Source organism: Narcine bancroftii, chromosome 3 (genome assembly GCF_036971445.1).
Source record: "Narcine bancroftii isolate sNarBan1 chromosome 3, sNarBan1.hap1, whole genome shotgun sequence".
Classification (NCBI taxonomy): Eukaryota; Metazoa; Chordata; class Chondrichthyes; order Torpediniformes; family Narcinidae; genus Narcine; species Narcine bancroftii.
In genome coordinates, this window is record NC_091471.1 from 266,323,568 (window position 1) to 266,441,743 (window position 118,176).

General features: G+C 39.8%; 2 protein-coding genes and 2 long non-coding RNA genes across 17 annotated transcripts; 2 read left to right on the top strand and 2 right to left on the bottom strand.

Annotated features, from left to right (window-relative positions):
* Window positions 1-12,943: 12,943 nt before the first annotated feature.
* Window positions 12,944-36,026, bottom strand: cope (COPI coat complex subunit epsilon). Its single transcript, XM_069928035.1, has 10 exons — window positions 35,888-36,026; window positions 34,593-34,655; window positions 30,608-30,708; window positions 28,148-28,300; window positions 27,656-27,709; window positions 21,770-21,851; window positions 17,615-17,770; window positions 15,325-15,393; window positions 14,431-14,505; window positions 12,944-13,182 (listed from the first exon to the last, which is right to left on the bottom strand). The coding sequence occupies exons 1-10, from the start codon at window positions 35,990-35,992 to the stop codon at window positions 13,135-13,137; spliced, it is 906 nt and encodes a 301-aa protein (XP_069784136.1). The 5' UTR covers window positions 35,993-36,026; the 3' UTR covers window positions 12,944-13,134.
* An 85-nt stretch (window positions 36,027-36,111) lies between these two features.
* On the top strand, window positions 36,112-37,929 carry LOC138758710 (uncharacterized). Its single transcript, XR_011354390.1, has 2 exons — window positions 36,112-36,976; window positions 37,614-37,929. It is a non-coding gene; the product is annotated as an uncharacterized lncRNA (long non-coding RNA).
* Window positions 37,930-46,488: 8,559 nt separating this feature from the next.
* LOC138758711 (semaphorin-4E) lies at window positions 46,489-101,846 on the bottom strand. Of its 14 annotated transcripts, none has more exons than XM_069928040.1 (15): window positions 101,698-101,846; window positions 92,567-92,728; window positions 90,222-90,367; window positions 80,602-80,664; window positions 77,830-77,928; window positions 71,359-71,458; window positions 67,733-67,843; window positions 63,552-63,703; window positions 61,894-62,069; window positions 57,761-57,917; window positions 53,465-53,687; window positions 49,576-49,691; window positions 49,307-49,473; window positions 49,072-49,124; window positions 46,489-47,898 (listed from the first exon to the last, which is right to left on the bottom strand). In XM_069928040.1, exons 2-15 carry the CDS (start codon window positions 92,640-92,642, stop codon window positions 47,117-47,119), a joined length of 2,421 nt encoding a protein of 806 aa, XP_069784141.1. In that variant the 5' UTR covers window positions 92,643-92,728; window positions 101,698-101,846; the 3' UTR covers window positions 46,489-47,116. The 14 variants fall into 14 exon arrangements, with proteins under 14 accessions (XP_069784141.1, XP_069784140.1, XP_069784139.1 ...); XM_069928039.1 differs by lacking the exon at window positions 101,698-101,846 and adding an exon at window positions 99,524-99,748; XM_069928038.1 differs by lacking the exon at window positions 101,698-101,846 and adding an exon at window positions 99,499-99,748.
* LOC138758712 (uncharacterized) lies at window positions 47,394-68,836 on the top strand. The gene is made up of 3 exons (XR_011354391.1): window positions 47,394-47,506; window positions 65,460-65,534; window positions 68,614-68,836. It is a non-coding gene; the product is annotated as an uncharacterized lncRNA (long non-coding RNA).
* Window positions 101,847-118,176: the final 16,330 nt, after the last annotated feature.

Below are 118,176 nucleotides of genomic sequence, written 5' to 3' on the forward strand. Positions count from 1 at the left end.
AACCTGAACCAAACTTCAAAAAGGTTCAAGTTTAGGTCATGGTCCAATGTTTCCTTCTACAGTTTCAGATTTCTTGTCAGAGTATATCCATGACATCGCATACAACCCTGAGATTCCTTTATCCTGCGGGCGCAGCAGAATTACTCATAACCGGTAGTGCAAAAACTAAACTGTACACAATGTAAACATGAAAACAAATAAAAGAACTGTAAACAGATAATGAATGTAAACAAACTGACTGTGCAAGACCTAGAGAGAACAATGATAAAATCAATAAAGCGCATGAGTCCTTAAATGTGTCACTAATTGGCTTTGCTGCTGAGGATTCTGATGGTAGGGGGAGGGGTAGCAGCTGTTTCTGGCATAGAATTATATATATATATATCTTTGTTTTAATTTTAAAACAGCCACCCGCGACAGCCACCCGCGACAGCCACCCGCGACAGCCACCCGCGACAGCCACCCGCGACAGCCACCCGCGACAGCCACCCGCGACAGCCACCCGCGACAGCCACCCGCGACAGCCACCCGCGACAGCCACCCGCGACAGCCACCCGCGACAGCCACCCGCGACAGCCACCCGCGACAGCCACCCGCGACAGCCACCCGCGACAGCCACCCGCGACAGCCACCCGCGACAGCCACCCGCGACAGCCACCCGCGACAGCCACCCGCGACAGCCACCCGCGACAGCCACCCGCGACAGCCACCCGCGACAGCCACCCGCGACAGCCACCCGCGACAGCCACCCGCGACAGCCACCCGCGACAGCCACCCGCGACAGCCACCCGCGACAGCCACCCGCGACAGCCACCCGCGACAGCCACCCGCGACAGCCACCCGCGACAGCCACCCGCGACAGCCACCCGCGACAGCCACCCGCGACAGCCACCCGCGACAGCCACCCGCGACAGCCACCCGCGACAGCCACCCGCGACAGCCACCCGCGACAGCCACCCGCGACAGCCACCCGCGACAGCCACCCGCGACAGCCACCCGCGACAGCCACCCGCGACAGCCACCCGCGACAGCCACCCGCGACAGCCACCCGCGACAGCCACCCGCGACAGCCACCCGCGACAGCCACCCGCGACAGCCACCCGCGACAGCCACCCGCGACAGCCACCCGCGACAGCCACCCGCGACAGCCACCCGCGACAGCCACCCGCGACAGCCACCCGCGACAGCCACCCGCGACAGCCACCCGCGACAGCCACCCGCGACAGCCACCCGCGACAGCCACCCGCGACAGCCACCCGCGACAGCCACCCGCGACAGCCACCCGCGACAGCCACCCGCGACAGCCACCCGCGACAGCCACCCGCGACAGCCACCCGCGACAGCCACCCGCGACAGCCACCCGCGACAGCCACCCGCGACAGCCACCCGCGACAGCCACCCGCGACAGCCACCCGCGACAGCCACCCGCGACAGCCACCCGCGACAGCCACCCGCGACAGCCACCCGCGACAGCCACCCGCGACAGCCACCCGCGACAGCCACCCGCGACAGCCACCCGCGACAGCCACCCGCGACAGCCACCCGCGACAGCCACCCGCGACAGCCACCCGCGACAGCCACCCGCGACAGCCACCCGCGACAGCCACCCGCGACAGCCACCCGCGACAGCCACCCGCGACAGCCACCCGCGACAGCCACCCGCGACAGCCACCCGCGACAGCCACCCGCGACAGCCACCCGCGACAGCCACCCGCGACAGCCACCCGCGACAGCCACCCGCGACAGCCACCCGCGACAGCCACCCGCGACAGCCACCCGCGACAGCCACCCGCGACAGCCACCCGCGACAGCCACCCGCGACAGCCACCCGCGACAGCCACCCGCGACAGCCACCCGCGACAGCCACCCGCGACAGCCACCCGCGACAGCCACCCGCGACAGCCACCCGCGACAGCCACCCGCGACAGCCACCCGCGACAGCCACCCGCGACAGCCACCCGCGACAGCCACCCGCGACAGCCACCCGCGACAGCCACCCGCGACAGCCACCCGCGACAGCCACCCGCGACAGCCACCCGCGACAGCCACCCGCGACAGCCACCCGCGACAGCCACCCGCGACAGCCACCCGCGACAGCCACACGCGACAGCCACACGCGACAGCCACACGCGACAGCCACACGCAACAGCCACACGCAACAGCCACACGCAACAGCCACACGCAACAGCCACATGGAACTATTTGTACTTGGTTGGAAAAAAATGCCATACAATGCAAGCTGTAGCTGTATTTGAAATATCAACATTCAATTGGTGAAATAATTCATTGCATGAAAATCAAAGCAGGGAAATTAATATCTCACCCATGATGAAGCTCTGTTTGCCAATCTTCTTGCAGAAGGTGAAGTATTTGAAGGCTCGCCACCTTGTAGAGTTCCTGCAATCTCATCTCCACTCTTGGTGCAGTATGGAGTCCGAGAGACGCAAGGTTTTGCTATGGTGGCTTTGCCTAATCGCAGGTTCATTCTGCAATTCGTGGTTGGCTAGATCTAAGGGATTACCAGATGCACAGCAATAGCTGACCAAATACTTAGAAATGTAGAGTTGAAAATAATTAAATATGGATTCAATAATGTTTCATTTCTGATCCAAAAGATCCACAGCAACAATTCAAAGCACCATCCAAAATATAAACACTTCTCCTGAAATACCTAAATGTGACCCCCAGCAATAAAACAAAAATAGAGGAACAACACGTCAAGTTCCACCTGGGTACCCACATCTCAATGGCATGACTTTTCTGATTTCAGGTGACCCTTACCTCCTGGGTTCCCCTCTCTTCTTCCAGTTCACCTCTGGTCCTTCTGTTTTGTACCACTCTGCTCCATCACTCATTTTCATTTCTTTCCTGACTCCATTCCACACATTTCACCAGCAGATCCCCTCACCTTCTATCTGCTCTTAACTTCCTCCCAAGGGTGAAGATAGGAAATAGCTTTAGGATCTTGGGCATAAACATGTCCAACAACCTGTCCTGATTCAACCACATTGATGTAAAGGCCAAGAAACCTCAACAGTACCTCTACTGCCTTAGATGCTCAAGGAAATATGGCATGACTCCTGCATCTCTAGACAATTTCTATAGATACATCCTGCTGGTTTGCACCACTCCAAACCACTGAAGACCACAAAAAACTGCAGAGAGTTGTGAACACAGGACAGACCTCCACACAAATACCTCTTTATCGGCTCCATCTACGCATCCCACTGGCTTGGAAAAGCAGGTCAACATTTAAAGACTGATCCCACCTTGGCCACAATCTCTTTGCCCTTCTCCTGTCTGTAAAAAGGTTCTCGAATGTGAGATCATACACCACTAGATTCAAGTGCAGTTTCTTTCCCATCGTTATCAGACTCCTGAATTAACCTCACATGAGTAATGTTGCCTTAGCTCTGTTCCAACTGATCTCCCATTAACTTTACCATCTGAACTGTGTTTTTAATTACTGTATGGGTTAACTAGCTGGACTGCATACAAAAACAAAATCACTGCAAGTCACAATAAATGAACTACTGACTCTATCTTCTCTCCGCTCTCTGAGTTAATGCAAGGTCTTAACCCAAAAATTCAATAATTCCTTCTCCTGCTCAACAGAGTTTCTCCAGCACTTTGTCACATGCAGTCCCTGGTGTCTCCTTAATCCCAAGAGAGACCATTTAATTAATGCACATCATTAATAACAGTTTTCAATGGTTTGTCCTGAAACTCAAACATCAAAACTTGGGAGCATCAGTGTGCCCATTCATCGCACCCTTCAGCACAGACTCTTGAAGCATTTTTATTTTCAGCCATTTGTTTGTTTTCATTTCCCATTCTTTGATGTTATTACAATTAAAAAAAATCTTTTACTAGTCAAGTAGTTTTCTATTGTCATGCCCCTACCCTATTTTGCCGCAGCTTTTAGTCTTAATTTTTTTTGGAATAGTTTAGATTTTCATTTACCTTTGCACTGGGATGCACATTTCTTGATGGTCTTGCACTAATTTAGGAATGCCCCTAATTCTGTATTCTATCGACTATTGACTGTTGATACCTAAACATATATCCAGTTAACATAACAAAATATGGCAATTTGTTTTTTTTAAAAAGATTTGAGAATCATATTTACAAATTGTAGGAATTAAGCTGTAATCCCTCAACCTGAATCTCCTGAGTTCTAAAAAAATTGTTAGATTTTATTTCATAGTTTCAGTAAGTTCTTATAAATATTGTCCATGTTATTTTTTTTTCCTTTTCTATTGGGGAAGGATGGGAGAGAGAATTTAAAAAAAATCACTATGTATTAATTCTTAATATTTTTGAATAAGAAATTTATGCATTTTTTTAAATGCATATGTGAAATTAAATAAAATTGTTACAGAAAAAATTGCAATTTGCAATCCTTTTATCTTTTTAAAATTTAGGGAATTATAAATCAAGTTTTATAGCACATCTTACCCCTCTTTGAAAAATATACCAACTGATCTTGCCCCTTCTACATAATCCATGATTTCTAGATCAAATAGACACAAATTCCCATTGGAAGTCTTTTCAGACTCTCCCATATCATCCATGATATTGAGGCGATTCCCACACTGCCCACATCAGCCATTTTAGAAATCCCAAACCAGATAAGTCATACTTAATTCAAAACAACACCTAAAAAAAATATTGAACTACTACATTATCTTCTAACAAATCCATCATTTACCTGGACGTCAGGCTATAAAAACAAAATTGAATTGATAGGGTGGAGTTTCGGTTCAGATACACTTCTATCTGTGTATTACTTACCAAGGGCCTGATGAGCCTCACTGCTGGTTTCAAACACAGGTTAGTCCAGAGAGAGTAAAGTTTCCCATTTTCTGTCTGATCCCAGACCAGCTATTTAATTACTCCTTCTCTCCTGAACAGTTCAACACTTTTGCTTATAGGTTGCTTTTAAATCTTTCCTAATTTTTTTGACTGACAACTTCATATGCAAACTAACATTGTCCTTGACCAGAGGAAATGGAAGGAAAAAGGTATAGTATGATTTAATTTCCTGCTCAGAAATCCTCACAAACTGATACCTTGCTATTTTGTGCATCAGTGTAATCTAGTGTTCAGGTGTGACAGATGTAAAATCATGAAGGCCATAGATAAGGTGAACAGTCATCATCTTTTCCCCAGGGTAGAAGAGTGCTCAAAAGGTCAATACAAATACCATAGATTCATTATACTCAACTGTGGCTTGAAGCTAATACCCAATTAATTTTGCAGATAAACATCATGATAGAATGAAGCATATTTATCCATTGCTTGGAATTATGTGGTACAGAGATAGGCCCTTAAATCCAATTTACCTCTACTGACCAAGCCTTGTCTGCTGGTGTTTGGAAGATATCCTTTAAACTTTTTCTTTCTACTCGCATCCCACTTTAAGTAATCCATATGCCATAGGTGCTCTGTGATTAGTAAGGGATGGCTTAAGGTGGTGTGTGAGTGGGAAGGGAAGGTTAAGAACCACTGTTGTAGACCCAATTGTTACTGAAATATTTTGAGAAAAGTTGTAATTGGCCCATTTCCTTTGGAGTTATGAAACCGTGCACATAACGAGTTCATTAGGTACAGTTAAACAGTGGTTTTCAAACTTTTTATTTCCATTCACATACCCCTTGTTAATCACAGAGCACCTATGGCAACATAGGGATTACTTACAGTGGTGAGTGGAAAGAAAAGATTGAAAACCACTTACCTTTCCAAGTGCCTTTTAAATGTAATTGCATTTGCCTCTACAGCTCCCTCTGGTAGCTCATTCTATGTATGCACCACTCTGTGTGGAAAAAGTTGTCCTTCAAGTCCTTTTGAACTTAAATCTATGCTCTCTAATCTCCCCTACCCAGACCAAAAAAAACGTAAGCCTTTCTTGATTTTCTAAGCCTCTATAACGGTTGTTTTCAATATTTTTCTTTCCCTCACATCCCACTGTAAGTATTCCCTATGCCATAGGTGCTCTGTGATTAGTAAGGGATGGCTTAAGGTAGGAAGGTAAAGTTTGAAACTCACTGTTTTAATTGTCCCTAATTGACTTGTTATGTGCACGGTTTCAGAACTCCAAAGGAAATGGGCCAATAGCAATTTTTCTCAAGCAAAACATTTCAGTAATAATTGGGTCTAGAGCAGGGATTCTCAACCTTCCCACTCACATCCCACCTTAAGCCATCCCTTACTCATCACAGAGCACCGATGGCACAGGGATCACTTAAAGTGGAAAGAAAACGGTTGAGAACCACTGCTCTACACAATCACCCCTCAGCCTCCTGCACTTCAAAGTAGAAAGTCCTAACCTGTCTAGTTTCTCCTTGTAACTAAAGCCTTCCACTTCCAGCAACATCCTTGTGAAATTTTCTTTGAGCCCTTTGTAGCTTCAATGACAGGTTTCCTTCAGAAGGGTGACTAGAACTGCACTCAGTTCAACTGTTTTTCTGTCATGAGGGGATTTGAAGCAAGCCTGACTATCTGAAACAAAATATCGCGCAGAGGACGATGTGGAATTGTTGTGTTTGGTCAAATGCGAACATTTACAGATCAAACAGGTCCTAAGCAACAGATAAAATGGTGAGGGTAGAGATAAAGAGGAAAGGTCTGGGATAGATGGAGATTAATGACAAAAAGAAATGTGTTTAATGGATTAGAATAAGGGAATGGAAGGTCATACTCAATGGCTTAAAATGCAGTAATTACCAGAGTAAGGTGGAGTGAAGGCTGGAGATGAAAAAAAATGCTGCTTATGTGGATTAATTTGAACCCAGAAACAGGTGATGAGAAGTGAGCTAATGTTGAACATCATTTGATTTGGGAAGAGTGCTGGATGTTAAGGACCAAGGTCATTTGGTGTGATACCGAAAATTAAACAACTGATTCTCAGGATCATAATTGTGGATTGTTTTGGGAGCACGTGACTACAATCACAACAAATTTATCTCATCATCTTTCCCTTCCTGCAAAGAGACTGGGCAAAATCCTGGCTTATTATTTATTTATTTTTATTCATTTAAAGATACAACATGATAACAGGCTCTTCTTGCCAGTGCTGCCCACACACAACCATGTGACTGATTAACCCATGTGACCAATTAACCCATTACACCTTTGGAACAGGATCAAAGACTTGCATGATTCAGGTTTCCACAGCTCTTGTATTTTCCATTTTAAACCTTGTGTTGCCCAATGCAATATTATTGGAATGTGGGAGGAAACAGGAGAACCCAGAGGAACTGTATGCGGACATGAGGGGATGTATAAGCTCCTTGCAGATATGTCAGAATCGAACCTGGCTCACTGTAATAGTGTTGCCCTACCCATGGCTCTGATAATTAATACTCAGCTGGGACAATCTTACTCTGAGACTCTCAGCGACCCATTGATTGTTGTACTTTCTCAAAAAGCTCCAATTGAAAGTATCAGCAAACATCTATTTACCATCTTTGTGAAACTTGTGCATGTCTCTGAAGATGATGGAATCCCATCTGGATTTGTATGAGTAACTCTCCCGTGAAGGATTAAATATTTTCCACCTGCAATAACATGGGGTGGCATGATTGGTGTGGCCGTAATAGTGTGATGCTATTATAGTGCCAGCAACCCGGGTTCGAATCTGGTGCTGTGTGTAAGGAGTTTGTGTGAGTTTTACCCAGTGTTCCGGTTTTCTCTCACTCTACGGGGTTGTAGGTTAATTTGGAGGCATGGGTTTAAATGGCCAAATTGGCTTCCACCCTGCATTCAATATATTTTTTAAATTAACATGTAGTTTCTGGTCTCATATCTGAAGGCCAACAGCAGAAGCAGGTCAGTGGTGGTCCTTTGCTTTGCAGATCCTATTCGGGTGAGCAATTGCTTGAGGCTCAGCATCCAAACTTATTGCGTGCCTTCTGCATACTATGGGTCAATGGCTGAGAGTGAAGTGATCTTGGTCATGGGATGTAGTCACAGTCGACTGAATAGTTCCATTGGTTCTGAAGATGAAACCCATTCCCATGGGAAGTTTGTCAGAGCTGAGGTATAGACCTCTCGAGAGAAAAATTGTAAAAAAGTATTATTGTACACCGCTACCCTAGGATAATCAAGATTCACAGCAAAACGTGGCCATTTTTCAGATCTCGGGAGCCACTTCTCACGTTAAGAGACTAGAGGGCTGAGGTGGCCTGTTTCTGTGCTGTAATTATTCTATGGTTCTATTTCACAAAATTCACCGTCATCTTCAATGTGCCAGCATAACCTTCAGTAGACTGAGGAAAAGTTTTTGAAGATCAAGAACTCAAACCTGGCACAAAACTCGATCAGATTATGGTGAACTCTGTTCTCTGAAAGGACTGGAACGATCAATGGTGTCTTAAATAAAAACTCCTCCAATTTCCCAAGGGTAGGCAAATCAAGTTCAGCGTCTTCTTTCAAGTTGGCATCAGTCCAGTTAGACTGAATCCACTCCATAGGGCATAATTTTGTTTGTATATCCACAGCAGATTCCTGAAGCAAACATTGTTGTTTCAGGAAGTCATTACCAGGTGAACAGAGGAAAAGATGTAATAATATGCTCAAAACCTCTTAAAAAAATGCAACTCCTCCGCTCTCCCTCACCCATTAATTAATAAGGCAGAGGAAGAGGATTTGGGAAGGTATTGAAACGGGACTGGAGCATGGAGACGCTCTGTGTTAATAGCAAGGAGGAGCACACCATGTCATGAACTGGGCACCCACGACCCAATCAGGCTCCTGTTGCTCCACCTGTGGAAGAACCTGCAGTTCTCATGTTGGCTTCATCAGGATCAAAGTAGATTTTCCTCAAGATGATTGTGAGGACTAGACTAATGATCCAGAGGCCTAAACCTCATACATTGGCCACAAGAGAATTTACATTCAAATAGCTAATTAAATGTGGAACAAAAACAATTGGGGCATCATTAACACCTGTTGGTTCACTAATGTCATGCAAAAACAAACTGTTGGAGAAAATTCTGTATTGAGTGGATATCTGTGGGAGAAAGAATTATTGAACTTGCGTGTTAAGATCCTGCATCAATTCAGAGAGGAGAGGTGATAGAGCAAGCAGTTCATTTATTGTGAATGATTTTAATTTTAATTTTGCATGCTTGTTTATGCATACATAGCACCGCATATAAAAACAATGGAGACAGTGAAGTTAGAGAGAGAGAGAGATATCAGTTGGAACAGAGCTAAGGCATGAGGTTCATTCAGGAGTCTGATAACAGCGAGAAATAAACTGTTCTTGAATGTGGTGGTTATTATCTCACACTCATGAATCTTTTTACTGACAGGAGGAAGGCAAAGAGGTTGTGGACAAGGTGGATGAGTCTTTAAAAAAAGACTCCTCAACTCTTCCTCTGTTATACTGATGACTACAACGGGGCTGCCTCATGCATCTGCGATGAGCTTATCAATTTCATTCACTTTGCAGCTAACTTCCACCCTGATGTCAAACTCATCTGGTCTATCTCCGACAACACTCTCCCCTTTCTGGATCTTTCTGTCTCCATCGCGGGAGACAAGCTTTCTACCAACATAAAATACAAGCCATTAACTCCCACAATTACCTTGACTGCATTTCCTCACACCCTGCAAGGATTTTATTCCCTTCTCTCAATTTCTCCGTCTCCGCCACATCTGTTCCCAAGATAAGGTCTTCCAGTCCAGATCTTCTGAAATGTCTGCTTTCTTTTTAAAATATTTTATTGCATTTAACATAACAATCCATATACGTTATTAATATAACGCGATATAACATATACAAAGCATCTAAAGTAAATGCACAATACAACAAATTTTAAATTTCATCCCTAATTGTTAAATGTAATTTTTTTGTTAAAATGGTTATGCATAAATATCAGTTAAATAATAACAACAAATCTCATTAAACCTTAATATATTATCTAACAAAAATACTAGGATAATCATAATGAAACCCCACAATCCACATCTAAAAGAATAAAAGACCCTAAAATGAATACTAATCTAACCCATCCCTCTAATCAAGGTTACAAGAAAAATTCAAGGATGGATCAAGTCGCGATCTCCAGAAGACGGACGGATCACCCCTAGAGCACCCAAATCCTCTAAAACTGGCAATTATGATAATATTCTATAAATGGATCCCATACCTTGTCAAACTAAAACTTTTTATATTTAATATTATACCTTTCTCTAAATTTAAATATGACATTACATCGTGTAGCCACTGTGCATGAGTTGGTGAGAGCTCATCTTTCTATCATTAAAACTGCTCGTCTGGCTATCAACGTGCTAAAAGCAAAAACTTTCTCTTGAGGTGTGGATAAAAGTTTATCCGGTTCACGTGAAAAACCAAACAGGGCAGTTAAAGGGCAAGAATCTAATTTAATCTTAAAAATTATTGATAAAGAATGAAAAATATTCTGCCAATATCCACCTCAATTCCCAAAACACATGAATCAGTGAGGCTTCAAAAATTTTACACTTTTCACAAAATGGATCAACATCCACATAGAAATGGGATAATTTGAGTTTAGACGTGAATTCTATGTATCACCTTAAGTTTTAATAAACAGTGCCTTGCACAAAATAAAGAAAACTAAGAGTGGAATATCAATCATCTGAAAAAAGATATATTTAAAATCAGGCTCCCAATCATTTTTAATCTTAGCCTTTGGTGCTAGTCTTAAATCTAATAAATCAACATTAATATGCAATATCAATCTGCTGTGAAAAAATTGATCAAAAATTATATCAAGAATATTTGAGTCTGTGATTCGAGGAAAAGCATTTAACTTAGATTGAACAAAATTCCTAACTTGCAAATATCTAACAAATATTAGATATTAGGGGAATGAGTGCACAAGGGAGACATGGAAGGAGAGAGGGGAAGATGTGTCAGGTGGTGGGATCGTGCTGTAAGTGCCAGAAATTATGGAGGATAATGTGTTGAATGCGGAGGTTAATGGGGTGATAGGTGAGGACAAGGGGCATTCTGCGTTTGTTGCATCTGGGGGCTGAGGGGACCAGGGCAGATAAATGGGAAATGGAGGAGATATGGGTGATTTAAGATAATCCCATTTCTTTGGCACCATACAAGCCCACTCTGATCTTCAAGAGAACCAATTTTGTCCTTTGTACCCTATTGCTCTTAATATAGCTTAAATCCCTGGGATTGACCTTCTCCTTGTCTGCCAGAGCAACTTTATGACTTATTTTAGATCTCATGTTTTCTTGCAGTTTTTTTCCTCCTTTTTCTCAAGAATCTCATTTGTTCTCTGCTGCCTGTACCTGCCAATGCACCTTCTTCTTAACTGGGGTCTCAATTTCTCAAAAACCAAGATTCCTTATTCTTGCCTTTAATTCTAACAGGAACATACAAACTCTGAAGTTTCCAAATCCTCTGAAAGGAGAATTAATTATTAAAATGTATCATGAAGCAATTTGATTAAACTCAACTAATGAACAAAACCCACCAATTGCAACACAAATAATTTCCACGGGCATCAGAACAATTGTTGCTCATTAGGTTTGGAAGTATTTTGAAAACAGAATACATAATCAGTAAATTGCTAATTTACCTGTTGCAGTATTTACCTTGAGATTTGTTCAGAATGGCACTAAATTCAATGTGGATGATAATGAGGCCAGTTATTGACAACTTCTGAGAAATAGAGGCATGACATACAGGAAAAAAATTGCCCTTATGGAGATGGTTCAATTTTAATTAAGAATAATATTAAAGTTCCTCTGAGCACAAGGTTTAATCTTTGATCTCCGAGTCAGCTGGTCTGACACCACAGTGCAATTTTTTTCCCAGCATCTCCAGGGCAGTTTTCAACCTTGAAAATAATTCTGATTTTGTCGTCCGATAGGTGATCGTAAATTGGCAGCCTATTTTTGGATCTCTCCCCATTTATAATCGCAATTGCCATTACAATTGGATGTATCAATATTATGCTCCTGTGTGGACAACAATGTGCTCACATTCTGACTTCCGATGCAATTGTGTGAAGTTTGCTTGTTGCCAATGACCAGATGGTTTATGTCCAGGATTCCTTCCATAGCCCAAAGCCCCGGTTGTCAGGTGACCATACATTGCCCCTTGAAATGGATGGTAGAAAAACTAGGGTGAAGTTCATAAGCATAGAACAGAGAATATGTGAAAGTAAAATAAACAAGGAACTATGAAATGAGCAATTACGATTACTTCTGTCAACATCCCATTAGGTAAGACACTGCAAGGCTATGGATCCATAAAGTAGTGTTAGTTCTTTGGGGAAAGTATTAGAATAATGTGCTAATTGTAGCTTCAATGACAAGGCTGTTCTCAGAGATCCTTTAAATAGTAAGATTTTTTTTACTTTATCAAGTTCATTCACAAGAACAGGGCTGAGAGAACTGAATCACAGTGCCAGCACAAAATGTTGTTTTGCTCCCCCACCCCCAACTGCAGAATGAAGGGTAAACAGGGAAAAGGAACTATTTGAAAACAGCAGGAATATACAAAAGTGCTGGGGGAGTTCTTCAGATCATCCATGGAAAGCAATAGGCAGACAACATTTCGGGCCTCAGCTGCCCGGTTCCACCTCCTATCCAAGATCCACAACCCAACTCCCCAGGTACACCCTTTATTTTGGCATGCTCCTACTCCAACTCCCAATTTGAAAACAGTTGTTTTAATAATAAGGCACTTCTCTTAATCACATGGAAATGCAGCTTGATTCATCAACTACTATTTGCCTTTCTATTTGGAAGAGAGTTTAATTTCGTCAGTTCTGGAGCATTTTTTGATCATACAATTCACTCCCTTTAAATCATGTGAAACTGGAATCTTGAAGAATTTTTATTAACACAATAATTTTAAAGTTAATATAACTGATATCATTAGGAATGCTTTTGTACAGATTTCAACAAACTTGATGACAAACTAACCTCAAATATAACATAGTCTTTAATAATAAACAGTAGTCTCAAGCAAGTGATAATAATTTTTATCAAGTCATTTTATACAAAGTGTCAGATCCTAAGACCCAAGTTTAAATGTACTTCCACAGTTGGGGTGCTTAAAAGAAAAAGTCCAAGAAAGAGGTTCTCCATCTCCATTGATATTCACGTTCATTCTATTCACGCACTTGGAGCGTACTGCAAAACCAATCGATCAAACTCATTCTCCTGTGTGGACAGTTTAGAACATTTATTTTTAAAAGTGAACATGTGGGTTAGCTCTTGCCTACTGAATACACCTTCAGTACATGTGCACACACGCCACGGAACAAGATCAAAAATATCATTACACGTCATAAATCAATGAGCAAAATACCTAATTACACAGGCCAAAAGGCAATGCCTGCTGGAAAGAGCTATACCTAACTATATTACAGATGATATTCTTTTTAACTTACAAGTTCTACTCATTATCTCTGGGACGAATAAGGTGTCTGCACTTGGCTCCACAGTCAGCCACAGAATTGCAAAGTGTGGTCAATGAACACTGACCAATTATAGAAATAATCACATTTTCAATTCCATTCCATTCATTCAGTCTTACAAACATTGTTGCTAGAATCCTACCTAAAGTTCTCCAGTAGTTCAGTTACAGCAAGTTACACCAGGTTGCAGTAGGGAAAATACTCTCTACCCTCGAGCAAAATTCTATCGATTTCCTGAATAAGTGGCTGCGTTTCATGGCTAGCATCACCAAAGTAATTTAGTTCTTATATAGAGGTTTCTTGTGGGAGCATGCTGTGCATAAATTGCCTCCTGAATTTCCTTCGCCTACTAGTGACTAAAACTAATGAAGTACTTGCAAAGTACTAATGGTTGTGAAAGGTGACAAGTAAATTAGAGTGTTCTTAATTATTAAGTACATTATTGGACTTTGCACCAAGACATGGATAGATCCAAGATGGCCGCTAAGACATTTCAAACAAACCAACCTTGACGCAATCAAAGACACAACAGAGGTCCAACAGTTTAGTGGAATGCTTAGCTACATTCATAAAGGCCCAATGTGATACATCTGTTCATCTATAATTATACCATGAGCCAGAAATAGTAAGCATCTGGTAGTGAGCTTTTTTAAAAAAAAAAATTATAACTTATTGTGGAACATTGAATAGTACAGCAAATCAGCCCATGATGTTGTGACAACCTATTCTACCATCAATCCCATCCACAGCCCATAACCATCTATTTTTCTTACGAGAGTATAGAAAGGGTTTATCATTATGGGGAGTCCTGAATAACAAATAATGGCAGAAGAATGATTTGAGAAATATACAATAATTTCTATAAAGATTTGAGATCAAACCAGAGACTTTCTAACTTTCCACTAAAGCATGCATTTTTAAAACAAATTTTTTAAATTAAATTTGTAGTTAACGATAATGCAGTTATGAATTGTAACACATCGTCACTTACCTTGGCCATATATTCTTTAACAAAAGGATGCCTTCTATGACCATCTTTCAGTTGAGAGAGGTAGCGGTTACTAACCTGTTAATGAAAAACAGTGCACTTTAGCATGAAGGTGCATCAACAGTGATGGATTGCATGCAAAATCTCGCTGTTGAATGCATTTGTCGTAGCCATTGTGCAAGAAATCTGTAAAAGCAAGTTAAAAACAGCAGAGAAATTCAAACTGAGAACTGAACCACCAGGTGACAAATTTATGACTGCAGCACAAGTCCATTTGGTGTACCTGCACAGCAAGTACCTAGCATTTACAATCACACACTTCTTATTAGAGTCAGCAGCTATGACTAAAGCTGTCCGATTCCATCACAAGGTAAGCATGAAGCACATTTTACTTCACAGCCGTATTGTCCTGTGGGGAGAATTACACATGCCAATTCCAACCTAGAGCCTTGAAGGCTCAGACGATCACAACACTGAAAATTCTGTTCTTATGCTTTACTGAAACTAGCTGACAAATAGGCAACAAAAAAAAAAGACTTGGTGGAATGTGTAAACAACTGGTTCATTGTTCTAAAACACCAAGTTGCTTAATACGACTAAGGTGGAGCACGTACATTTGACAGCTGTGGTAGCTTAGAGTGAGTGGGATAAAAGACAGGAAGAGGTAGGGACTCTGAATACAGAATCTGGTTCACATGGTACAAATATATTCAGGACAATTTGGCAACCCTTCCACAGCCCGTTCACTCATGGCTGATGTGATTTTGTTCAGAGGAGCTAGGGATTTCAAGATGGGTCAGTTCACGTCAGAGTCACTTCCACAATCCATAAATTTTCTCACTTACACACATAGATATCTGGTGAAAGCCAACTAATCAGATTTTTCAGATGCCTTACCTCAGGAGCCTTGCCCAGGTGCTGAGAGAGTATAATCAGATTGATGAGAGTTTCTGGATGATTGCTGTCCTATGGGAATTGAAATTATGCAATAATCATTTAACATACAAAGTGGATCACTTGCAGTGCAGCAACAATGCAGAAACATGCAGGCTGAAGAATGAAACAGTGGGCCAAAACAAATCAAGCTGCAGCAGCACCCATATAAAATGGATCTGCTGAACATTCAATACGAGGGAATACATCTCCATCCTGTTGTAAGATGGAAGCTCGAAACCAGCTTATTTCACATACAAGAACGTAAAGCTAAAGCATTAAAAAAAGAATCAGATAAATAACCAACGATTTGGGCCTGAGCCCTTAGTCAAGATAACAGTTATATATCTTTCATCATTTGGACGCTGAGGGACCAACACTTTGGTGCATTTACTACAATCACAATGTCTGCAGACCTTCTTGCTTCACCCTGCGTTACTTTTAAGTGTCACATTAAATCAACCCTAATCCACTAATTAATCATAGCTGTGCCAATGTGTACATGCAAGGGAGTCACAGAAGGCAAAAAGGAGTAGGGAGGGGTGGTGGGCTCTTCATCCTTTTTTTGAATAAAGAAGTTATTTTAAATATTTTCTAATCTTCTGAAATCTTCCTCCAAAACTGGAAAACTATGAAAGATTAAAACCAATTCTTTTCATGCATGAGTTTGAAATCCATCAGGACACAGAAATTTATCAGTTCAGACTTTGTTTTATTGCTGTTAGATGATTTGTCTCTTCCCACGTTTAATCTGTTTTTGTCTCTTCCTATTCAGAGCACTCTAATCCCACATTGTAGCTGCTTCAGGCACTGCTTCTCAGATGCACCATGGATTATGAATAATTTTGCTTACCTCTAAATTCAGTGTGTACATACTCCCTTCTATGCAGCAACTGTTCACAGAAATGCTCAGCTAATATTTAACGCTTTCAATGTTCATTAAAATGAGATCCTATAAATAAACATCCTTAATTCATAAGTGACAATGATTGGAAATTATAATTATTAGGTAAAAGTCGAGATTTTTTTTTAAATGAGGGTTTTGATGAAGTAGAACTGACATGATGAATTAATGATACAATTTTAATGTGGATGTTGAAAGATTTGGACCACCTCTCCCTTGAAATCACATGGTGGAATTTCCCAATGACTAGGTGACAATATGATTCTATAATAGCCCGATTAATTTAAATTCCTTCATTTCAATATCATCACTAGGTGGCTCCAAACTTCCTGTTGTACATTAAGAAGTCAGGCCTACACAATCAAATTACATCATGGTTTAATTTTAAATATCAAAGTCACTGATTTATAGATGACATTATCAACACATTTTATTATTGCATTAAGCCTTCTTTTAACATAACCATAAGTACATTCATTTAGAAGTTATACCCCAGCCTGGTGAATGCGCCACAACCCCATTCCACTTCTCAAGAGTTTTCCAGAATACAGTCCCCTCGCTGGTGATGAAAACCCGACCAGTTAAGCCCAAGATCAGTTGGGCCCAATTCATTGCAGGAGCAGAGCAGGAATTCTGTTTGATTTTTCCGGATTTTGGAAAGCCAGATTTAAGCCCACCCAGGCTCAGGTATCCAAGGTTCAATTTCCTACCTTGAGTGGAAATCAGCTGATAGCACAAAATCAGGAACTTTGGACTTTTTGGTTTGCGTGACCAATAAAAGATAACTCAGTGCAATTAATCTATAAATACAAAGCCACAATCCTCAACAAACAACCTCCCTTCCTGGCTTCGCCCAAAAATAGATATTATGAACAGCACTTCTGGAACACTGTTTACTATGTTTACAGTTTAGACTTTGCCATGTAAGATCTAAAAGCCTACAGTATATAGCTTTAATTCACCAGGGTGACCATGAGTAGAAACTATAATTCAGTAAAGCCTGAGATCATTTCCATTGGAAGGGTATTTTTTCCCCAGTAAGGGTTTTGATGAAAGGGAAAATACTATTTCTTCTGATTTGGGGAGCTGTTGGGAAAGGGTTATTCATTTAAAATCAATGAGCATGAGAAGAGTCCAACTGTTTTTAAATTTTGTGCACTGGAACCAAAACCATTTGATTTCTTCAGGGATTATCAAATATTTCAAGTGAAAAGTGATGGACATGAGGATAAGAGATTAGTTGTAGATTTATCCAGCGAAGTGCCACTGCAGAGACAATGACCAAATTTGCCAAATTGAAAGCTTGTTTTGTCTTTTGCCGCCACTCAACGACCTTAAGAATCTACCTACCTTGTCCAGTGCCTCCTGCAAAACTCCTTCGGCATCATCCCACTTGCCCTGTGCCATCTGACAAGCAGCTTGCCCATTTAGGAGCAACAAGGTTCCTGTGTACTTATCTGCCATTTCTTGGAAAATATAAAAAGCATCCTGTAGTTTGTCCCCACCCTGCAGAGAGAAGTCAATAAAATAGATTCACCAGAGGAACAGCAGTTCACAGAACATTTATTGGCTATTGTTATTCCAACAATTGAGTGGTTGATGCCAACAGTTAGCAATAATGTCCTAAGTGTTTACAGGACACTTAAGAACATAAATGGTAAATCATGTGACAACTCATCTCTGGCCACCTCCTGACAACAATTTGTGCATCAAGGATTTAAATACACAAGAACATTTTAGAATTAACAACGTTGGAGAGATAAATAATGACAATCAGATGATAATCACAAAATGAAGAGGAATTTCAAATGGTAATAATCTCTGAATTGTTACCATGCCATGCACAAGTTTTTGGGCAAATGAGATTAGAGAAATGTACATTGGCTCAAGAACTAGTGGAAAAGAGAGTTTTAGTTTCTGGGGTCACTAGTAATGAGAAAACTGTGTTCTAGTGAACTGCATAAAAAAGGACAATATGGGGGATTTAAAAACTAAATGGTGTGGCAAGACCTAAAAGTTTGAAGTAGTTAAGATTCTGTTCATTATGAAGGTGAAGATTCTGGGGTTCTTTAAAAGTACAAAACAAAATAGACCAGTCGGCATCATTTCCTGCTTAAGGGGACACATTGCCTGATCAATCTGTTGGAGTTTTTGAGGAAGTAACGAGCAGGACACAGAAAGTAGTCAGTGGATGCTATTTATTTTGATTTTCAGAAGGTCTTTGACAAGGGCTGATAAATACGAGTGCATTTCATTATATAGGAAAGGTACTAACATGGCAGGCAGAAGGAAGAGTGGGACTAAAAGGAACTTTTTCTCAAAAAGCAGTGGGAATAAAGGTGGTCTTTTCTGGCTGGCTGCCAGTGACTACCATATTTTAACTCATATAACGCACTGAAAATCATAAATTGTGTAAAAATATTTTCATTTAACGCGCACATCCATATACTATGTGAGCAGAGGGTGGTGAATCTATGGAATTTGTTGCCACCGACAGATATGGAGGCAAAGTCAATGATATATTTAACGCGGTTGCTAGGTTCTCGATTGGTAAGGGACTCAAAGATTATGACAATAAGGCAGAAAAATTGGGTTGAAAGGAATATATCAGCCATGATTCAAGTGGCGGCACTGACTCAATGGGTTGAATGGCCTAATTCTGCTCCAATCTTTTATGGCGCAGTAAACCAGTGTGGTGATGAACTGGAAAGGGTTTAACATGGAAATGCTACCGGTGTTATTAATGCCAAGTACAGGTTGGTGCAATACAATTTCCTGCATCAATTGTACCTCACACCACAAAAATTATATAAATATAAACCAGAAATCTCGGAAATGTGCTTTAGGTGTGGTGTGGAGATTGGAACCTTAAACCATTCAACTTGGCTGTGTACAAAGGTGAGATCCTTCTGGGAGGACATGGGGGACATACTGAAAAAAATTACAAAGACGAATTTTCCACAAGATCCAGAATTGTACCTTCTGGGGAACATTATGGATGTGAGTTTTAAACTGTCCAATTACCAAATTCCAGTAGCCAGGAAATGTATAGCAGTCATGTGGAAGTCTGACTCCCAACATGACATGATGGAATATGGAAATGCAGAGATGTATTCCCCTGGAAAAAACCATATACAATTTAAGGAGGAAATATGACACATTCGTTATAGTGTGCCAACCTTATCTGAAGCATATTAGTTTACAGGTATAACTATCCCCCTTCAGAACAAGGGGACTGAAATAATCTGTCCAGAGAAACGATTAGGATCAAGGAAATGGGACGTGGTATAGAAGACATGCCCTGATCGTCATTTTTTTCTTTTTATTCCTTATCTTTGGTTATTCAGTTACTTTGGATGTTTTTTTTTCTCTCTCTCCTAGGCTTTTTTCCTTTTTTGTTGGCCCCACCAGTATTTGTGTTTTTCACATCTGTATAATTTATATGACTTTATTCTTAGTTGTATCGAGGCAAGGGGGGGGTGGGAAGAGGGTAAGATAAAAAAGGATTCTGTATGTTATACCGGTGTTGGAAGAGATTGTATTGTGTGTTTGAATTTATACGAATCTATGTTATACAGGTACACAATCCTTTATCCAGAACCCTTGGTGGAAAGTGTGTTCCGAATTTTGGATTTTTCCGGATTTTGGAAAACCAGATTTAAGCCCACCCATATTGTGCTGCCATATCCACCCCACCCCTTTCCAGTCGCGCTGCCGGTCTCACCCTCCTGACTCGTGCTGCCAGTTTCTTGCCCGCCTGACTCGCGCTGCCGTCTCTCGCCCTCGCCCGTCCGACTTGCGCTGCCGCCTCTCTTCCCACTTGCTGGATTTTGGTGCTTTCCAGATTTTAGATGTCCGGATAAAGGATTGTGTACCTGTAATGGTGTTGGAAGAGATTGTATTGTGTGTTTGAATTTATACGAGTCTGTATGTTATACTGGTGTTGGAAGAGATTGTATTGTGTGTTGGAATTTATACGAGTCTGTATGTTATACTGGTGTTGGAATTTATACGAGTCTGTATGTTATACTGGTGTTGGAAGAGATTGTATTGTGCGTTTGAATTTATACGAGTCTGTATGTTATACTGGTGTTGGAAGAGATTTATTGTGTGTTGGAGTTTATACAAGTTTGTAAGTTATACTGGTGTTGGAAGAGATTGTATTGTGTGTTGGAGTTTATACAAGTACACGAAAATCAAAAATAAAATATTCAAAAGAAAATGGAAATGACAGATGGAATGGGAAGTAAGAATAAATTAATAGATAATACTAAACACTACAACAATAATAATTAAATGCTAAAATGAGATGCTCTTTATGCCACCTTCTTATTCTTCAATTAACTTCCCCTTCTCCCCCAAGAGTATAAAGAGATTAGAGAACAAGGAGTACAAAGGACAAAATTATGGGCGCTCACTGGAAAGATAAAATAATAACATGGAGGATTTTAATGAACAAGATGAGGATATATTTAGCATGTTTCTGGAGCCTTAACCCAAGAGCAGGATATATACCTGCCAGGATACAATGATATAGGATTAATTCACGATTTCATTGTGAATATACCCCTTGGCAATAGTGATCATAATATTAATGAATTTATCTTGAAGGAGAAAAGACTGTGTGACTGTGAGGGAGTGAATGCGGAGCTAGCGAAAGTAAACCAGAAAATTAAAAGCAGGATTCTTCTTGCAAACATTTAGAAATAGTAGCATGAAGTAAAAGATGCAGGAAGAGAAGTGGGAGCAAGTATAAGCCATTCAGGGTCCTTGTGCTAAACTTGGCACCAGTTTTTCCTGCACTTTTTTTGCCCAGGGCAAAAAGAGAAATATTATGTTTGATTTGCTGGCAAATTCCAAGAGGACGATTATGTCAAATGATTGGTGAAAATCACTCTGATTGGACAAGCTCGTTGGAAAGATTAGTTGAGAAGAGTAAGGAGATTTTTGCCCTAAATAAAGCAATGCAGAATTCAGTGAATGCCAAATGAGGTACAGGCTCAAAGAGCGCGTCACCCCTGAAGCTCCGGTAAAAGGTAATGGAGTAATGATAAAGTAGTTCAATAGGAATGGATAGATAATGCTGACAGAACAAGAATAAATATGGTAGTAAATGGGATATCAAGATTTGGAATGTTGGGGACATTCTCAGAGATCAATCCTTAATACAAATCCAGTAGATTCTAGCTAAGTTGAAATTTTGCTTCATCTTTCTCTTTCCTTCACAAAACACACCCATCACCAGCAACTTTACCCAGGTTGTTAATTTACTTTTTTTAAAGTCAGATACAGCAAGGTCACAAGATCTTCTGGCCCATGAGCTCACACAGCCCAAATACACCCATGTGATCAATTAATGTACTAACCCTGTATGTCACCCAAGCACACATAGGGAGAACGAACAAACTCTTTACAGACAAATAAATTTGAGCCCCGGACACTGGCACTGTAACAGTGATATGCTAACCATGCCACCCCAATGTCATAATATGGATCTTCACTAACCATAGCCAGGTTCACCCAGGCTGTTGACAACTGTGTCAGGGTGGCATCTTCATCTTGGTCATGCATCTTCTTCAGTTCTTTTCTAAATTAAACAGATTGGTTATCAATTATACAAGACTCAATTGGCATTTTGAAGGCGGCAGTAATAATGTACCTGTATTTATTTTCTTCATGTTTCCTTTTCCTCCCATTTGGCATTCAATCTACTAATAATGATGCCTTGAACATCTCGCAAAAAGATTTTGAGTTTAAGGTGGGACTCAATTTCAAGGGAGACCAAAAGGCATTCTCACCCCATGGCTAAAGAAACAAACAACTCATCAGTCAATAGGCGCAATTACCTGGGTAACCTTCCTCTCTTTGGTCCTGCAACCTTGACGCCAATTGTGGCACCCAATGACCATCAAGAAAAGGGTAGCTAATCACAAAGTATGGAGGCTTCCTGGACAAGTCGCAGATGGTCTCTAGAAAATCTAACTTTCCAATCACAGAACACCAATGTGTGTTGATGCCACTGTTGGTGTGCTTTGCTAACTTTCCTCTACAAAATTGGAAAAGTGACAAAATATTCCTTAAAAAGTACCAAACGCAATGTACTAATACCACCAAGAGTGCAAATATTACAATAGCTCCACAACATTGATCAGTGTTTATTCAGCAAAGAACCAAGTCTGGTTTGGCTCAAATCTCTTGCATCAATTGAAGACACAAAGGAAATACAATGCACCTGTCGAAACTCAGCAGGTCATGCATCATCAAGAGAAAGTAAAGGATAACCAATGTTCCAGACCTGACACCTTTGTCAATGTACAGGTAAAAAGAAGCTGTTTTTTTTTCTCCCATCTTAACAAAGGCCTCAGGCCTGAAACAATAGTCACCCTTTACTTCCCATCGATGCTGCATGCCCCAAGTTTCACGACCAAGTTTGTATATTGCTCTTGCAGTTTTTGTTCTCTCTGCAGAATTTGGCTCAAATAAGTGAGTAAGAATATTACTAATGAAATAAATTAAAGACTCAGTTCTGTAAAGAAAGCTGGCAGGATTGTAATGAGGATCTAAGGGAGAGTGTTCCAAGATGAAAATATCAAGTTAAAATTATTTTTAAAACATTATAGACTCTTCAAATAATATTCATAATGAATGTTAGTTCTGGTAAACTAAACCCATATGATCTCACCGGACAAGATATTAGAGCAGGGATGAAGTTGTGAGCCAAGCAGCTTTTTCCCTGTTCATGGCTGTTCTGGGTGACCATCAGAGAATAGTCAAAACTGACCACAGAACATAAAACACACTTACTTATTAGGTTTGTTCTCAAGTAAAACTAACTCATGCAAATTTAGGAAACTGGGACTGATGTAGAAGCTGCATATTTTCAAAACCAGCTACTCAATGTTAAAAGGATAAGGGAGAGAAGAAGTCTACAAAATTCAATTAAAATTGTTCATCAAAATTACTAATCTATGGAAAAAATTCCGTATGTTTCACATGATAATTATGATTTTTTTTGTTAATAGGTGGCTGTTATACTCAGAATATTTACATTTCAATTTATATTGATTGGATTTTAATATGTATATTTAACTTTTTAAAAAATATTCTTTCTTTTTTCTTTTTCTATGGCTCTCCTTAAGAGAGTTGGCTGAAGGGGGGGGGGGGTTCTTTTCTTTTTTTCTATATATATATATAAAAAAAATTTCATGTTCATGTTTAATTGCTGTATATGTCATATCTCTTGGTGCCTGCCACATTGACCACCGCCAGTGGGCTGATATCGCCTCAAACCGTGCATCTTGGCGCCTCACAGTTCGGCGGGCAGCAACCTCCTTTGAAGAAGACCGCAGAGCCCACCTCACTGACAAAAGACAAAGGAGGAAAAACCCAACACCCAACCCCAACCAATCAATTTTCCCTTGCAACCGTGTCTGCCTGTCCCGCATCGGACTTGTCAGCCACAAACGAGCCTGCAGCTGACGTGGACATTACCCCTCCATAAATCTTCGTCCGCGAAGCCAAGCCAAAGAAAGAAAGATGTCATATATTATTTGATTTTTGAACGAATAAATAAAGTTTAAAAAAAAATTACTAATCTATGCATTTGTTATACAAGCTTCATGTTGGCACAATTTGTACCACTTTTCTGAAAAATGGCTAGACTGTGCTATTGAACTCTGCCACAGGATGGAGGCAAGTTACTATCCAATTAATTGACTGCTGCTTCAAATGAGGGTAATGACCACTTAAAGAAAGGTTAATTCTGCATTTGCATTGCTAAGGTAGTACAGTAAAACCCTGTAATCCGGAATTCAAGCAACCAGCAAAATAAAGAGGAAGCAAATTTAAAAGTTAAATAAATAATAAATAAGAATGTAAGTAAAAGTTTAAAATTGTAACAGTAAATGTTCTCTGAAGTAACACATAAGCCTTTGGTGAAGATGGGAAAAAATATTCAGCCAGCGGAGGGAGCGCCTTGGTCGTTCTTTGCTTGTAGCAGCTGTCTGAATAAAGTTTCGTTTCAAAGAAAAAAGGCTTTGCCCAAGATGAAGAGTCAGTTGATGCTTGATTGCCATTGGGCAATCTCTCTTAAAGTGTTTCCTTTTCCCTGCTTAGTAAGTCTTTATCTTTATTAATATATCATTAAGTAAATTAATAAGGCTTTATCTGCAAACTTGAGAGGGGGGGTTAATTATATATTTACAAATATATTTAAAAATATATTTACAGATGCATCTCTTTAAATATTCACAGCGACATTTTCTCTTTTACCCCATCCCTCCCTTCCCCCTTCCCACCCCCCTCCCAAATCAGTAAATATTGAAAATATAAAATACAATAAAACAATATCTTTATACAAAAGGAAATCAAACAAAAGAGATGTATCATCTACTTATTCACATTAAATCTGATCGTGTTTATCTTATCTTTTAGGTGGTGGTGGTCCGAGGCCTGCTCTCTCTGTTATGTTCCATATATGGTTCCCAGGATTTTTTCAAACATTGTAACTTTGTCTTTTAAATTATATGTGATTTTTTTTCCAATGGGATACACTTAAACTTGGTTATATATTCCGTTAATGTTTATAGTCATATAATCCAACGTGGCCATCTTAAATCTTTATTTTCACTTCTTTTCCTCTTCACCACCTCCATCCCCTTTTTTCCATTACTGTTTTTTAAATTTTCCTTTTTAATTTCAATATATGACAACGCACTTAAGACATGAAATACCCCAACAATCCCCATAAGCAATAACTCTTTAACCCCCAAATTAACCTCCCCTCCTTGGATTGCCCCTTGTCCCTTGACGGCAACCACAACTCCCCTTTCCATTTGGTTTGCGAACTTACTCGCAAGCGTCAACCAATTTCGCAGTGACCCTTATTCTCCCCCCCATCAGAGAACACTATTCTCTCTTTTTTCCCTTCTTCCCCTTCTCTTATCCATCTTTAAATCTTTATATATACATTATCTTTACTTTATTTCTTTTACATATTTTTGTATATTTTCTTGCCGGTCTTCCTTCTTGTCACTCCTCCTCCTCTTTTCTCCTGTTCTACGAATGTTCAGCAAATTCTTGGGCTTTCTTTGGGTCCGAGAACGGTCTATTCTGTTCCCCAGGAATAAATACTTTGAGTACTGCTGGATATCTTAATATAAAGTTATACCCTTTCTTCCATAAGAATATTTTCACTGTGTTGAATTCCTTCCTCTTCTTTAAAAGTTCGAAGCTTATGTCAGGGTAAAAATTTTTTTTTTTAATCCCTTATATTCTAACGGCTTATTGTCTTCTCTAACTTTCTTTCTTGCCTGCTCCAGTACGTTCTCCCTTGTCATATATCTTAGAAGTTTTACCAATATGGATCTCGGTTTTTGATGTGGTGGCTGTTTCGGTACTAGTGCTCTATGCGCCATTTCGATTTCTATTTCTTCATGTGAATCTGTCATTCCCAGCACCTTCGGGATCATCCTTTTATAAACTCCTATCACTACTGCTATTTCGGGCATCTAATTTGGGAAAAATTGCAACACATCATGTCTTGTGCATACAATCTTCTTCCTGACTAAAACATGACACTGGAATATCTGACCCTTCTTTGCCTTCTTTCAGGCCCACTATTTTTATGTTGTTTCGCCTACTGTAGTTTTCCAATACATTAATTTTTTGTGACAATAAATCTTGTGGCTCTAATTTTTTTTTTCGCTCTCTTCCAACTTCCCTCTTAAATCATTTATCTCCATTTCTACAGCAGCATCTCGTTCCTCCACATTTTCTACTCTTTTCCCTATTTCAGTCATGACCAACTCTAAGTTTTGCATTCTGTCTTCAGCTCTTTTCATTTTTCTTTTGATTGAACTAAATTCTAATGATGGCCATTCTTTTAATGACTTCATTTGTTCTTCAAACAAGGCTTTATCTAAACTTTGTCCTTCTATTTTACCTTCTTCTTTCCTTTGAAATTCTTGGTCTTCTTGACATGTCTATGTCATCTTCTTCTCTGTATCTGTGTATCTTCATCCTTCTCTGGTGAGCTGCTTCTGTATCCTTGCTGGGCTTCCAAATGCTGTCTCTCCTGTTGTTGGGCCCCCTGCTGCAGGCCGACCCACTGCTTGGCCTCCTGCCGCACGTCTCCCCGTTTCCGCTCACCCTCTTCCAGCCCTTCATTCTCTTTCTCACCACTCTTCTTTTCTTTTTTCTTGCTTACTTCCCCCAGCCAAACGCCCCGATACTGGGTGTCTCTCAGCTGACCACTCCACAGCAGCTGTTCCTCAGCTGGCCATTCCTCAGCTGAGTCCCCCTCCCGTCAGCGTTGACCTTTTCTTTTACTTGCGCACTGCTTGGCTCTGAGAGCCATTTTTGAAGTCAGGTGGTCAGGAGGACACCGCTCCTCTGGGGACTCACCAACACCAGAGATCGGCTGCTCCTCTCCGTGGTGGCTCTCTGCTCCGACGTACAGGTAAGGCCTTCTTCTTTCTTCTCCAGTGATTTTCCTTCTTACCTTTTCACTGTTATTCTTATTTTTTTATCTTTTGGGTGCCATCTTCTGTCTCTTCTCTGTAACTTTATCTTTCTCTTCCTGTATTTTATGTTTATTGAGCTCTGTTTTTTTCACACTTTTTTTTCTCTTCTCTGGAGAGGGCTGGTTCCACTTGACCAGCCACTACTCCATCATGTGACTTCCCCCTTGAGAGTTATCTGATTAAAGTGAACTTTACATAATTAAGGACTACAATACTGATTTTTTTTTCAAATTACTTTCCATTATGCACTCTCTTTTGTTTTTTCTCATTGATGATGTATTAGTTAGGCGTTGTAAGTGCAAGTCTCAGGCAAGTGGAAAATTCACATATCCAGCATCTAGCAATTTCTGTACGTGCTGAATATCAGGGGTTTTACTGTATCTTAATTTCACATCTGGTACTTGGTTAAAACAGAATTTATTAAAAAATATAATGGTGTTTAATTAATGTTTTGTAGCATAGATTTAGTTGCCCACCACATTTAGGTGGTTGGATGAATCAGGGCAAGTAAAATAGATGAGGAACTTGATTATCTTGCATCTTGTTCGAGTTATCATTTGAATACGAGCATCACTGGCAATTTTGGAAATGCACTGATAGACACTATAAAGAAAAGATTTTAAGCAGCATTCCTACTTATAGGAAACAAACCATTCTTAGAAGTAATGAAAAAATTAGATTGGTAAATATAGGACAATTAGAAGATGGCTCGTAAACCTTTAACATTTTAAGTCATTGCCGTGGGTTACAGGGAAATATTTTACAAAGGTAATGGTTCACCCTCAATCAATAATTTATCTCCACAAAGGTTGGACTCCATTGTGAAGATGTAACATATTTTGAGTTGTTATTTTAACCATATATTTACCGAGCCAGATCCAGCCGGTCAAGTTTCAAAAAGATTTGTATTGACATGGCCATGCTGTAGAGACAAAAGAGATAAAAAAAATTATTCTGCATTATGAAAAACAGTGCAAATATACTCCAAGAATCCAAAGAAAACATATTTTTCAGCATGTAGCAGTTCCAATCCCAACTGAGAAAATATCCACACATATAAAATTCTGGGAATGTTCTATCATTACTGCTATTTCAAGGCATCTAATTTGGGAAAAACTGCAACACATCATGTCTTGTGCATATAATCTTCCTGACTAAAACATGACACTGGAATATCTGAGCATTGATTCTGAGACAGATGAATACGAGAGTGTTTTACTCAAATATACAAGTTGCAATTTGAGTAAAACGGTTTCATTTCTTTTGCATGTCTGCCGACAGAGCTTTGAGATAAATCACTGTTTACAATATAGACATATGAAAGAAATGTAGCCGGCAGAGTCCGCACATTCCTACTCACCATTCCAGACTTTCTCCTTGGTGCAATGTACGCAGGGCCGCATCAGTATTCTGTTCATGTAAATAGATCGAGGCTGCCATCAACAAGAATGTTGTGTTGCTCACATCAACATTCTTTGCCATCTTCTTCTCCAACTCCGAAACAGTGGAATCTCTGTAAAGGATGTGTGGAAGAATTCTCATTTTATCTTACACAATTACTTTGGTGTTGAAGACCAACTCTGATTTTTATGAAGTGACTAATGTATTAATTAATTCTCCATCCCAAATTAGATCACAATAGCCATGGCATACCAGTTACTCTCAATCAGTGGTTTTCAAACTTTTTATTTCCAATCACATACCACCTTAAGTAATCCCTATGCCATAAGTGCTCAGAGATTACTTCAGGTGGTATGTAAATGGAAAGAAACAGTTTGAAAACTACTGTTTGAATCATACTTAATAGATTAGTTATGTGTACAGTTTCATATCTCCAAAGGAAATGGGCCCAATGACAATTTTTCTCAAACCAAATTTTTCAGCAACAATTGGGTCTAGAGCAGTGGTTCTCAACCTTTAATTCCCCACTCACATACCACTTTAAGCAATCCATTACTAATCACAGAGCACCTATGGCATAGAGATGACTTAAGGCAGTATGTGGAAAGAAAAAGATTGAAAACCACTGCTCTAAATCATTATCTAGAGCAGCAATTCTCAACAAGGGCCACAGCACATTTAAGAAAAAGCCCTGTTTTCATTTCACCTCATGAAACATAAATATTTTTAATGTAGTTGGTAGGAGAGAAGTACAGTTAAGGGAAGGGGTCCAGAGCAGAGCACTGGGGTTGAGGTTGAGAATGGCTGATCTAGAGGATAGAAAGACATAAATCCCATTCCAGATTGTTATCCAGTGATGTATTCTTGAAAAAATTTAGACGATGATGCAATTGGATCTGGATGTAATGTCCAGAGACACTACCTGACAATTTGCAAGCACACAATTAGCCTCGCATATACTGCACACAGGATCTATTTCAGCTTAAGAATAATTATCCAGATACACTGTTGCAGGAACTGGAGATCTTAAATTATCTATTAATAAAGCCAGTAATATTTGTCACAAAATTTCTGCATTGTTGTAAAAAAAATCAAATGCTTTCCTCAAGTAATATTATGCACTTACTGGTCTGGCTTTAAGCAATTCCATTTATTTGATTCTTAACAGCCCCCTGAAAAGTCAATGAGTGAAAATAGCAGTTGACAATATTGTCCTTGTTTGAATCACAGCTACTTGGGCAAATTAACAGAAGGTAAGAAGTTCCAAAGCAACTGTAGCCTCTCAATAAGCATTTGGAGCAGAACCAAACCTGATCATAATTTCACCAATATCCACATATTGTACGATATTAGATGTGGAAAACTAGGATGCTTATTAGGCTCTCCACTTGTGCCCACACCACCTCCCTCACGACCATTTGCGCACCAAACAATCCTTCCAAGAAAAGAATAATCAGGGGTCATCTACATCATCTGGTGCTCCCATTGTGGCATCCTCTGATCACTTTGTTTATTACCTTGGCTCTGTCCATTGCAAGTGTGGATTTCCCAATGGTCACCCATTTCAATTCCTCACCCCATTCCCTTGCCAACATATCTGTCCATGGCCTCATGTACTGCCAGACTGAGAGCATCCGCAAATTGGAGGATTAACATTTCAACCACTTAGCATTAACATCGACTCTGGTTTCCATTAGCTCCTGCTCCCTCCTAAATTTCCTGTACAATGTGTGTGTCTCTCCTTCCTTTTTTTACCTCTCCATCCTTTCGGAGCCAAAAACAAAGCCCTTCCCCCCCCCCCCCCCAATTCTCAACATTTCTCTCTTCTATCCAGTAAACACCTTTTGACTGTAGGTCAAAAACCTCCTCCCTTACCCATTCTTCCCTTTTCCCCAGCCTTTTAATACAAGTGCCTGTTTTTTTCACTCATACCTTTAGGAAGGGCTCAGATATATTCTGTCAGTAACATATCTTGCGAGTTCATTCCTCGCTGGGGCCTCATTTCTGTGAGGGGCGCTGGACAAAGCAGTGACTCTCTGTCTTCCTTACAGTAGACAAAAGTTAAAGAATTTCGTGTATGTTACATCCTAAATGTAGTATTATGTGACAATAAAGGAACCTTTACCTTCTATGTATGCTGTGAGACCTGCTGAGTTCCTTCAGCATTACTGTTTTTACTACAATCACACCATCTGCAAACTTTCATGTTTCGCTGAGACCTGCTGAGTTCCTTCAGCATTACTGTTTTTACTACAATCACACCATCTGCAGACTTTCATGTTTCACTGCTTATTGAGGCTGAATGGTTCAAGGTCAACCATAGCATTGCAAAAGTGAGATGGGTTCATTCAGCACAGATTAAGAAGAGATTCCCACTCTATGACCAAGAAATATATACGATTTCACAATGACTTCTTACCTTTGATCCTCACTGGACAAATATTCAGCAAACATTTTTACAGCCTGTAACTCAGGGGGGGCTCCTGGTTTGATATCATCCAATACAACTCCATATTTTCGCTAAACAGAAAGATAAAAATAGTACATTTGTTTCTGGGCAGTTAGAATTTAAATTCAGTGGTTTTGCTTATGTTCTAATTGAAAAGTAAAATGAAACATTCCCAGTTAGACCTAACACAATATTTTTTAAACATACAGCACGGTAACAGGCCCTTTAGCCCACAAGCCTGTGTCGTATAATTACACTCAACTGACTTACCAACCCTATACGTTTTGAATGGTGGGAGGAAGACAGAGCACTTACATGAAATGGATGCAGACACAGGGTACAAACAACGTTGGATTCGAACCCGTGTCGCTGCCGCTGTATCAGCATGGCACTAACCGCTATGCTAATTCTGCTGCCCCTTTTTTCTTCGATTATATATTTTTTTCACAACTGAAAAGATATCTGAGCAACCATGTACATTTTCTACTTTCTAATGAAACTTGCAAAATCCCAGGATATCTCCATGTGCCAGCTGCTTGGGCAACAAAAAATTTGACCGTAGAAAATTCTCTTATCACTCTACATAGTAAAATTTGTAGATGACATAGCCTTGCGTTACAAAAAAATACAGGTCATTTCTATAGATTACAACCCCCTCCCTCCATAACACAGGATTTTGTCTGCACTGATAGTTTTATGCTGGAAGTTTATATCCCTAAAGAATTGGAAGTGGACTGTCAAGTTTTGACATTTAATTCATCAAGTTTTGACATTTAATCAGCTGAAGATACTCTCACTGCATTAAAGCTACACTAAATCAATGTGAAAGAAACCTGAACTGAAGCATGCGTGAGTTTAAATAGTACAGTAAAACCCATAGTATCTAGCACCTACGGGAATTAGTAGATGTCAGATAAGTGTATTTTCTAGTTACACGAGACTAACTCTTGCAGTTCCTAACTAAAACACCTACATTAAGAATAAACAGTTTAAAAGACAAAAATACTACACTTACATTGAACGAACTTCAGCTGCATGAATATATAAACCTTAAAGCATTTTACTTTAGTTTCAGTCACATTTTTTGAAAACATTTAAACCTCGCTGCATCTGCAGGTTCTCCCTCTCCACTGAGCCACCCGAAAGACTGAACAATAACAATGTAGGTAATTAACCTCCTCCCCCAAGTTTACAGATAAAGCCTCTGACTGGGGCACTCTTTAACTAAACAGGGATAAGGAGACACTTTTAGGAGTCACCCAAATGGCAAGGGGCATCAACCAGCTCTTCATCCTGGGCAACACCATTGCTGATTCACACAACTTACAAACAAAGCACGACCAAGGCACTCGGCTGGCTGAATATTTGCTTCCATCTTCACCAAAGGTGTTACTTCAGAAAACATTAACTTTTACAATTTAAATTTGTATATTTTTAGCTATGATTTTATTCTTATTTATTTTGATTTTTACAATTTATTTTCCTTGATTTTTGCCCGAGGATGCCGGTTGCTTGAATTCCAGACACCAGGGGTTGTACTGTAGTTTAATTCTACTGTTGAAGCTGAAATCTGGAGGAAAATTTAAACTGCTGGAGTAAGTCAATGGATCAGGGTGCATCTGTTGAGGAAGAGGGATGGTCAACATTTTAGATCAGTTCCTCCAATAGTTTGTGTTTTGCTCCTTAATCCTGTTATAACTGTACATGACCCAGCAGCTGGAAAAATCAGCTCACAAAAAAACAGACAAATAACTTATTTCCTGAAAGCAACACAAAGTTAGCTCATCAAAAATGTGGAAAGCTCTTTCAAGAAAAATTGATGCAAAGACATCAAAAGCGAGCGCACAACCAGAGCTAAGTAAAAGGGATTTCAGATTGCAACTGATTACACACACTGAATGGAATAAACTAGTAAACCAATATTCACAAGAAGAAAGTTTTAAAGGTATCTATATCAGTGAACTATGCTACAGTAAAAGCTTAGTTATGCTGAATTTGACAGATGAGGATTAACCCGATGTCAGTTCTGGATTTCCAGAAATAGGTATACCAACCAATCTATTATACTGACATGGATGTCATATTTCATTATATGATGCCACAGTAAACCTAGCCAATTAAAACTTTTTTTTTAATAGAGAATACCAAACTTTCAGGCCAATGCTGCCCATTCAATATACTGTACTACATTTCACATATCAAGAAGCTTATGTTTGCCCTGAAGATTCATAGGCATAATATGGGAAGAGTTTGCACAGATTATATTTCCATTTATTTTAATTATTTAGAATTGTGATTTACAAGAGGTTTTCAAAATGAGTGCCAGATTTGACAGTTTTCAGAACTATTTTTTCCTATCAGAGAAGTGGATTAAAAAAAAATTAAAGACGTGGTTTTGCCAACTCCAATAAAACAGGGTTTCACATTTCAAAGAGCCATTGATAGATATTGAGGGATTGAGAACATGAAAATGATCAGCCATGATTCAACTCAAAGACAGTATTAGCTTGAGGAGATAAATAACTTGGTCTGTGACATGCAAAGAACTCCATAAATGCCAGAACATTCTCTATGGGAAGTGAAAAGACATGGAAGCATGAGCTCTGACTTTTTTATATTTTAGACATAACAGGCCCTTTCGACCCACAGGCCGGTGTCGTCCAATTACACCCAATTGAATGGTGGGAGGAAACAGAATTCCTTGTGAAAACCCATGCAGACACAGGGAGAATGTACAATCATCCCCAGCACAGGATTCGAACCCTGGTTGCAATCACAGGCACTGTAACAGCTTTGCGCTAACAGGTGTGCTGTGTTACCCCGCTAACTGTGCTGTCCTGACCTAACTGCACTGGTAGCCTAATAAATTCCAATTGTGACTCATGTTTCTCAAAAATGAGAGGACATGAATCAGAATCAAAAATCAGGTTTATTGTCAGGAACATGTTTCCTAAAATTTAATGTTTTGTGTCAGCAGTATGGTACAGGATAAGGTGCAAAAATGACTATCAAATTGCAATTACATAAATACAAGATTTTTTTAAAAAGAGTGCAAAATAGAGAAAAAGTGAGGTCATGTCCATAGGTTCACCATCCGTTCAGAAATCTGACAGTGGAGGGAAAAAAGCTGTTGAGTGTATCTCTTCAGGCACCTGTACATTCTCCCTGATGGTAGCAGTGAGAAAAGGGCATGGTCTGAGTGGTGAGGGTCCTTGATGACAGATGCTGATTTCTTGGCGCACTGCCTTTTAAAGATGTTATTAATGGAAGGAAGACTAATGCCCATGATGGGCTGGCAGAATTTACAACCCTATGTCGCCTCTAAACCAGACAGTGATACAACCAGTCAGAAGGCTCTCCCTGGTCCACCTGTAAAAATTTGCAAGTCTTTGGTGACGTACCAAATCTCCTCAAATTTCTCACAAAAATACAGTCTTCTTAATAATTGCATCAACATGATGGTCTCAGGATAGGTCTTCAAAGATGCCAACACCCAGGAATCTGATGTTTCTTACCCTTTACCCTATCTACTGCTGACCCCTCGATGAGGACGGGTTTGTTTACTCCTAGCTCCCTCTTCTTGAAGTCCTCAATCAGTTCCTTGGTTTGTTGATGTTGAGTGCAAGGTTGTTGTTGTGACACAATACTCAATTAGCTGATCTACCTCAGTCCTGTAGGCTTCCTCATTGCCGTCTGTGATTATGCTGACAATAGTGGTGTCATTGGCAAATTTATAGATGGCATTTGAATTATGTCTCGCCACATAGTCATGGATGTACTGTAAGTAGAGCAGTGGGCTAAGCATGCATCCTTGGGGTGCGCCCGTGTTGACTGTCAGTGAGGAGATGTTGTTACCAATCCACTCTGACCGTGGTCTGAGATAAAGAAGTCAAGCGGAACACACATACTAACCTTTATAACTAGAAGGAATAATTATAATGAACATTGTCCATACCTGTGCAATATAAGCTCTGTAAAGGAAAACATCACGTTTCACTTCCTTCTCAGGACTAGAAAGCTGAAAAAAAAATCAGCCATTTACTACAACAAAAACAAACAACGATAGATAATTAAAAATAGACCCCTTGGCCCATTCTCCCAAAGAAAGCATAGTTTCCTGGCACATAGCTCTGTAGCTGATGAGTGTCTTTTAAAACCTCACCTAAATGCTCAGTCTTTGTGGATGAATCTCTCGGTAATAATTTTACACACGGCAGCATCAAACTTATCAAGTTCAAGTGGCTGCAGTCGCTGGGATCTAAAACTAACCACAATCTGCTGGAGGAAGTACTTTTCTCCTCTTGCTGCTGCTCAACCCAGTGAGTTCCTCCATCGAGCTGTGTTTAATTTGCAATCAAGTTCACAGACTTCCAGCAGGATGGTGCGAGCATTCATTAACTTTCTCGCTTGCCATTCAAAGTGGCTTGTATTGTCCTTAGATGACACTTCTGGTTAAGACCTGTGATCAGAGTTGAACCCAGAATGAACCTCAGTTTCTTGGGTGCATTCTACATTGAAGAACGCCTTTCTCTACACGATAATGGACCACCACCAGTGGGCTGATATTGCCTCAAACCGTGCATCTTGGCGCCTCACAGTTCGGCGGGCAGCAACCTCCTTTGAAGAAGACCGCAGAGCCCACCTCACTGACAAAAGACAAAGGAGGAAAAACTCAACACCCAACCCCAACCCACCAATTTTCCCCTGCAACCGTGTCTGCCTGACCCGCATCGGACTTGTCAGCCACAAATGAGCCCGCAGCTGACGTGGACATTACCCCTCCATAAATCTTCACCCGCGAAGCCAAGCCAAAGAGGAAGAAGAATGGAGTGATTAAGTTTTAAAGTGATTGTCACACTACTGGGGAAATAGCCAATGAAGTGGTGAAAATACAAATTAATGGATCACTGTCAATCTATGGAGAAGTTTTGAGAAAGAAATAAATAATAATTTTAGCTGGGGAAATTCACCTTGGCATTTATATTTTGCTTTTGCTTAGATGGGGCTTGTGTTGTAGCAAAAGTGAATGAAAAGAATTAATATGAATGCAAAGATAATTTAGATTTAATATTTTCACACCATAGTCTACAATTAACTAGTTGAGAATAAGTCAGACGGACACGAGGAACCCACAGGGTCTGTGAACTGCAGCCCCATCCCCTCTGCAGCCGGTTCCCTGTCACCCTGGGCTCTCGCCACCTTTCCTCCGCGCCGGCCTCTGTCCAGTGACACTGCTCCCCGTCACCTCACCTTAAGCTTCTGCGCTTCGTTGATACACTGCTGGTAGCTGCCGATATAGAAACTGTTCTTCACATCGAATAATTGATCGCCCTCTCCCTGTTGCATCGCCGCCATCTTGCCCCTCACCCTTTCCAGTGCGCAGGCGCAGCACACGTGGCGCCGGAAGTCGCCTGCTGCTCTGCGCATGCTTGAAGCGCGTCGTGAGGAGCAGAAAACGGTGGTAGGAGGTGGAGCTACGTTTGTATCTTCATCCCCTCCCCCCTCACACCCTCCCCCGAAATCCCCCTCCTCTCACACCCCCCCTGACATCCCCCTCCCTTCACACCCCCCCTGACATCCCCCTCCCCCTCACAACCCCCCGACATCCCCCTCCCCCTCACAACCCCCCGACATCCCCCTCCCCCTCACAACCCCCCGACATCCCCCTCCCCCTCACAACCCCACGACATCCCCTTCCCTTCACCTCACACCCCCCCTTCACCTCACACCTCCCCGACATCCCCCTCACCTCACACCCTCCGACATCCCCCTCCCCCCGACATCCCCCTCCCCTCACACACCCCTCACACACCCCCCCCCTCACACACCCCCCTCCCCTCACACACCCCCCTCCCCTCACACACCCCCCTCCCCTCACACACCCCCCTCCCCTCACACACCCCCCTCCCCTCACACACCCCCCTCTCCTCACACACACCCCCCTCTCCTCACACACACCCCCCTCCCCTCACACACCCCCCTCCCCTCACACCATATTGCTCACTGGAATAAACAATCAACTGAGTTCCATCTGTGAAATTTTCAAGTCTCAGTCCAAGATTGAAAACAATCCAAGCCAACATTCACTGCAATTCCAAGGGGATGTTAATTTACCTTTGATAAGAGATATTAATTAGAGATTATCTATTGTGGATACTGAGTATTTCACCACTCTCCAAATCAAAGGAATTCTTCCGAGTGGCCATCAATAATATTTCCTTTAACCTTCATTGAATTATCTGATTATTATTGCACACTTCTGAGCACACAATAGTTGCCATGCTCCGCAATAACTATGAAAACACTGTAGTTCTTCAATATTATCAAAGGTGTTGCAAGGTAAATGTAGTTTCCTTCCTTCTTGATAAATGGCTAATTAGCTTTTGTTGATAACACTTACATAATTTGTTGCAATAATAATGAACAGATTATCCTATCAGGAATTTGGGAAATATGAAAAATTGTCCACGAAACTACCAGGTGGCAGCAAATTTCTTTTTTTGGTAAATTGACATTTTCTAGTGCTAGTTTTACTTAATGTGTGCTCCTCCTCCAAATAGTGGTATCTGGAGAGCTGTGTGACATCTTGTTCTGGTATAAAAGGCAGAATGAGCAATGAACCAAAAGACATTGAAACTGGCGTAATTTGAAAACAAATGTTTCATCAAATCACCAAGATATCCTCTTCCCAGTTTTGTTCAAATTACTGAAGTCATTGGTGATTCATGCATGCATACAATACACTTTAAGTCTACTCAATACCCTATACTTTCAAAAGGATAAAGGCACTGACTCATGAAGGGATACTGTTCCAATGCCTCCCTTGCCAGAATTATCTTTATCTGCAATGTAGCCTACATAATATCCCAATTATTTGTTTATGTAATAAAATGTTGGCATCACAACTAAAGCCAAATCATGTTTGCATGATGTACTTTTAACAAATACTCACACTACTCTCTCCTGTAAAAATCAGTAGGTATTCAGGACCGAGAATCCTGAAGATATTTGAGACTATTCATCGCGACTCTAGACCTGGAAGCTGTAAGAATGAGAAACACAAAAACTGCTGACACTTGACTGGAATCTTAAGAAAATATTGAACTGGAGGAAGTAAATGTGTCAGGCAGCATCCATGTTTCAGGTCTTTAATTCATGTGTGTTTTCCCAGCTGCTCATTATTTGCTAACGCTGTAACATTTGCAACAATTGCTGTCAATCTGTGAAAGAACTGAATGTCTGCCAATTTGACAAAGTGAATAAACAAATAGATTGAAACACAACTGAAACAAGATGATCAAATTGTGACTAAATAATAGGTAATTAAAGTTTCTGAATAAAGAAGAAAAAGCAATTAGGAAGGCAGTATATTGGCCTTTATTACAAGAGAAAACCCTCACTGCAATTCGGGGTCCGAACAGTCCTTTCAAGTGAAGGCGACACTTCATTTCTGTATCTGCAGGAATGATCTACTGCATCCAGTTGTTAGAAATTAAAGTACCTTTAAAGAAATTGCTCGAGACAAAAATTGAGAACAAAGAACATTTATTACTACAACAATGCAAAGTTGGGTGCTTCCCCTTACCCTGGGAATACACACACACACTGGGGCTCACCCAACTTTTATACAGTTGATTTCAGTGTAGGAATACCCTCCCCCTTACATTCTTCTGCCTCCTGCTGGAGAGGTTTGGCATTAGGCAATCCTGCCTGCCTACGTGCAATTTCAGTATACTTGGAGAACCAGGGGGGGTTATCCTGTCGGTGTCCCTTCATGTCATTGTCCTTATTCACACCTTCCTGATTCTCAGGGCTACAGTCTCTTGATATGCAGAGTTGACTCATTCTATCTAGGGTTGGCTAATTTCATATGTATAAATCTGTGTATGGTTAGCTAATTAGAAATGTATGACTTGGTACTTCTGTCCAGGGCTAGGAGACCCTTATCTGATCCAGACTACCTCAACTTCCTACATTCTATTGTACCTTACCATTCCTTATCTTAGTCCTATGGTCTTGTCACAAAGGATAGAAGATTCTTATGTTAATCGTGCTGACTCTGCTTTCCTGCATCCTAAGCCCCAAACTTATCCTGTTTGAACTGGTTTCAGCCATTTTACTGATGAACTTTAGTTTCTTCCATGTTCATAATTTTAGGTCAATTTTCCCATCTCTCACAATCCTCACTTTTCTTTTAGATCAGTAATACTGATCTTTCACCATGATCAGTGTTACTGATCTTTGGTTACTAGTGTCAGTGTGACTGATCCCCACCCCCCCTCTCCTCACTTTTCTTTTAGATCAGTAACACTGATCTTTCAAGTGTAAGGTGTAGTTTTACCCAGCTGGTCAATAACCGAATTGTAATGTCTGTGTAAAGTCTTTAGGTAGGGGAGCACCATGAAGGTCAGGGGAGTGAGTCCAGCTGCTTATTAGGGTTTGGAGTATCAGGCTCCAGTTCTCAGTAAAGAGTCTAGTCCATCCCATACGTTGAAATATTGAAGCAGTGTCTTTGAAGCACACGACCTTTGTAAGTGTTGTCCCGACGAAGTCTGTGAGAGGCGCTGCCTTCAGCAGCGAACAAGTAGCAGTCTATGAGAAGCGCTGCCTTCAGCAGCGAACGAGTAGCAGTAGTCAGGCGGTTCCGTTTGATTGTGGCTCGTATCTGATGTCCTCTTCAGCCCCGAACCCTAGGGCCACCGATCTCCGAAGGCTGTTTGGAGCCTGATATTAAAGTGTCAAGCAGCTCACGTTGTTGGAAACTGGTGCTCCCTTTCATGGGGTGATGAAAAGTGACCAAGCAGGGGGGGGATTGTTTCTTGTGATTTAACTGTGTGTTGCAGCTTGTCTGCTAACATTAGCATATATATCATTGAACTTGTGAGTTGCAGCCTGTCTGTGTACATTAGCATATGTATTAACTCTCTCTCTCTCTGTTACATGTACAATGCTGACTACCATTCTGTCTGTCTTTGTCCCACCATGTCCTTTGTGCTATCGCTTCAAAACTCCTGTCTTTAATACCTGTGTAGGCTATGATACAAATTAGATGTACTCCACTAAAGCTGTTTAATTCCCCTGGTCCATATTGGGATCCCTTATATCCCATTATGACTATACATTAAATCTATGCCCTGTCTACATTCTAAAGGAGCTGAATTGTAACCTCTGCTGCCCCTATTCCAGGGGGACTTAAAACATCAACGAACAATATTCCAAAAAATGAGTAAAACAACAATGAAAGTAAAACCCATTGAAAGCAGCAATAAAATATAACAATAACTGAATAAACAACAATAAATGTAAAGCTCATTGAAAACAGCAATAAAATACACAAAAACTGAATAAACCACGATAAATGTAAAGCTCATTGAAAACAGCAATAAAATACACAAAAACTGAATAAACCACGATAAATGTAAAGCTCATTGAAAACAGCAATAAAATACACAAAAACTGAATAAACCACGATAAATGTAAAGCTCATTGAAAACAGCAATAAAATACACAAAAACTGAATAAACCACGATAAATGTAAAGCTCATTGAAAACAGCAATAAAATACACAAAAACTGAATAAACCACGATAAATGTAAAGCTCATTGAAAACAGCAATAAAATACACAAAAACTGAATAAACCACGATAAATGTAAAGCTCATTGAAAACAGCAATAAAATACACAAAAACTGAATAAACCACGATAAATGTAAAGCTCATTGAAAACAGCAATAAAATACACAAAAACTGAATAAACCATTAAAAAAAACGAATAAAATTGTAACATTATGGCACTTTGTCATTAATTCTTTGAATGTGGGTCCAGCCTTTCTCTCTTGTTCTTACTGCGGTGTCTGTAATTAAAAGTACACAGAAGGGACCATCCCAGGCAGGTTTTAGTTGATCCTCTTGCCATGCTTTTACATATAACCAATCACTAGATTTAAATAAAATGAATAACAACCTGACTTTCCTTTGTGTTAGTGTAAAAATTGTAAAATGAAACACAAACCATATTTGCATGGGTCTTGAATATGTTAGACCTTATTAAAATGCAGTTGGAGCTGCTTGTCTGTATGGGGCACAACCCTCCAATTTGTTAGAGTGAGTACATAACAGACATTGCAGCACAAGAGCCCCTGCAAGAGAACTTGAAACATATTCAACCTTTAGTTCTGCCTTAAGTAAAATGCCTTGTGCCACAGCTCACAGGAGCTGGCCTTATTTAAAACAGTCTGTAAAACAGGCACCAAAAAAAGTTAAAAGATGTTCTTATGAAGATTGCACACACAATAATTTAAGTACAGGCTAGTTTCTATTATATTCCACTTAAAAGTTCTGCTGCATGAATCCTGGAGCTTGTGGAGTCATTATTGAATCAAGAAATATTGGTACCATGCCAATCTCATTCTAACATGCCAATTTCTCCAGTCCTTAAGTCAAGATGTACTGAATAGCATCCGGTACAAGATCTGTGAGTTCTTAATGACTATTATTATTCTTATGCACCCAATTGTTCTGAACTATGCCACCAATTTAAATCATATTCCACCTATTGCAGTACTCACACACCACCATAGACCAGTTCGCAGGTTTATTTCTCCATTAAGCTGAATCCAGTTGCGCAGGATTTACCTCCGTGATTATTTACAATGTAACTTCCGCACTACCGGATTTAAATATAAACCTGATGAATGGGGGAAAGTTATCATGAATTAAATAACAGCGGCAATACAGAGAAATTGTGCTGAGGCATTAATTTCACTCCAGAGGAAAATGCACCAGAGAAATGAATGATTAAACTTATAGGAATCCCCATAGGAATCCCCAGAGGTATCTTTATTCTCCAGAGGTGGGTGATCTTTAAACTCACGGACCTTGACTGCTGAATGTGTAGAAGAAATGTATTAAATGTGTTGATAGGGCTCCATACCTCTAACTGCAAGACAAGAGCCTGAAGCCTCAATTTCAAGTGCCACAGTGCACTTAAAGGGACATGCACACTCCCCCTTCAACTGGCTGATCCAGCCACTTTACACATCAGATCCTTTCTTTATCTCACATACACTTAAAGTTAAGATGTATAGAACTCACCCTATTTGCGCAAACATTTCTCCCTGCAAATGTTATAACATCACTCAACTCTCAGGTACTCCCTGTGCAAAATCACATTTAAATACAATTTATTTCATAAATTGGAATTAACTGGTAGTTAAATTTGCTAATTCTACAGTATTGAAAAACGATCATTTATGACATTTAATTTTTAGCATGAATTTTAATCAATATTGGTCAGTGACTGAAGTGGGAAGTCGTGATTTATGAAATTATCTCTGGTCTCTACTCTCCCACTCCCTGCACTTCTCCCAACATTCAGGAGCTGGCACACAGTCCCTGCCTTTTTTTCATGTTACTCATCTACTATTCCTTTAACTGCTTGCATCAAAATGTTAGCCTTTGCTTTCTGCTTATCCTCAGATGTCTGGACAAATGCTTTTTGTGTGATCTGTAGAAGCTGGGTTATTCCCTGCTCATGCCAATTTTCTGTCTTTTGTAATTTTCTCTTAATGTCTGGGGCTGAGTTGGTAACAAAACCTGTTAGTACCAATTGTTCCCCTGCTGGGGATTCTATGTCGAGACCCCCATATTGTATATATATATATGGTCCCAAAAATTGGTCTAACTGTTCGGCACATCCCTGGGGATCTTCTATCAGGGAGGTCAGTTCTTTCTTAAAGTTACACACTTCAGTACTGGTCAGGGGCACATTTACGAAACCGAGACCCTCTCCCATGGGAACTTCCCGCAGTGGTCTCATCCAATTGGTTTCTGGCTTATTAGGTCTGGGTTCCTGCTCCCTGGGAAATGAATCAAAGGGTTCTGCCCTTTCTTCCTGAAGAGTCTCACGCTGTTCTGAATTAAAGTTACCTCTCTCTCCTGCCAACAGAGGTGGTAATCGAGTGCTTTGTGAGCAAGTTATCATACCACTCCTGCTCTCTTCTCTCTTCTCTAGTGGTGGGGGAGGTGGGGAAGGTGCAGAAGGGTAGGTCATAGGAGGGGAAGGAAAGATAGGAGCCGGCATAGGAGGAACATAGGGTGGAGGGAGGGAATGTAACACATCCCAACCCTGTGATTCAGGGACAAGAGGTTCCTCCTCTCTCTTATCCCTGGATTCTTTCTCATTCAAAACCAGCTGTTCAATGGATCCCTTGAGCCAGCAGGCTGCATATTCCCTGCTCTCAACATTGTCTTTCTGGTTTTGATAGAGCCATAAGTTCAAAGCTTCACACATCCATTCATCCTCGGATCCGAATTTTGGCCAGTACACGGAGCTCCCTTTAACCGGGTATTCCACCCATTCATTACAACAATACCTGACCGTCGTCAGTTTGTCTTTACCGCGGGTCTTTCCTGTGCCCCACTCAGATAACATCATCCCAAGCGGGCTGTACGTAGCTATCTGGTGGTCACGTCCTGTGTCAGGACTCTCATCTCTACTGCCCGCTATTCCCATACTTAGGAACAAGTAAAATACTCTTACCGAGTTCTGGCAGTACTGCTCTAGCGCGCGTCCTTCCGCCGTTTGTTCTCAATGCCTCTTCTCGGATATCACTCGCTTCTTCCACTGACCAGCCACCCGTCGCCCGTGAGTCCAGCTGAATCAGCCAGGGTGCACCTACTCTCGTCGTCGGGGTACTCTGTCAGTGGAGGGAGTGTGATCCCGGACGAGCCCCCATTTGTTAGAAATTAAAGTACCTTTAAAGAAATTGCTCGAGACAAAAATTGAGAACAAAGAACATTTATTACTACAACAATGCAAAGTTGGGTGCTTCCCCTTACCCTGGGAATACACACACACACTGGGGCTCACCCAACTTTTATACAGTTGATTTCAGTGTAGGAATACCCTCCCCCTTACATTCTTCTGCCTCCTGCTGGAGAGGTTTGGCATTAGGCAATCCTGCCTGCCTACGTGCAATTTCAGTATACTTGGAGAACCAGGGGGGGTTATCCTGTCGGTGTCCCTTCATGTCATTGTCCTTATTCACACCTTCCTGATTCTCAGGGCTACAGTCTCTTGATATGCAGAGTTGACTCATTCTATCTAGGGTTGGCTAATTTCATATGTATAAATCTGTGTATGGTTAGCTAATTAGAAATGTATGACTTGGTACTTCTGTCCAGGGCTAGGAGACCCTTATCTGATCCAGACTACCTCAACTTCCTACATTCTATTGTACCTTACCATTCCTTATCTTAGTCCTATGGTCTTGTCACAAAGGATAGAAGATTCTTATGTTAATCGTGCTGACTCTGCTTTCCTGCATCCTAAGCCCCAAACTTATCCTGTTTGAACTGGTTTCAGCCATTTTACTGATGAACTTTAGTTTCTTCCATGTTCATAATTTTAGGTCAATTTTCCCATCTCTCACACAGTGCTCCCTTTGTGGCCTTCTCTACATTGGATAGACTGGGTGCAAACTGTGAGATCGCTTCGCTGAGCACCTTTGCTCAGTCCACATCAGTGACAGGGATCTCCCAGTGTCCAACCATTTCAATTCTGCGTCCTATTCCCATACTCACGTCTGCCCATGGCCTCACATACTATTCCGTAAATTGGAGAAAAAACACGATTTTCCACCTGGGCACTTTCCAACATTAACATGGACTTCTCTGGTTTCTGCTAACCTACTCTCCATTCTTCCTCACTTCTCTTTCCCCCTGTCTTCTTTTCCTTAACTTCCCATCCCTTTCCTCTTTAGTCAGAGCCATCCTCCTCCCTGTTTCCTGCTGTGCCCTCCCTCCCTCATCCACCTATTATGTCCTACCTTTGGGACCATGCTCCTTCCCCAATCATTTTGTTAAGGCGCCTGCCGATATTTTACCATACCTTGATGAAGGGCTCAAGCCCAGAAGTTGGTTATTTATATTTGCTATATAAAGAACACTGACCTGCATTGTAGTTTTACATCATCTTTGGTGTCTACAGACTTTTGTGTTTTATTTTTTGAGCACGAGATATCTTGCTCCAATTTCATAGGGCTGTGTAACACTGCATCTGGAGTATGACTTCAGGTCTGCTCTACCTAATTAAAAAAAGAATACATTTGCAATAGAGAATGTGCAGTTAGTTTGGCATATGTCTGGCCCAACATTCTTGTGAGAAATGCCGAGACAGGGTGGATGCAACATTTCACATTAGATACAAATTTTATAGCTGAAAAAGTGTTTTCAATTTAAAGTGTCTCCAATTACACTAGATAATGAAGATATTGCTTCCTGGACACTTTTGAGCTGCTGATCATGAAAAGCACTTTAAAACTTTCCAATCTCATACATTTTTTTTAGATATAACCTATTTTTGTGATTTCCTATCATATTTTAAGTCTACTAAAATATAAACGATGAAATTGAAAATTCATTTTCTGCCTTTGCACTTAAACTTCTTCCCTGTTGATCTTGGCGCAGTCAGTGACAAACATGGTGAAATGTTTTATCAGTACGTTGCGCCCATGGAAAAATGGTATCAGGGCAAGTGGAATCCATCAGTGCTGGCCGACTATTGTTGGACACTGACATGAGAGGTATCAAATCAGTGGCAAAACAATTTTAGGTCAGTTGAACAAAACCAATGTGTCAGCATCATTAGGCGATTAAACACACTAAAGTCAATAACAGCTAATGCAATGTTTCTCCAAGTTCCTATGCGATACAGCAAATCTGAAATGATCTTTGTGTTTAGTTTGAAGTTATCTCTCATAATCCCCACTTTTTTATTCAAGAAGCAAACCTTTTGGAAAAAAATGTTGTCCAGTGTTATATACTGTTAAAACTTGTTCTGATTAGAATGGATCAAAGATAGGAAGAATTGAGGGCAAAGCTAAGTTTACATAAAGACTGCAAAATATTAAATATATTAATCCAACCAATACATTTCCATGCAGTTCTTTTTTTTGGGGGGGGAGGGTTTTTTCTGCCTATTTTCTGCCTTAATTTCCTGAAAATGTTGACTCTCTCTGTGATAAAAGTGTCTACACCTCACTCAATCACCTGTACTTCAGGCACTAGAATAAAAATAATTAAATATTAACCAGGATAGAAGGGCCTACTGAGTCTGATCTTGTCCTAAGCAAATATCCCAGCAGAAATCTCTGTAAAACAAGGAACAGGAACCACAGCTCATTGCCCAGTTCTCCAGTAATATAAGCACGTGACTGATTGTACAAGTCAGATTGATCCCTTAAGAAACTGAAACAGTGATCAATTTAAATGTCGTTCTCAATAACCAGTTACAGAAGGTAAAATATATTATGTACTTCCCCTCTGGGACCATCCATACAGAAAATAATGTTGGAAGAGCAGGTAGTTGGGATAGATGAATAGCTCAACAACCTTTTGCTTGGATCACAGTCTAACAAACATGTCCCTCTGCATTCAGTGCCCAAAGATCAGGAGCATTAGACTAAAGTGCAAACAAAAAAATGTAAACAACCCCTTCAAATGGTATTTTAGTTGAAATCACACAAATCCTTGGACATTGAATATTTTTGGACTTTCTACCCTATTTAACAATGCCAGAAAATGTGGGGATTCACTGTTGGATCTCGGGTGTCTTGTTTGTGGTTACCAAAGGTCTATACAAAAGAAAAGACAAAACAATTTAATTCAAAGTGTTAAGGAGTGTTGAGAGTGGTTAACAAGCTAGCATGGGTTGTGAAAATGCATTCAAGAGATCATTGGAAGAAAACACTAGGCTATGTGATAAGACACTGGGGATTGAACTAATAATTGTGCTAAGCAATGATTTTCTCCATTTCTTAATGATCATATTGTGCCAAACAATCATAAAACTAAGTTTTATAAATGTGTATTCACTGATAATATGAATGGTAAACATTAATCACATACATTCCAATACTAAATAGAAGGACTAAAACTTAAGAAAAACAGAAGATTCAATCACAGTATAATAAATATTTTCACAAAACACAAAGAGAAATTAAGTGATTCCACATGCCAAGAGATCAGTAAAACTCACCACGTGTATGGTATGAGAATTAAGGCAACAATGTGGTATTCTTTTTGACAATTCATAGTCTTTCAACTATGTTGGGACGAAATGATCAATGTGCAGCTAACCCTATAGTACCTCTCTATTCAAAGCACATTTTTAAGTTGTAGAGTTTTTTAAAAAAAAATAGAGATCCAAGAATCATTACTTTTCTCCCAGGGTGAAATATACTTAACAGAATACAATGTACACTCCATTACTGAATGTATCATATGGCTTTCTTTTCCACATTAAATTAGTCCAGATAAAACAGACTCTCTGACAAAAGCATCTCTGTGGGTGATAGGAGCAAATTGGGAGGGCGGGGGTGGGAGGAAGGGTCAGAGACAGGATGGAAAGGGCTACATTGCATTATCCAATATTCAAGGCATGTGGATTTTCCAAAGCATCAATAACATTTAATTAGGCTCATGTTTTTGATTCAGTCTGATCGGCATCAATGTATTCCAATTCATCAGGAACAAGCAATGGCCTAGCACAGCTGGAGTTAGGATTCTCTGGTGGTGTAGAATTATTGTTGCTGTTCTCAAGTGAATTTGGATTGGTGAAACTTGTAAGTGGGAGATCAACATTACTTAGTGCACCCTTTAGTTGAATACTTTCTGACACTGATGTTTTCTCCTCCAGCTGTGGCATCGAATTATTCAAAATGATGGCTGATGCTCTTATTGTATTTCCATTTCCAGATGGCCGCAATAGTATCGGTACATGACCTTTATAAATATTCCATGCGAGAAGAAGTATGAACATCATGATAAAGAGTACCAGGAAACCTTTCAATGTTAATTCTGTTTGAAGGTAATTTTGTATTATTGGCAAGTTACCCATGCGAACACTGTTGCCTGGTAAAGTTGGCTCACTGGCAGATTTCACACCAAAAAGCATCTTTGTTGGAAGTGGATTTTGATCCAATCTATGTTTATACGAAAAGTGAAGAAAATAGCTGGCTGTTATCTGTGAAAGTGTTTTCCCAGCCACTGATTCAACAGACAGGCAATCATACTGTCCTTCATCTTCTGCAGAAACATTCAGAATTAATAATGCATCACTGAAGTGAATGTATCTTGAATCTGCTGGAATTTTTCTATTTTTGTGTAACCATTGCAGTTGAGCCAAGTTAGACATAGGGTTACAATGCAAAACCATGTTGTTTCCAGGAAGAATTTTTTGCTTTTCCACTTTATATATTTCTGAACAAGAGAATATTTGTGTTAAAATTAATATCAGCAAATTATTATTGATATAATCATTTTTTAAATCATGAAAATTTACTTCAAAATGGGTAAAAATTCTAACAGATGTAGTGCAATTTTGCCAAATGTACCTTTTTAATGTGCAGATCTCAACAGTATACTATATTATTTTACATGCACCCAGTCAGATCTAGATATCACAGATGCACTTTGCAACATGGAAGACTGCAGAATCCCATCTGATTCTATCCTTTCTGGGCTAAAAGATACAGAACCTATTGTCTCAAGGTTTTGCTAGATTTTAGCCCTTTTAATGTTGCAAATTGTCAAATCTTGGCCCAATAACTAAATGCGTATGAGATGGTTTACTGGCAGAACAATCCAATTTGTTATTCTGATGAAGGAGCCAGAAAATAAACTGGATAAGCAAAATGGAGGTGTACATTGAGTATTAATTAAGAATAATTTTAAAAGATGCAATTTCTATCATTGCATGCAGGCTTTTTAATGATAAATTAAGTTAAAGTTTGATTCTATTTTCATGCTTAAAGTTGATTAAAATAGGGACCTTTGGGCTCGTAACACTACCACTACCATAGAACCTCTTTTAACAGAGCATAGATCAATCAAGCAGGTGTTAATGTTACAAAGGCATTGACAATTCAACTACTTGGGGCCCTGTCAGCTCTGAGCAGAGAAATCTTTATCATCCTATTTCCTTATTTCCCTATAGCACTGCAATATTTTGTCTTTCTTATGTTCATCCACTTCCCTTTTTTTGTTTTTTGCCTCATAACTACACCCAAGTGCAAATTACAGTTGGTAAATAATCTGCTAGCATTTCTTTGGAAGGAAACTGGACCACATTGCATAAACCCTGTCCAAGTTGAAGGCTCAATGCAGAGAAAAAACTGATTTCTTTTGAGCAAGACTCTGCACTGTAGTTAGATGGTCCATTTTAAAACATCTGTAACTTAACATTATTTTGTTTGCAGAATTATGTCACTCCTTTGGCAAACCACCTGAAATGTACAAAATTAAATATACACAAATTCTGAGTTTTGAGGAAATAGCTCTGGGTGATGTTGATGAGGCAGGAAGGTGGAAGACAAGGACAACACAGAATTTAAGCCATATCTATGGAGCATACCATATAGCTACAGAACATACCATGGCTAGGACATTTTGAAGGATCTCCATTCTCTATATTCTGAACTATGTTCCTAAAGATAAAAATAAATATTAAATCAAAACCCTTATACAAAAAACACAGCATCCACAAATAAAAAAGTTCTTCATTTAACCAGACCTAACCTTATCAATGGTAGGTCTACTTCTCCAAATAATGACAAATTAATTTAAAAATCTGGCACAAAATATTCATAGTCTTACATGATTTACTCACTTGCTATTAATTATTTTCTTTGAAATGGAAACACATTGGCTTGTAGTTTTATTCCACCCACAGTAAGGGTCTCTTGACAGTACACAGTCCAAACAATTAAGATGTTGAGTACAAATAGCAACAGGCACCTGTACCACCAGTGATGGGGACCCAACGTACAACTGACCCTTGGAGACAAATAAAAGTTGTGAAATTGATACATTGTTAAATGAAATACATATTCAAAGTAGAACACCACAAAAGCAAAAATATTTGACTTCTTGTTATACCCTTTTGGAAGAAAGTTGTAGGTTTTGTACTGGTTCTTCAGAAAGAAACAATTGCACCTCCTCGATAATAAACATTTCACTTTCCAAGCTCAGGGCTTTATGTAGGTATCCATTATCTAGAAAAGAACACGGTACATTAACATGCAGATTTTGAATATGATCATGAAGAAATACATCCTTATAATTGAATTTTATGGTGTATCCCCAACATTATAATTCACTCCACTGAACCTTTGTTAAACTCAAACCAGAAGTAATGAGGCCCATGTTCTGCCACAAAACTGGAATTGATCCAATGCAGTGGTTCTCAACCTTTTTCTTTCCACGCACATACCACTTTAAGTATTCCTTATGCCATCGGTGCTCTGTGATTAGGAAGGGATTGCTTAAGGTGGAATGTGCGAGGAAAGAAAAAGTTTGAAAACCACTGTTTTAATCCTACCTAATTGACTTGTTATATGCATGGTTTCATAACTCCAAAGGAAATGGACCAATGACAATTTTTCTCAAGCAAAATATTCCAGTAATAATTTGGTCTAGAGCAGTGATTCTCAACTTTCCCTCTCCACTCACATACCACCTTAAGCAATCCCTGACTAATCACAGAGCATCGATGACATAGGGATTATTTAAAGTGGTATGTGGGTGGAAAGAAAATGGTTGAGAACCACTGGTCTAATTACCTGCTTCTTTTCATTATACTAAATTTAATGAAACCAACAAATCTTGGGCCTCATGGTAATTTCTTTGCCAATCACCTGCCTATGAGTTGGTTTCTTTTCACCAAAAAGGAGGAACTAAAGAGCAAAGAAAAAGAAAAGAAAATTGCCAGTACTGTGGTAGTTACTTTTAAACACATGAACTTATTCCATTTGAATCTTTATCATGGACAGTGGATACAAATGGCAATCTTGTTATCAATAAATGTGCAGGACTTAATGTCATATGAAAAGATTTGATCAGATTTGTGCAGACAGATAGGTCAGGAAAAAGATCGGGGTCCTCTTCTCAAATTTTGAAAAGACAGAATCAGAATGTACTTATTTTGTGAGATTAGTAGACCCACGGCGAACCCAGTTTTTAAGCTCCTTTAAGTGAAACTTGTTCTCTTTCTGTCTGGATAGAGATCTCCCAATATAGGGGGCAGGAGTTATATAATTTTTTAATCACAGCTAAAGTTTTCTCCTGCACTAGTTTTGATCACCTGAGGAGAATGTAAGAAATTTTCAAGATTTGTTTTCTTAATTATCCCTTTTTCCCCAGATCCTGGGAGGTTATGTAGCTTCTGGGTGAAACAGAATGCATTATTAGGCCCAATATAGCACAATTTTGCAAAGAACACTTTTAATGTTTGCATACACGTTCCAGGAAGAACTTAACCAAATTCCTTCCTTGGGACCCTCTGTAGTTTCCTTCCACTTGCCAGTGACTTTAACTCTCCAATCTCATAGGGAATTTGAGCACAGTTTTGCAATACAACTACTTGATTTAGGAAGAAGCTACATTTCTCCAGTGTCTTTCACATCCATTGCAGAACATTCCAATGAATTCTGTAAGTGCAGTCATTATTGTAATAAAGGAAATGCAACATTCAATTTGTGCAAAGTTACCACATAGTGACACAATTATCTGTTTTAATGTTGTTCTACCCAAGCCTAGATAAATGATTTGGACATGCTCTCTTAAATCGGAAACCAGGTTTCATAAATTAATTTAATGATTTAATTAAAGTCAATAGAAAAGATTTGTGACTTATTCCTTGTATGTCAGGGACATTGTTTTACATCATGGAATAAATATAAATACTAGTTACAACCATCTCTAATCAGTTCCCAGAGATTCCCACTTGGAAAACTCAGGAGTCAAACTTGTGTAGTCCCCACTTTCTCTTGGCTGTATTTACACAGCAGAAAATTGCAGTCCTTTCTGAGTAAAAGCATCTTTAAAAAAAATCAATAATGCAACCAAAAACACGGACAATAGAAAATTAATGAGTCCACAAAAAGTTATCAAAAGCTACCCACAGCATAAGTGATTCATCAGTAAAATGACAAATCCATTAACACAAGAGAGAATTAAGCACTAAAGTGGTGTAGCACGAGCCATGTTTTGCTTGCAACCCATTCTAAATGGCTTAATGGAGGCAAATTGGTTATTGGTAAATATACTTGTAAAAAATGAGATATATTTTTTTAACATTTATTTGTAGACGTGAATTACTACCCAAATGTCAGGATGAACACTCTTTAATCAATGCAGGCCCATCACAGACTTTGACCTCCCATCCATTGAAGATATCTACATGTGGCGCTGCCTCAGGAAGGCAGCCATCATCATAAAGGGCTCCCATCTCACTAGTCACAACCTCTTCTCATTGCTACCTTCACGCAGAAGATACAGAACCCTGAGGACCAGCACCTCAAGGTTCCAACAGCTATCAGGCTCTTGATCCTCCTCTTATTACACTAATCATAATCTTCTCCAACACCATAAAAGGACTATCTGCACTACTGCAAATTCATTTTTTTTCTTGCACTACAATGACTGTGAATATTATCATCCATTATCTTTTGTATTTAATGTCTAATTTCAATTCAAATTATGTTTTATATTGTAGTTTAAAAGATTTCAGTAAAGTTTTTGACAAGATCCCACATGGGAGGTTAGTTGAGAAGGTTATGACACTAGGTATCCATGGAGAGGTTGTAAACTGGATTCGTAATTGGCTGGGTGGGGGAAAATAGAAAGTGGTAGTGGATGGTTGCTTCTCAGACTGGAGGCCTGTGATGAGCCTGTGATAACACAAAGATGAGAGACAGTGTGGTCAGCGAGGAAGATTTTCAAAGCTTGCAGAGGGATCTGGTCAAATGGGAGAATAGGCCAAAAAAATGGCAGATGGAGTTTAATACAGTCAACTGTGAGGTGTTTCATTTTAGAAGGATAAACCAAGGTAGGATATACACAGTAAATGGTAAGGTGCAGAGGAGCAAAGAGATCTGGGAATACAGATACATTGTTCCCTAATAGTGGCATTGCAGGTGGACAGGGTTGTAAAGAAAGCTTTTGGCATTTTCGCCTTTATAAATCAAAGTATTGAGTATAAGAGTTTGGATGTTTTGTTGAAGTTGTTAAAGATATTGGTGAGGCGAGAAGATATTCTAGGATGTTGCAAGGTCATCAGGAGTTGAGTTTGAGCGAAGAAGAATAAGGGAAGATTTGATAGAGGTTTACAAGATTATGAGAGGTATAGACAGAATGGATGCAAGTGGACTTTTTCCACTTAGACTGGGAGAGATAAATATGCAAGGTCATAATTTTAAGCTCAAAGGGGGAGCATTGGGGGAAGTTCTTCATTCAGAGAATGGTGGGAGTGGGAATGAGCTGCCATTTGATATGGTGAATGCGAGCTCGATCTCGTGTTTTAAAAATAAATTGGATAGATACATGGATGGGAGAGGTCTGGAGGGGTATGGAATGGGAGAAGATCAGTGGGACTAGTGGGAGATGGTCGGCACAGACTAAATGGCCTATTTTCTGTGTTGTAGTTTTTTTAAATAAAGTTGGATTGAAGCAAGAATTTCTGTGCACGTACAGTATGCATTGTACAATGGGCATGACAGTAATCTTATTATCATAATTTAAGTGAATCAATAAATGAAGTCTAGTGTCAGTCAATATAATGCATAATACAGGAAAATTAGGCAAACTTTCTGAGTAAACTAGTTTCAAATCTTTTGTAAGTCATTCTCCAAGGAGGCAATTAATCCATAGTAAGGTAGCATTTTCTGATGAACAATTAAAATGTAAATGTCAGTTTAACATTGTAAAACCAGATTGGCAGTATAGTATTTCCACAGAAAATAACTTAATTGTACAGAAAATAATTTACCTGTTCCCAGAAAAAGAACATCATATTCTTTCAGGTTTGCAGCCATAACTCTATCCACAGCTATCTGGGTGTACTTCACACCTTGCTTCACTAATTTGGGTCGATTGTTTATGGGGGTTACTAAATCATCCATTAAAGGGTGATCTCTAACAAACTGGAGTGTTTTGTCTGGCAGATCGAGGGAAGTCTTGAAGCCACTCTTACGGATATTACTGTTGATACACTGGGAAAAACATAAAAGTTGCTGGATTAGTTGAGCCTTCAATTGTTACAAACTTAAAATCCTTAAGATAAGATCGAAACATTGTTTGTAAAAATTAGGTAGAGTTAGTATTGTTGGATACAATCCTTTTTTCTCTTTGTACTAAAGTGAAGCATTCTCATCGATTGAAGGTGCTGGGCTCAAATTAGAGGATTGTCATGTGAGCAAACAGTGGTTCTTGTAAGAATCTGCACAATGAATGCTGTAGGGCTTCTTCTGTGGAATCAGAACGAAGCAAGAATTTTACTGCACTCAAGAATCACACATCTGAGCTCAAAGTTAAGAGTCAATGAGGGTTCAGGTGTGGAAAACAAGTGAATTTCCCCAATCCAAATCAAAGGAGCCTGAGACAAAATGTCACATTCACAACTTGAAATGTCTGATCAATCCTGAATAACTTTTCCGGTCTTTACAGTTTGGTATATTGCTAAAGGATCTGTCTGCTCTATTGAAATGTCACTTTCTTTACTTGCACTAATGTCAACTATGAATATTATGTATCTATCTTTTGATATTTATTATATTTTTTATGTCTTAGCATACTGAGGTAATTTAATTTTTACTATTGTAGTTGGCTGGAGCAAGAATTTCATTGGATCTGTACATTGATCCTGTGTACAGTAATATGACATTTTCTGCTCAAGCTACTTCACTGATATTCTTCATATTTTAGACCTTTTGGTACAGTTTGCTAAAATGATCAATGATCAAACTTCATTTGTTTTATTTTATATATTAAATTTTTTGGCTTAAATGCTCAGATTTGATTTAATAGCACAAATTTCCAAAATGCAGCTGGACAGAAAATTACTCTAGATAATTAACTCACAATATTGTGTAAGACAAGCTATTACTTCAGAAATTTATAGAAAGATTCCAGTTTTTATGATCTGTCTGAGATGGTTGATTTCTGCTGAATTAATTACATGAGAAATCAAATAAACTATCACATTTGGCACAGTAGTAAAGCACCAGGGCTATGGTTCTGATAACTAATCACTGGTCTGCAAGAATGTATTACACATAAACACATCCTGGATTTGTATGCATGCAATGAACGTTTACACCAAGTTGTAAATGAGGTTTGACTGGTTGAGTTAATCTTTTGTGAAGTTGTACCTACCATAGATCGGTTCATCTGCTCAAATAGAAAATGAGAAGAAAAAAAAGTTATAGGATACATATTAGTCTTTGGTAATTTGTGTTTTAAAAAAAGTGCCAGATAATCAGTCATAGGTTGATCTTCAGTGACTTCAATGGATCTAAATGTGAACTTTCAGTTCAATGCTCATGATCAACCCAAATTTATAACCACAGTGAATCAAGAACCTGCTTAATATTTCCCAACAGAGCATGGATTTGATGCAACACTCTTGGTCCTCCAGTCCAAACACTAATTGACATATATCCCTTTGTACATCTTTTTTTTTTAAAAAAGACATCCTCTTAGGTTGTGTACCTCTGTGTTATAAATCCAGAACAAACCTCTTCCTTTTTGTTGCTGCACTTTGGTTTTTTAAAATATTTTATTTTAAAAGTTTTAAACCATAATTACATTTCAATTAATAATGAATCATATATTAAAAAACAATACATGTGGTATATATAATCCTACTCCCTCTTCCATCCCTCCCATGTACCCCCTAAAAAGAACAGAGGAGATTTTCAAAAATGCATACACCAATTCAAATCAACCACTGTGAAACTGAAAATAACCACCAGGATGAGCTATTGAGAGTTTAAATCTTGAAACAACATTTTCAGAAGAAAATGATATTTATCACATAAACTATGTTTTTTTTTCAAGAGGAATACAAGATTTCAATTCAGTATGCCATCTTTGCATTCCTAAATCCATATCTGATTTCCAAATAATAGCTGCACATTTCCTAGAAATAGCTGAAGCTAATTGTAAAAATCTAATTTGATATACAGTTAATATTAATTTTAAACTAATTTTAACTTGGAAATTTAAATTAGGCAGTTTACAACTTGCACACTTTCAAAATTATAATAAATCTGCCCAGTGTGGGCTAAGATATAGTTAACTAAAAGAGATGAAAAATTTATACAAGAATTTATTTTAAAAGGAATTCAAAATTATTAATAGATACAAAAGATCCACCAATTTTGAAATATTTAATTGAATTATGGAATAAAATAGGTTGGAAAGGTATGATTTCCCATAAAATACCTTTGTATCGAAATAAGCTCTTTCCTTGCACTTTGTTGTGCCAGGATCATGGTAAAAAGGGACCTGGCTCTCCCCCTAATAATGATAATAATAAGTCTGGATATGGAAAATTGCCTGTGACGGCCGTTAGTGGACAGACTGGTGAATGGTACAGCCAGATCTGGACCTGCTTTCATTATGGCCAGCACTATTAGTGTATCCAATGCTGGATGCAGGCAGCACTGACTCCACATGTAGTTTGACCAGATCCTGTCATCACCACCTATTGGACGTGCTGAAAATTTCCATCTCCACTCTCAGTTCAGCTTGTTACTATAGAATTTACTTTGAAAGTGTTGAAAATTTAGAAAATTTATTAGCACAGACACGATCTTTCTTTCCACTTTGTCCATGCCGACCACGATGTCAACGTCAATTTGTGTGCATTAGGTCCTCATTATTCCATACCTTTCTTATCTAAGCACCTGTCCAAATGCATTTTAAAGGTTGGAATTGCGTACTTCTACCACCTGCTCTGGCAGCCTGTTCCAGATAAACACCACCTTTATGTGGCTAAAGTTACCACTCAAATCTCCTTTAACTTTCTTCTCCTTTCATGCATCCTCGAGTTCTAAACATCACTGCCCTTGGAAAAAGCCTCCAACCACCTATGTAGGCTCCTCAAAATTTTACAAACTTCTATAAAGTGTGGAAAAAAAACTTACCTCAGCCCTCCATTGCAGATAACATCCTGGCAAATCTCTTCTGCACCCTCTCTAATTCTATTGTATTCTTCCTGTAGTGTGGTGTCCAGAACTAGACATAAATGCCATCAAACCAATGTTTTGTACAGCTGCAACATGACATGCCAACTCTTGCACTCAATGCCCTGGCCTATGAAACACACATACTAAACAGAGAGTAAAAGAATACAAATGCTGGAATCTGGAGCAACAGCAAACTGTGGTGGGAACTCAGTGGGTCAGATATCTGTGGGTGGAGAGAGATAATAAATATTTCAGATTGAGACCCTGCATCAAGACTGAATGTGGAATCTTTAACAACTCCCCCCCTCCTGTCACTTCTCCCCCTCCCCCTCACCCCCCGGTGCTCGTAGCATTGAGGACCCTAGTTAAGTCAGATTATTTATCCCTTTATGGGAATGGGGTTTATCCTAAGTGAAGCCAATCTTTTTTTTTCTTATTCTTTCTCTTTTCTTGTTTCTTGGTGGGGTGGAAGGGTTCCTCTTATTTTGTTCTTCTTCCTCTCTATTTTTTCTCCCTTTGGTTCATCATTGATATTGAATTTGCATTTCTGTAGTATTATTGTTTATAATAATTAAATCACATGTTGACTCTTTTTTCTCACTTTTTTAAATATCGAATGAGGACCGATATTTGTATTATTTTGTTTAATATTTATTGATCTTTTTGATTATTCTTTGTTTTGATTGCAAGCTGATTTAAAATTCTAAAAATAAAATATTCAGAATAAGACTGAATGTGGAAAGAAGAGATGGCTAGTATAAAGATATAATAGCCCCTTTTGGTGTTTGATTCCATTCATGCCTCATTCCTGGGAAAGCATCCTAAGTATTCAGCAGTGGAATAAATCAATACCGGAACTCATTCCATATAACCATATAACCGTTTACAGCACGGAAGCAGGCCATGTCGGCCCTTCAAGTCCGTACTGGTTCACTTGAACAACTCAAATCACCTTTTCAGATGAATTCAAAATTATTCCTCGTAACGTGAAAAAAATAAACATCCAGTATAATGTGGGAAAGCTCTGTAAAATACTCCAACTCTTAAATTAATATGAAGATATATTTCCATTCAAGGAAAATTTTCATACTTACAGCACCTGGCCGAGGGACAGGAATTGTTCCACTGTACATCACCCACTTGATGCGAGATTGTTCCACTGTTATAGGTGACTTGAATTTTCCTTCATTGAACACCTCCTGAATTTTTGACATTCTGAAGGCACAAACTGCAGAAATGTCCTGTTTTCCCCTAAACAATCAAGTATTACATTGTAGCTTTATCATCGGACAATTCCTGATGAACACAATTTTCTCTAATATTATCCCTATTATTAATTACTGACAGACTTTATCTCATGTTTAATGTAATGATGACATTAGATAATTCTGAAGTTTATTGATTCGTGAGATAAATGCAAAATAGTTTTTTTTTCTCTCCACTCAAGTCACACTCTTTCCCCGCACCCCCCCCCCCCCCCACCAACCAAAGAGAATCACTCGCACAAACACACTGTAAGATGTTCTCCAGGTTTGGTCTGACTGGTTCCTTGCTGAAAGATGAACAAGTCAACACTTTCAAAGTAAATTGGCATTTGCAAAGTAAAAATAATACTGTAATAAATGGTTGAGACAAGCGAAGCAAAGTAGCAAATCATAAAATACTGCAAGTGTTGGATAGCTGAAAAAAGAACAAAAAGTTGGAAAGCAGTCATTATTCCTGGTTGGTGCTGTTTAACTGATCTAACAAGTGGGACATTGAAATTGTACTCATTTTTATTGGAAGGAAAATTTAAGTCATCAACCAGGGCTTCAAGTCTGATTCACCAAAGCAAATCCCCATAAAGTTGAATTCAGTGTTTCTTTCTCAATCTTTAACTCCCTGGCAATAAAGGGTCACTATTCTAATTATTTGTTCTACATCAATGGTTCTCAACCTTTTTCTTTCCACTCACATCCCACTTTAAGTATTCCCTATGCCATAGGTCCACTGTGATGAGTAAGGGATTGCTTAAGGTGGAAAGAAAAAGCTTGATAACCACCGTTTTCATCATCCCTCATTGACTCGTGAGGTGCACGGTTTCAGAACTCCAAAGGGAATGGGCCAATGGAAATTTTTCTCAAGCAAAATATTTCAGTAACATTTGGGTCGAGAGCAGTGATTCTCAACCTTCCATTCCCACTCACATACCATCTTATGCAACCCCTTACTTATCACAGAGCACCGATGGCAGAGGGATTACTTAAAGTGGGATGTGAGTGGAAAGAAAAAGGTTGAGAACCACTGCTCTACATGTTCAATTCTGCTGTATAATTGATATTTTTAGAAAAAAGTGTTCTATTCCTCCTACCAAAGTGAGCCACCTTGCATTTCCCATATTATATTTACGTCTTCCTCATTTCTTCACTCTATTATTTTGCAGCTCTATATTTTCTCACATCTAACTTTTTATCATTGAACTTTTAAGTAATGCTGTCCTTTCAGCTGTATCATGACAACATATTGGGATTAGTTGAAGGCCAACTATTGATCCCTATGGCCCTCCATTAGTCACAGCTTGGCAGACTGAAAATGACCCAGTTATTCCTTCACTTTTTTTCCCCCTTAAATTGCTATACATGTTAATATATGTGATATCAGTGTGTGAGACATTTTATGTAGTAATCTTAGTTTAGAAGTTTACTGAAAGCCTTTTCAAAATCTATATATACCAAATTCAATCATTCCCCTTAATCCTAGTAAAATCCTTTTTTTTTGCAAATTACCTATCTTTCCCTTAAATTTGCAAACTATTAAAGGAATTATTATAGAGCCTGATGGATTTTGGAAAATGTTTGCTCACCCTTTACCATTTCCTCAGTTGCATCTCTTAGAAACCTGGGAATTCATATGACGATTTGCTGGCTTCAGTAATCTTTATTTCCCAAGTATTTTCTCTTCAGTGATATTAACTGTTCTAGTTTTATTAGTCATTGGTCCTTGGCACTCCAGAAATTCAGATGCATTTATTTGATTGAAAATTCAATAACTTAATTTTATCAGTATAATTCAATAGAAAATTGATTCTTTATCTCAGTGATAGAAAGTAATGGCCATTTTTAGTTCTTTTTGCATCAAATCCAACTGAGCACTTACCATGATGTGCATCACAGGGATATTTGGTTCACATTGTGCTAAGGTCACCCATCATCACACTGCTGAATGGAACTGCACTGCTGCAATGTTCCTTTCCTCACCCTATTGCTGTCACCCACCTGGGCAGCACAGTTAGCATTCGGCTATTACAAAGACAGTTTGAATCTGGCGCTGTCTGTAAGGATTTTGTACATTCTCCCCATACATGGGTTTTCCCTGGGTGCTCTGGTTTCTTCCCACCCTCCAAAACACATATGCCTGTAGGTTAATTTGGATGTAATTGGGCATCTGGAGTTTAAATGGCCAGAATCAGCTTCTACCATGTTGTAAATAAAAAAATTTAAAAATTAATTTAACCGGCATCTTCTTCTTGTTGGTTATCACTCCTTCAACCTCAAAACTTTGTTGTCCACCCAATCCACAGCAAACCTTTGTTTACCCTTGTTTCCTAATTTATAGGCATTCTGCTTGTTTACCTTCTTCCCTTCCCAAATGAAGATTCTGCCAACATACATCCCATCCCACATCAAAAACAATCTATAGTTCCTTTTCAGTGTTCAGTCTCAATCCTCTAAATATTGGACTCTGATACCTTGAGCAAACACCCACTATCCTTCTCTGAGCTCAACCTCTGGCAATAAAGATCAAACAGCGAATTTATGATTTTGTTTCTGCAATATAATTTCTAAGCAATTGTGCCCTTTTCACTGGAAAGAGAAATCAAACATTAAACTAATATTTCCTGATTATTATATTCCCGCATCGAACTTGTCAGTCACCAACGAGCCTGCAGCAGACGTGGACATACCCCTCCATAAATCTTCGTCCGTGAAGCCAAGCCAAAGAAAGAAGAAGAAAAAAGAAAGAAATATCTCCTGCTTTACATCTGCTGAGCATACATTATTTTTATTTTGTTCTTCTTTCTTCCAAAATTGGAGAAACATTTACTCACTTTTCTATATATTTTGCTCATTTTATAACAATCTATTTGACTGCTTTTTTAAAAAGTTTTTGATCAGATACTTTTGCTTCCTAAACTCTCTCAGTTCCCCAACATACATCTTTTATTGTCAATGCAATCCTCCTTTTTGAATTGAATTATAATCATAAACTTCTCCATCACTGAGTGATACTTACCCTGTACAATATGATGTAACTGCTGGAGAAATAAGAATGATTTCTGGCTTAAAAATGCAAAACTGTTGATCATTTACATTCTTTTTTTCAATCAATCCAAGAGATTAGATTTCATGTTCCATTCTCTAGTTGTGCTGAATGAATTATCCTTAATCAGGACAGAATTTGGACTACTAAAATTGTCATTAATATCTTAGGGGTGAGAATGGAAACATAAAGTAAATACGGAATTCCTGGTATTGATTATTCTTCAGTACCCTTTTTATATAAAAAAAAGAGCATTTTGGGGAATTTTTCTCATTAAGTCTGGTGACACAGAATGTTCTAAGATCATAACGCAGCATTCATTTCACAAGATACCCTGTACATGCCATCATATCCCAGACTAAAAGAGTGAGCATTGTGGGAATGTATTCAAGAAGATGGTTCATCACCATCCTCCCATTGACAATAATGGATGGGATTGACAGAAATATCTTCATCATTTTATCAATAAAATATTAAATCCAGTATAAAATTGTGAAACATAAAGAATTTTATAAATGTCCTGTATAGCCAATAGTAATATTGTTTGGAAAAGTTAAAAATTAAGTGAATGTTGAGGGAAGAAGAATAAACAATAGGGGGGCACGGTTAGTCCAATGCTGTTATAGCACCAGCGATCAGGACCTGGGTTAGAATCCCATGCTGTCTGTCTGCTACCCATATGACCGCGTGGGTTTTCCCCAGGGGCTCCGGCTTCCTCCCACCCTTCAAAACATACTGGGGGTTGTAGGTCAATTGAGTGTAATTGGGCAGCAGGGGCTCATGGGCCCAAAGCGCCTGTAATCACACTGTATGACTAAATTTAAAAAAAAACAGAACAAGAAAACAATTAACCTTTAATTCCTGACTTTAATTACACAAATCTGAGCAACACAATTTGCTTGGCTTGTATATCACTGTTTATTCTTACCACTGTGGAGTAAAAACTGTATAAAAAATATTGTCTCTCCAGTTTGCTGCCCTCAACACAAAGACATCTTGAATGACATTGAATGGAAAGTTTATCTCAGGAGCAGAACACATTAGGCTGGCTTTCAGAAAGGTGGTCCATTTCCTTTGGAGAGTTCGTTGGCCACCTCGATCCCCCTGAGATAAAAAAAAGGCAAGAATCAAAAACTTACTTCAAGTTCTTATCATTAGCTTTAGTAATAAATCTGAATCTGTCCAACTGATAGCCTTCTAGCATTGATATGCCAGAGGGTACCAAGTGGAATGATTCAGTTTTATGATTTTTCATTATGTCACAAGATGATGAAAAAGCCTGAATTAATGCAAGTCTTTCCTTTTTCCCTAGCTTACAATGCTTATGGTTCTTGTCACCATTAGAATTCTTGAGCCTTCCAATTTCAATTTTTGAGGAATATGCATGCTATATATCCAATTTCTGTTGAAACATTAACAAGAGTCATGCAATAGATTGGGGATGTTTAACTCCACCTCTCCCAACAAAAAAAAACAAATTCTCTTTCACATGTAGATTATCCAATCCATTCTGTAGGTTGAGGAAGGAAATTAATGTTGATATGGTACTGGTGAAAATATCAGACATATGAAAAATTCTGTTTTTTTTCTGTCTCTAAACATTGTAGTAAGTAACTCACTGCATCAAGGACATCTACATTAGGTGGTGTCTCAAAACTACCTCACCACCCAGACTACACCCTCTTCACTCTGCTACCATCAGAAAAAAGCTACAGGAGCCTAAAGACAAGCATTCAATGGCACAAGAACAGCTTCTGCCCCGCTGCCATCAGATTCCTGTATAATAAATGAACCAAAGACAGTGCCTGACTTTTCGTGCACTATTTTTAATAGTAATGTCGTAAGATAGTTATAATATGAATGTTTGCAACATGATGCTGCAGGAAAACACGAATTTCATGGCTTGTTTTTTAAATTTAAAATACATTTAAAACTGATTCACAATTTGTTTGTGTAAAATACACATTTTGAATCAAGTTTGATGTGTCAATACAAGGAACACATTCATACATGCTATCATTTCAGTCTCCTTTATGACTTTCCACATTTCTTAATACAAGTTGTCTCCCTCCTTTTCCTACTTAATAGTTGCTATTGATTTTACTGGTGTTAAAATTTTGGATGTGTTTAAATCCTGTTGGTCCATCCACACTTAAAAATATTTTTGGCTGCCCAATCAGAGTTTAATTTTACCTGGAAAGGATTTGAACTTCATGCTCAGACGTGGAAGTTCACCATGGAACTCACAGCAGAACTCTGCTACATTATCATTAAGAATAAAATCGAAGCACTGCAGAATTTAGCCAAGTTCAAAAATGAATACAGCCATGTTGTGGCCATTGGATTACAGAAATTCACAAATCATTACCCTAAAACTGAAGATATGGAATAAAATTTGCTCACACAGACTTATGCAAAAGCAATCAAATAAATCCACACCAAATTTATTTTTAAACTTGTGTTTCTTGATGCATTTACAGATGTCACCGCTTCACATTATAGACAATGATACAACCAGTTTTCTTGGAACACAATTACAATCCTGCCCCCACCCTCCCCACGAAAGTGGGGATCGCCTGTACCTACCTTACATACTCGAGCAATTCTTGAAACCAGTAGCTTGTTGTAGAATTCAAACTCAACAGCTGTTTCACTGAAGAAAAGGTAGATCTTATCATCATCCTCGTTGGTAGCATCCTTACTCTCTTGAACCACATCCAGGTGTATAAAATTAGGTTCTGCTCAAAATATTTGACAACAAGAATGGAATAAAGCTGCCAGAAGGTAGGAAATCTGGGGTTGTGTATTAAATTGATATTGTATAGATAATGATACAAAAAAAATTTAACAAACAAAAAGGGGAAAAAATAAGGTAATGTAACTCGAAAACAAATTATATTGATGATGTGAAACCAAATGGGGAGGAAATAATGGATAGATGGAACAAGTTGGAGGAGGGGTTGAGAGAATGAACAAAAGAAGAAAACTGGATGGAGCAAGGGAGGTTCCACTGCAACTGTCTAGGGCCGCCATTTCCATCGGGGGATATACAGCTCCCTTGGTGGCCACAGCATATTTTAGGAGGGCCATGGACTAAAATCATGAATAAGGGAGGCCCAAGCTTTAGGGGCATGGAAACTGAATGGATTAAATGTCTTTTGGTGAATGAAAGGACTTTGCTGCTAGGCTTTACTATATAGTTACAAGCAACACGATATTTGTTGAAGGTTGGAGGCATTTGGAGACAGCTCATAAGGAACTCAATAAATGCAGAAAATTAACAATGTTTTTGGAGCATTTCTTGCTTCACCATTGTGTTTGACTGACATGGAATCAGCTTTGACTATGAATTACCTTTCATGTAATTTTCCTTTTTTGTTTCATTTCAAGGAAATAAGCATGCAGGTTGAAAAGTTTCCTTCCATATTTCTTGCATCCATAAGTGCCCTCATTTTCCTTTGAGTTTTTGTGATGAATAGTGAATGTATTTTTCCTTCTACTAGGCTTTATTGAAGAACATATGTATTGTTCATTATTTTCCATAAATTTTAAACTGACTTTTGAGCTAACTCTTGCAAGAAGTACTTTTGTTTTGTAATAATGAATTTTTGTTACCTTCAGAAATAATTTTACCCACAAGTTCCTTAGCAAAAAATACATGTTGGCAGTACTCGGTGAAGTACTTATTGTATGGTTTCATTACATCTCTGCAAACCCTTTTCTGTCTGTGTGTTTGATTTGTTTGAATACATCTTCAAATGAAAGCATGAGGCCAAGCAAGCTGAAACAACATTTAGAGACTGAACATAAAGAGAAGATAAACTTCAAAATCCTTTGAGATAATTGAGATAAGACAGATGATTTCTAAAATGTCACAGAAATTAGAAAAGAGTCTTCTTGCATCATGCAAGATAAGTGAATATATAGCTAAAAGTAGAAATGCTCAAAACATTACTTGGACACTTATTTTACTTTCAGTGTCCATAATAATATGACATCATGAACTTAAATGCCAAAGAAACTATTCAAGCAATTTCTTTCAGTAATTCCACTGTCATTTCAATCCAAGAAATTCTCCTTTTAATTAGACAAAGCCACTCTGCAATAAAACAAAGCTCTTCTCATGTCTTATGCCAGATTCTGGAATGGAAATGAGCTGATGGAAGAGATGTTTGCAAGAAGAATTAAAACAGATACTGAAGGACTGACTATTTTCAAAGAAGAATTAAATAAGTGAGGACAGTATTCCAATTGAGAACATAGTTGTCCGTGCAATTGATGGCACCGCTTCAATTGTTGGATGATACAGAGGGTGTATCACAATATCACAGAGGGTCTACCTGTAAAATGTTATATCTTCAGTCTTTACTCTTGATTGCATCATTCATAAAGGACACTTAGATGCTAAAACTTAGGGCATTTAAATACTTCACTTTCAATTGTCATAAAGACTGTAAACTTTATAAAAATCACATCCCCTGTCTATCCCAACAGCTGTGTGAAGAAAATGACAAACTTTCCAGATGCTGCTGCTACATGCCGAGGTGTGGTGGCTGTCCAAAGGAAAAGGTACCAATTTTTTCCTTTCTTTCTCGTAAAGAGCATGGAGAAAAACATTGATGTAAAGGCAGATATATTTTCTTTGGCATATATGAAACACAATTTATTGAATAAGACCTTGACAGGTAAACACAATAACTTCATTGATAGTAAGGAAGCCACTATTTCTTTCCTTAAAAAGCTTGAAGTCTATTGGAGCAATGAGATGTCAGAAATTTTTATAATTTCAAAATCTGAACACAAAAGCGGAGACTGTGAAGGACAATGACATTAATTACTGTTGATGTAAAACACCTCAAGCATATACACACAGATCTGCAGGAAAGATTTAATGACCAGTGAAGCCCAAATATCCTGTATTGAATATTAGATCCATTTGAGGACAACCCACTGATGTTAATGCAGAAATTCAAGAGGTTGATTGATCTTGCATGCTGTAATTTTAATCAATTTTTAAAAATGTTTGGGTGAAGATTAATCTATGAATATATTTCCAAAACTATGGGAAGAGGCTGAAATATTTTTCATTGCCTTTCCTTCAACATGCTTAGTTGAATTTAGATTCAGCAAGGTAGCTTCCTTGACACGCTCCAGGAACTGACTACATATCACAAGAGGTGACATTTGACCACCACCATCCAATTTGGGACCTGATATCAAAAAATTTGAACAGGAACATCAAGCTCAAGGATCTCAGAAAAAGTTTTATTTAATAAAAAATATTTTTAAAAGTTCTTCTTATTAAGTTTTCACATCCTCAAGTTTATGCTTAAGGCTTCTGAAGCGGGGCATAGCCAAAAAAGGTTGAGAATAGCTGGTCTAGGACAGCCACTCTCAACCTTTCTTTGGCTGTGGCTCCCCGAGAACTCTGCTCAAAGTTTATGGCCTCCTTCCCTGTGAAGCAGTCAAATTTAGTTGGTTTCTTCCATATTTCACTCCTACTGACTACATAAAAAATTTATGTTATGTGAGATGAAAAGAAAACAAGGCTTTTACTTAAGTGTACTGTGGTCCCCAGCTTGGTCTTGGGTACTGATGAGGCCATACCTTGAGTACTGCATACAATTCTAGTCTCCTTACTTGAGAAATCATATGCTGGCAGTACAGAGGAGATTCACCAAGTTGATTCCAGTGATGAGAGGATTAGCCTATGCTGAGAGACTGAGTAACCTGGGTCTGGAATTCAGAAAAATAATAAGGGACTTTTATTCTATTTTTTTATATTTACAACATGGTAGAAGCCGATTTCAGACTTTGAAAGCAGTGCCTCTCAATACATGCAATTAACCTACAACCCCATATGTTTTGGAGGGTGGGAGGAAACTGGATAACCCATCCAGGTCACAGGGATAATGCACAAAACTCCTTACACATAGGGTTGGATTTGAACATGGGTTGTTAGCATTGTGCTAACTGCTAAGCTAATTAATGCTAACATTTAGAAATATAAATTTATGAAAGGCCTAAAAGTGGCAGGAAAGTTGTTTCTATAATAGGCAAGGCTAGAACTAGAGGACAGACCTTAAGATTCCAGAGTAGATTTAGGATGAAGAGGAGGAGGAATTGCTTTTTCCAGTGAATCAATGGAATTCTCTGCTCAAGGAAGCAGTAGAAGCTGCCCCATTAAATATATTTATGACCTAGCTTTATATCGAGTAAGGGAATTGAGGGTTATGAGGAAAAGACAGGTAGGTAGACCTAAGACTACAGTCAGATCAGCATTATCTTATTGAAAGGCAGAGCAGGATCAACAGGCCAGATGCTTACTTCTGCTCCCATTTGAACTTCTGTTCGTTCCTCAGCTATCTGTCACCTTAATAAAGATGCAATTTCATTGATTGCTCACCATCTTTTACATGCTTCAGCTTTTATGATTCAGAATAATTATGACTTTTTTACTTTATAATATTACCACTGATAACTGAAATTACTCAAACCAGTGTTTAATCCACAAAAGTACAAAATAGTAGGTTTAGTTTCATTACATTTTTAAAGTGGTAATAATGGGTATCAGGTCTATTTGTATTAGTATTTAACCTTGAATGAAATTCCCACACACTTTAGATTGCACTCCAGATAGCAGTTGACGCAAAACACCAAATCATGTGCAACTCTCCATCCCACACCTCCTACATCATGAATAAAATCTGAAGAACAAAAAAAAATCCCATTGGCATCGTTTAGTATAGTACACAAGAGATGCTCACCATTTAGCCATGAAGTCTTATACTCTGTCCTCAGGTTGTTTTTCAGGCTACGGAGCAGAATGGGCTCAGAACCAAGAAAATTATTTGCTGTAGCTGAGTAAAATTCTCCATCTAAAATATATGAAGTTAATGTAATCAAGCTGGTGCTTTCATTCTGACTGGATTAAAGAATTTGCAATTATTGCTACCACATCTTGAACTCCCAACTGACTGGAAGTTAATGTTTGAAAAAGGGGTAATATATATTACTCAATACTGAGCTCAACTACATACACTATTCTTTTCAAAACCTAATTATCGTGTCAATTCACAATTATTCTTTATCCCATCCCATCTGTCTTTGAACCAAGATTAAAGCTGAAGCACAATTTTGCCATGCTTCGGTGATTATAATTTTACATCACAGGCAAAAGATTTTTGGTTTGAGGCCTGAACACCAAGGGAGTCTAATATTTTCAAATAAGGAATCTGTTATCACAGGTTCATTTATCCTTGTCCATTTTGTCTTTTTTTAATCCTTCAAGCTGGATCACTTTAAAAAACAGATCAGCCATTGTTATTTTCATGGCCCAGCTATCTGAAAATTGGACACAATCCTTTCAAGATAATATTTCATTGGCCATCACAAAAAAAAACTGCAGATGCTGGAATAGGGAGCAAAACAAAATTAAACTGAGTTCCTAGAGGAACTCAGCAGATCAAGCAATATTACTCAGGCAGTGAAGAAGGCCAAGGATGGACAGGTCAGAATGCAACCAGATGCTTGGGATAACCACTGTGCATAGAGTACAGATGCTCTGTGAAACAGTCCCCATATCTACAATGTTTTTGATCCAGATTTCAGAATCTGAAGGCTCTTATGTTTGTTTGTTTGATTCTAGCATCTGAAGGCTCTGTTTTGCTTGGAGGTTGCTAGAGTTGGAGCAGATATGTGAGAAACAGAAGAAATGTGAGAGAGGGCTCTATCAACCTCAATGACTGTAGCCCAGTAGCACTCACATTTACTGTGATGAAATGCTTCAGGAATCAACTTGCACCTAAATAAAGATCTGGACCCACTGCAATTTGCCTACCAACACAATCGCTCCACAGTAGATGCAATCTCACTGGCTCTCCATATAGAGGGTGTGCAGCGCAGATTTACAAGGTTAGTTCCAGGGATGGCGGGGTTGACATATGCTGAAAGGCTAAAAAAACTGGAATTGTATCCGATGGAGTTTAGATGAGGGGGGACATGATTGAGGTATACAAAATTATCAGGGGGATAGACAGGGTGAAGTCGGATTACTTGTTCCCAATGATGGGGGAGACGAGGACTAGAGGGCATAGTTTAAGAATACAGGGTAGGCCCTTTAGGACGGAGATGAGAAAACATTTTTTTACCCAGAGAAGTGTGAATCTGTGGAATGCTCTGCCACAGAGGGTGGTAGAGGCAGATTCGCTGATTATGTTCAAAAGAGAGTTAGATAAGACTTTAGTGGGCAAAGGAGTTGAGGGTTATGGGGATAAGGCTGGAAAGGGGTACTGATGGTAGCGATCAGCCATGATCTGTAAAATGGTGGTGCTGCCTCGATGGGCTGAAGGGCCTACTCCAGCTCCTATTGTCTATTCAGCACTGGATCACCGTGAAAGCAGCAACATGTACATCATGCTACTTTTTAATTGCCTATAGCTCAGCTGACAACACCATCATCCCCTCAGTACTGATCAGCAAGCTTCAGAACCTGGGCCTCTGTACCTCCCTATGCCACTGGATCCTTGACTTCCTCATCAGATGATCAGAGTCAGTACGAATTAGAAACGTCTCCTCTTCATTGACAACCAAGGATGCATGCTTAGCTCACTCTACACCTATAACTCTATGGCTAAGCACAATTCAAATGCCATCTACAAATTTGCTAATGACATCACAGTTGTCAGCAGAATCACCGATGGTAATGAGGAGACTTACAGGAGTGAGATAGTTCAGTAGGTGAGTGGTGTCACAACAACCTTGCACTCAGCATTAGCAAAACTAAGGCAATTCAGGAGGGGGATAGCAGGAGAGCACAAACAAGTCCTCATCGAGAGGTCAGGACTGGAGAGGGTTAAGAACTTCAAATTTCTGGGTGTCAATATCTTTGAAAATCGATGAGCCTCCATGTCGATGCAATCATGAAGAAGGATCACCAGTGGCTATAATTAAGAGGAGTTTGAGGAGATTTGGTATGTCACCAGACTTTCAAATTTCTACAGGTATATCGTGGAGAGCATTCTGACTGATTGCATCACTGCCTGGTATGGAGGTGCCAATGCACAGGACAGGAAAAGTCTATAGAGAGTTGTGAACTCAGCCCACGCCATCATGGGCATTTTAAATGTAATTTTATTGCAATTTTACACCTATAAAGCTTCTGCAAAACAATGAATTTCATGACGTTCATGATAATAAAATCTAGTTCTAATTCATCTCGAGAGCTGTGCTTTGAGGGTGACTGAACATCTAGAAAGGTATTAGTTAAATTATTTTTTTATATTCAGTGATTCCTTGAAAAATGGCACCTCAAGTACATCAGCCAACAGGTTATTTTTCTGTATATCTATCTAATTATTTAATGATCGGCCTCATCGCAAAGTAATCCAGACTTGCCTGCACCCAAAGTTAATACATAACTTCCAAAAAAAGTTTCTTAGATTGCTGATCTGGAATATTTCTAATATTCCAAATTTTACCTCCTGCGCCAGCTGAAGAATTTGGAGCTAATTCTGAACCTTATTGTCCCCATAGGGGTCTGCAATGCTTGGTATGCCTTTGTTGCAACATCACACTAGGAGTTGTTTCCCATATATATATTTTAACTATATAACAGTTACAGCACAGAAACAGGCCAGTTTGGCCTTCTAGTCTATGGCGAACATCTTCTCTCACCTAGTCCCATTGACCCGCACCTGGCCCATAAGCCTCCACACCTCCCTCGTCTATTCATCTACTGTTTCATCTTTTGGCTTACACTTCAATTTTTTAAAAGCACAGAATATTCTGGAAATATAATTGCCAGGTAACAGATATTAAATTAACATTTCTACTGGAATTTCGAGTAGAGAATATTTATACAACTTAATATCTTTTTTTGTTTCAGATTTCGAGAATTTGTATTTCTATTGGAAGACAAATATTTTACAGTTCATTTTCTAGCACACAAAAGTTGGACTTTATTAAATGATGAGTTATTGGTAGATTATGACTTGAGTGTCTACCACTTATAAACTAGATATAAGTGCAGTATTGAGGAACTGTTGCATTGTCAGAGATATTAGGTTATAATGTTAAACTAAACTAAATTCCTGTTTGCCAGATCAGGTAAATGCAAGTATCTCATGACACCAGTCCAAAAGCTCTCATCTATTCTTTTCTTTTGATCTCCCAGAAATGAACAGTTCAGGATCTCAACTGTTGTTTAGGCAGCTTACTGAATGCTTGTCGACATAACATTAATTACAATACAAGATGTTACATATCAAACCTGAAGTGATGGTCATTGTCATATATAAGAATTTTTTTAAACTCTATTTCCCACTTTCAATGCATCATATTTAAATAAAGTTGTTTTTTTTTCCCCAAAGTGTATTTAAAGGACACAACATACCGACCATTAAAGATGCAGACTTCTGAGTCGGGTCAAATGGGCACTGTCCTTTACTTTCTTCAGGATTCTTTGCCAGCTGGATTTTCCCATTGTTAATAACCTGCCAAACAATGAATTTTCATAGTTCTGCTTAAGTCCATATAATTCTGATGAGATAATTTCCTGAATGAATCGATACTTTTTTTTAGAAACTTTGTAGTTACCTGCATAGGACAACCCAGAGATCTGCCAATTTACATAGAACAATTGCAACTTGCAGTTTCCTCTCAAAGATGCTCTCTATACATTGTATTTGGTCGCCAAAAAGAAAATTTCTATCCCATCCCTAACCAAGTATGCTAGATTAGCATGTTTACCAAATTCTTTTTGGAACAGAGCTTTACTCAGTCCAGACAGTTGGCTTCATTAAGTTTTGTATTGAAAAGGAGTCACGAAGGTGCATTGAAGAAGAATAAATAAAATTAACCGTTCTGATCACTATTTTAATCATGGTGGAAGAGGCAGTTGAACCTTGGGTGAACAAGATTAGGGCATCTAAGATTCCACTTGCGGAACAATATCTCTCTGACATGATAATAGCTGGGCGACATGACAACAGGTAAATCTTGTCAATGGCCTTCATTTATATGAAGAATAGTCGTGGTCAAGGCTGTTAAGAACTGATACTACCCATGAACTATTTTTTGCACAAGTCAGTGACATTACAAGACCTGACGGGAGGGGGAAAGAAAAAAGTTGGCAGTGTTTAGTGGTATTTTGGAAAATAAATGTTGAAAAAATAAACACTGGACAACAATTTTTTTCAAAAGGTTTGCTTTGTGAAAAAATAGGGATTATAATACATAACTTCAAGCTGAACACAAAGATAATTTCAGATTTGCTGTATCATTTAGGAAGTTGAGGAAATATCAACTTTTATTCATTTTAGCATAATGCATATACTTGCCACAAATGAAACACAATATATTGCAGCTGTTGCGGCATTGACAACATTTCTGCTATACTGAATCTTCCTGAAGACAATAAATGCTATTGTTAAATACACTCACTTTGCTATTGCCTGAAGAACATGTGCTACAACATGCGTTCTCTCTAAATCAATGTAGTGCATAGTGTGTGTGTTGTGTGTGTGTGTGTATATATATATATATATATATATGTGTGTGTGTGTGAGCTGCTTTTATAGCCTGTCTACATCTATACTAACTAAGCATGCCCAAGCCTGAGGCAATATTTGCATAGCCCCTGCTCTGAGTGCTTGCCCACGCATGCTTGGACTGACCAAAATAGCTTGTTTTGTGGACAATATACCATGAGATTTAAAATATGACAGCAAATCACAAAATAGGTTATATCTAAAAATTCGTACGTGATAGGAAATTTTTACGGTGATTTTCGTAAACAGCAGTCCAACATCCATAAAACACAACCAAAAGTGTTCAGGAAGAAACATTTTTGATGTCCAGTGTAATTGAAAAAAGTTTTTAAAAATCACAATTATAAGAAGATAAATTATACTGAGAATCTTTATGAGAAAATAATGTTTAAAGCATTAATTACCTCACCATGATGAAACACAGGCAAATGTTTCCAGGGATCAATAAAATGCAACTTAGAGTCATGAAATGTTAGGTTACATGTTGAAACCATTCACTCACTATGTTCCAGCAACTATACCTAAATCAGCAGTTTTTCTTTAACAATGTAAGGGGTATCAATTCCAATTCCAAGTTGCAATTATGTGTGTGTGTGTGTGTGTGTGTGTGTGTGTGTGTGTGTGTGTGTGTGTGTGTGTGTGTGTGTGTGTGTGTGTGTGTGTGTGTGTAGAAAATTTATATTTTTGTTTCACTTGTTGAGTTCCTGCAACATTAAATTTTATTCCATAGAACAGTCCTACCCAAACTCCCTCCCTCACCTACCCTTTTTTTTTACAACTTTATTTATTCGTTCAACAAGATTATTACATACAGTAAAAAAAGTACATATTGTGAACAATAAATTTTTTTACATAAAAAAGAAATAAAAGAACCCCCACTCCCCCTCTGTTTAGAAGAGCCAAAAAGAAAAAAAAACTAAAATATAAACTAAAATATATTTACTAAAAGGTTTGAGTTACAGGGAAAGGTTGTGCAGAATAGGGCTTTTTTCTCTGGAGCGTAGAAGATTGAGCGGGGACTTGATAGAGGTGTTTAAGATTTTAAAAGGGACAGACAGAGTAAATGTGGATAGGCTTTTTCAATTAAGAGTGGGGGAGATTCAAACTAGAGGGCATGGTTTAAGATTGAAGGGGGAAAATTATAAGGGGAACATGAGGGGAAATTTCTTTATGCAAAGGGTGGTAGGGATGTGGAATGAGCTTCCGGCAGACGTGGTTGAGGCGGGATCATTGGTTACATTTAAGGAAAGACTGGATAATTACATGGAGAGGAGAGGACTGGAGGGGTATGGACCGGGTGCTGGTCAGTGGGACTAGGAGGGTGGGAATTTGTTACGGCATGGACTAGTAGGGCCGAACTGGCCTGTTCTGTGCTGTAAGTGGTTATATGGTTAAAATCTAATCAAAGTAAATTTAAATGTAAATATTCTGAATATAAAAACCACTTATTAAAAAAGAATAATTATCATGTAAAACATATGTGATTTTTTCCATTACCAAATAAGTTTTCATCTCATTATGCCATCTATTAATATCAATCACATTAGCATTTTTCCATGTACTTGCTATACATTTTTTTGCTACAGATAAAGCTAAATATATAAAAGCAATCTGAAATTTATCTAATCCCAAATCTTTCAAAGGCTTCAACTTACCCAACAAAAATATTGCTGGGTCTAAAAGTATTTTGATCTTATACAAATGTTCCAAAAACAATTGAATTGCTTTCCAAAAAGATTGTATATGTACACATAACCAAACAGCATGAAAAAAATTTACAACCAAATTACCACATCTAAAACAAGAATCTGATTCACTAAAACCATTTTTTAAAAACTTTTCAGGTGTTAAATACAATTAATGTAAAAAATTGTAATTAACCATTGCATAACAAACATTTATCGATCTAGTAACATGATCATGACAGATATCTAACCAGTCATCCTCAGAAAAAATAAAATTAATATCCTTTTCCCATTTAATCTTAGATCTATCCCATCCCTTTTTTTCCCCCATTCTCTCCTGTAATATTTGATACATCAATGAAATATATCCCTTCTTTGGTACAATCACAAGAAAAGATTCAAATTTAGTCAATTTCGGTAAAATCATCTCTACCAAATATTTGTTTTACTAAAGATCAAAGTTGATAATAAATAAATAAAGAATTCTCATTAATACCAAAATCTTCCCTCATTTGATTAAAGGATAAAAATTTACCTTCTTTAAAACAATCCCCCAAATTTTTTATACCTTTAGATTTCCAATGTATTAAACATTGATTATGCATTGAAAAAGGAATAAGTTGATTATTATATAACATGATCATGACAGATATTTACCCTTAGAACCTATTGTTCTATTTTTCCTCATCCATAACTTCATTAAATGCTTTAGTATGGGCACATTATATTGTTGTAATAAATTTAAGTTCCACCCAAACAAAAATTGATATATTTCAAATTCAAAAATATTCAATTATAAAATTTCAATTTTCGCCCAACTAGGGGGCCGTTCCAAATCCATTAAAGAACTAATAAATTTAAATTGAGCTGCCTCATAATAATTTTGAAAATGAGGTAAATGTAATCCTCCTAATGCATATTTCCAAGTTAATTTATTCAAAGCTACTCTCGGAAATTTACCCTTCCATAAAAATTTCCTAACCATTTTATTTAAATCTCAAAAAAAATTCTTATTAAGTAAACACAGAATTGACTGAAACAAATATTGTATACGTGGAAAGATATTCATTTTAATTGTATTTATTCTTCCAATTAAATTTATAAGAAGATCCTTCCACTTAATCAAATCAGCTTTGATCTTTTTCATTAATGGAATATAATTTAATTTATATAAAGATTAATAATCAACATCCACATTTACACCCAAATATTTAATTCATTCAGTCCACTTCAAATTAATAATATTCTTATAAACTGAATAAACTCCTTCACCTATTGGTAAAATTTCACTTTTTTCCCCAATTAACTTTATATCCAGATAAAAAATCTATATTGTGTTAAACACTCCTTCAAGTGAAAAAGTGACTGAACTGGTTTTGTTAAATACACCAATACATCGTCAGCAAATAAATTAATTTTATACTCCTCATCTAAAACTCTCATACCCTGTAGCTGTGTATTTTGTCATATCAGTTGTGTTAAAGGTTCAATTACTAACGCAAACAAAGCTGGAGACAAAGGACAACCTTGTCGAGTTGAACGGGTTAATTTAAAAGGTTCTGAGATCTGACCATTTGTCAATACCCTGGCTATTGGTTTATCGTATAAAGCTTTAATCCAACAAACTAAAAAAAGGACCAAACTTAAATTTCTCTAAAACTTTAAATAAAAAGTTCCACTCAACTCTATCAAAGGCCTTTTCTGCATCGAGAGATATCACCATCAGATGGTCAGGGCACTGTTGATATTTATTAATCAAACTCATCACTCAAAGAATATTATCTGAAGCATACCTATTCTTTATTAAACCTGTTTGATCAACATGTATCAACTTAGGTAAAAATTTAGCCAATCGATTCGCTAATACTTTAGCTATTATTTTATAGTCTTTAACAAAGAAATTGGTCTATATGAAGACACCTTTAACAGATCTCTATCCTTCTTAGGAATTACAGTAATTAAGGCACTAGAGCATGATTCAGGTAAATCATAATATTCATTATCTGTCGTATCACATCTCCAAACACTGTAGATAAATCATCATAAAATACCTTATAAAATTCAACCAAAAACCCGTCATCACCAGGTGACTTTCCATTCAGCATTTCCATCATAGCCGATTTAATTTCTAAATCAGTAAAAGGTGCCTCCAGCTCCAATATGTCTTCTTCTCCTAGTACCGGTAATTTGAACACCGATAAAAAGGAATCAATCGATCCGCTCTCTTGTTTTTCCTCAGAAGTATATAGTTTCTTATAAAATGAGTAAAACTCATCATTAATCTCACGAGGCTTATAAGTAAGAGTTGAATTTTGTCTGACTGCATTAATAACCCTTGATACCTGTTCTTTCTTTAACTGCCATGCAAGTACTTTATGTGCTTTCTCACCCCATTCATAATACCATTGTTTAGATCTATTAAGATTACAACGTATTGTATTTCAGTTTCAATCTAGACAACTCTATTTTCTGATTTTCTGTCACATCTCTCTGTAATTCCTTTTCTAATTCATCAATCCGCTTCTCTAATTCAAGGCTCTCGGTCAAATAATTCTTTTTAACCTTAGAGGTATAACTAATTATTTGACCTCTCAAGTAAGCTTTCATAGCATCCCACAATATAAATTTACTCTGAACAGAATTAACATTCTCTTCCAAGAAAAAATTGATTTGTTTTTTAAAAAATGCAATAAATTCTGGCTTTTTTAACAACATCATATTGAATCTCCAATGATAAACTGCACGATTTTTTTCAGAACTTTCATAAGTAAAATACAACAAGGAATGATCTGAAATTACCCGACTTTTATCCTCACCTACCCTTCTGATAACATATTTCCTATTTCCTTATTGTAACACCATTTTGGTCCATCGAGTCTATTTAGCATTCAGGGTATTCCACTCCTCACTAATTTTCTTTGACCTTGTGGTGATATGTAATTACACCACTAGGCCACCAGGGGTCACCCCGATGACCTTGTATATAAATCAGTCCAGAGCTACAGTCTAGCCTTCCAGGTTCTTAGTATGTACCTCTTAGTGACATAAAGCTGTCTTATACTTGCACTGCTGGTGTGGTTATTGTCAGTACAGACCTATAATTCCCATCAACTCCCCAGCTTCTACTGCTCATCCATGGACCTGCAGAAAATTTGTGACCAATTAATTGACCAAACTGCATGTCTCTGAATGTGGGGCAGACTGAAGCACCAAGGGGAAACCATGCAAATTCCAGAGTTCTAAAACTTGGGTCTGAATGCAGGTCTAAGCATTTTTGAGTTAGCAGCTCTCTAATGCACACAGAGATACACAACATACAGATGACAGTGTTACACTGCTTTCTGCTCTCAAACAAAACTCAAATATATCAGCAACTTGCAGCCAATTTCCCCTTCCTTTCATTTTCACAGCATCCATCTCTGAATTCTCTTTCTTGACTTCTCCATCTTAGTTTCAAGGGATAAATCAGCAAACAACATTCATTAGAAGTAGTATATGTAGATGTAGTACAGAACAGGGCCTTTGGTTTGGACCCAACATCAAGCTTGCATTTTTGCACCCAGTTGACCCCAAATCATTTAATGGACTTGCTTTTGTAAAAGTATTAAATGTCTCTGTAAGAGTACTCACCAAGATATCACATGTTGGTTGAAATGCATTTGTTCCACAGACGTACATTCTATTTTCACTTAACCAATGGAGATTGCGTATATAGTTGCGACAATCAATCTGTAATGACCATATAAATCACACTGAAGACAATAGATTTCCTAATCAAAGTCTTACAGATCATTTTCACATGCTTTTCTACCTTTAAATCGTATAGGAGAGATTAAAAAGGGTAAGAGTACTGCTTTTGGAGCATCCACATGATTCACTTGGGTTCTAATTTTTTTTATATATCCCACATATAATCATTGGATCCAAGCTGCACAATTATGCTAATTTATACCAAATATATTTTTAACTTTCTATAATAAAAAGAGCAAAAGTATCTACAGGATAAAACCTTGGCTCTGCAACATTACCTTCCCTGTAACTGACATGGCATCATTCAGTAAAACAGTATGCGAAAGCTGAAAAGCCCATTGCCACTCTTATATTTCAATGATCAAATCTATGGTTTTGACATTATATTGTGACATGAAGCAGATAAATACCAAGATGGACATGCAAATAGTTCCTCACTCAGAAGATACGATTTATATTTGCTGGAGAAACTCTAACCAAATTCTTTGAAAATATATATAGTAAATTTCACATTTTTACTAACTTATAATATATATAATAAAAAGGATTAAATTTGAAGGAAATGGGTAATTTTTTCAGGTAGTACAAGAAAGAAGAGAAATGGTTGGAAGAAAGTGTGTTGGTTACCGTATTTGATGGCATAAAAGACCCATGGGCATATAATACCCTGCCTCCCCCCAATTAAGCAGGGAATATTAACAATGGCGTGAAGCAAGGCTGTGTTCTCGCACCAACCCTCTTTTCAATCTTCTTCAGCATGATGCTGAACCAAGCCATGAAAGACCTCAACAATGAAGACGCTGTTTACATCCGGTACCGCACGGATGGCAGTCTCTTCAATCTGAGGCGCCTGCAAGCTCACACCAAGACACAAGAGAAATTTGTCCGTGAACTACTCTTTGCAGACGATGCCGCTTTAGTTGCCCATTCAGAGCCAGCTCTTCAGCGCTTGACGTCCTGCTTTGCGGAAACTGCCAAAATGTTTGGCCTGGAAGTCAGCCTGAAGAAAACTGAGGTCCTCCATCAGCCAGCTCCCCACCATGACTACCAGCCCCCCCACATCTCCATTGGGCACACAAAACTCAAAACGGTCAACCAGTTTACCTATCTCGGCTGCACCATTTCATCAGATGCAAGGATCGACAATGAGATAGACAACAGACTCGCCAAGGCAAATAGCGCCTTTGGAAGACTACACAAAAGAGTCTGGAAAAACAACCAACTGAAAAACCTCACAAAGATAAGCGTATACAGAGCCGTTGTCATATCCACACTCCTGTTCGGCTCCGAATCATGGGTCCTCTACCGGCATCACCTACGGCTCCTAGAACGCTTCCACCAGCGTTGTTCCGCTCCATCCTCAACATCCATTGGAGCGCTTTCATCCCTAACGTTGAAGTACTCGAGATGGCAGAGGTCGAAAGCATCGAGTCCACGCTGCTGAAGATCCAGCTGCGCTGGGTGGGTCACGTCTCCAGAATGGAGGACCATCGCCTTCCCAAGATCGTGTTATATGGCGAGCTCTCCACTGGCCACCGTGACAGAGGTGCACCAAAGAAAAGGTACAAGGACTGCCTAAAGAAATCTCTTGGTGCCTGCCACATTGACCACCGCCAGTGGGCTGATATCGCCTCAAACCGTGCATCTTGGCGCCTCACAGTTTGGCGGGCAGCAACCTCCTTTGAAGAAGACCGCAGAGCCCACCTCACTGACAAAAGGCAAAGGAGGAAAAACCCAACACCCAACCCCAACCAACCAATTTTCCCCTGCAGCCGCTGCAACCGTGTCTGCCTGTCCTGCATCGGACTTGTCAGCCACAAACGAGCCTGCAGCTGACGTGGACTTTTTACCCCCCTCCATAAATCTTCGTCCGCGAAGCCAAGCCAAAGAAAAAAAGATTAAGAATGTTTTTGTGTATTTACAGGTAAGCATTTAATATTACTGAAATATGTAGCTACAGTACCACAGAAAAAAACTTGGACAAAACATGCAACTAGGACAACCAAAAATCTTTTTAATAATAATACTGTTGTAATTTACAAGAGAAAACAAAAGCTACTTAGCTATAGCAGAAAACATTTTATAAAAACAAACTTCCACTGGCAATCCCCCTGCTGGTCCAGCTGCCCTGCTTTCTCCTGGCGGCCCGCTGTTGGACCCTGCACTGGTCTCAATGCCCCACTCTCTCCACCAGCCCCCACACTAATCCTACTGCCCCGCTCCCCCTTGACGGCCCACCACCAGTCCTCAACAATAAATAGCAGTGATGCTAGTGAGACATGCAGCGACGATTATCACTTTCGACGATACTCACCATTATCATTCCAATTTCAACTTTGCTTACAAGACCTGTGGGATATTTTTGAGCCATTTTTGGGGGGAAAAAGTGGGTATTATATGCCATCAAATACAGTAGTTGTCAGTTTCAGGTCCAATTATGCAATTACATATATTCATGTTAAAAGCTCATATCCTTTCTTTCTGTCAAAAGGACAGAACAGATGGCAAATAAAGTTTATTGAAACTTTTGTGTGTGGGCACGTGGGTGTGTGTGTGTGCATGTGTAGATTGCTACTTCTCATCCACCCTCTCATTATCAACAATTATGATCATGCTACAAAAGTCTACAATGAATCTAATTCTGCAACATACCTCTTGTGACTTTCCTTTGTACATGCATTCTTTCTGTTTCTGTTCAGAGACGGTCCACTTTTCCTGGAAAAGATGAAAGGAGATATGCAACTGTACAATTCTAAGGATGTGCAATAATTCAAGCAAGCTTGGAAGACTTTAAATAGAACAGAAACAAATTCCTAGAAATCTAAAATTAATAAAAAGAGGGACAGGAGATATTCAGTAGTCCAAGTAATATCATGAACCTAGCTCTAGATTGTACCAATAAATATCATTTATAGAAGGAACTCAAGAGAACAAACAAATACACATGAAGGAATGCTCTATTATGGGAACATGTCATCAAGCTTTTGGCATGTCAAGAGATGATCACAAATAGCAACCACTTAAAACGGCCAACAATTGCTTAATCTTTAAACCATTATTATGAAATTACTTGCAATATGTAAACATTTTGTGAACATCTCATCACAAAACAGACTTCAATTCAAGATTCCATTTGCCATAATAGACCCCATCTACAAACTAGTAGCAAGATTTGATTCAACAAGGTTTTTCAGTTTCTGTTATTTTCTTGGGCAGGCGTGCATGCAGAAGCTTTCTGGTATCAAGAAAATGACCTGTGTGCATCAGTAAAAAAAACATGGTTCAGTATATTTTTTGGGATTGACTTTTAGATATTTTAAGTTTAATTCCAGGTGCTGAACTGGACTTACACGTCCTAATTTTGTGTTAAAACTATTTTTAAGCTATATTACTAAAATGTCAGTTTCTAGTCTTCCATCCAAAGAGATGTACTTCTTTAAGAAAAGATTACATTTCTGAGTTCAATGAAATATTTTAGGGTTTTTTTTTTAATTATTCGGAACTTCAAATACAAGAATAGTTTATATAGTACAGTACTTGAATCAGACTTCAATGCCAGTGGAACTTAAAGGGAAATTATATGGTTTTCTGGAAGCCTCTGCTCTTGCTAATTGGTTTCACAACATTTTTTATAATATGTAGCAAGAGTTGCATTTGTTATATTTGCCAGAGAATGAAAGATGGAAAGAGTCCTGCTAAACGATTTGTTAATGTGATTGATGGATCCACCAATAAAGACAAATTTAACAGGCATAGGGAGCCTTGGTTTTCAAGGGATATTGGTGATATTATTAAGAAGAGACAGGTGTGTAACCAGTAAAGGCAACAAGGAGCAAATGAGGCACTTGCATTGTATAGAAAATGTAAGAGAACACTAAAGAAGGAAATCAGGAAAGCAAAAAGAAGGCATGAGGGTGATTTGGCAGATAATGTGAAGGTAAATCCGAAGGATTTCTGCAAGTATATTAATTGTAAGAGGATATCAAGGGACAAAATTGGTCCCTAGAGGATCAGAGTGGTCTCAGAAAATGGGGAAGATCTTAAACAGCTTTTTTGCATTAGTATCTTGCATAGTGTATATGGATGGAAGGGAAACAAATAGAAGTGTTGTGAAACATATGGAGATTAAGGAGGAGGAATAAAGGTAGACAAATCCCCTGGGCCGGATATGATATTTCCTTGGATCTTGAGGGAGACAAGTGTTGAAATTTTAGGGGCCCTGATGGACATATTCAAAATGTCCTTAGCCATGGGAGAGAGGTTGGAGGATTGCAGGGTAGTTCATGTTGTTTTATAAAGGCTCTAAAAGTAAACCAGATTACTATAGGCCACTGAGCCTGACATGAGTAGCAGGTAAATTATTGGAAGCAGTTCTGAGAGATAGGATATATAGGTTTCTGGACAGCTATGGGCTGATTAAGGACAACCAGCATGGCTTTGTGCATGGTAGGTCGTGTTTAACAAATCTTGTAGAGTTTTTTGAGGAAGTTACCAAGAAGGTAGATGAAGGAAAGGCTGTGGGTGTTGTCTCCATGGACTTTAGTAAAGCCTTCAAAAAGGTCCCACATGGGAGGTTAGTTCAGAAGGGTAAGGCACTAGGTATTCATGGGAGGGGGGGAGGGGTTGATAAATTGGATTTGAAATTGGCTATGTGGGAGAAAACAAAGAGTGGTAGTGGATAGTTACTTCTCAGACTGGTGGTGTGCCTCAGGGGTCTGTGTTGGGACCATTGTTGTTTGTTGCCTATATCAATGATCTGGATGTTAACGTGATAAATTGGATCAGCAAGTTTGCTGATAACACAAAGATAGGAGGCGTAGTGGACAGTGAGGAAGAATTTCAAAGCTTGCAGAGGGATCTGACCAACTGGGAGAATGGGCCAGAAAATGGATGATGGAGTATAATGCAGGCAAGTGTAAGGTAATGCATTTTGGGAGAATAAATCAAGGAAGGGCATACACTGTAAATGATAGGGCACTGAGGAGTGTGGAGGAACAAAGAGACCTGAGGATATAGACCTGTTCTCTGAAGGTGGCGTCACAGGTGGACAGGGTTGTAAAGAAAGCTTTTGGCATCTTGGCCTGTATAAATCAAAGTATTGACCATGGGAGTTGGGATGTTATGTTGAAGTTATACAAGACACTGGTGAGGCCAAATATGGAATATTGTCACCTAGCTACTGGAAGGATATCAGTAAGATTGAAAGAATGCAGAGAAGATTTACTAGGATGTTGCCAGGTCTTCAAGAGTTGAGTTACAGGGAAAGGTTAGGACTTTATTCCTTGGAACGAAGAAGAATAATGGGAGATTTGATAGAGGTTTATAAGATTATGAGGGGTATATACAGAGTAAATGCAAATAGGCTCTTTCCACTGAGATTAGGAGACATAAATATGAGAGGACATGGTTTTAGGGTGAAAGGGGAAATGTTTGGGGGGGGGGAGGGAATATTAGAGGGAACTTCTTCACTCAGAGTGTGGTGGGAGTATGGAATGAGTTGCCATCTGATGCGGTGGGTGCAGACTCAATCTTGTTTTAAGAATAAATTGGATAGATGCATGGATGGAATGGGAGCAGGATATTGAGACTAGCTGAACAATAGTCGGCACAAATTAGAAGGGCTGAAAGGCCTATTTTCTGTGCTGCAGCATTCTGTTTTAATCTATCGCAATTCCATCAATTCCCAAACCAGAACCAGTCAAGAATACAGTACCAGTTCCATTTTACAGCCATTCAGAAGCCCTTTTTTTCACTGGCATCCCAGTTAATTGGCCTTCAGTGTCTTGATTAAAGAAGCCATTTTTTGCTGTTCCCACTAGGCCACTTTTAACTGGGACACTACCTCCTTTCACATTGACCACATCATCACTGGGGATAGGAGAGTCTACCTTCAACATTTGTGTCCATTTTTCACTGGGTTAATCAGCATGCAGTGTCAGCTAATGCCAGGGATGTGAGTAGGGGTCGAGGCCATCAATCTCTGGTGTAATTTCATGTGATTTGACGCTGATGTGCTCATTTTTTCACTTTTCCACTGGACCCTTAACTAGTAAATAAGCCATCAATTCCTGGGACAAGGTGCCAGTTAAAAAAAAAGGCTTTTGAAATGCAGTTAATTCAACCTTTTTTGGAATGAAACACAGAAGTCAGGAGGAACTCAGCCAGTCTCGCAGAATCGATAGGAGGTAAAGATATATTACTGATGTTTAAGGCCTGAGCCCTTCTTCAAGGTGTGAATGAAAAAAGACAGGTGACTGAATATCTTTTCCTCTAGCTCTGTCTGTCTGTCTGTCTCTCCCTCTTCCATTTACCTTTTCACCGAGCAAAAATCAATTCTCAGCTTTTCTCTTATCCAATTAAAACCTTTGTCTGTTGGTCTGTATTTCTCCCCCTCCCATTCTTCTCCTATTCCCCATCCTTTAATTCAGATGCCAGTTTTTTTAAAAACTCATATTTGAGGAGGGACTCAAGCTGAAAACTTCAGTAACATATATTTAGCTCCTATGGGTGCTGAGAGACCAACTGAATTCCTCCAGCATTTCTGTGTTCTGACACCATTTTTGGAAATGGTTATTAAAAAAAACCAAAATTGAAATATTTTAAAAATCTGCAACACTCTAAATGTGATGCTGAGCCATTTTGTTCTGGAAGGGAAATGAAATAAAGGCATAGCACATAATATCACATCATTTGATATCATTTCCAGTCACAGAAGCATTAAGAAACAATCTCAGACTAAACAATTTGACAATCTGCCCAGTATATGACATTTCACCAATAACAGCAAACAAGTGAGCATGTTCTATCTGTTGTCCCCACATCATTTTAGCTCAGAAGAGCTAAGCACATCCTAACTCCTAGGGGCTAAGCACTTCCTTGCTCTGAGGGGCAAAGCATTTCTTCGTAGAGGAAAGGGGCTGAGCAAAAAAAAAAACGCCACACATTTCCACAGTAGTATTTCAGAATAGCATTAGGGATGGCATGATGGTGGCTGAACAACCTGCCCACTTGTACAGAATTGGTCTCCAAGTAATAGCAGAAAATAAGATTTCAGAAGTATATCAATGTCCTTTATGGGCAGATTTGGAGAGGAATTCATTTGGGGGTTACTCATTGCTGAGAGCTCCTCTACCCTTTGTGTTATCCAAAATTAATAGGTGAGATCTTAACCCAGTTCTTAAGCATACAGTCAGGATTTGGTTCCAATTTTGTAAATGTTTTGGGTTTAATAATGTTGTTTTATCTAGAAAAATTCATCTTAATTTCTTTTTTAAAGCATCACTGATTGATCAGGCATTTTCAATATGGAAAACTAAAGGAGTAATAACCTTTTCAGACCTATTTGCAGGAGATGGCTTAATGTCTTTCAATCAGTTAGCAGACAAATATGATTTGAGCAAGGCACAATTTTTTTAGGTATTTGCAAATTAGGGACTTTCTGCATACTTTACTTCCAAGATATCCTTCTGCTTACCTATCTAATATGATGTGTATTCACTTCGAGAAGAGTTAATAGCTACAATATATAATTGGTTACTTAACTTGCAACTGATATCCAATGACAAAATTAAAGGTGCTTGGGAATTTGAATTCTAAAAATTGCTTCTGAACATCAATGGGATCATATTTTTTGACTAGTAAATACTTCATCAATTTGTGCCAGTCATTCTTTGATTCAGTTCAATGTGATACATTGGGCACAAATGTCTAAAAATAAGTTGGCCTGTATTTTCCCAAATGGAAACCAAACTTGTCATAGGTGAGGTAGCCATATGTTTTGGTGAGGTAAATGTGATAGTACAGATCTATCACTAATGTACATAGTGTATATAGTTACTGTATCTAGACTGTACTTACAGCGATTGGCTGAGAGCTAAGCCACACCTATTGTCTGGGCCTTAAAGGATTGTGTCCCTAGCCAGGTCGGATCATTCCGGACTGGTCGGCCACCTGTGAAGAGCTCCGGTCTTTTGCTAATAAAAGCCTTGGTTTGGATCAACAAGTCTTTGGTTCTTTCGACGAGCTCTACAATTTTATTTGCGGTTACACTGGCTCTCTGGTCTAAAGGTCTCCCCACCTCTCACTGGCAGGAAGTTCTCACTAGTGCCTTACAATCCATCCGCTCCCTCCTATGTACTGCAACAAATGCCACCCCCCACGAAAGGATGTTCCTTTTCCTGAGGAAATCCGAATCAGGAACCACTGTACCGGCATGGCTCACCGTCCCTGGCCCCGTCCTTTTGCGACGCCACGTCCGGCACTCAAAGAACGACCCCTTGGTCGACCGAGTGACTCTACTCCACGCGAACCCACATTACGCCTACGTTGAGTTCCCAGACGGGCGGGAGGACACTGTTTCGGTGCGGGACCTAGCTCAGGACACGGTAGACCCAGCAAACCCCCCAACTCCTTATTCTACAGGCCCCGTGCCGCAACAGAAGGACCAACAGCACCCCAATGACCCATGGTAATTGCTTAATCGGTGTTTGATTTCTCCATGTAGAGCAGAGCACAGTCATTTGGGTCACACTGGATAGTGGAAATGGAGGAAGAGGAAAAAGAACAGGTGTTGCAAATCCTCTAGTTGTATAGAGAAGTGCCATAAGATGAGGAATGATTAGTGTTGATCAGGGAATCCAAAAAGGGCCAATATGCATTTCACAATGGAATCTTATTGGAGCCGATGGAAATTGCAAATAGTAAGGTGGAAGGTGAATACTCCTGTCAAGGAGTGAAAACTAAGATGTGGGAAATAGATGAGATCTAGTCAGAGTGGAAGCCATAGATCAAGACATTTCAGACTCACCTGTTTGGAAAGTCTCATACTCAGAGGAAATGCAACAGAGATGGAAGAACTGGGAGAATGGAGCAAGGTATTTACAGGAGGAAGGGTTGGAAGTAGTCATCAAAAAAAACATGAAAGAGCCTCTGGGATTCTTATAGATTATATTGAAGCATTTAATTAACATTAAGGATAGAAGGAATAGCTCATTCTAACCCTCATACCCACTCTTTCATTCAATGATAATACTTAATCTTGCAGGAGGCAAAGTGGAAGACAACGGTAAACTAATTCTTCTTGTAAGGCTGGTTGGAAACAGAAGACAAAATGAAATCTCATTTTGAGCACTGTACATAAAATCCGTGAATGCAGCACGGATATACCTTATGGTTTCCGGAGATAAATGAATTGCCCCAAGAATATGTTCAGCCATGTAAGACTACCATATAGAAAAATTTCTTCACACACATAGTTGTGAATCTTTTGTATTCTCCATCTGAAAAGAGCTGTAGACATTTATTTGTTGAGTATTTTTAAGGCTGAAATTAATAGACATCTAAACACCAAAATAAATCAGAGGATTACATCAGAAAGTGGACTTGAGGAACAAGGTTTTTTTTTTAATGATGAACCAGGCTTCATAGGGCACACAGTCTCCTCCTGTTTTTATTTCTGCTGCATTAGGGTACTCTCTCAGATGGGTGACTGAGAAAACGACATATCACAGCAGTTTAAACATACACTTTCCTTTCAAAATACATACGTGGATATATGTTGCACACCAAGTCTTCCCTTAAGTCTTTCCTTGAAAATTATTCGCAGGTTGAAAAAGAATGGCAAAACTGAAGTTTGCAGCTTCTTTCATGACCAAACTGGAGCTCATGCTTAAATTTCTTAATCGTTAAGTTTCATCTATATTTTCTTGAAAACTTACTTTATTTATAGCAAACCACAAATGCTTTGTTTTTACAATGTTTCAGTTTGCCATAACAGGAATATAGGAATATACAACTATTCTTTAAAAAAGTTAAATGTACTCTGTAGCATGATCAATAACCACCAGCAGACACAAAGCAAGTAATTAAAGGCTTTAATATCCTGATTGTCCAACACATAACTACATGTTTCTGGCTCAGATCCAAGACCGGTACTGAGGGAGAAGACTAGGGCTGTCAGCTTTTATTGGGAATCTACAGGGAGGAGTTACCAAGTCGGAGGTGGGCCAGCCTGAGCAGTTCATTGAGGTCCAAATCTGCATTACTATGTTCCATCACATACTCTTCCAATTATGTACCAAAAATAAGTGTTAACTCTGACTTTCTCAGGACCATACAACCACACTCCTCCAATCCCACCACCAGTAACTACTTATAACCTGGTTCTTGAATGTTATCTGCTTTTTTCCCAGTCCCTGCTCTTTCCTAACTTGAATTAAACTTGAATCTCTGAAGGAAGATTGTTTTCATGAAATTATTTATCATTTTAGCAATTTCAAATATTACTAAGGACAGCACGGTGAGCATAATGATTAGCTCAACACTATTACAGCTCCAGCGATGGAGATCAGGGTTAAAATCCCAGCTTTCCATAAGGAGTTTGTACGTACTCCCCGTGTCCGCATGGGTTTTCCCCAGTGGCTCTGGTTTCCTCCCACCTTTCAAAAACGTACCGGGAGTTGGACAATTGGATATAAATGGGCAGCATGGGCTCATGTCTGTTACTGTGCTATGTGTAAATTTAAACATAAACTAAATATTTAGTGATAGCACATTATTTAGACAATAACTTCTGTCCTTGCTGCTTCCACAAACACACGCAACATGATGAACACTTCCATAAAACTAAGGTTCCTTTTACCATGAGGATTTATAAATTAAATCTGAAAGAAAAATCATTCCCTGTAAATAAAATTGTGGCCTCTCATACAACAGTATGGTTTTTTTTGGGGTTGAAAAAACTCTGCCAAAGTCAAAATGAGTTTCCAAAACAAAAACATAACAGAACAGCAACTTCCTGCCCTCTGTCCGAAAGACTCATCCTAACCAGCTGTACAAACATAATGTGATAATCCCAAGGCACACATGTCTGCAATATAATAGTGTACTGTATAAACATTTTGAAATTTTTATTCAATTATAATTAAAATAGTTAATGGGTATATTTATTCTTCCATCGTGGTTGCAATATACAACACACAGGTTTCCAGCAGTCAAATTTAAACCTTGCTACTAAATCCCTGATCCTACACTTTCCACCACTGCACGAAGCACAAACAAAAAAATTTTAAAGTGTCAATGTCCAAGGTCAATTATCCTGTTGGCAACAAGCCACTTCACAAAGGCATGGTTGTAAACAGATGTTTCTATGAACAAAAGAGACTGCTGCCATGGTCTAGCACATTAAGAACCTCTACTTCTTTCATCACACCTTGTTCACATCATAGCTACTTTTTGGTGAATGGCAATGGAATATTTGGTAGGAAATAAACTTGGCCTCATGAGAGAACAAGTCATATTCTTATTTCTAATGATCAAAAAAAAATTCAGTACTCACCATTTTCCTGTTATTTAAATAACAGGCGAAAGTAGTGAATTTACAATATTCCACTTTGGCTCTTTTATGCTGACAGGACAAAGTTTTATTTACAAGAGCAAAAGGTTGCCAAATTATTGTATACCCTAAGAATATAAGATGTAGCTTTTTTTTAATTTTGGCATAGAGCAGAATTTAAAAGTAATATTTCAATGAAGTCACCTCTGAAACCTTAATTAATCTTACTCTTCTAGAGGATCGTTTTTAATCCTTTATTGGGCATGTTTACAATAATGCCCTGTATTGAAAACAATTCTGAAAACCCAAACCTAAAATTAACAATTCCTTTTTTGAGACCTAGCTGAAAACTATACTCTCAAATGGACAAAGAAAAAATCCATGGCATTGAAAGACACTCTTCACTAAGACTGGGATATTCACATTACCTGATAATTCTATGGGCCTCAGAAGTCAACAGTTTTACAACTGATTGTAAACATCTATTTATTAATTTGGAGAGTACTCAACCATGGGTACTCACAAAGTAAAGCCTGCCATCATTAGGCACTTATGTATCAAATTTCAGGCAGGGAAGAAGATAATAGGTAATTTTCCCCTCCACCACATCCATATTTCCAGTTAAAATGTCAGAACACAGTAGAGATAATGAACTAAAGGATTGCGTGGCTCAGTTGTACAATAACTTTACAGGCAAACAGAGAAATAACCTTACACAATTCTTACAAGCAGGAATTACACTGATACTAGTGAGCAACAAAAGGAATAGAGAGATTTTAAGATGTAAATCATGTTAAATAGGAACAAATACAGATGTTTCAGAAATTTTTTCTCTATTATAACTTAGTTTGCAGCATGGATTTTGTATTTTTTTCAAATTGGTATTCAAATCAATGGGTAGGAACCACAAGCGAAAAAGTATTTCTCTTGATATCCTTACTTGTGAAACACAACGTGAAATGTTTTCAATGTTGAGGGCGAAAATGGCATCTCTAGCTCCTACAAACAACAGGTGATGTTCCTCACTTAACAGCAAAGTTGAATAATTAGATATTCCTTGTTCAGCAAATATTTTCAAGTTTGCATCTATAAAAATAATCCATGCAATGTTATTAAAAAAGATTTAAGGAAAACATTCTTAAATCAAATATGCTGTACATTACATAGTAGCCAATAAATAAATGTTACTTCATATTGTAAGTAATCAAGATCTGAAGAATAAAATTGTTACCCTGCTATGTTAATTTCAAGGATATAAAATTTTCCAATTTCTTCAATTTAGTTTTCTATTTTTGAAGCATCAAAACTGTAGGCAGTTTTTAAAATATTCTTCTTCCAAATGTTAATTAATATTAGTTCCTTCTGAATACCAAGTTACTCTTCTGGAACTACTAGAACTGGTGGTTTGCGCAACGCTATTACAGCACTAGCGATCCAGGTTAGAATCCGGCGCTGTCTATAAGGAGTTGGTATGTCCTCCCCATGTCTGCATGGGTTTCCTCTGAGTGCACCAGTTTCCTCCCACTCTTCAAAACGTATGGGGGTTCTAGATTAATTGGTGGCTTTTTTGAGTGGCACAGACTCGTGGGCCGGAAGGGCCTGTTACCATGCTGGATGCCTAATTTTTTAAAAAAAATAGAGATACACAAATATTATTTTCCTCCCTGTCATCTGGTGATGGAATTTTTAAATACATAATTTTTGCACAAGCTAATTATAAATTCATTAATTAGCAGTGTGTGATCTTGTATGACAGTGCATGACAAAACTATACTTGATATTGGAGAGAAATGCAAATAATGTGGTGTGATGCAAATATTCACTTTATTATCTGCAAAATATATATATATATCTGTATATATATATGTGTGTGTATATATATATGTATATATATGTGTGTGTATATATATGTGTGTGTATATATATGTATATATATATATGTGTGTGTATATATATGTGTGTGTATATATATGTATATATGTGTGTGTGTGTGTGTGTGTGTGTGTGTGTGTGTGTCTTGGTGCCTGCCACATTGACCACCGCCAGTGGGCTGATATCGCCTCAAACCGTGCATCTTGGCGCCTCACAGTTTGGCGGGCAGCAACCTCCTTTGAAGAAGACCGCAGAGCCCACCTCACTGACAAAAGGCAAAGGAGGAAAAACCCAACACCCAACCCCAACCAACCAATTTTCCCCTGCAACCGCTGCAACCGTGTCTGCCTGTCCCGCATCGGACTTGTCAGCCACAAACGAGCCTGCAGCTGACGTGGACTTTTTACCCCCTCCATAAATCTTCGTCCGCGAAGCCAAGCCAAAGAAAAGAATATGTATATATATATATATATATATATATATATATACCTTCCGATTGTTGGACATTTAAATAAAATCAGAAAATGCTAGTATCACTCAGAAGATCAGGCAGCATTCATGGAAAGAGAAAAATTAACTTTTCAGGTGCAAGATCCTTCATCAGAAATGGGATAGAGAAAAAGCATACAGATTTTCAATTTTAGAGAAGTGAGTAGATAGGTAAAACAAAGTGAGTATCTCTTACAGACCAAGCCCAAACTGTTTATGCAACATTAGTAGATTGCGCTGTTTTGTCTGTACTATGTGTTGCAAAGAGAAGATCTGTGTGACATGCCAGCGGGCAGGGCTACACGAATGGAGAAACACTCTCCAAAAATAGAGAAAAGGTTATAATACAATCAGAAAGGAAGAGGGAGTAACCTTGGGTTGAAGAATTTGAAAGAGTCCAAAGATTGCAATGTATCCCAACTGATGAGGTGCTTTTCCTCAAGATTGCTTTGGGCATCACTGGAGTACAATTGCTTTGCAAGTAATTTTTCAACCTGCAAGAGTGACCCCAAGTTTCGGGTTGCCTGCTACTTTAATTCTGTGTCCCACTCTAACCTATCACTTTGCAGTCTCCAGTGCTCATCTAGATCACAGGAACTAATGAAAAACAGATGAATACATTTTACCATTAGTTTTTGAGAGAAAAATACTATATCTGCAATGTATTAAGTATATTTAATAATAAACTGCTTCTTACCTTCATAATTCACAGTTTTTCTTGGTGTACAATCCAATGCATTTGAGGCTTGTGAATGCAGTAGACATTTAATCAGCAGATTAAAAAATAGGATCACAAAGCCCTTCAGCTTTTTAAATCTGTGCATTTTCATTGTTTATGTTCTAATATGTAATGATTTGGAGGTGTACTATTAATAACTACATTCAAAGTAATATTTTATCATTTCTTTAAAAAGCTTCAATAACCTCTTTGCTGAAGAGGGTGTTTTCTGTAGGTCCATGGTGCCAAATTTGAATGATATGCCATCTCAGGTAACGACATGAAAAAGTAGACATTAGAATGAAGAATAATTGCCTACATTGTATTCTTCGATCATCGATCAGTGGAATCCTCCACGAAGCATTAACCTGAAATAGAAATATCTGTTCAGTATCTTTGTTTGAGTTTCCATTCTGCAGTGCAAAAATTCTGCTTTAAAATTTAAACCTCTTAAATTAAACCAGCTTAATATATAGATTTCACTTCTTTGGAAAATGTAAAAAAAAGTAAATCTAAACATTATCATGGCCTCATTTAAATACAGAAAAATCCCTAACTCGTAAAAACAGTCAAGCCTCTCCGCTGCTGCCTGTTATATGAACAGAGAAAAAGCAAACTATTTCCTGCTGAAAATCAAAGTTTTTCTGCTGCAGTTACATCACAGGATGCAAAAAAAAAAACTATTTCCATTGCATGTAGGCTGGGGCTTTTTTTTCCCACGAGCACACAAAGCTGAGGGGTAACCTTATAGAGATTTATAAGATCAGGAGAGGCATGGATAAAGTGAATGGTCAGTGTGTTTATTTTTTTCCATGGTGTGAAAGTCTAAAACTAGGGGACAGAGATTTAAAGTTAATTTTTTAGAGGGGCTCTCGGGGGAAAATCTTTTCCACACAGAGTGACCGAAGGAAGTGGTAGAGGTGGATGTACTTACAACATTTAAAGACATTTGGAGAGCTACATGGATAGGAATGAATTACAAGGATAATGCAGAGAAAATGTTCTTAATCAGATAGTTCAAAACTGGGTGTCATAAATATAACTGTTAATTTGAAAAGAACTGTTTTTCATACAAACACAAAATATGGAAAGTTCCACCTTAGGGAGTTGTTTGGGGTGAAAACTGCAAATGTGACTAAGAGGAAGCTCATATTAGTACTCTAGGGAGATAGGATGAAATGGAAGGGAAGTCCTGTATGAAGTGTAAAATTAACACAAGTCAGCTGGGCTGAATAGCTTGTTGAGCTGTAAAATCCATGCTCAAGAATAAATTAAGCAAACCCAAGATAAGATTTGGTCTTGTAAATGGGTAGTCAGTTGTACATGCCACTAATACATTAGGTTTGTTATTTTCTTGAATAGCAATAAGCTAATTTAATCGACGCTACTGGCACAAAGGCCATCAGAAAAAAATGCTTTTGTATCAATGTCCTGGCCTTTTCTGCTTAGTATTGAAAAATTTCCTAAAGGTTTTCAAAGCTGAATACTGCAATAGTCTGCATTCAATTTATCAACACAAACTTCTTTTTGGCTAGGCAAATATTGGAATTTTGTTCAGGTGCATTAAAAATTACAAGGATATTAAAAATTAAATATGATAAAGGAGGATCCTATTAAACACATCTTTGAGAGACTAAAATTCTGTTTTTTTTCAGTGAAGCAGAACACAGCTCAAAAAACTGAGAGCAATAGAAACAGAAAATATTTTTTTGTCACCATCCTGCCTTCAATGTACAAGGTTTTAGAATTAGAACTAGCTGCAACAACTGAATTTTCCTATACTGCATCAATACTGATATCCAGATCCGGACAACATTTAGGCTGGACAAGTAATACGTGTAACACACTTCCCAGCTATTGATCATCTTCAACAGGAGTATTTACCTCTCTTTCAATTTAAACAACTTTACCTTCAATAAGACACAAACATCAACATCTTTTGGACTGCAACTGATCAAGAGTAAAAATGACCCAGTCAGGAAGATAGTGGCTGGGTATCATACGGTGAATGATTCAACCCCGCATTTAAATACTTTTAGCCAGATACCTGTAATTTGCATATTATACAGATGCAACGTTCTTGTACTTCAACACTATCTAGATAAAATAGCTTGTTTGATTAATATCTCATTTACTAATCCAGACATTAATGTTCTCCATGGTGCACCATGGCTGCTGTCTGTGTCATCAACAAATGTAATAATTTCCCTTAGCAACATTTCTCAAACCTGCAACATCACTTTCCAGAAGCACAAGGTAGTCCAGATATTGGCATGTAGAAGGATTGGATTGATGAATTGCATTTTACTGCAGCAAGCCAGACTAGTAAGGCAGATAAATTCAGAGCAGGGGTGGCCAAAATTGGCTTGAGAGCCACATGTGGCTCTTTGACATATAATGTGTGGCTCATGGAAATATTTTGGCTGAGACAGGAATTGTATGAGCCGGTGTTCTCACCTGGGGCCCAGCCGCTCCCCTGCATCCAAGCTCCTGACGCCCCGGCTACCCTGCCATCCAAACTCCTGACACCCCCGCTGCCTGCCCAGCCATCCAAACTGCTAATCCCCTGAACGCAGACTTACCATCTGGTCCCAACTGGCTAGCCACCCATCGAAACTGATGACCACAGTCAAAAGTAGTATACATGTAATAGTTGACCCTCTAAATTTTACCTTAAAAGTTTGATGTGCCACAAAACAACAAATTTCATGACACATATTCATGACAAGTTCTCATTCTGATTAATTCATCTTTCTTATGAGGCATTATGAAGACCCCATTTGGTTTCTTATGAAAAATCCCAAAGGATGCTTAGACAAGTTCCAGTTACCAAGTCATCATTCTTACTCAAAACTACACTAAGTTTTTATTGGAAAAATATGTCTGTTCATAAATTAATTCAATGTAAAATACTTTGGGGTGTTTCTAAATTATGTCAAGACTAAATAAATATACTTTTATTTTGGGTAAAAGAGAAAAACCAAAGGCAGCACCTGATACCATAAATATTTTGAGTTATTTTTATCCTTAGAACACATGGATCCTTTATAAAATTGTGCTCCAGTTAAGATCAATTTGACATTAAATGGCATCTTCAAGAACCATAAAGTACTTTATTATCACAAAGCTGCTTGAACCGTTGTCTTATAAATTAAAAGGTGTAAATTTTATGTTTTCAGTAACATTTTAATGTCACACTTTTCCTCCTTTCTAAACTTAAATTTGAAATAAAACTTAATTTACAAATTCTTAAAAATGTGTATCTGATGGGAAAGAACCCACCACAAACTTCTTAAAAGTCATTAAAGGCACCACTCATTCTGTGCAGCACTAAAAATAGAGTTAAAATTATGGGTTACATGTAGAGTTATTATTTACAGTGATGCCCAAGATAACAGAAATATTTAAAATGAAAGGAGAAAAAAATCATCAGGTTCACTGTGAGCCACAAACAAAATATTGCAATACCCAGTGCAAAGCATGAAACATGTAGTCAGAGGACAATTTAAATCAGTTTCAGTTATCTTTCCATACTTCCGTAATAAATATCCATTTGCATCGGTTCTAAAAATTTGTATCCCAAGTCAAAATACAAAAAAGATTGAGCCCCAATGCTGCACCTCATCTCCAACGACTTCCCATGGGAGGGTTGAGACAACTCTAATCAACTCCAAACCGCAATACCCAATTATGGCATCCAAATGTACCCATTTCAAACAAGCCTATAAAGATTGCAGTAATTATCTTTATACGACATCATACAATGTCCCTCTTCCAAATTATTTTTTATAAACCATTTTGAGAATTAGAAGCATTATCAATTGCTGGGTTGCTTAATAAAACCATTCTAACTGTAGGTCACACATGTCAAACTCAGGCCCGCTGGCCAAATTTGTCCCGTGATATAATTATATTTGGCCCGCAAGATCATATCAACTATGTAGTAAAGCTGGCCCGCTGGCTACCGCGCCAGTATAGCCCATGCACAGCTAAGACTACAAATCCCAGAACGCTTTGCAAATGCATTGGCGCCGGCCCGTCAGCCCGCTAATCGCCCCCACCTCCTCTCTTTACTTTCATTAGCATCTGCGCCCTGTCGCCCAACTCACATGTAATAAACCCCTTACGGAAAATGGACAAACGAAAGACAGAAAACAGGACCTTTCAAGACAGGAGGGAGACAAACTCTGACCCCAGAGTTTGATGAACTTGCATCTAAGAAGAGATGCCAAGTATCTGGTTTAGACCCAGGTGCATCAGAGTAAATCACAGTGTAGCAAGCAAAGCTTGGATTCATATTTTCTTTGGTTAACTTTGGACTGTTCATAGTTGAAAGATTGGATTTTCATTGAAGCAAGTTGTAATTTTTTTGACTTGTTGGCTTGTGAAAAAAAATACATTTAAAAGGAGCTTAAAGGCTATAGAGAAATATTATTTATTGAATATTTTATTTCTCATTTGTTAATGCTTCTTCTGGAAAGAGTTTAATCAAAACTATTATTAAACATTTATTTTAATAAGAAAAAGTTTAACATTACATATGTTGAAAGAAGAGAAAACATGCAGATGTTGTTGAAAATTTTCAATAAATATTTAGTTTGGCCCACGACTTAGTCCAAGTTTTTAATTTTAGCCCTCTGTGAATTTGAGTTTGACACCCCTGGTATAGACCATCCATTCTTAACTCCCTGGGAGCCATTGCACATTTAAGTAAAGGCCTTGTTTTTTTTTCTCACTTCAGGTAACCTAAATATTTGTTATGTTTTTATGTTGTTGGTAGGAGAGAAGCATGGAAGAAATTAAAACTTGACAGCTTCACAGGGAAGGGGGTCCATATTCAGTGTAAAAACACAATGCTGGAGAAACTCAGTAGGTCAATGTACTTTATGTAGCAAAGATCAATGTTTCAGGCCGAAGCTCATCATTAAAGTATATTTTACTTTAAAATCACATAAACTGGATATGTGGAGAAAAATTGTTCCAATTGGCAGGAGGATCAAGGATTGGGGACAGTGGGAATTGATGAAGGGCTCAAGCCTGAAATGGTGGTTATGTATCTTTATCTTTGCTATATAAAGTACACGGTTTCACCAGTAGAGTTTCTCCAACATTGTGCTTTTACTTCAACCACGGTGTCTGCAGACTTTTGTGGTTAGAACAATGATATTACAGGGTTCAAATCTGGCACTGTTGTAAGGAGTTTGTACATTTTCCCCATACCTGTTTGTGTTTACTCCAGGTGCTCTGGTTTCCTCCACCTTTCAAAATGTGCGCAGGTTGTAGGTCAATTAGGGTAATTGGGCTTGTGGGCTGTAAGGGCCTGTTACCATGCTGTATTTCCATATTTAAAATTATAAACTTTGAGCAGAATTCTAGGGGACTGCCATAGCTGAAAAAAATATTAAGAATGGCTGGTATAGGCTTTCAAACTGGAAACATTCCAGAGTAAATGTTAAATTTATGCAAAATAATCCTAGACAGGTTAGTTTTAAATAGCATGGAAGAATGTGAGAATCCCTAGAAAAAATGAGGTATTGGGGAAAAACTAATGGGATTAAAGGAAGACAACTTGCCCAATTTTCTGCACCAAATAATTTTAAAATTAAGTGGCTTCAGTGGTTGAGAGACCAATAATTTAAGTTTTCAAAACTCAGAGCACACCAATGTATTTAGAATGCATGTGATTCCCTTATTCAAGAGAGGAATACAAAATGTGAGAAATAACAGGCTTGATGAACATTACTGGCAAGATGATGGGATCTAAAATCATGGAAGAAATAGCTTCTCCTTTTGAAAAGCTGAACGTAATCAACCCAAGTTAACATGGTAAATCGAGGTTGACAAATTTGCGATGAATTCAAGTACATAACAGCTGAATCTATGGTGCATTTGGATTGGCAGAAGACAATTGACAAGGCGCCACGAAAAAGGCTGACCCCTAATTTAGTTTTGCTAGCCTTCATAAATCATAGCATAGAGTATAGGAGCTGGAAAGTGATGTTGTGACTGTTTAAGGCGTTGGTGAGGCCAGTTTTGGAGTATTGTGTTCAGTTCTGGTCTCCAAATTATAGGAAGGTGAGAGATAAGGTGGAGAGAAGATATACAAGGATGTTGCCTGGCTTAAAATACTTGTATTGAAGAGGTTAGGACTTTATTCATTGGAACATAGACAGTTGAGAGGGGATTTGATAGAGGTGTTTAAAATTATGAAGGGGATAGACAAGATGCAAGTAGACTCTTACCCCTGAGAGCAGGGGAGGTTGAAACAAGATGACACAAGTTGAGGGTAAGGGGGCAAAATTTTAGGAGAAACATTAAAGGATGCTTCTTCACTCAGAGAGTGGTGGCTGAATGGAATAATCTTCTGGAGTAAATTGTTGAGGCAGAGTCACTTCTTTCATTTAAGAGGAGGCTGGATAAGAGGGGATTAGAGGGTTATGGGTGGAGAAAAGGCGGGGGGAGCTAACAGAGTTGTTTGAGTGAACTGGCGTGGACTTGTTGGGCCGAGATGGCCTGTTTCCATGCCATAAACTGTTCTATGGTTAAAAGTGGCTTGATGGAACTCTCAAGTCATTTTCTGGCTTGATGGGAAACTTAAGTTACATGCTTGACTTGGAAAACCAGAGGTTATTCACTTGAAGATGGGGGGGGGGAAAGGAAAAAAAAGGTAGCAGGTATTTTAAAAAGAACAGCATGCTGGAGAAACTCAGCAGGAAAAGCAGCAAAGATAAAAAATACCTTAAGCAACGTTTCAGGCCTAAGCCCTTCATCAAGGTGTGTTCTACTTTAAAATGATGTAGATTGGACATGTGGAGAGAAATTGGAGGATACAGACCAGTGGCAAAAAGAACAAGAGAAGCATGTTTTTTGTTGCAGGGATGTAAGGTGGTTGCAGGTTTGAGTTTAACCATTCCAAAGGACTTGATAGGATGGTCAGGAGATGGACAGCAATTGACCACCAGATGTTGGTGCTCAGACCTGCTGGGGGTGGGTGGTCTGGAACCCACACAGTTCACACCTGGGCCCGAATGTCAGAGGCCTACAGACCCACCCGTCCCCATCAGAACAAGTAGCCAAGCCCCTCGAACACGCCAGCAGTCGCTGCTCCGGGGTCTGAGGCCACGTCCAGGTTATTTACCGAACCGGTGGAGAGAGCGGCTCACTTTTCAGTCACAACCCCTGCGCGCCCCTCGTCCCGTTGCTCAACGTGGCCACGTCGCCGGGTGGGACGCGAGCGAAGGCGGCGCGCGGACGGAGCCGCCCTCAACGGCTGGAGCGGGATGGAGGGGGAGGGGCCTGGAGGAGGGGGCGGGGTCGAGCGCGGGAGGAGGGGGCGGGGTCGAGCGCGGGAGGAGGGGGCGGGGTCGAGCGCGGGAGGAGGGGGCGGGGTCGAGCGCGGGAGGAGGGGGCGGGGTCGAGCGCGGGAGGAGGGGGCGGGGTCGAGCGCGGGAGGAGGGGGCGGGGTCGAGCGCGGGAGGAGGGGGCGGGGTCGAGCGCGGGAGGAGGGGGCGGGGTCGAGCGCGGGAGGAGGGGGCGGGGTCGAGCGCGGGAGGAGGGGGCGGGGTCGAGCGCGGGAGGAGGGGGCGGGGTCGAGCGCGGGAGGAGGGGGCGGGGTCGAGCGCGGGAGGAGGGGGCGGGGTCGAGCGCGGGAGGAGGGGGCGGGGTCGAGCGCGGGAGGAGGGGGCGGGGTCGAGCGCCGGTCCCGCTGGAAGGGGGGGACGGGAGGAGGGGGCGGGGTCGAGCGCCGGTCCCGCTGGAGTGGGGGGGACGGGAGTGGGGGCGATTTCCGGTCCCGCTGGAGGGGGGGGGACGGGGTTGAGCGCCGGTCCCGCTGGGGGCGGGGGGGAACGGGACGGGAGTGGGGGCGATTTCGGGTCCCGCTGGAGGGGGGACGGGTGTGGGGGCGATTTCGGGTCCCGCTGGAGGGGGGACGGGTGTGGGGGCGATTTCCGGTCCCGCTGGAGGGGGGACGGGTGTGGGGGCGATTTCCGGTCCCGCTGCAGGGGGGTCGGGAGTGGGGGCGATTTCCGGTCCCGCTGGAGGGGGGTCGGGAGTGGGGGCGATTGCCGGTCCCGCTGGGGGAGGGGGGGACGGAGTCGAGCGCCGGTCCCGCTGGAGGGGGGGGACGGGGTTGAGCGCCGGTCCCGCTGGAGGGGGGGGACGGGGTTGAGCGCCGGACCCGCTGGAGGGGTGGACGGGGTCGAGCGCCAGTCCCGCTGGAGGGGGGGGACGGGGTTGAGCGCCGGACCCGCTGGAGGGGTGGACGGGGTCGAGCGCCAGTCCCGCTGGAGGGGGGGGACGGGGTTGAGCGCCGGTCCCGCTGGAGGGGGGGGACGGGGTTGAGCGCCGGTCCCGCTGGAGGGGTGGACGGGGTTGAGCGCCAGTCCCGCTGGAGGGGGGGGGACGGGGTTGAGCGCCGGTCCCGCTGGAGGGGTGGACGGGGTTGAGCGCCGGTCCCGCTGGAGGGGGGGGGACGGGGTTGAGCGCCGGTCCCGCTGGAGGGGTGGACGGGGTTGAGCGCCGGTCCCGCTGGAGGGGGGGGACGGGGTTGAGCGCCGGACCCGCTGGAGGGGTGGACGGGGTCGAGCGCCAGTCCCGCTGGGGGCGGGGGGGAACGGGACGGGAGTGGGGGCGATTTCGGGTCCCGCTGGAGGGGGGACGGGTGTGGGGGCGATTTCCGGTCCCGCTGGAGGGGGGACGGGTGTGGGGGCGATTTCCGGTCCCGCTGGAGGGGGACGGCTGTGGGGGCGATTGCCGTTCCCGCTGGATGGGGGGGGGGGTGGGGAGGGACGGGTGTGCGGGCGAATGCCTGTCCCGCTGGGATGGGTGGGGGACAGGAGTGGGGTCGAGTGTCGGTCCCGCCTGAGGTGGGGGGGGGGGGTGGCGAGTGTCGGTCCCGCCTGAGGTGGGGGGGGGGGTGGCGAGTGCCGGTCCCGCCGGAGGTGAGGGGGGGGCGAGTGCCGGTCCCGCCGGAGGTGAGGTGGGGGTGCGAGTGCCGGTCCCGCCGGAGGTGAGGGGGGGGGGGCGAGTGCCGGTCCAGCCAGAGGTGAGGGGGGGAGGCGAGTGCTGGTCCCGCCGGAGGTGAGGGGGGTGGGTGGCGAGTGCCAGTCCCGCCGGAGGTGAGGGGGGGGGGGTGAGTGCCGGTCCCGCCAGAGGTGAGGGGGGGGGGGCGAGTGCCGGTCCCGCCGGAGGTGAGGGGGGGGCGAGTGCCGGTCCCGCCGGAGGGGGGGGGGGGGTCGGGGATGCGGACGAGTGCCGGTCCCGCACACTGCACCACCCTCCCATCCAATTCTCCAGCTCAAATCAGCTCTCAAACTTTTCCAAACAGTCTTCTCACCTGAGGCAGGTCAACGAACACGAAGGCGTTTGCTTAACCCTTCTGTAATGCAGTTTGTGGACTTTAAATTTGCGTCTGGTTTCCGAGTCCAGATGGTTTCACTTCTCGCAGTTAAACCAATGAAGGTGTGAACAGGAGCATAGTCCAGTGCGAGGGCTCCCGTGGCTCGTTGCCGGTGGGGATCAAACGTCATCAACTGCCCGGGGTCCGAACCCTGCCGCGGACCGCGGGGTAACATGGAGAGGGGCTGCAGCACAGAAACCGGCCCATCTAGTCAATGCTGGACTATTATTCAGCGCGAGTAAAACAACGTCTGCAGACACCATGATTGAAGTAAAAACGCAAAACTGGAGAAACTTTGCAGGTCAAACAGTGTCCTTTATATATCTAAGAAACACAACTAACGTTTCGGGCTTGAGCCCCTCGTCAAGGTCTGAGGAAAATGTGGAAAGGTGCCTTTGACCTGTTGTGAAGTGCCAGTCAGTTGCCCCTTTTCCATTGGCACCTTGACTGGGTAATTAACCGGTTAAGAGCTGTGAAAAATGAAAACAATCAGCACGGTGGCGTCAAATCAGGCTTCAAACCCCTACTCGTATCCCCAGTGTAAGTTGGCGCTGGTGTGGTGATTAAACCAGTGGAAAATGAACAATTTCTATCTATTCCATTGAAAGGTAGACTCTCCGATCCCTGGGGATGAGTGGAAAAGCAGTCAGTGTCCCAGTTAAAGGTGGCTCAGTGGAAACAGCACAAACGGTTTCCAATCATGGGACACTGCACAGCCAATTAACTGGGATGCCAATGGAAAAAAAGGCTACTGATGCCAAAGAATTGCAAGTCCTTTGGGTTCTTTTTCTCATTGTACCTTGAGAATGCAGAATTCCAAAGAAAGGTCCCAACCTTATACATTACCTGGTTGGGGTTGCTAAATGAAGCTGGTAACATTTGTTCTGTGTAAGTACAATATAGCTATCACCAGGATTTTTTAAAATATATCTTGTTAAGTGATATCTCAGGACATTGTGCCTGTGTTGGGGCTTGTTCTTCATTTCAACAAATAGTCTTAAATCCAATTACATGTTCTTTGCCTTCCAATGTGGCATTCCCTTCTCTTTTGGGGAATTATGGGGGGGGGGGGGAGCAGAGGAGAAATTCTGACACATAAAAAATGTCTTTATGCTTACAATTTTTGTCTAATCTCAGATACGAAGATCATGAACTCTCACCTACATTTTAAATGCAAAACTGCCAGATAAATAGCATGTAAAATGGCTTATCAGTCAAGGTAGGCTTTCTAAGTGCACCTTAGTTTGGCTAAACAGCAGTAGTTGGTGAATAATGAGGGGGATAATGGACCTATTTAGACAAACATCTAACAAGTTATAATCCTATCCTTTGATGAGCTATCTCAAAGTGATCAGTGTCAGTAAAGTAGCATTTCAAAAAAATCCTCATGATAATCACTTTGATAAAATGCAGAGTCCTGGTCAGTCCCAGAGGTTCAGGCACCTGCCTACATTTTACTCATACCTTGATCAAGGGCTCAAGACTGAAATGTTGGTTATATATCTCTATCTTTGCTATATATATTGCACTGTTTGACCTGCTGAGTGGGCAGCATGGCTGGTGCCAGCAATCAGGGCTAGACCGGGTTTTGAATCTTGTGCTGTCTTTAAGGAGTTTGTACGTTCTCCCCGTGCCTGCGTAGGTTTTCCCCGAGGACTCCAGTTTCCTCCCACCATTCAAAACGTACCAGGAGGATAGGTTAATTGGGTGTAAATTGGGCTGCACGGACTCGTGGGCCGAAGTGGCCTGTTTCTGTGCTCTATGTCTATATTTCACACCATTTTGTTTTATTTTAATCATACACCATCAACTGGGCAGGTACTGAATGTTGATGTGGAGTGCGGGGTAGCATGGAGATAGAACAAGAGGACACTACAGTACAGAAACAGGCCCTTTGGCCCATCTAGTCTATGCTGAACTATTATTCTGCTTCGGCCCATTGACTTACTCCTGGGTCATGCTCTCCGTACCACTTCCATCCATATATGTATCACAATTTTTCTTAAATGTAAAAATTGAGCCCACATTCATCACTTCAGATGGCAGTTTGCTTCACATTGTTTTTAAAAAAATAAGTGTACATTTTTATCGCACAGCAAAAATACTAGTACTAGTAGTGATAGAGGAGGTGCGGGCACAAGTGGAGCATATTCTGTGGTCACATGAGTAGGTGCTATGGGAGTTGATTGGGAGGGAGGAATGGATGAGGATGTAATGGCGGGAGCGATCGCTGCGGAATGTGGAGAGGGGAATATGTATCTGGTGGTGGAAATGGTGCAGGAGGATATGTTTGATGTGGAGGCTAGTAGGGTGGTAGGAAAGGACCAGGGGATTCCTGTCCTTGTTGCACATGGGGGCAGAGGGGGGCCAAGAAGTGTACAGGTAGTGGAGAGTGATGGTGATAGAGAGGAAGCCGTGTTGTTTCAAGGAGGAGGTCATTTCTAAAGATCTGGCGTGGAAGACCTCATCCTGGAAGCAGATTGCTCCATGTAGCCAACAAAAAGACAGGCATAGCTGGGGCCCATGTGGGTACCCATGGCTATTCCTTTGACTTGGAGAAAGTGGGATGAGTCAAAGGAGAAGTTATTGACAGTGAGGACAGGTTCTACCAGCCAGAGGAGGGTGGTGGTGGAGGGGGACTGGTTGGGTCTATGTTGAGAAAGAAAGGAAGGGTTTGAGGCCTTCATGATGGGGAATGGAAATGTATAGTGATTAGATTTCCATGATAAAGATAAGGCAGTGATGAAGGATGTGTGAGTTATCCAGGATGTAGGTGGGGAGGGACTGGACCAGGGGGGACAAGGTAAGCGGGTACCAGTTCAGTGGGGCAGGAGCATGTGGAGATGATCGATCTGCTGAGACAATTGGGTTTGTGGATCTGAGGTAGAAGCGGGCAGTGTGGTGTTTCAAAACAATGAGGTGGAGACCATGCTTGTGAGATGAGTTCAGAGATAGTGCACAATACTATGTTTTGATGAACGTGAATCTTTTTGGTCAATGTGCTGATGAAAGATCATTGACCTCCATACAAACTGAGGTAGGAATAGGACGTTTGTCCCCTTGTGCCTACTCTGTTATGTTAGTGGATATTTGTGATTCCTTTAACTTTGTGCTACTCTTTAATCTAAACAAAATATTCCTTTATTCCTTCAGTATCCAAAATGTTTGTCAACGTTGAAAACTGAACTGTGTTTTGAAAGACTGTAGGAATCAAATAGAAATAATTAAGTTGCATTTGGATTGAAACTTTCAAGATGGTTCTTCATGTTAAGACAGTCTAAAACATTTTATACCAACAAATTTCTTTAAAAATATTGTTATTAATATAGAACAACCAATTTAACATTGTAATGTATTGCAAATGACAATAAAGTAAAAGTCTAAATTACCTGATTAAGTAGCTTTGTGTTGCTATGTCACATTAGCTCATGCGTGAGTCATAATCAATTGACTCAGTGAAGTGACGGCACTCGTGCCTCTATGCTTAAAGCAGAACTAAGAAGTAAGCAGAATGGTTCTCAAATTCGTGAGCTGGAGAGACTGCACCAGAAAGATATATTGCCACTCTCATTTTAGTCCTGCCTCTTTATAATTCAATTATTCTTGAAAGCACTTAAGAGAAGCCATAGAGAGCATTACATCCATCTTATTTTCTGCAGATGTTAGCTCATGTTTACCATATACTGAGATTCTCCACTACTATGAAACCAATCTCAACTATTAGTGACAATCTGCCCGCAACTACATAAATAAATTATCTGTGGGTGTAAATAAGGTTAAGTATATGGGCTTTTCCTGGAATTTTGGAGTTGCCTGACAGTCTGAAGCCATATTCTGGAAACCAACCATATACACCCAGCCCACTTCTCAAAGCCAGGTTATTGATATACTTACTCTCTCTCCTCCATAACTCTGCCTCCCCACCTTCCAGCAATTTTGATATATCTTCAAAAAAGCAAAGCAGTAGATGTGTAAAATAATCTCCATCTCAGGGCATAACCTTGTTTGATTGTAGAATTCTTTGAATATATTGTGAACCAAATTTGTAATTAGGTTAACAGAAACTTAAATTACATTTCAAAAACAATGAAATTAAGTAGCTGACCTCAGTGGATCAAGACTAATTAAAGGAGTAAATAGTAAAAACAAATTGAGAGGCTTCAATTTGGAAACATCGATGAGCTCCATATATCCAAACTTTACATGAAGGATCTTGATTCAAAATTTCCTTTCCAAAAATGTTGTCTTGCCTGCTGAATATTTCCCCCATTCTTTTATATTAGATTTTGAAATCTGCACTGTTGTCCTTTCCAACGTCAGTTCATCAAGTCTTGCACAGAAATGTGGTTCCAACATTCCACAATATTATTAGGTATCCTGAAGTCAATTGGATTTCAGCAGTTTCCATCTTAAAAAGTGGAATAATAATGGAAGGGTTGGTTTAATAATATCTAAAAATATAATTGATAAGGGGAAATAATGAGTTTGGGGTTTTCTTGAATCTCCCAAATAATCCTGTTGTAATAGCAGACTTTGTCTGCAGACAGCAATTTCTTGTACCCTTGAGAAAAAAGCTAGTCTAATAAAATAATATGCACTTTAGACTGTGAATTTTGGAAATGCAAGGTGTTAAAATTAATCCAAGGTGTGAAAATGACTATTTATACTGATATAAAGGAGCTGCAGAGTTTCCAAGATCTGGTGGGGATAAGAACATCAAGAACAAAGAGATGAGAACTAAGGAACAAACTTTGCAGAAATTATGTTAAATTAGAGAAGAGCAAGTTCAGAATTAGAAAAAGTGAGAAAATAGGTGCTAACTTTTATCAGTCGAAAAAATTGAGGATAAGACACAAATTAGTTTGTGTTTAGTGGCAAGCTTGTGATCAGAACCTCAATTTGAAATGCTCTTTGTAATTTGAATGTATATATAGAATTTTTTCTGTTATAAAATGTCCTAGGTTTTTAACAAGAGTGAAATTAACCACACTTTGGTGGTGAAGAATATGAAATTATATCAGAATTGATTTAGATAATATTTTCAAGGAAGTTAAAGCTAGGCATTTTAAAAATGAGAAAAATATAGCTAAATTTATAACTTCCAATTATAGAATGGTGAAAATTGGGATTTCTAAGAGGCAAAAATTAAAGGAGCATTGTAAATGTCAAGGAGATTAAACAACTTGGAAGGTCAAAGTCAAGGAAGGGTGGAATTATTGTAGCATAGTTTCGGATGAGCTCAATTTTATGGAGGAGCAAAGTAAAAAGCCAGGCTAAAAAGCTTTGCAAAAGATGCTCTACAAATGCAAGTAATTTTTCATCTGTTGCAACTGGAATGCAAATGTTCCATGATTATTCTTTTTCATAGTAAACAAAAGTATGTCCTGCTTCAAATCTGATCTGTTTGCAGTGGGGATCTATGCATGTCAGTTCCTTGTATGCAAAATTAATCCAAGGTGTGAATTCTCCTGCTGTCATAATATATCTTGCTTGGGTATAGTTTGTGCAAAACAATGCTCATTCTCGCAATGTTTTCCAAGTGCCAGGTGGCCTTCTGTGATTAGATGATGGAAGTTGTCTGAAAATTGGGCTCTGTACATTCCTGGCCTGCTTTGAGAGGCAAGGCTTCCCATCAGGAGGGCAACAATGGTGATTGATCATTATGGTCCACAGTAAATCACATGGAGTTCAAAGGAGTCAAGGTTCAAGGTTCCTTTCATTGTCACATAATAATATATTACAAATGTCACATATATGATATAAGGAAGAATCGCCATTAGTATTGCCCGGCACCCTTTACAGTACGAGAGAGAGAGAAGAGAAAACAGAGTCCCTTCAGAATCACAGAGTGTCTATGGATTTGCCAACAGCACTCCCGCAGCCTCTGCAGCCACACAGACTTCCGTTCAATTCATTGGTGATCAGAGCTCCAGATCCAAACCTCTAATACAATCAGGAAGCCTTCAGCGTCTGAGGCCCTTGGGTGCTCTTTTTGCCCTCAGCATCCTCCCCCATCCTGCCTCTGATCCCTGGTTCCCATGAGCCAGGGGTGAGCAGCCTGCAGCCTATGCAGGTCCCCCAACCGCATCACCTGAGACCTGTTTGGGCTCACTCAGCCACTGGTCACCACCTTTGATGAAGGGCTCAAGCCCAACATGTTGGTTATGTATCTTTGCTACATAAAGGGCACTTTGTGACCTGCTGAACTTCTCCAGCTTTTTGTGTTTTTACTTCAACCTCTGTGTCTACAGATTTTTGTGATTTGCTTCACCATCCTGTAAGATCATCTCCTCTGCTTCTCCTCAAAGCTGGAGTTTTTCCTGTTCCTGCTGCCCTGAGATGATCCACTTCTCCCTGGAGTCTGCAAACTTTCGTGACTGCTGCCAAGCATAGATGTGGCCGTCCTGGGGACCGACCTCATGGTTGCAGGATTTTAATTAAAAATACAGCTCCTTTCTTTCTTTCTTTGGCTTGGCTTCACGGACGAAGATTTATGGAGGGGTAATGTCCACATCAGCTGCAGGCTCGTTTGTGGCTGACAAGTCCGATGTGGGACAGGCAGACATGGTTGCAAGGGAAAATTGGGTTGGTTTGGGTTGGGTGTTGGGTTTTTCCTCCTTTGTCTTTTGTCAGTGAGGTGGGCTCTGTGGTCTTCTTCAAAGGAGGTTGCTGCCCGCTGAACTGTGAGGCGCCAAGATGCACGGTTTGAGGCGATATCAGCCCACTGGCGGTGGTCAATGTGGCAGGCACCAAGAGATTTCTTTAGGCAGTCCTTGTACCTCTTCTTTGGTGCACCTCTGTCTCGGTGGCCAGTGGAGAGCTCGCCATATAACACGATCTTGGGAAGGTGATGGTCCTCCATTCTGGAGACGTGACCTACCCAGCGCAGTTGGATCTTCAGCAGCGTGGATTCGATGCTGTCGGCCTCTGCCATCTCAAGTACTTCGACGTTAGGGATGAAGTCGCTCCAATGAATGTTGAGGATGGAGCGGAGACAGCGCTGGTGGAAGCGATCTAGGAGCCGTAGATGATGCCAGTAGAGGACCCATGATTCGGAACCGAACAGGAGTGTGGGTATGACAACGGCTCTGTATACACTAATCTCTGTGAGGTTTTTCAGTTGGTTGTTTTTCCAGACTCGTTTTTGTAGTCTTCCAAAGGCGCTATTTGCCTTGGCGAGTCTGTTGTCTATCTCGTTGTCGATCCTTGCATCCGATGAAATGGTGCAGCCGAGATAGGTAAACTGGTTGACCGTTTTGAGTTTTGTGTGCCCGATGGAGATGTGGGGGGGTTGGTAGTCATAGTGGGGAGCTGGCTGATGGAGGACCTCAGTTTTCTTCAGGCTGACTTCCAGGCCATACATTTTGGCAGTTTCTGCAAAACAGGATGTCAAGCACTGAAGAGCTGGCTCTGAATGGGCAACTAAAGCGGCATCGTCTGCAAAGAGTAGTTCACGGACGAGTTGCTGTTGTGTCTTGGTGTGAGTTTGCAGGCGCCACCAGCTCCTTTAACAGGTTGTTTAAAGGCTGTGTGGAGCCGTCAGCATTCAGATCAGGTGGTTGAAATCTTTGGAGCAGCGATGTGTCTCCACTCTCCTGGGACTGAAACAGCAACTGTGCTGCTACAATAGCTGCTCTGGCAGTGCCACCATTTTGTCCACAGGTATTCTCCAACAGCTGGTTATTAATACATCTTTCCAGCTAATTCCTCCCCACCAACACCCCACCACATCCTATGAGAATAATATTTGTTAAATAGGGAGTGTACAGACCTAATTAGCAGCACAGATCATGTAAGGGATTGAACTTGTGGTTAAAAGCTCACTCATATTTCCCCTATGTGCAAGTTGTCAACTTTCATCCTAAATAAACAGGTTCCTGGCCAGTTACGTGCATTGATAGACTGTTTAAATCTTCGAATATTGTGTTCAGTTCTGGTCAGCTGATTACAGAAAGGATATGGAAGCTATGAAGAGGGTGCAGAGGAGATTTACCAAAATGTTGCCTGGATTGGGAAATATGTCTTACAAGGCAAGGTTAGCAGAGCTGGGGCTTTTCTCTTTGGAGTGATGAAGAATGAAAGGTGACTTAATAGAGGTACAAGATTATGAGAAACACCTTTTGTCTTCTGGTGTTTGCCACTGGGACTAGCAAACACCAGAGAACATCTGTACAAAGTAAAGGGAGAAAAGTTTAGAGGTAAGTTGTTTGCACAAGAGTTGCAGAAATGGTATTGGAGGCAGGAAAACTGAGGCATTTAAGAGACTCTTTAACAGGTACGCGAATGAAAGAAAAATAGATGGTTATGAGATAGGGGAAGTTTTGTTTTTATTTAGGTATATAATCAGTCAGCACAACAGGCTGAAGGGCTTGTACAGTGCTGTAATGTTCTATGTTGGTTTATTGCAATAACCATTAAAAATATTAGTTTCCCCAATAATCTGGCTAAAAGAAATCATAGCTCAGAACTAAACAATATTGTACACAAAGTTTACTTATTTTTAATCATGCGATACAATATAGAACCATGAAAAAAAGAGGAGTCTCAATAAAAGATCCCAATCCCAAACATTTACTGACCATTTCTATCTATAGAGGCTGTCAGACCCGTTGAGTCTCTCTAGCCTCCCTTTGTTCATTCACAACTCTGAAAGACAATCAGCATTTGTGGCATTAAGTCAAATTTGTTGTGAAAATTGCTGCGAGGCTGGCAAATCATGTCTGAAGTACAGAACACAATTCTTCAGAATTATTGACTAAAATAATATGACGCTCAGCTAAAACCCCACTGAAAATGTTCATGTGGCATTCGGTGGTTCTCAACCTTTTTCTTTCCACCCACATACTCCCTTAAGCAATCCCTTACTAATCACAGAGCACTTTGGCATAGGGATTACATAAAGTGGGATGTGAGTGGAAAGAAAAAGGTTGAGAACCACTGGTTCGTCAGTAGCAAACTACATATCACATCCAAATTCATTGTATAGATTGTGAATAACAGTACCAATTCTTTCAATAGACATCCTCCCATGAGGAATCTAAAGGCATTGGCAAATCAGGAAAAAAAATACTGGACTCTGTATATTATCTTGTTTAATAAGAAAATGTCTGATATCGCTTGTATATATTTGCTTAAAATAAAATATTCAAAAAGGAAAATCAAAGACCTCAAGTGATCAAAGCAAATAAATAAGTCTTCAAATGATATATCAACTTTTGGATATAACAACCAAAGGAGAAGGAATACTCGTATTATTCGAGTAGACATAAAACATACTCAAGGATTGACCTGTTCCTGTTGTCAGCCCATATCCAAGGGAGAGTTAGGAAAATGGAATATAAAGCTAGATTGTTATCTGAAATCTCACCCCTGTTATTAGCAATAGAACTGGAGGAAATCCCACCAAGAACATATTTCTTTTCTTTGGCTTGGCTTCGCGGATGAAGATTTATGGAGGGGGTAAAAAAGTCCACGTCAGCTGCAGGCTCGTTTGTGGCTGACCAGTCCGATGCGGGACAGGCAGACACGATTGCAGCGGTTGCAAGGGAAAATTGGTTGGTTGGGGTTGGGTGTTGGGTTTTTCCTCCTTTGCCTTTTGTCAGTGAGGTGGGCTCTGCGGTCTTCTTCAAAGGAGGCTGCTGCCCGCCAAACTGTGAGGCGCCAAGATGCACGGTTTGAGGCGTTATCAGCCCACTGGCGGTGGTCAATGTGGCAGGCACCAAGAGATTTCTTTAGGCAGTCCTTGTACCTTTTCTTTGGTGCACCTCTGTCACGGTGGCCAGTGGAGAGCTCGCCATATAACACGATCTTGGGAAGGCTGAGAGACGTCTCCATTCTGGAGACGTGACCCATCCAGCGCAGCTGGATCTTCAGCAGCGTGGACTCGATGCTGTCGACCTCTGCCATCTCGAGTACTTCGACGTTAGGGATGAAAGCGCTCCAATGGATGTTGAGGATGGAGCGGAGACAACGCTGGTGGAAGCGTTCTAGGAGCCGTAGGTGGTGCCGGTAGAGGACCCATGATTCGGAGCCGAACAGGAGTGTGGGTATGACAACGGCTCTGTATACGCTTATCTTTGTGAGGTTTTTCAGTTGGTTGTTTTTCCAGACTCTTTTGTGTAGTCTTCCAAAGGCGCTATTTGCCTTGGCGAGTCTGTTGTCTATCTCATTGTCGATCCTTGCATCTGATGAAATGGTGCAGCCGAGATAGGTAAACTGGTTGACCGTTTTGAGTTTTGTGTGCCCGATGGAGATGTGGGGGGGCTGGTAGTCATGGTGGGGAGCTGGCTGATGGAGGACCTCAGTTTTCTTCAGGCTGACTTCCAGGCCAAACATTTTGGCAGTTTCCGCAAAGCAGGACGTCAAGCGCTGAAGAGCTGGCTCTGAATGGGCAACTAAAGCGGCATCATCTGCAAAGAGTAGTTCACGGACAAGTTTCTCTTGTGTCTTGGTGTGAGCTTGCAGGCGCCTCAGATTGAAGAGACTGCCATCCGTGCGGTACCGGATGTAAACAGCGTCTTCATTGTTGGGGTCTTTCATGGCTTGGTTCAGCATCATGCTGAAGAAGATTGAAAAGAGGGTTGGTGCGAGAACACAGCCTTGCTTCACGCCATTGTTAATGGAGAAGGGTTCAGAGAGCTCATTGCTGTATCTGACCCGACCTTGTTGGTTTTCGTGCAGTTGGATAATCATGTTGAGGAACTTTGGGGGACATCCGATGCGCTCTAGTAGAAATCCCACCAAGAACATATAGATGGAGATTAAACTCCATACTACTTAAAAGACAGAGAATTTATTGAGCGTCAAATTAAAATGTACTTTGAAATAAATAAATCAGTGAAAGACAAATTTATATTATGGGATGCAATGAAAGCCTTCATCAGAGGGCAGATAATAAGTTATGTAACTGAGATGAAAAAGGACTACAATCGGGAAATAAAACAGCTGGAAAGGGCAATAGTAAGTACAGAAAAGGAACTAGTAACAAGGGAAAATACAACAAAAAGAAGAGAATTGGTGGACAAAAAAATAAAATATGAAACACTACAAACGTATAAGGTGGAGAAGACCATACTGAAAATAATGCAGAAGTATTATGAGCTAGGAGAAAACATGCACAAAATACTAGCTTGGCAGCTTAAAACAGAACAAGCTAAAAGAACGGTATTGGCATCAAGGAAAAAGGACAAACAAATTACATATAACCCAACAGAGATCAATGAATACTTTAAGGAATTCTACAAGCAATTATACTGAACTGAGAACGAAGGAGTTTCTAGCTAAAATTGAACTACTGAAAATGCAAGAAGAGGATCAAAACAAATTGATAAAACCATTTGAAAGAGAGGAAATACAAGATATATTAAAAAAGCTACAGAACAATAAAATGCCTGGGGAGGACGGACTCCCAGTAGAATTCCATAAAACATTTAAAGAGTTACTAATTCCACCTCTCCTGGAAGTAATGAACCAGATAGAAGAAACACAAAACTTGACAGACTCATGTAAAACAGCAATAATTACAGTAATACCAAAGACGGGGAAAGATCCACTAACACCAGCATCGTATAGACCAATATCTCTACCTAACTCAGATTATAAGATAATAGCAAAACTATTAGCAAACAGATTGGCTGACTGTGTACCAAAAATAGTAAAACTAGATCAAACTGGATTTATTAAGAAAAGACAAACAACGGACAATGTCTGTAAGTTCATTAGCCTAATCCATGCAGTACAAGGAAATAAGACGCCAACAGTGGCTATTGCTTTAGATGCAGAGAAAGCCTTTGACAGGGTAGAATGGAATTATTTATTCAAAGTATTACAGAGGTTCAACCTACCAGAGAAATATATTAATTGGATTAAAGCATTATATAAGGGTCCAATGGCGAAGGTGACAGTAAATGGATATATATCGAAACGATTTAAATTAAGCAGGTCAACTAGGCAGGGATGTCCACCATCTCCCTCGCTGTTCGCTTTAGTTATAGAACCTTTGGCAGAACTGATAAGAACAGAAAAGAAAATAAAAGAGAAGGAATATAAAATCAGTCTATTTGCAGATGACATCATAGTATACTTAACAGAACCAGAATTATCAATAAAAGAATTACATAAGAAATTGAAGGAATATGGAGAAATATCGGGGTACAAGATCAACGCAAACAAAAGTGAAGTGATGCCAATGAATAATGCGGATTACACAAAGTTTAAAAAAGAATCACCATTTAAATGGCAAACACAAGCAATCTGATACCTAGGTATTAGACTAGATAATAATCTAGGCCATTTATACAAATTAAATTATCAGCCATTAATGAAGAAATTACAAGATGACTTAGAACATTGGAAAGATTTACCACTAACACTGATAGGAAGGGTAAATTGCATTAAAATTAATATCTTCCCAAGGATACAATACCTATTTCAATCATTACCAATTCTCTTAACAGAGAAATTCTTCAATGAATTAAAGAGAATAATAAAGAAATTTTTATGGAAAGGTAGGAAACCAAGGATAGCACTAGATAAATTAATAGAATGGTACAAACAAGGTGGTTTGTAGCTACCAAACTTTAAAAATTATTATAGAGCAACACAATTAAAATATCTATCAGATTTTTATTAAACAAGGGAAAAACCAGATTGGACCAAGATAGAGCTAGATAAAATAGGGGAGAAGGTACCAGAACATATACTTTATAAGTGGGATGAAAAACTGGTGCAACATAGATGTTCACCAGTACTGCACCATCTGCTCAACATTTGGAAGAAGATTCACGTAGAAAGGAAAAAAAAACAAATTACCAACGACCAAAATTATTATTGACGCAAAATCAACTAATCCCTTTCACAATAGATAACCTTTCCTTTAGAGAATGGGAGAGAAAGGGGATTAAAAGAATAGAAAATTGTTTTTTGGGAAATTATTTATTATCATTTGAACAAATGAAGTACAAATATGGAATAACTCATGGTACAATATTTGCATACCACCAACTGAAAACCTAATTAAAGGACAAATTGGGAAGCAGACTGAGATTACCAGAAGGATGCAACTTTGAATATGAGATTACAGACACAATGATAATTAAAATATTTATAACAAACATGTACATCAAACTGCAAGAGAAAGAGAACGATGAAATAAGCTATAAACCCAAACAAAAGTGGGAATAAGATCTAAACATAAAGATAAAAAATGAAATATGGGAAAAGCTATGCTCCGGAACAATGAGAAATACAATACACACGAGGTTACGCATGATACAATATAATTGGTTACACAGGCTATATATCACACCCCAAAAGTTAAATAAATGGGATCCAATAGTATCAGATAGATGTTTTTGCTGTAAGAAGGAAACGGGAACAACAGTGCATGCAATTTGGGCATGTGAGAAAGTGAAAAATTTTTGGGAAGATCTAAATCAGATATTAAATAAAATCACAAAAAGCAACATACCAAAAAATCCAGAGATCTTTCTTCTAAGTCACACATGTCAAACTCTGGCCCGCGGGATATAATTATATTTGGCCCGCAAGATCATTTCAAAAATGTATTAGAGGTGGCCCGCCCTGCAGCGAGAGCCGATGCTGTTTTTTGGTAATGTCACCCCCACCATTCTCCCCCTTCATTGCACATCCTTCCCCATTGTAACACGAGAAATTGTAACACGAGAAGTCTGTCGATGTCATCAGCCGGCAAGCCAGTTGGAAGGCTCCTCGCACAACCAGTCACTTCTCCCACCTGTCGAGTGGTGCGGCGGATTGGCAAACGCCTGTGATTTCCTGTCAGCGCGACGGGCATGGCAGGCTGCGCGAGCCCCATGCGACTGGCACCGGACGGCCCTTCCACAGCGCGAGCGCACTTCTCCCGGTCGCCACGGCCTTCAGCGCTTGCACCCGCGCGGACCCCAGGGACGGCTGGTTCGGCCCTGCACGTGAAGAGAGAGATGGTGGCTGTCCGCAAAGGCTGATCGGCAGCGCGCTGGGCCTGAGTGGGTGGGTAAGCAGGGGTGGGCAGAGGGTGTAGGTGAGGAGTAATGGGCAGGGGAAGTTACGGTGGTGCGAGGGGCAGTTAGAGGGAGGGATGAGTAGAAGGAGGGGTGGATAGGGAAGAGGTAAAAGGGGAGGGGCAGGGCAGGGCGAGTAGGGGAGGGGTGATTAGAGGGTGAGAGACGGGTAGAGGGAGGAACAGGTTGAGGGGAGAGGCAGTAAAGGGGCGTGTATAGGATGGGGTGGGTAGAGGCAGAGCGAGTGGAGTGAGGGGTGAGTAGAGGTTGGGTAAAGGACTGGTCAGGTAGAGGGATGGTGGGTCGAGGGTGAATAGAGGCCTAGAGCCTGAGGAGTGAGCAGGAAATGCTGAGTCCTGATGCAGGCCAAAATGGACACAGCCTGTGAATGCTGACTACATCTCCACAGGGACCAAATATGTTTCCCTCAGGTCAAGCAAAGGGTGAACTTGAGCTACCTACTCCTGACCTGTAACATTATCCTCCTAAAGTTATATCCTAAAGTTTAACATTACATATGTTGAAAGAAGAGAAAACATGCAGATGTTGTTGAAAATTTTCAATAAATATTTAGTTCGGCCCTCGACTTAGTCCAAGTTTTTAATTTTGGCCCTCCGTGAATTTGAGTTTGACACCCCTGTTCTAAGTAATATAAAAAGTAAAGAATTAGGTCTTAAACTGGATGAAGTGCAAAAAAGATTTATGATGATAGCCTTAGCGGTAGCAAAAAAATGTATAATGTCAACTTGAAAATCAGAAGAGAGCCTGAGAATACAGCAATGGTACATGGAAATGAATAAATGTATTCCATTGGAAAAAATAACATATAATTTAAAAAATAAAGTCACATTATTTGAACAAATTTGGGAACCGTACATGGAACATAACAGAGAGGGCCTACCGCGGACCTCCACCCCCTAAAATGAGAAAATGAGAAAAAGACGAAATGAACTGACCCAGTGTGTAAAAGTAGATGACACAATTTTCTTGTTTATTTTCATTGTGTGATGACATTGTTTAATGGTTTATTGTATTGTATATGTTGAATGTTTAGTGGGTAGGGAGGGGGGTGGGAAGGAGGGAGGGAAAGGAGGGGGGAAGGGGAGAAAATGACACTGTGTATATTCAAGAGGGAAATGTTTGTGTGTATTTTAATTAATATGGTCCATAGTGTGAGAAATTAAAAAATGATATATCAGATACCCTGTTCGGTGATCAAAATGGAATCACAGAAAAAAAAGCAATCAAGGAACTCTTTGGCTTGGCTTTGCGGACGAAGATTTATGGAGGGGTAATGTCCACGTCAGCTGCAGGCTCGATTGTGGCTGAGAAGTCCGATGCGGTCTTCTTCAAAGGAGGTTGCTGCCCGCCGAACTGTGAGGCGCCAAGATGCACGGTTGGAGGCGATATCAGCCCACTGGCGGTGGTCAATGTGGCAGGTACCAAGAGATTTCTTTAGGCAGTCCTTGTACCTCTTCTTTGGTGCACCTCTGTCACGGTGGCCAGTGGAGAGCTCGCCATAACACGATAATCAAGGAACTATGGCAAAAAAAAAACTTGGTTATTCCGTTTCAACACCAGATGGAAGTAGTGATCCAGTAATAGAAACAGTCGGCCCTGCACCACGCCAGACGGCGCTGTCCCTGTGCTTTTGGTGTTTATCGATGTTAATGCAATGTATTTCAGAATGTGTTTACAGGAGTTGTTTTTTCTCTAACGGTTTTCAGGGTGTGGAGAGGGAGCCACTCATTAAACGCGTGTCCCATTTGGAATTCAAACTATTTATTAGGTTGCCTTAATTTTACGAACTACTGTTCTAAGAATCCTTAAATTAATCAATTGACAATTTCAAGTCACCGACAAATGCAATTGGTCTTTGCAAAAGGATCGATTTGTTGCAGTCACAATTCAACGAAGTGAGTACATTTTGTTTTCCAACAGAAGATATGAGAGGGTTAGTTGTCCCGTGGGTTTGCTCTCAGTAACACGTTGTGACCAATATCTAAACTTGATGTTAAAGGTAAATCTTTTTTAAAAGTGCAGAAGGTCACAGAAGGAAACAAGCAACTGAATCAAAACGTACTTGGAAAGCGTCTTTTCTTTTATTTTTTGTGTCAAAGTGAACGATAACTGCAAAATGGCACAAAATCCACTTAATCGCCGCAAGTTCTTTTTGTTTATTTACTGACGGGGCAGTTTCCAGTGATGCAGAGAACTTGTTACGCACAGTAAATCCTCCCCATCGGAAACTACAGAGACCGGAGACTTTTCTTTCCAATTCATTTTTATTTTCATGCTACAGAGAATGTATGATTAATAACAGCAAGGACATTTAGTTGTGTTTTGAACTCCAAATATATTCTGATGCTTTCATCCCAAGCAAGGATAGACTATTTCG

What these genes read in the sequence shown, in the direction of transcription:
- LOC138758711 (XM_069928036.1), bottom strand. Translation starts at nt 97,703, where the DNA reads ATGGAAATACAGCATGGTAACAGGCCCTTACAGCCCACAAGCCCAATT. An exon ending in CCTGGAGTAAACACAAACAG is followed by an intron (nt 92,729 to 97,580) that starts GTATGGGGAAAA and finishes TTTCTATTTCAG; the next exon opens with GTTAATGCTTCGTGGAGGAT. An exon ending in GAATTGCTCGAGTATGTAAG is followed by an intron (nt 62,070 to 63,551) that starts GTAGGTACAGGC and finishes TTTTTATCTCAG; the next exon opens with GGGGATCGAGGTGGCCAACG.
- cope (XM_069928035.1), bottom strand. Translation starts at nt 35,992, where the DNA reads ATGGCGGCGATGCAACAGGGAGAGGGCGATCAATTATTCGATGTGAAG. An exon ending in TTGTCCAGTGAGGATCAAAG is followed by an intron (nt 28,301 to 30,607) that starts GTAAGAAGTCAT and finishes CATCCTTTACAG; the next exon opens with AGATTCCACTGTTTCGGAGT. An exon ending in CAAGGAGAAAGTCTGGAATG is followed by an intron (nt 27,710 to 28,147) that starts GTGAGTAGGAAT and finishes TTGTCTCTACAG; the next exon opens with CATGGCCATGTCAATACAAA.